The sequence below is a fragment of the Ischnura elegans genome, chromosome 3 (assembly GCF_921293095.1).
Source record: "Ischnura elegans chromosome 3, ioIscEleg1.1, whole genome shotgun sequence".
Classification (NCBI taxonomy): domain Eukaryota; kingdom Metazoa; phylum Arthropoda; class Insecta; order Odonata; family Coenagrionidae; genus Ischnura; species Ischnura elegans.
In genome coordinates this window covers 66046136-66168031 of record NC_060248.1, presented here as the reverse complement: position 1 = coordinate 66168031, position 121896 = coordinate 66046136, and the positions used below count along the sequence as shown (strand labels likewise).

Below are 121896 nucleotides of genomic sequence, written 5' to 3'. Positions count from 1 at the left end.
TCTTAGTATTTTTTCTTCCCATCAACTGAATTCTTTTTGTGAATCGAGTGTGACCAGGGGGGTGTTCGAAATCCGGGACTCAAAAATCATTCAAACATTGCAGACTAGCAGTTCATCAGCAGTTCTTTTGCGAGTGAACGACCCCATTACGTATTTAGTCACTCAAATACTCGAGTACAAACATTTGACACTCTCCGAAACTTCCCTCAAGGGTCGGCGGAGGCCCTTTAACCTGGCGGCTGTCTTCCTCGCTCTGGCTCCACGTGCCTCGAAAATAATAGGCGACCAAACTTCCCTCACCACGCCTCCGATCACCTCACTCCCCGCACAAGAGAGCGTACACACACACGCCGCGTCCCCACCCCACACCCCCGCGCTCCCTCCCTCTCCCCTCACCAATGGGTTTCGCGCAATCGTAAGGCCGTGTATAAAGGGAGGAGAGATGGTCGCGGCCTCCCATTCAGTCAACTCCAGTCCCACGGCGGAGCCTCCTCCATCCAACTCTCTCCCTCTCTCTCCAGCGCCACAAGCCCTCTGCCAACTGGGCACCGGCAACCCTCCGTCTGCCAAAACAGACGACGGAACTCCCCACCTGTTGTCTCTCCGGTGTTGGTGGTCGAAAGGGAACGGACCGTTCGGACGTCCCTTTGGGAGACACGTTTCTGGTTCGCAGCAGTCTTCGAAGTCGAAACGCCAACAAGTGTCCCCCCTTAAGGGTAATCAAAGCGATCGGGGAAGGTTGACTCCGTCTTTCCCTATTCTTCTGCACGGTCTGCCGCCAGGAGACTTGAGCGGGAGGTGTGACGTAGTAAGCCTGCCAGGCCGCCTTTCCCGCCCGCCGCGGCCCATCTCAGGTGATCCGCAGCAGCCGAAGTGAACGGCCGAGGAATTTTTTTGTCCGCAGCCCGACGGATCTCCTCACTTCCTGAAGCTATGGCGTTCGCAAGGATAGCGATGGTGCACTGGAAGAGTCTGGTTGTGGTGTTGGTGCCCCTGTTGCTGCTACCCATCCCGCTGGCTAGCTACACCAAGGTGAGGGGCGGTCCCTTTTTCACCTAGTCGTGTTGTTTTGGTTCTTAATGTATTTCATGTCGTTTGACTCCCTCGTGATCCTTCCGGATGGTCTTGTTTGGCGTGCGCTAATTGTGTTTGTGCGTTGTGGAATAATCTGGTCTCTATGAGGTTCATGGTGTGGTATTTGGATTGGGGCGGACTGTTTCCCATGCTCGTAGTCCAGAAATAATATCCGAGTGTTTCGGCGCCCGCTTAACCCTCGTAGTGGCATGAACGGACTGTTGAAAATGCGGAGAGATATCACTATTTATCAGCCCGATCTTCGGAAGTGTTAGTGCTTAATCGGTTTCCGGAAGACTTTCTAATGATTTATGAGATATTGGGGGGGGGGGGGGGGGGGAGGGGGTCATACTATTAACAAGACTATTTCGGCGAGTTCAATATTTTTCATTGGTAATAATATAATTTCATCACATTCATAGACATTAAAACTTATGTGCTGTAACGGATTTTTTTCCTTCCCTTGTGCTTTTAATTTCTATGGAATTTTTGCAAATTTTTCTCCGCTTGCGCTTCAGTTGTTACTTAATTTTTATGTTATAAAATTAGCATGTAAAAATCATGTATTTAGCTGCTGTTATAGCGTGTTCAAGCGTAGTCATGAGGTGCGTTATTGAGTGAAACTTTATTTCCCTAAGGCAGGTGATGAAGTATGTTCACCTGAACTTTCTTTGATAGTGTTTCCAACGGGACGTGTAATGGAGAAAATATGTGTGGAGTTCAGTTTCCACAAATGAGGCGTCGTCGCCCTCACAGTTAAATACTCTTTTTTATCCAAATTCCCAAACATGCGCAATATTCCGGTAATCTGTACTTCTAAATGGTTATTTTTTATGCCATTGCATGTAAAATAAATAAAAAAATTCGCTCCCATCAAATTCATTTTTTTAGAATCTTTCATCGCTCTCAGTTACTTCTCTTTTTTCGCTGCCTGTTCCACCTGTCATTTTATTGCGTCCATTATGTATTTGCATGAATACACTGTTCACTTCCCATTATTACGAATTAACGTTGAAAAATAATGTATTTTTGCGTTTTCTGCTGTATCTCTAGTGATTTGGTGCGACTTTAAATTGCGATTCTTTGAAAAGAAGCATTTTTTCCTGAACACATTGAGTGTCCTCTCAGATGTTTCGTATTGCCACACAGGAGCGTCGATTTCTCACCAAAGAATTTGAATATAATTTTCTATAATTTTACCTTTTTTAGAGAACACATATTCCGATGAATTACTTCCTCCAACCGATTACTTGGAAGTCAACGCATGACGTTCTCAACATTCCATAATCCTCTGTGATTCTTCTTTTATGGTTTTATTAGCTTCAAGGTATGGAATGAAATCATTTCAGTTGCTTTGGACTTCGGTTCAATTCTTATCGCTAGCTTTTATTGTTCTGTAGATACAGATTGCGGTTCAAGGTGTATATCACGAAAACCATAAATTAAGATTCGTTTTTTCTTGTCATAGAGGGTAATAGTTTTCCTAGATTGATGCTTCTCTGATTTTTTTGTATTACCACATTGTAGCATCCATTTCGTACCAGTGAGGCTTTATAGTCATCTTGAACCTAGCCATTTTCCACATCACTCTTACACTTCACTGTGTATCAGAGGGATTATAAATTAATACAAATGCATAAGAGCATTCTTGAATCATTTTTTCGATTCAACGAATTACTCAAACGCCCCACCAAAAATTTATAACGGATTACCTCATATATTTTCATTCATATGGTGAAATTAGGTGAAAATATGAATGAAATAATATTTTAAAGCCACGATTTGTAATATCATCACAAATTCTTTTTTGATAGCACAAATATTTTTAGTCAATACAACGTAAGATAATTTACTATTTAGCTATGACTTGGTTAATTTCTGATTCGGCAAACGCTGAATTTTGCATTATAGCATTTTAGAGTTGAAGAGCTTGACCGCATTAGATATTTGAAATATGGCTATTCTGTGGAATTATGATTCCATACTTGCAAAAAAGGAAACAAATCGGTTCCTCTTGTCGTTACATATTGATGTAAAAACTACCACATTCAGTTTCAGGTCAATATATATCAAATGTATATTTTCTCATTCTCTTCTGTTGTATTTGTTTAAAATTGTTTGCTATGGTTGAATGGCCGTCGAATAAAGTTTATAAATTGCAGGAGCATTTAGTCACGATGCATTTATTAGCCCACTCAAATCTGTATTTTTTGGGCTTTTGAGATATGTAATGCATACAAATTTTGTTTTTCCCCGCCATATAGTGCCAATTCTAGATAATAGTATGGATTAAAATCACCCGATTTAGTCATCGAATGTGTAAATTTTCCACTTGCTTCATCTCTCTGCCACTTACTCTATCATAGGTGATCCCTTAATTCCAGTTTTTAAGTTTCGTTAATTACTTCCGTGAGTGCTGCACATTAGTTAATTAACAATCAAATAGCGATACAACCGTGTGCATTGCATTGGGAAGCCATGAAAGTCAGTGCTGAAACAAATATGGCAGTTGTATTTTTTGGTGTGCATCGACTACCTGCTTGCTTAAATATAACTGTGCTTCCAAATAGTAATGTTAGGATTTTTTTATAAAAAGGGTAATCCATTATTTATTTCGCCAAATGCCATTCTATCGATTTTTTTCCATCATCTGTCATCTGTTTCGTGACACGAATTGATTTGAGTTTTTTTTCGTATTTTGTTACATTTTTGTCCTCACTGATGTAGAGGTGTACTATTATTCGCTTGCCATAGATTAACCGGGAAATAATCAATTTAGCAAAATTATCGTCTGAGGCGAGACGAAAGTGACAAAATGAGAGGCTGCCCATCACGCAGGTGTGGAATTTTATTCCACCCACGCTCCATTCGCGACTTCCGCGAAAGGCGTGCAGGACGCTAATCCACCTGTACACATCTATTTATTCGCCACCTCACTCTTCTGTCCGATTTTGCCTGCTCCCCACCTCAGCGGGTGGTGGACCAACATTCCGAATATTGCCCCTTCCCTATAACTCCGCAGTGTGTTTCCTAGAGCTTCTTTAGATATTTAATATTTAAAAAATTTGGTTCGTCCCCAATATATTGTATCAAGTCTAGATAATAGTGTGGATTAAAATCACCTGATTTATTCATTGAATATGTCAATTTTCAACTTAATTTATCTCTCTGATATTTAGTTTATCATTGGTGATACCTTAGTTCCACTGCAAGTTTCGTAAACTAACCTCTCCCCCAACCCTAACTTCTTCTGTCACTCCCGGGGTAGAAAATTGATGGATGTACCCAAAAAGAAGAGGTGAAATGCAATTTTCAGACGTCCGAGTTCACTATAAATATTGAGCGTGTTTCCTAACTGTGATCTACGACGTGACATGATTATGATATATGCATAATCACGTGTCAAGCATTAGCTAACTGTGTTATATAAAATCATAACATAGTTGAGCGTTTTTATGCATGGATTTCAGTGTTGAAGAAAGCGAAAATGAAAGCTTATGAAGGCGTTGTTGAGATTACGAACGTCGCTGGGAGATGATACTTAATTGGATTGCTACGCATTTTTCTTCACTCGCGTATTGTTTCTCTGTGATGACGCTCCAGACGTTGATATAGATTGGCCAATGAAATGACCGTGGAATCGTACAGACTGTATACTTCTCTTCATATTTAAACAGGTTCACATGACATCCGTCGACTAATGAAACTGAAAACTGTGAGTTGAGGGTGTGGATGGTAGGGGCTGGTTTATTGAAAAAATAGCGAAAAATAAAATTAAGCCTTTAACGAAACATGAGCTTCATAGCTTCGGGACGTTTACAAAATAAATTACTCGTGATGGTCGATATCCCGTGAAAAACTCTTTCCAATGTTACGTAATGGTAGCTATTGTTCTTTATTTATTTGATTTATTCCAATGCCACCGAATACAGCACATATTGGCCATTTTACATCGGGGTGTACAAAAATGTTAACAATTACACGTGTACGAACAACAATGCCCTGGATAGGGGCAACCTACCCTAGCGGAACTCGAACCCGCGACCTTTCGTTAGTCAGGCGAGGACTTTACTGCTACCGAGGCCGGGGAAGAAGAACTCTGAAGAACTTGTGGTGTAATGTAGTATTAAAACACTACTATTACCACTAAAACATACTATTAAAATTGATTTGAAGTGTTCCTTGGTTGCCTCGATGTCTTTTTTGGACTTAAATACTCTAGTATTATATCAATTCTATTTTTTTATCCCGAGATTTCCTCCCTGATTAGAGGTTTCCTCAATGAATACGCGGAGGAAAAGCACACGAAACATATGACTGCGGCACTGCGTGTTAAAAATATTAACGCTCATTTAAAATCGATGAAACGTTACAATAATTTTCGTGGTAATTCGGCCAAGTTCTTTTGCTAATTTTTCTATGAACGCCGCCATATACCCTTGAGCACTGTAATGTCACGTTAAGTGATCTCTATACAGTCAATGTAATGCTAATTGTTCCTATAAGCCAGTGTTAAATGGTGACGCGTTAATTGAATAAGTCGCTCTCAACGGAACTTCTGGGTAACGCACACATTTACATGCCCGGTTAATGTGAAGGATCGCGAATCTCCACTGCGTACCTCATGTATTTTGCGCAAAACTGGCTCTCTTTACAGCTCTCTCAGTGTCCTCCCGGAGCACTTCTTAAAGCCGCTCGCATACGCTGAAGTGCGCATTATTAACGTCATGGGTGTCCTAGGCTTTGCTGTGCCACCTTCACTCGCATCAGCAAATAACCTGCAATTATTATTGCTGGAGGCAGTTTGCCGATCGAGATATCTAAGATTGCGGCAGCCCTATATCCACGAATGTGGTGCCAGCAGGTTATTTCAAAGAAGCCCATCATTCCTTCTGTCTCACGCCTGTCCCCCTTTTCTTATTCGTTTTTCCCCTTTTTTCCATAGCCATTTTAGTGCCACTACAAACAGGATTTTTATATTAGTCTTTGCTGTTTCCGCTACTTCTTTCAATTTAACGTTTAATTAAATTCACTAACTTCCCGTATAGATATCTAGTATTAATTATAGTGTATCTATAACCACTCATTTATATTATAAACAATAAGAACCTAGTTTTTGCTCCATTAGGTATTCGAAGTGTCCGTCTAACTAAACAACAGAAGTACTCATTAAGTCCGCTCCGATGGTTGATAGATGGTTAGGCAACAGGATAGATGATTAGATATTCGGATAGGTCTCGCTGAGAACTCCGATTCTGGTTGGAATATACTCTACTACTTCATTTCGACTACATCTATTTTATACTACAATTATAGTTTCTTATTTCTGTTTATGATCGGATAGTCTTCGAGCGCTTTCGGAAATAAGGGAACGGTATCATGTGCAAAGCTCAAGCATGCCAGCTACGCGTAGTTCAGGCACGCAATTCAGACGCAGCTATCGTTTTCTTTTAGTAGTTTTCGTATTTCGCGCGCGCATTGTCGTCACTCGCCGGCCGCACAGCTGTCTTTCTCCGCGTCTCTGGGGTCACGTCTTCCTCGGCGGACGCGCTCGGAATCCCACGAGGAAGAAGGCGCTGCCACGACCTTCGCCTTCCTCCTCGACTGCGCCGGAAAATATAGGTCGAACGATCGAGAGCGTTCTCGTCTTCTCGGCTGCGCAAGGCGATTTTCCCCTGGACGCGTCCGTTGTTGGTCAGAAAGCGAGGTAAAACGATTCCCGGTTTTCGTCTGCACTGTCTCGCGGTGAACGGGTCAGCTCGGACGAATTTGGATAGCGATTCCGGAAGTCGAGATTGGCAGACGGGTGTGTCTTCTCGCTACTTGGGGGTCTTAATGACTGCTCAGGACCGTCTGCCTCTGTTGCCTTTTTTCATTTCAATTATAGTTAAATAATTTTCTTTCCCGTCCTACAGTATTAATACTTTATTAATTATTTATCCTTAATAATGAAATATGTATTGTAGATTATATGAACCTTGTTTTTTTCTTTCCTTTCGTGTTCGTAGGGTCCGCCAAATTCAAGCACTGCTCCGATAGTTGTTACAAGCTTAGCCTAAAGGCTAGATGCTTCGATATTCGGACAGGCTTAACAGAGAACTCAAACGGAGGACCCGTTAGGAACCTCACTGTTTCTCCCTTACGATGCACAAACCGTCAGTGATTCTGATAGAACTGGAATTGAGATCAGAATTCTGAATCCGGTTTAGCTTTTGTGTGCGTTTTAGCATAGAATATGACACCATTATTCATGCCACTCTCTCAGGCTGCGTTAACAGTCGGTAGTATTCCAGTTATTGTACCCTGCTCAGGGTTCGGGGAAATTATTCTGGATCAAGCTTTAATGTTTCAGGTATAACGCCTTACGCGTGATATTAACTTTATTGCTTTTCTGTAGCCAATTTCTTGTAGCCAAGTCCTTGAGCAAGTGTCGCACTTTCAGTACTTAGGATGCGATATAACATATGACGAGGACAAACATATTATTAATAAAGTTAACACTTTCCAGAGAAAACGTGGCACAATTAGAAGAACTTTAAAAAAAACGAGGAAAGAAACACAAATAAAATTTTATAAAGTGATGGCAGTCCCTACTGTACCCTACGTATCAGAATGTTGGGTACAAAAAAGAATGAATTAAATAGAATCATCGGAAATGAAATTTTTAAGGTCAGTGAAAGGCTGCACAAGATTGGATAAATTTAGAAACACTCAAATAAGAGATGAACTTGGTGTGCAGGCAGTCACTGACAAAATACAAGACTACATACACAGGTGGAAGGAACATATACTTACTTGGAATGCCAAATGGAAGAATTCCAAAACAAGCAATGGAACATCAACCATTTGGTAAGAGAAGTATAGGAAGACCAAGGAAAAGATGGAAATGTGGAGCCGGAACAGGCTCAGTAGTCTAATACTTGAAGAAGAAGAAGCTTTTCAGTTTATCCATCTTTATACCCATTTAGTGCTCACGAAAACCATCGCTTACTGTTAGTGTTTAGTCTACGGGACAATCTTGTGGCTCCTTACTCCATCACTGTTGACTTCTAATCGGCCTATGTAACATTTCTTTCATAACATTCGCGCGGAGCATACATCCTTGCTCCTGCTCTTGAATTACCATTTTTTTCTGTTGCGTCCAACTCTCAAACATATCCGCGCTTGAGCTTTGCACATCTTTATGTAAACTAGATATCGCGAAACCTCATAGGATCTTTTAGTTTTTTATTAAATTTGCGTACTGGAAATTTTCCTCTTGGTCCACTGACGTCTCAGAGGTCAAGGATTTTTTCGAAGCGATGCCTTGACTAGCAATTTTTTTCGGAGAGCCTTTGAATATGCCATGTGATGTCACTCATTTCTCATTGATTTCCACATCAGCTCGTGTTTCATAAGGCTCACTTTAGGCATCAACGGAATCGGCAAGGCCCTGTATGTCAATTATTCAAATGACCTAGTTGGATGTTATTCAAAAGCACTTCAAAATCTTAATTTTTCAACGGGAAAGTACAGATTTAAACATTCACTGAGGCAATGAGATCAAGAGGGATTGATTACTATTGGCAATTTTACCATGTGTGACACGCGTGATGAATGGCAGCGGGGTATTCGTGAGATATGATAAGGGTGGAAAACTGAGAGTTAATTGTCATGGAGGGAGGCGAAAGGAAGTTGGTGAAGATTAAAAAGAGAGGGAGCAGGCGCTTCGAGCAATCGGCGATGTGCGCGGGAATTATTTAGAGAACTATGGCGTGAAAAATGCAGGGACATTGAGGGGAAAGATGGGAAACGATCGGAATGCCGATGGATAGATGTGGAAAGAGGAGAATGAAGTCCAGAAGAAGCATTTGAAGAGTTAAAAGTACTCTCTCGGAGGTGGCGGGTTGAAATCCTCGCCTTTCGAATCAAAGTTCGCGGGTTCCATTTCCGCCTGAGTTGGTTAACTATTCCCACGGAATGTGTATTTGTGACCGTATATTGTTTATTGATAGGCTCCTTGGATGTGAAATGCCGTAATTTACTCCAATGAAGGTTGTCGGTTCAAAATAAAATAAAGGGGAATATAATTTTAGGGGAGGCAGTCGATGCGAAATTTACCCTGGCCTGTAAAATATATTTTTTTAATCGTTCAATCATTTAAGGGAAACATTTGTGAACAATATTTTATTCAAATCAGTAAAATAAAAGCACTTGGATTATAGAGGGATGCTTATGATTAGTTTTTTTCCGATAAGCGATCATAACCGGAGCTGTTGGCACTGGGAATTTTCTATGCCATTCACTCAGTGAAACCACAGCTACTGGTAGAGCACGTCTGATTGTAACGATAGTTAGGAAGCATTTTCATAAAAGTTTGACGCGTTTCTCTTCTCAAGTGCGTCTCTTCACTTTCAAGCGAACCCTCCGCCAAAATGAGTCTGTCCATGTCGTAAAAGTCGTCTCCCGTAAATTTGACATGAAAGCAATTAGAAAGGATTGAAGCGCTTACCCACCGAGACTCCATGTATTCGTCATTTTCAGAATACAACCGCACGAAAACATCTCCGCGAGCAATTAAGAGCAGCCGAGGCGATATTATTTTGGTATCTATGCCTCCACTCTGCGTTTTTCGCTCAGCTTTTCCTTCAGAAGCGCTTCAGACAGTCCTCCGGGAAGATACAACCGATTCAAGGTCAGGCAAGTGACCTCACGCGCGGAAATTCCATCGCAAGCAAAGCGACATGCTCGATTACAGTACCCGTGTAAATGAGATTCATGTTCATTACATTTTATTTCTTCTTTAGTCCGGTCAGATATTCTTCCGATCCCAGAAATGCGTGTGATATTGTTTTCTTCACACGAAGCATCACTTCTGCACTTTTAGTCTTTTACGGTGAGAATTTTTTTTCAACTTTCATTATCGTATTTTCATTTTCAGGGTATACAGATTTCGTCATTTTCAACATTTTCCTGTATTAAAAATTTGACCTAGGTATTTCTCTCAGATTTCAAATTTCCATATGCGACATGCTTAAGTATATTGCAATGTATACTTTTCATAAATAGACCATGTTGTAATGCCTTGAAATTTTTAAGATAAAAGGGTAGGTTTTGAACTAACGATACGTCACGAAAAATGACAGAATACGACCGGTTGTGCGGAATTAATGCACCCTCTTAGCATTTTATCGATTTTGTACATTCTGTAACTTTTGCATTTCTTAACTGCATCGACCTGGGTGAATTTCATGGAAATTTTAGACAGTGCCGTTAGTGCAGCCGATTTTTCGTTAGATGCGGAATAGCATTAATAATACTAAGATAAAAATTAATAGCATTATTCATTCTCTCATCAACAAATAGTTGGATTGCACTCTTCTGGAATAGATATTATCCAACCAAGGTCTCGGTAGAAAACCTCTGACTCCTGAGTGGAAACCAATTTTCCCCCTAAGAATTTTTGTGAATGAATGTGGCTACAAAATATATTATATTATTATATTGATATGTAATTCCAGCAAACCGACTCGAGTAGTGGTAGTCCCTGAAAAGGTTTACCCTGATTTTTTTGCCCCACTGGAATCCTTTCGTAGGCTTCCATGGCAGTATTGATCCAAATTCATATTCCTCTCCGAAAGTTATCATCGTCACAATCAATTAAGACTTTAATGAAACAATATGTCTTCAGTTTTCAAGCAAGATCAGGTATTTTTAAGGATAGAAGAAATTGTTAAAGTGAGAGAACGGGTTAAATTATGCTTTTCATTCATGATTGGTGCAAATCAATCGTAATATTTCAATTCTAAAGACTTGGAATCAAATTAAATTTAAAAAGTTCTAGTAATAAAAGGAAAAAAAATTCCTCATGTTATTTTGTGCGGTTGATGGCTATTCGTCGTGGAGTGAAAGGTTCAACGCAAACATGTGCAGTGTAACAACGACATTGATTTAATTGTATCTGCCGTTAATCGAAGTTGGTTTTAAGGCCATCTCCTCCGTAATCGGTATTTGATGTAGAAAACGCAAGTTCCCACATGAACAGTCACCCGTAGCTAGAAAAATAGTGCGTATCCCGCGAGTCTGTCAAGTAAATAAACCCTAGGTCTGTGGATGCCTCATCACTATTTTCCACAGTATTTTTTCAGCGCTTCTGTTCCGAAGTTCTCATTGCGTCCGATTTTAGCTGGTGCTAACTCCACTCTTATCAATTGCTCTTCGTCTGACTTCCGGGCATCAAGTGCATGGACATTCGAGACTGTTACGAGACGGGCGATTATAAGCCTAATGGCTTCGTTGGGCCTCCAAAACAATGCCTCCGTCATCTTTGTGTGGATCCTTCCCTAATATCGCGAATGTGACCGTTATCGGTACGAAATCGTTGGAGTCATTCGATGAATACAGACAGTGTCGTTATTCGACTACATACATTGATGACCCAGTCAATCAATTACAAAAAATGTAGGACCGGATTGTAGAAGAAACTACAATATTCTGATATTGTGTTTGTAGGGAACTGGATTGGTGAGACCGCTAGGTTGTTGGCTTCAGATCAATCGGGCCCGGGTTCGAATTTCAGGCATGTTAGACACTTTTCAGAGGTTGAGCCCAATTGAATGTTCTGTGGAGGGTAACACGGCAATCCATCCGTCGGATTGGGCACTAAGCCGTGGATCCTGGTAGCTTAATTCGTTTTTAGCAGACGACGCCAGGTTCCTCTCCAGTCCCTTTCTAAGCCTTCACTCCGGCGCAAATGACTTAAACTTTTGATTGCTCTCTCTAAATGTAAATGCCAATTCCTCGTGTTAGTGGATTGTGGGTTTGTTCACTAGTTCCAGCTGGAGCTTCAACGGAGGAAAACGAAAGCGTTTTTGCACCAGCGTGTCCTCCAAACGTATCGCGCGTCTCACGCACGGGTGGCGTACTGGTGCGACCACGTGGTTGAAGCACAAGGTCTCACTGACCTCTCCAGACATGACTCCGGTCATGCACTCAGGCCTCCTCATCCCTATAGGTCTTCGTTTATCACTCTGTGACGAAAGCTTAGGTGAGATTGTGTTTGTCTTGAGGCTCACGAATTGGATGCATTGTCCAAGAGTGGCCTGAGGTGAAGTGAAGTTAAACTTTGTTTACAACAACTTAACTTGATTTACCTGGGCGTAAATAATTAAATTTTTAGAACTAGGAAGAGTATTGGTGCAGATAACGATGATCGGTGTTGAGTTAAATGCCTTTTTTAGGCTGAGTATTAGCCTAACATTGATTTTAATTTCCTTCCACTTTCCTTGCCTTTGTCTTTCCGTATGATAAGAGATAAGTATCCAGGATTTACGCTGAAAATTTTCTGTCTCGGTCAATAGTAGAGCCTACACCCTCATCCTTGAGCTCCACGTATGCTCATGATTGCTTTTCCATATTCATAAGAGCATCTATAGGTAAGTTAGCAATCCCACTGTTGATTTAAACATCGCCTTTATTTTGAATACGTGGACCCGGTCAACGTCGGCGGATAGCAGTCTCATTGAACTTGAGGGTCGCACATTTTCTTCAAAGCTGACGTTACCAGCTCCTACTTGGTCAAGGATGTCATTAGTGGTCAGTGGGAGGTGATCCCATATTGAGTAACATGAGATTTAACGGCACGACGGGGAGTAGTTGAATTGAGGAGGAGAGATAGTACAAAAGTTACAATGCGCGGCATCCCTTCTCATTGTGGATGAAATTGGAGTCACGGTAGCGTATCCAGTTCTTAAACAGGATAATGAGGTGGAGCTTATAGGCTTAATAGCACGCGTAATGCGTGTACGCTCTAGGGAGCGGCCAGCTGCTCGTTAATCCATACCGATGAGATCGGTATCTCATATTTGGTGTGAGCGAGGTGTGGTTTTCGGTAGGTTCATTGGTTACTACATGAGTTACTACATGAACATTATTTGACCGTTTGGTATTTTTTATAGTTTGAATCATGGTGATCTCAACGTTAATTTTTTGATCACGCTGATATTAGTTAGAGTAACGACGCCTCTTAAAGTTATCTGCTATTCAGATGTTCTGATGTGCAATGCAAAAAGATTTTCCAGCATTCTGATAAAATTTTATGAATCGATTAAAATTTAATTTACTTTGCTCCCTGAAAATTTCCATTAATCTTCTTGAAATAAGAATGGGCTCCACTGTTTAGTTTCAGTTTTTTTATTTTAACGTACTTATTTATTACGGCTTCTATTTTGAATTATAAGCATTTTAATTCCTAATAAAGCTCTCAAATCTCTTTGAATAAAAGGATACACGTACAGTAGGATCGAATCCTTATGATGGCGTATGGCCTAACGTTGATGGACCTTAATGATTTCTCAGATACAATGTTATTATAATAAGGGTTTATGTTCATATCTATTAATATAAAAGGTGAAAACGAATGTAACATCTACCGCGACTATCTGTGCCCAACCACCTCATTCACCGATAACTTAGTTAATAACTGTAATTGATACTCACCACAACTACTCCGGATTTTAGACGGTGTAATTCCTGACTAGAATTCAGGAACTTAGACGCCGTTGACCAACCAAAATGATAATCCTTCTTCTGATAACCTTCTCACTGTTTTGAACCGAAGCATATCGAGCACCGTTTCAACTTGTTACGGGAATTCAGCAGATTAATTACAGACAGTGAGTGCAGTGGTATAGGCTGAAATATGGGCGAGGGAAACGAGGGACGGTTTCCTCCTTTGAGAGTTCGTCTAGAACATTGGGCTTTCACGTTGCTGTAAGGTCTCCTTGAAAAATTTCTCTTATTGCTATGTTGTAAATAGTGTTTTCTGACTCCTTTTTGAACAGCGACAACAGAAGTTCAAATGTCGAAAGGGACAATAAGAATAGTAGTTGATAGAGTGTAGGTCAGGGAAATGAAATGAAAAAATGCTTGCAGACGTTGCGATATTTTCTTTTATCTTCATCAGGGCTATAAACAATGGTTACAATAAAGTAATACATGAAGGTATGAACAATTTTTTATAATTTTTTTAGAATAAAAAACTAATGCTGACTGGCATCATCGAGCAAATAGAAATGGAGACGTGTTTCCTAATGGGTATTTTATTAGTACGTGTGGTAAAATTGATAATTCTGGAAGAAAAATAGAGAATTGGAATATCATCCTAACGAAAACAGATCCACTAAAGGAGAGCTCCTGAGGTTACGAAGTAATTGCCCTCGGATAAGAATAGTGATTAACTTTGCAAGTTGATAGAAATAGTCTACATATCAAATATTCAGGCTTCACGTGGTGGAACTACATGCCAATAGTGCGAAATAAATTACCTAGTAATGTTCCACAAAAATGTTATTGTTCCGACCCTTATGAAGACTATATTGTAGTTGAAACCTAGGGTTGGAACAAAGTTTTTGTGGAACATTACTAAGTGATTTATTTCTCAGTGAATAGAAATAGCCGCCGTATTTTTATAATCCTAAGGTTGGGAAACTTTGTCGTGGAACATTGTTTAATTATTTCCCTGAAAATAGGTACATATTTGACGTAACTTCCAGGATGCAGAGGGACGGTATGATTAATTCCAAAATGGCGATATACCTTTGCGTTACAGCAGAACTCCTCTTCTTTATTTTCCATTCCATTTCTTCCCTACTCCATGATTCTTTTTTTCCATACGTAGTGTTCTTTGTTCAAACTAGTACTCCTTTATGAAATTGCTTTAATTTATAACTCAAAAAAGTAAAAAGAAGGTAATAGTTTGTCTTTTCCTTATTTTTAGTTCCTCTTCTCCCACCGGTATCTTCATATTATTGATGGACATATGTGGGCAGACTTGGTGTCATTTGTTGACCAACTGTGATGAGGGTAACCACCGATGTTCCAGGGAGTGTAATAAAATCGGTGGCGGGAAGGGTATGACCGTCGATGACGCGTTATTCGATGTCAGGGAAACATAAATCAAACAGCTACCGGTGCGTTATCATATGTGGTCCGTGCATCTCGGACAATGACTGACCCAGTTGGCTTGCCTGTTTCATATAGCTGGGTAAATACGGGCACTGCTTACAATTGCTCTATGCAAAATTTTTATTCGTTCTCATGTGGAACCCTTGGTCTGTCCTCTTTTGAGGTTCTGTTTGTATCGACCGTCGGATCGAGAGGCTCAGCTTTTATTGAGGACACTTTCTCTCGACGGAGGCGGATCCAATTGATCAGAAACTGTAACGGCCCTCGCTGGAACCGAGGAGAATTTGCGAATAATAGGAATTACTGTAATTGCTGAAGGTGTTTTTCTTTCTCTTCCCTTTAATAAGCCAGTTTTTGAAGGCGTCTTTGAAGGATACATGAATTGACCAAAATCATTGTGCAAAGAATTATAATTTTCGTGCTTTATTTTTCACGCATATCGCCAATTCGTCGCGTATTTAATTGTATTGTCGACACACACATTTTATTGCAAAATCGTCGCAAATTACTAAGCGTGAAATTAAGTTTTTAATAATAATAAAACAAAAATGTCTTGCATCTTTATCCTGCGTAAAAGTTTTTGTAAATAGTCATTTGTGATATTGTCAGGAAAAGAGAATTTCTGCCCGTTGGGCTTCCTTATGATTTTCAATAGTTTAACTTCTAGTTTGCGTTTCATAAGAAGCTTTTACCTCGCGTTCTTACTTCTTGGTGATCTGTGCGCTTATCGTCGCCCACTTTTTTTAAATAAATTTTTGTCGCGGCGTTTTGCCTTTGGAATGTCAAAGATCTTCGTATGTAACTGAAAAAATTCACTGATTGTATCTCACATAAATGCTATCAACACTGTAAAGGATAGTCATTTCCGCCAGGAAAACTTCCTCACAATTCAAGAGATGTATGTATGTGATTAATGAAATGGAGAATAGCTCGCGACTAGCTGAACGTAGTTAATGAAGTCGCCAGTTTAAAAAAGACGCAAATAAATGAAGATCACGCGTGCGTAATTCGGGTTAGGTGATCGTGTAGCTCTTGTGAGATCTCTCCCTCTATGGAATGGGACATTCGTGAGTGATGTGACGCGGTGGGCGTGCGTGCGTGTCTCCCTCACGTGGGGCATCGGTAATAGCTTCATCTTCGTCGTTTTCCTTGTATTTACTTTGGTTCGAGACGCGTGGCCAGGCAGTGTTGAGAATGTACGCGTGCGGGAGATAAGGACACTCATGACTGGCATTCCCCAGCTTTTTCCTCTGGCCAGGGACGTGAGGCTGTGGTAGAAGTCGTTCACCTCACCTCTCCTCAACTTCCTCTCCCCCTCAAGATCCTACCCTCTCCTCTTGACGTTTCACCCCTAAGTGCTTAATCTCTCGGCACTAGAAATACAGAGAAATCTGCCTAAACAACCACCTCTGTTCTGGGACCACTTCAATGTTTTCCTGGGGGTTTTCCCCCTGTAACCTCTGCGGACTTGCTGCAGAGAGGGTACGATTTAAAAAAATCATCTTTATCCAAACAGTATATGATGAGAAATGATTTCATTACGCTTTAAATAGCCATCAGGCATTGTTGGGAATTAGTGGTTTTTTTATCCTTTGTCAACGTTACAGTTAACTTCTCGTTAGAGTTAAGTTAGTATCGGTTGGCGTACTCTTTATAAATTCGTGTGATTATGAAACTATGTATACATTTCTTTTTAAATGACCTATTCTAGAATATTTAGTTACGCATGCTTGATTTTGGATCTCATTGACAGGATTTGTGCCCGTAGATACTGAAGCATCTGGCTTTTTTTAATGAAATTAGTTTAAACTCGCATCCAATAAAAACAACCATAAATACCTTTTGTACCTTTTTTTTACAAGTCGAAATTACCTTCTTTTTATAATTTACCTTCCAGCTTCTCCGTCGTTTTCGGTCTCTCTTTACTCTTCCATTTATTTCCACTTTAATTATCCCATTCACTCAAATCCTGTTTTTCTTTCAATAGTTTGTACCTACTGAAATTGTGACCTATCTCGTAGAATAAATGACTGCATTTCAAGTGACCTATTTTAGGCTAAAAATCCTGTGACTGCCGTACTCCCGTCGATTACCACAATTTTGGTGATTTATATTTTGCTGTCTCTACGAAGTCAGCTTTGATGAACTTCTTTGGAGACTCAGCCAAGCAGTTGTTTTGTTCTTAATTTCAGTTAATTTCGCTGCAGTGTTGCGATAGAAATTAGGTGAGAACTCATAGCGACCTCATATGGTGGATGTATTTGAGTTTCGTCGGAATACAGAAATCGGAAATCGAAGTGCCAAATTAAGTTAGAAGGAAAATGCAAATCTTCGAAAGTGGTTTTTCAACTGTCTTTGACAATCATTAACCGATGGAGAATAGATGTTAACTAGCGGAAGGATAGGCTGAGGACCGTTTCCATAACGTTACTCAAATCTTGATCCCGACTCAAACTCGGTTGCCACGTTGGTATTACGAGATCTCACTCAAGTCTCAACTCAAACTTAGCCGCCAAAATCCGATATGTCCGCCGCCACCACCTCACCCATTTAAAATGAAATATCTCTCACAAAAATACTTCAACGTGTAATAATGTACGACAGCAATGCTAGTTTTTGATGAGCAGGAGACCATGAATGAAAATAGTTAAGATAAATGTATTATTTTGCAAATTTTGCAACTGTCAATCTATCTCAAGTGAGTTGAGTTGTTCGCTTCTTAAATACGAACCCTTACTCACACTCAACTTTAGTTTGAGGTCTGAACCATCGAGGTTGAGTCTGATTCTGCAATACGGCCCTAAAAGTGAGTTTTAGCTTAGCCCTCTTATCGAATGTTATTCCCTCCTTTGATGTTCGCCTAAGACAGTCGAACAACCGGTTTCAGAGATATCTTACTTCTAGCTTTAATGGCATTTAGATTTCCTCTCTTTGGACGTATTCACTTGTGCAAATTAGTAGTTTATTTGAACTATTTTTATTTGAGTCATACTTTTCGGTGTAGTATGTGGTGCATCGCGCGTTGTTGCCGAATATCCCGTCGTGTTGATTGCGAGGAATAATTAAGGTGTAAAAAAGTGGGAGAGAAATGCAAGGAAAACGAAAGCCGACGGACTTACGTGCGCGAGGATCATCTGAGTGAAAGCGGCGTGTGGGAGGGGATTGTGATGGTCGAGAGAGGGAGGTGAGCGATAGAAAAGAAAGAGTCCCTTCGGACGCTTCAATTAAATTACAATAAATAACCAAATGACCAACGTCTGTTCCAATCCACGGACGGCAATGAATCTTGATGAACCCCTACGAAATGTCCGTGAAATCCGTTCGCTTGGAACGCTTGCGTCACGCCAAGACGCCGGGCGGACTCTCCCGGGGGCACGCCAATGCATATATGGATGGATATATGCCGTTTTTACTGCCGAATCCGACCCTAAACATTATTGGGAAGATATCCGTTTTAGCGCATCGTTCGCATTCGCCGCTTTCATCGATCGTATTCTGTCCCTTCACTCTCTCGATCACCGCGACGACGACGATTTGATTCAATGGTACGGCACGGTATTTTGAGGAGGCGACAGTCAGCTGATGTCATTTGCGCCGTGAGGGAAGGGTGGAGGGAAACTCAGCGTCGGCACTAGTTTTCTCTTCATGCAAGCCAATACGAACCTTTATCGCATTATTTAAGGAGTTTTTGGTTTTTCTAACTATACTTTTTTAGTGTTTATTCGCTTCATGTAATGCTTTATCAATTAAAATATAATCAACAGTAGTTCATTTTATTTAGTAAATTCATTATGTTATGATATTGAGTTTAAAAAATGTGCTATTGTGGAACGTGCGCCCTACGTTTTTCGTTTTAAATGAAGCAAATAATTAAGAGGCTAAGTCAGGCTAGAAGAAAATTTATTTGATTATTTTTAGTTTCTTAGAAAAACGTTGCGTCTTTCATAAAAAATATTTTTACATTGTAATTTATGTACCATACGCTCGTTTTATTAGTGAAAGTGTAACTGTTGTTTATTTATAATCTATTCATTTGAACAGAACGATCCTCAATGAACAAACGGCATACATAATATTAAGATCTGGCAGAGTGACCATAAAAAGCCGCAGGCCTTTTCCGGGAGTCTGGGGGGGAAGAGCCCTCCAGCTAGCGAGAGCGAGTCCTTAATACAATCTCAACGACATTGCTCGTCCGAGCTCCTCTTATAATTATGACATCGACTCTCCATATTTTACGCGAATTCAGGTGGATCGGAAAAAAACAAATTTGAGTTAACTTCCCATGGTTACTCTAGGTTACAAGGTGCTATGTTAAGTTAAATAGGTTATCTTCCAATCCGAAAGACTGAGTGCTGTGCTTAAATCGATCTTCACGAAGCACTCCAGCACGAATCCGACATTTGAGGAATATCTCCTCCAGCGTATGCATAATTTTTTTCCCAATTCCCAAGTATTTCCTCGAAATTTTCCAATAACACTATTGAAAAATCCCACTTGAAGAGGAGATATGGTAATTAGTATGTCACCGCACAGCCCTAAAAGATTCGAAAATTACCTCTATTATGCATTAATGTCCGTGTTTGTTCGTTGAAGGTGGTCCAAGCGTGCTCCCTTATTATTTTGGAGTACTGAATTCAAATTCTTGGTATAATGATTCGGAAATACCTAGCATTTCAGGATACATTTTCTGTGTTCCAATGTTATGAGATCGTAAAAGTACGTCATTGATAGACACTTGTGTGTTAAATGAGGAACTATATACTATATAGGCTATAAACTACTTGTCGGTGCCGAAATTATTCATACTTATTATCCAAACTCGAAAAAAACATGCATTTAAGAGGTCTTGATATCTAGTTTCATCTGAGCTGTGAAAATTATTTCTACGCACTTGTTTGCCTGTGTAATGAACGCATGGGAGTTATGTGCGGCCTACAACTGTGGTGTTAAATCCTATGTTCTATATCAAATAGAAAGCGCTGACCACGTCATAGAGCGTACTGAATGAGGAATGATGGGAGTTGGCTGAATGGGTTGTTAGTGATTTACTCCTCACGTCCGGGGATCCCTGGGCCTTCATTCGACCCTCCACGCCTTTTGAGGCCGCGAACCGTGCGAATTAAATTCACAGAAGCCCTTTTCACCACCCAAGGGCCGTTCCTCCCCACCCATCCAATATTTTCCAACAATTTATGAGTGACCGCTCCACAGCCCCGGGGGCACTGTAGCAATTTAAATCTGGTTTCCACCAAAGCCAACTCTTAAAGCAGTGTTTTAAGGAGCTAGTCCAACGGAAACGGGTGTGTACCGGAATTAATTTAATTCTAATACCGGGTGAAGCCTTCGGACAACCTAATCTAAATCCTCGAAGTTCGAGGTGACCCAGGTCAAGAAATATACTCTCCTAACCTGAATGTTGAAATGGACATACCTTTGGTTAAGTTCGGAGTGAGCTCTCCTCTCACCTATCAAAATTGACCATCGGGTGGAATAATTGAGTGACTGCGAAGAATAAAGGATGGATAATTAATTCCGCGTATTTTCATGGGTTTCCTTCAGGCAGGTATGCCAGCGCAAACGTCTTGACGGTACACTCGTCTTCGGGGTGAAGTATTCTTTCTATACAGCCTTAGAGTTATTTCTTACCCGTGAGATCTTACGTTTTTCCGGCGAATGCTTAGGTCATTGTGTACTCTGATATTTCACCATGCATGGATTCGCAACTGAACCGATACAATAATAGCATGCCTCATTGTTTTGAGGGTGGATTTGAACCCTTTTTAGTTTCAATCAATGTGCATTTGACCCTTAGGACGAATACAGGTTGCGTCATTAATCAAGTTGCATCTTCACACGTGGTGGACAACCTGAAAACTCTATATTTCTATGCTCTCTCTTATTTTTCCGGGACAAGACCAATTACTTAGCTATAAATCTATTCGGGTGCCAGTAGGACGTTTTGTGAACGGGACAAGGACTTGTAACTATTATGTACTTTTTAAGTATTGAAGTCGTTGATCAGGAAATTCTCCTTCGTTTTAAACCCGAAATTTTCATTAAAATTACGTTTTCTTATTTTATATTTTAACACTTTAATGAGTATAAACTTCCTCCCTACGTGTTTTCTGAAGATTTGGTGGCAAAACGTTTCTTCCAACACCTAAGGTGTCACCATGTGGTCTCTTACGTTCGCGCCGCCGCGGCAGCGCGCCGTACCATTAACTTGTAAATTCAATTGTCATCAGAGGAGACGTCTCTTCCTTTATAGTCTTTTTTATGCTTAGGCATATGTTGATTTAAATACTGCACCTTTGATCGTCCATGTTGATTCTTAGGATTAAATTCATTTTTACTTTGAAGCCAAACAAAAGAACTTGTCGAATTGATGTGTCGCGGGGACTTCCCAGAAGGGTCCGGCAGGTAAAATGTATCTGAGCGAGATATCGCTGATTATAGGGCCGTCCGCGACTTGCTGATACCGCAATGGAATCGTGTCGAGTGATTTTTAAATTTTCGTTCTGAAAATGTGTTCTAATCTAAATGTCCCTTAAGAAAACGACTTTCGAATGGCCCACGCGTCCACAGATAAAAGCAAAATTTTACTTCTTAAATTGTTCTAGCGTACGTGTGATCGAAAATATTCTGATACCATGGGTTCTATCACATTTTTTTACATTTTAAGGTCTGAGTTTATTGGCAATACTATTAATGTCACAGGTTTTACTCGTTGAGCGGAGTAGAATGATGAATCATTTGTCATTACAAAGTGAGGTTTCATGCCCCTTGCTTTCATTTCTTGAGTGTGAGGACATCGAAACGCTATGCTTCTGAAACCGATGTCCCCATTCCGTTCCATGGGGTGGGAAGAAATCGACGTGAAACACAATCTGGAGATGGCCTATTTTTTAAAGGTCAAGCAAGCTGGCTCCACCATCCGCATCATTGTTAATTGCTCCTGACCTGGTGTTCGTGCATTTTTAAAATCTATTTGCATTTCATTGAAGGTACGCATGACGCGTTGGCGAACAGGGTTTCGGAAACTAAGTTGTCTTCATGGTAACTTCAGGACTGCGTGATATTGTTTCTACGATTTACTGTAGCATGCATAATGCATTCATCACTATTGCTTATCAAAAAATTATGTCAAAAATACCTTTAATGCTTAAATCTCAGTTGTTCTTCATAAAAGCCTTTTTATCAGAAATATATTCAAGGAAGTGAATTGTATTTCTGAACTATCTTATTATTAAATATACTTAAAACTGCTTTGAAATGAAAGTATGCGTGAAGAATTTCAATAAAATGTTTCCATTACCACTCAATAGCTCTGTCATAGAAATTTTATGCGGGTTACTGGTTTCATAATTTCAATAGTTATTCTTTAAGAATTTCTTTCAATAAGACATATTTGTTTATTTTTTCGTAGCGTAAAGTCATGTGCGAAGTCGCATGGTGTATTAAATCGTGCGGCGCGTCGTATATCACTTATTGACTCTGGTCTCCGTGGGTTGAGCAGTTAATAATCACGTCAAACATAAATAATTCCTATACTAAAGGGCCTGTACTAAAATGATTGTCATGTATAACGGATGATGTGTAAAAAAACAAGGCCGATAGTTTTCTTCCAACTGCAGAGTATCTCCCAAATATGAACCGACTTTAGATATAGGTACTTAGACAGATCAACTATAACTATAACTAGTTGATCACGAAATAGATCAACTTACAAGACATTCATAACCTTAAAATACTTTAAAGTGGTGAGTAACTGTCCTGACATAGTATTATACAGAAAAAGAGAGTGCTTAGCTTTAATTGAATGGCCAATGGGTGAAAATCCATTACTTATATCCACCGAACACGAGACGGGAAAGAAAAAATTCAGCCCGTCTCCAGGCTCTAATAAAGGCCAGAATTTTGCCATTATTAATTAATGTTATATTTCAGCTGAAGTTATGCTATTGAGAATATTATCAGTGCATGTGAATAAGAAAATCATGCCTTTTATAGTAAATTTAGCACTACAAAACATGTTAGATTGACTGAGTTAGTAATGAGGAAGTACTAAGAAGAGTAGGAGAGAAGAGAAGCCTCATGAAAACCTTAATAAGAAGACGGAACCACCTTATATACCACATATTAAGACATGATGGCCTGATGAAGACAATCGTCAAGGGACAAGTGGATGGTAAGATCGGAAGAGGAAGACCTCGAACGAAACATATGGAACAAGTAAAGTAGAATGTGAAAGAGAAGAAATACGTAGGTGTGAAAAGATTAGCTGATAACGAGAATTCAGTGGAAAGCTGCGTCAAACTAATCTTAGGATTGCTGACCAATTACGATTAAAGCATGATAATACAAAGGAATTAATCAGTGACGAAAATTGAAACACGAATAATAGTCTTCTACCCGAGAACATTTTATGCTCAATGGTGATGACGAAAGCCAGCGGGACATTGTTATACTTAGAGGTAATTCTTCTTTAGGGTACTCGGGGATACAATATTGGCCGTCGATTCAATGGAGATACGAGTGTATTTTTAGTAATGATAAGGCATATGTGACGAGGGTGCCAGGTGATCCGTTGCGTGGGAAATACCTCCCACATGATATTTATTGAGGACGATCGTACGCAAGTGCGGGAAAATTATCTTGTCGACGCGAGATCCCAAATTCCGAATGTGTTTTATTTGTGGTGTTGCTCATTTTTGAAACGAGTCTACTTTCACCTGTTGGCATAAATATTAAAGTTACTAGCGCACTATTTTACCTGTATTTTACTTGAAATAAATTTTTTTCTGAGGCAAAACTCCCTTGAAGTGTTGCTAACAAGGACATCGTCAAAATAAAGTCGTCAACGAGGTTATCACCGAACATTTTCTCCCCTATTTAGCTTCAGCTCTAAGTTGAAATTATTCGAGAAAGTTTTCTACAACTTTATTGAAACTGCAAGCTCTTATTTTCACAGGAGGGGGCATCATAATTTGAATTGATATTTCCCCACCCTTAGATCCCTTTTTCTTTCATTATCGTGTCACTTTCGTGCAGTTTGACAAGATTTAGAATTTTTATTCTGCATAAATTCTCCTCTATGCATTATCTTTCTGTCGGCCAATGTTAGCACTTGATTAATTCGGGTTTTAGGAACAGAGAATGATTAAATGCAAAGGAAGGGAATCCCTTATCAGGGAAGCCATTCATGAAAAAAATGCTAGTTTGAGCGTGCGTTTTTGATCGCGCCTTCTGCAAACAATTGGATTCACTTATCAACTTCTTGGGGAAAATATGAAAATATTCTTTTAGCTTTTGCGAATTACCATCCACTCAGTGCCCGCCGACCGAAGAGGTGACATAGTTGTATCATCGCCTACAAAATCGAAGATCGCGGGTTTGAAACCACCTTCTAAGGCTAAAGCTGCGAGTGCTTCAGATGAGGGTGATTTTTCAGAGTTGAACGTAAGAATGGAATAAATAGTCTGAATTCTGCTTAATAAGACGACTTTTATCATTATCGTGAACTTCTCAGCTGCCTTATTGAGAATGTTTGTTAGAATCCAGCGACAAATTCAATGCAACGTCATGCATGATAAGGTAACAGAAAAATTTAGACCACGGTAATGAATTCCAAATATTTAGGCGATATGGTGTGGTAATAAAACATCAAGAGATATTATTTGTTATTATTATTATTAGATTAGGTTAGTTGATGGATTAGATTAAAGAATAAGAAGTAAATTTCTACCAATGAAATGCTTTATTTTATATTGACGTCAGTCAATATTTTATTCATTATTTTCACATAATTTTACATGAACATGATGAGTAAAGCCAGTGGCTTAACTTGGAATATGCTTTGGGGAGGGATGGGACGGCCTGAGGTGGCGACACCCCCCCCCCTCACGCTACTGGGACTGGGAAATTTTTTTGAAAAATGACATGCCCGAAATACATTTTACGTCATTTTGTCACTTAAAATTTAACTTAAAGCAGATGCAGTTATTATAAGTCAAAGCTAGACAATGTCTTCAAATATTTTTTTTTGTTTATCTGAAGCTTTGGGGGGGGGGGGATCTATCCCCCTACTCCCCACCATAGTTACGCTCCTGAGTAAAGCTATTTACTTACGATCATCATGGCTTTAAAAATTAATTGTGGAAATTCTGATTATAATTCTAAACCGCAGGATATGAGATGAACATTGATTCCAAGTTTTAATCACATGATATCATGCGAGTGCAATGACGCTTGGGGTATTGTTTAACCTCACCCCGAGGCTCTATGCCTAAGTGAGGATCAGAGGAGAGTTGCTCAGCCGACCGGAAAAAGTAATCGAATTCTTTATCGCGCTCCATTCACCAGATCAATATAAACAGAGAGAGGAGTGTACACACGCGTTATGTCTTTCAGTTTAATTACTTTTCGCCACCTCTTCGTCTGTAACTCCCTTATATACTGAGTCTCGTACATGTATAAGTTGTGGTTACTTCGTGTTGCCAATATCTATATGGAGGAATGAATTTTTAAAAATTGAGTACCGACGTTTACTGTCATAATCGCCTTATTTTTTCCCCTCATGCAATACCTTCCGCTTTTTACGTGGGATTTTTCCTTCCCACTTTCTACCGACTTGGGAATACCCACATACAACAAGGAAAATCCGGAGCAGTAACCTTGATCCCTGTCTGGAGAGAAACTTGTTTCTTTATTACTGGTCCGCCACCATCCCGAGCAAGTGGTACTTCTCTCCTTAAGATTGAAGTTATTTATATGAAGTCGTTAATATTCCAGTTTGGATTACTTTAATCAAAGAAGATGTCAGCCTTATTAAGAAAGAGTCAGTTCGTAATATCGGCTAAGATGGGCGAAAAAAGTTTTTGGTCGCGATATTAACTAACGCGAACTTCTTTGGAAAGAAGAATGTTTTGCTCCCACCTTTCACATGATCTAATTATCATCAATTAAATTAAATATTACATAATCACTGGTGTAATTGGTGTTTATTTAATTTATAAAATAATATGCTGAATTAAAAATATGTCCTCATGATTAAATTTCACACCAATTATTCTTCGCTTTTATGCAGAATTTTTTGTGTGATCCAAATTCTTTTGTAACCCTGAGTGGCAAAAACATGAGACATTTGTAGTTTGGTCTCATTCGCCCTCGTTATTGTTCTGTCAATGTTAAAAATTGAAGAAAAACCTAAGAGTTGACACATGCCGTTCGATTTTCGATTATTGTGCATGCACACAGATTTTCGTTTATTGTGCATGGGACCAAGATTATAGCCGCAAAATCAGAGATCATGAGTCTCATTAACTGGCAACGGCAGCGTTTATTTACGTCGAATACTTTCATTTCATTACACGTACTGCCCACAAAAAAGAAGAAGTATCAGAATTTTAAGAAAATACATTTATAAATATTTTATTTTCTAACTTTTCCCCTTTCCCATAATAATACTGAAGTTCTCAGAGTTGACCTATTCTTTTGGTATTACGCAGCCACCTGATCGCTCTTGTATACATTTACCCTGAAGGAGAAAATATGTATTCGCATCGAGACTCCCGGGAGTCAGAGTGTGATCCAACTTCGGCTCTCGTATTTCATTCGTGGCCGGAAATTTTTTGCCGATCTCAATCAAACTTGAACTTGGGCTTCGTCTTTTCCTCCAACCGCACGGATGATTTCTGTGAGCCATTTGCGAAAATCCCCCGGGGCTGAGGAAATTCGCGAGGAAAAGTAATCGACGCGTCTGAAGGCCTGCGGTGCCGGAGGTCATCGCGCCTCTATCTCTCCTTGAGCTTGGTCCTTTCGGCGGAAGCAAGAAGTACATGGCTTAAGCTTACATCTGTTCATTCCCAATGCAGATGTTTGTTGATAATCTCTAGAGGACGTCATTCTTAGATAATCATCGCTCTGGATGTTCAAATTCTAGCATTTCCTTGTCGTCGGGAGATTTATGAAAGGGAATTTGAATGCCGCTCGCTATTGGAGGTTTGCACTATCCAAATTTTCATTTAAATTTACTATGATCTCTGTAAATTCGGTGCTTCAATTTCACCGGACTGATGTTAAATTGGGTTCTCCAGTATTTTTATCCATCGCTGAATGTGAAATTTATAAGCTCAACAAAATATTATAGCCGTGTTGATTTAATTTTATGCGCTCTGTAAGAATATTAAAAATCTCTCCTCAATTGGCAAAATTTCGTGCCTCCCTGAAACATCCTATCGTCTTATTGACTGATGAGTGAAATCGCTGTCGCTGCCTTTGTCGCCTTCCTCTCCATCCTGGGTGTGCTAAGATATACTCGTGGATCTTCCTATGCTCTTGCACGAGTGATAGTGGTAGAAATCTAAATTGTTCCCTTTTCCCGCCAGTAGCGATTGAATATACCCTTTTGGAGTGTCACGCACCCCGTGAGCGTGCTCCCTCTTCAATCTCAAGGATCTGCCAATGAGGATGAGAGTAATTTTCGAGGCGATATTCGTTGTTGCGGATGAGTGGGTAAAGGGGATCTCCCCAGTGCGGTGTACCACAAATGCGCGTGGCTCTTCGCGAGATGATTGTCATGCCGACCGAAATAGCCTAAGCACTCATTGCACGGCACATGATTGGCACGCCTCTCGGCGAATACATGGCACCTAGCTCTCTGGAAAACCAGGAAGGTAGGAAAATCTTGGAAAATTTTATTTTTCATTGGAAGTATCGTAGAAAGTGTTTCACAACCGTTACACGAATGAGTTGAGAGTCGCTTGAGACTCGGATGCTACGTGCTAGGCTTATATTGCTTGAGATACTATGAACACATATTTTACAGAGGGACATGAAGAACATCAACTTAGAAACTCACCACATTTCTAGGTCCGACGTAAACGATTAATTAAGAGCGTTTTTTGGACGAGCGGATATGAATAGGAATTACTCTTTCCTCCAAAAAATGAAGGACTTCCATAAATTCTTGTTGAGACTCAGTACGCGCGTATCCTTTTCTATTTTTCTCTCTCTTCTCCTTTTTTTGTTGTATCGCCTGATGTCTTAACACTCTCCCCCACACACCCACTGGGGCGGATAGCCATGAAAGTATCTCAGGGAAACATCGAAATGATCATAGAATTTCATAAGTCAATGCGTAAAACAACAACTGAAGCAATGTACTCTTTATAGCCAAGTTGCGAAGTCAAAGTTCCTTTGCATTGTCGCATTATTTAGTAATTCTACTTCTCCTATTCCTCTCGTAAAAAAGTTGCCAAGGCTATCGATTCGTTCATGATGCTCTGTTATCTTTGTTTCTGGTATCCTCTCATTATGTTTAGAAACTTATGTCATTTTTTTCGTAGTGCGCTGAGGTATCCCCAAAAATTTTTACCTGAGCATTATCCTCATCATCCAATAGGTCTCTTTAAATTCTTTCATCTGACCTCCTTTGAAATCAGGCATACATTTGCCAGGAGTATTTTGCAATCTATCCCGCAAATAAGTTACATGATAGCCAAAGCATATAATATTTGGGAAATCAGTTTATTGCCCCGCAAATTTTATTGCCTGCGAAAGGAATGTCGAAGAATCTCTAGCTGAACGCCAATGCTATTTTACCTCATTCATTTGGTTTTTAAGATACCTCATTTTTACTTAGTGCCGCACTAAAGTGGGATTTTTCCATTCAAATAGATGCGGATCGTATTGCATTGACACTACTTGAATCGCAAAAAAAAAACGTAAAATTTTCTTAGTGAACTAAACCGAAACGAATACTCATCTTCAGATTAATTTGAATATAAATATAAATACTTACAAGTATATGAAAACTTGGGAAATAAAAAATAACGGTAAATCACGGAATAAATCGGTTGATTTCGCCGAATTTCTGGGGCTACGAAATTTTACATTTCTTCCTAAAATCTTTTCCTACTTTACTTCCTCCCCTTTTCACTCACAGAATTTGAATTCTTTCGGAGTTCCGACCCCCTCAATCGTCCTTAGTATTTCGCTAATGTCACATGCCAGATCAGTATACCGAGTTCTAAAGCGTCTTTAAGGTGTTGAAAGTGTACTTAATTATACTTGAGTTATTCGCAGATGAGGAGTTTTTGTATTTTTAAAAGCGCTTTATTGAGGGTGATCCGCTAACTCATCCTTCCTCTGGAAAAAAGGTGATAGTTCTGTAGCATCTTTTGGAACTGAGCTAGGCCAACCGTACATAACGTAGCCTACAATTTTATTTAAAATGGAATCCTTTTTTGGTCTCAGTTTTTACTTGCTCACACATAATTGAACAAGAACTTTCCTTGATACATTGCAAATATGTCCTTACCCACAGTAACTCTTTGCTGTCATCAGTGTGTTTGACATTTAAGGGTAATCTAGTCAATGCATCTGCACTATTGAGATTATATCTGACATACTCAATCCGACCATCCAATCTTCCGGAAAGTAATTTAAGACGATAAGTTGAGATCGTGGAATGTTGTTCGATGTTTTAATTCTGCAGAAATCTTGGGTCTTGAGGAAAAGTCGACGAGGATAGATAACGGATCTTCGATACGTATATTCAGAGAAGGATAACGGAAGTTAATTGAATAGGCAGCATAAAAAACGAAGAGTGTTAAGAATGGGATAGTCACAAAGTTCTTAAGAAATCCGAGGGAAATGTGAAATGACTGAGGGAGGTGCTCAATTTAAGCTCCTACCTTCAGTTGATTGCTTGGATATTTGCGAGGGATCCGTTATGTGAGGGCTCAGGCACCAGTGAATGAAAAGTTTCCATTGGACTTCAAGCGGAATGTTTGAGAGATTTAGTAAGAGTAGAGAGAAAAATTTTGTTTGAAAAATCCTACTGGTTTCCAAGACCGACATTTGCAGAGTTCTCTATACTTAACCGGGGATCCATCCAACAGATATCCCGGCATTCATAATTGAATACGGTGCTCCTGGTGACTAAATCACCTTGCCCTAAGGTGTTGCCGAAAAAGTCATTCGAATAATACATATGCCATTGTAATTTTTCGCTGAAGGCCGATTTTTTCTTGGAGAAAATAACATCTACCTGTGGGACTCAAACCCTATTTTTTGTGTTAAGGAGCGTCTTCTTTTTTACCCTTACCTTTTGATATCATTGTCACAATTGGGTATTTATGGATGAAGATTTTTTCCGGAATAAAAAAATCCGAAGATCCCTCTAAACAATTAATATTTGAACATCCACTTATTTACCTCTTATTGACAACATGAACCATGTTTTAACAGCAATAAATTGCGTATCAAAACCTGAATAATTTAGGTTGAAAGAGCATTAGAATTACTTTTTACTGCGATTTTTTATATTTTATCGTGCGGATATAAAAATTGACTTTCATTCCATTACGTCGCTAAATTTTCGCGGCCCATTTATGACTTGGTAGCACTTTTGGGATTACCAATCACCTTCCCCTCACCCCTCTCACCCGCAATGAAGATATTTTATGCTCAACGTTCCGGAATGCATCAGATGTAATAAACATCCGGAAAGGGAATAAACACTTCTTTTAAAAAAAAACTTTTAAAAAAACACGCTTTTATTTCGCTTGGAACAAGTAATAAAAAAGTATTTGAAAAAATGCACTAAAAAGTAAAAAATAAATTTTTATATGAATAGTTCAAAGAACCTGGGTAATCCATAATATTTTCACTAATAAATTTTTGAAATGATAATTCAAAGAACCCGGGTAATCTATAATGTTTTCACTAAAAATAAAAGCGTGAGGGTGGAGTAATATGTTATGGTGAGGCCCCCACGCTTTTATTTTTAGTGAAAACATTATAGATTACCCGGGTTCTTTGAATTATCATTTCAAAAATTTATTAGTTATAATATTATGGATTACCCAGGTTCTTTGAACTATTCATATAAAAATTTCTTTTTTACTTTTTAGTCCATTTTTTGAAATATTTTTTTAATTACTTGTTCCAAGCGAAATAAAAGCGTGTTTTTTTTAGTTTTTTTTAAAGAAGTATTTATTTTCTACTTTTTAGTCAGCACATCTTGCAATCGTATACTTGACCACTTTCATAAGTTTTGTTTAACTGTAAAATCCCACCTCGTTAGTAACTGATTTATCAGTTAACAGGTCCACCAGCGAGAAGGTGAGGTTTGGCACGTGATGTGAGAGGCTTTAAGCAGCAATGCTGCTTATATGACGCATCAACATCTTTTTAGACCCAAATGTAGCATTATTGCTATAATTTCTACAAATTATAGCAATAATGCTACATTTTTTTTCGAAAAAATCCGCCATGTTGAAAATTCCATATTTAAAATTAATATGTTTATAATGATCAAAATACACACTTTAGATGTTCGAAAGTGGTAAAATATTGTATTGTCACCGGGAATACGACTTCCTGTAAAGTTTCAGATCGATTGGAAGTCGGAAAGTGGTCGAATTTTCGATTGCAAGATTTGAACTAAACATACAAACAAACAGACAGAGTGGGTTAAATAAAAGCGTGTAAAAAATGGTAGGATATTTTAACACTAAGACGCGAGTAACTCAAAAATCTCTACCAAGTCATTCATTCGTTTTTTTCATGGCATGTGAGAAGTGGATTTTTTCTGTCTAAGGAAAAAGTAATCGCGGATTCTGAGAGAGATTGCTCGACGAAGTTGTCATACTTCAGATTTTTTATGAGATATATTTAGATTTTTTAAGATGGATTACTAGGTGATGTAAATTCCGAAAAAAGACTAAATGAAAATGACTGTAAGTGGCCGCGCCCTTCCTAGCCAAGGACATTCCTTGAGCGAGACCTTCCCTCGCTCCAACCCGAGTGACCCGCCCAACCCCGCCATCTTCAAACGGCGTTCGAAAACCGTTCACTCACGTTTGAATTTAACGGTTGAAGTGATGATCACGATAATGTTTACTCCATCAAACACTGAAATGCTGAAAACAATGCTTCGAGAGGATAGCGCTCCTCCGTTGGTACTGTAACTATGATAGTTAAAATTTGGCTGGAGAAAAGCAATTCACATACATATTGTGTGATAAATCGTCTTTTCCCCTCGGTTTACAATTGATACGCATCTTTAAGTTACTATGCGATGGAAATGGTTGCATCTTTTTGCTCGGCAACTTTACGTGGAAGGACGTATTTCCTGATACCGATGTGCTTTTCTTCACACGATGTCACAATACCCATACCCTCATCCCCGCATAGTTTTATTGTGATATCACGTCCGCAAATATTCATCATATTTATGATCCGCTATATGCCGTTTATATCTCTTCCAGTAAAGGATACAGAAAAAAACTCAAGGGGAGGGCGAAAAAGATATTTTGAGCTAACTTTACTTTTATCGTAATAAAAAATAATCAAGTTACATGTAAAATTTAAGATTGCTTTGTTAAAGCTGATTATACGCATATACGAGTCAATGATTTTTTATGATATAAAAAAGTTACAATTGTGGTTATTCAACGTTGGGCAATGTGGGCAGCCCCGTAAGGGGGGGGGGTCTGGGCCCCCCATATGTATCCGCCGCTGATCTCTTCTATGTCTTGTTCCCATTGCATGCAATGGAAACAAGACATAGAAGGCATCCTAAACACAGGCTTCCTTATTTCCTTGAATGGATGTAATAATCTGTAAAAAAATATGTATGCATAGAAAATAAATTATATTATATTATTAATTATGTGTACGGAATAAGCTAGCACGAATAATGGATGAGGTTGAACTAAAATTAGTTCCGTGTTATTGTTATCACTATAGTAGCTACCGAAAATAATCCGTCTAAATTGCTTCCCTAACGCATCGATATAACATCGTTTAACCTTATTTTGGTGTGAAGAATGACTTGAGTACCATGTGCATGCCATTGTGTTATAGCATCCAGCCTGACGCATTGTGAGTCGTGAGTAACGGAGTTACGAGTGCATTTATTCTATCACGGCTGTTTCTTCCTTTTAAAGAGAAATTAGGGATGGGAAAATTCAAGTAACAAAATTTTCATATTATTTTTAGAGGTGTTCATGACTATTTTTGAATGAGATACTTTCTCCTATTCTATTTCCAGTCGCAAATTGCTGATAATTTACTCTTCCCGTTGAAACTGGCATATTGGTTGATTTCTTCATTGATCTGAAAGTTATGAATCTCAGAACAATCGCATTTGGTATTATTTTTTTCCAGCAGCTTTTTGTGAAATATAAATAAAGTTTAAATTTGAAAAACAAAATTTCAGAATGGACTGGGATTGACTTCGTTTCCTCCGATGACTAAGTGTCAAAAGTTCTAGAAGAAACTATCGCAAACCATATATTAAAGAATATTTAAAACCATTTTCCATACGAAAATTTAGTAAATTACTTAAAGCTTAATAAAACAAAATTTCAAATATGTTAGTATTGAATATTATATTTTTAATAGAAGCAAGCAAGTATGCAAAGTTTCAAGCCGATTCGACAATGGGAAGTGGGTTAAAAATCAATAATAAAATTCCATAGATGAAACAGGCGAAGCAAGTAAAGAAAAAGTATGTAATACGTGAAATACCGTGTATACGTGGATAAATGTTATGGCTATTTCCTGTTAATTATAATAATACCCACTGCCTAGACGGTGATATTTTCCCAAACATGAAAGTGGTGGGGAGCAATGGCGAAGTTGTCTTGTCAAAGAAATATCGCTATCTTTAGCTTCACCAAAAAAAATTGGACTCTTGTATTTCTGGGATTCTATTTTCACCTTACATTTCCTTCTCCGTGTCAATTTTCACACCGGGTGGTATTTACTTCACCTATATTCCTGTTCTTTGATAGTAAGTAACTCTCTTAAACAATTACTTCATCCGAGTTATTCTTTAAAATGAAAATTAAATCTGCTCTTATACCTAATAATTTTTTGCATGGCATTCCGATAAGTTATGGCGACATTTTTCAGCAAATATTGAAATCATAAGTCATTTTCCCTTTTGCTGTGCCATTGCATATTGTGTGATTTAATGTACTGTGTACATCATCAGACTTCATCGAATAATCAGGGGAAGGAAAAGTTTGCATTATAGTCTGAAATCAAGTTATGCCTTCCTGAGGTAAATATTGGCAATGACGTAGAAGTCCTATTTACCGATTTTCTAAAAATATATCTTAACATAATGCATTTCCCTTTCAATATTACACTGGACAGCGGATTCATACTAAATTACATGCTAAGGCTAATTATTGGCGTCAATTCGCCTGGACAGTGGCAAGGAGATGGGGGACCAACACGCCAATGTCGTCGGATTCCGAATAAGTAACAGCTTTGATATCAGCGGCAAAATCTTGAGAAACTTATTTCACGGAAATCCCTCGTATTAAGTCTATAATCGTATCAGACCTGATTTTTAAGAGGAAACTTCTTTTAAAGATAGCGTGGTATCATAGATTAAGTATATTATACTCATAGGCGGATCTAGGGGGGGAGGGGCACGGGGGCACGTCCCCCCCCCCCCCCAGACCCCTGAAAATTATGCAAGATTTTTAATACCCTCCCATTGTCATTGCGTTCGTTTTGTATTACCAGGTATCCTTGTTCCCCCCCCCCCCCCCCCCCCAGAACAAAATCCTGGATACGGCCTTGCTTGTGCCCCCCCCAGAAATCCTGGATCCGCCCCTGCTTATACTTACTCTATGAAATTAAAAGCATGTAAGCATATATAGTTACTCTATGGTAGTATTCACTTGGCATCGATATATTTCCTAAATTTTCACTTATGCTCGGTAATAGTTCCTCTTCATCGAAGTGTCACTCTGTCGAGCCGCATGCGTTTTTCTATCGTTTTGCAATATGCTAGATCCAATGAGACGAAGCCCCCCTTATCTTGTTCCGTCGCACGAACCATTCGTCCGCCATTGCGCGCGACGGCGCCTTGACCTCGGCTCTCTTCAATTGTGTGCTGCTCCACGCCCCTCTCGCTCTTCCCGCCTTTCCAGCTCTGTTGTTTCTTCACATCCTTGATTTTCCTTTAAGAGAGCAGCCCCCCACTCCCCTCTTGCGTCCACGAATGGTGATACTGTGGGAAGGTTTTGCACTCCCGCGTACGTCGGGGGCCGAGTGTGTTTCGATTAATGGCGGGTCGGCAGAAAGGGGTCAGCCGGGGGTTCAATGTGGGGAATGCGGGGGCGTTAGGCGTCACTTCCCCGGGTCAACCAACCCCTCCTCATCTTCCGTAGTTTCCGAAGTTGGCTGATGCAACTTATACTAGAAACCATCATCGGTACCGGTTAATGTAGGTGAAGAGGTTTTGAAGAACGTGTGATTTTGGGTGAAACTTCGGGGACGCGATTTAACTTTCGACAACCCTGATTGGAGTGAATAATATTCAACCACCAGTTTCATTGATAAGATGACGTTCTTCAGATGGTCATACGATGAATGTTTAAAATAAATCTTCTGCCTATCTCCCAGGGGATCTCTCTCATGAGACTTGTTTAGGTGTTCTGCGGTGAATTAACGATATTTTCATGAAAGTTGAAATGATATTACCACAGTATATCTCATTAGTACCGACACGGATGTATGCAACTTTCTTGTTGAAATATGGTGGAATAGCGCCATCAGTCAATTTTCTAATACAGCTGTGACACCATCTCTTACCAAATAAGTACTGAATCACTCCAAACCTCAATTGTAATCTCACAATCCGTGTTCAAAATAGGATGCAATACATTAAGTATGATTACATGGATTTCCAAGAATAAACTACGAAACCTAATTATTTCAAGTATGAAAAAATATTTTAATCCGTTGCTGCTGACGTCTCACGACAGTGGTAAGTAAAACCGTATTCGTGAAATTTTCTTAGAATAGGTAATTGAAATGGAGCGGACGTTTTGGGTAGCAATTGGAGAGCCCAAGAAGACGTCACTAACTAAAGTCGCCCGTGAAGAGTGGAATCATAAAGTTTAAATAATCTTCAATCATTTAATCACGATACCTCAGGTCGAAGATGACGGAACTATGAAATGTATTTCTGTTGTTTCTTCTGTTGATGCGAGATATTCAATTCCCTGCTTGCAATTATCTGCCATAACATGTAACTTGGACTCAGTATCTAATGGATGCAGGTATTAATATGGGCTCTCAGTGAACTGCTATTATCGCATAAGTGATAGGCTCGAATTGAGCGAGAGAGGGACGCACAAGCAAAAATGAAAGCATCTCTGCGATTTTTGGAAAGTGCATTTCTGCTCCCCTTGCTGCTTAAAATATGTACTGCAGATTTTGTGGAAAACTTGTTGAGGTGACCGCCAAAAAATCAGTCTTTCTTCTGTCGGATTTTTTTTGGGGTTTTCCTTTACAAGTCCTGTCCGTGGTGTGTATGAGGTGAATGATTGATAATTTCCTAACACTTCAATCAGCTTTACTGAAAAGTACCTACATTGCATTGGTAGACACACGAATGTATGCAACTTGCATAGTTAAAACATGCTGGAATGGTGATTTGAGTTAATTTTCTCTTTTTGGATAAATCATTACGGTTAAAATTATTATTTTTCGTCTAATATGTGCAGTTACATTGCACATATAATTTAAAATTTTCTATATCCTCTTGGTAGTTAATTAATAATGCCTAGATTCATTCATATCGTGGTGTCAACTATCAGATTTTTCGTGGGATATTGCGTGTAATCCGGCTACAGATCAATATGATTCAAAATCTGACTTCGAATAAAAATCGCTGCACCTGTTCGATATGTGTGACAGAATCTAACCTAAAATCTCCATTTGCAAAAATTCATCTATTTTTAATTTATCTATGTAAAGCATAAACGCTCTCTTCACAAATTCTTTTCCGATTGTTAGGGGTAACCTTGTAACATATAGGGGTAACCTTGTAACAACTTGTAGCCAATGGCAGTCGGTTGGCGATGTGATTGTTCTTATAAACTCAGTCCTTCTAGTCATCTCTTTCTTCATAAACTTACTATTAAACAAATTCTGGAAAATTCTCGATCCCATTTCGTGCATTGAGAAGAAGAATCTTCGCAAACAGCTCAGAAAGCTTGTAAAATTAATTGAATCTTTGGCAATGAAATACTGATTAGGAGAAAATTATGTGATATAAGTGCCTGGATGAAACAACATAAAACATGGACTTTCGACGCCTTGATTCGCCCTAGATAGGGATGATATTGACAATGTAAGGATTTTAAAAGAATTCCGAGAGAGCTGAGCACCTCTGAAAATGGTTTTGTCATTTTCGCGGAGGTGCTCAGCTTTGGAAATGTGAAGTGATCGCTTGTGGATCGTCATCTTAGAGTGGAGTGATTTTTTCGATTAATAAAGTTTCCTCATTTCGGATGCAATATTAAAGTGAGGTTTATGCCTTAGTCGCAATATATGGGAATTAAAACGTAGAGACCCCTGTAAATATTTCCGCTAATCAATGATTTACATCGAAGTCGGGTTTAGTGTAGAAGAAGATTAGTCAGTTTTAGTTTAGAGTCAATCAGGGCGTGAAGATGACGTTGCACGTAGATACCTGGACCTGAAGATATTTAAGTAATTCATCAGCCCGTTCCAGTTCCAATAAAGGATTATTATCATTTTTGGTTTTAGCATATGTCTCGGATTGAATGTTTTTCAGCGCGCACTACACTGCAGCTGCGTTCGATGTGATTGTAATGAAATCGATGAGTGGAGCTGAAAATACTATATGGATCTTCCGAGTGAGATGGGCCGATGGCGACCTCCCTCAAGAACATCAATTCCTCGAATGAAACGAACGCGAGGTTAATCTGCGAGGAGTGAATGATAAAACGCATTAGTGATCGCGGTGACGCATGCCAACACGAGCATTCGGATACATCCCTCATTTCTACGCATCGACAAACAATGACGTGAACTTAGGAACACTGCGCAGTGCTCCCCATAGGAGAGGTCAAATACTATCATGCCGGTAACATTAGAACGATACTATGGAATAAAAAAGGTTGTGCAAAAACATTCCCAAAACTTAAGGGGACAGTTATATTTATCCAAATAAAGAAATAATTTCAAATGTCATAGTAATTTGGTGAAATTTTACCCAATATCAATTTTGTTGACTGACTTTTTCATTTATTTTTTTAAAAGTAAAAAATGGTAGAAATGTAAACATTTGAAAATCCCGAGGAATATCGACGAGAATCGAACGGGAGAAGGTAATACAAATGCAATGGTTACGTTAAAATTTTCATAGTTTACGGCTTACTTGATATTGAAATACATAACTATCATCGTCAATGCTGCAAAAATAGTTTCTGTCTCCTGGCAGAAATATATAGTGCACCATGTGGTGACATTTACAGTGCAATGTAATGAAATGGTCAACTTTAGTTTCATTTTTCTGTCTCTAATTTGGAACTCGACCGTATTTTTTTCCAAGTGGCCTTTCCTAAATATTCACTTACTCTCTCCTTAAGTGTTTGTGTGAAGTGAAAGTGCGGTAAATAGCACTCCACACTTCCCATTTTAAAATTGCTTAATGCTTTAATGGTTTCCCGATTTGCTTGTACTCGCTTGAGCTTTCAAATTATTTCCTTGATATGAATAAATATAACTTCATTTTTGAGAATGCTTTGGCACATTCTTTTTTATTCCATCGTATTGGGATACTGCCACCGATTTTTTGTATTTTACTATGGCATAGAGTTTCGACATGTGAAACCCGGCAAATATCATATCCTCCGCGGCTATCTTTTCGTATCGTTCATTGACTTCTCGATGGCTGTATTGAAGATCAAGGACAATAAAGAGGCTCTTTGGCTGCCCAGCCAGTCAGGCAGTAGAGCTTTCTTCATCCACCATTGAGGCTACATATAATGTGCTTTAATCTCCCAAAGTGTGACAGTTTCAAGGGAAAAATCATTTGCCTTGACCTGGACTACAATAAACATCCCCCGAATGCTTTAGTCAATCCGAAGGCGAGAAGGACGCCGTCGTGGATCGAAGTGCACCCCGTGAATTTAGGATAGCCTGGATAGAGTCGAGGAAATAAGCCACGATTTTTTAATCTGAGGAATTTTCTCAATTCATAATATTTTGATGTTGTACCTACATATTACACCAGTGGTTAACTTGCATTTATTTATGAAATAAAGCCCATTAAGCCTCATTATCAACTTATGTATTTTTTGGTTTCATCATTGTCTGTAAGACAGCTCAAAGACGCTCTATGCTCTGTATCATCCCCTTTATGCTACATATGTACATTATTCTAAGCGATACCATACGTCAGACTAAATTACCAATATAGGAACAGTTGCGATAATCTCTTCGATGCTCAAGGGAGAAGGATGACTGGGAGGACAATTCATAGATTTCTTTAGTTCACTCGTCATCATGGCAAAATAACTTCGCACTTTTCACCAAAGGGATATTTAAATATTTAAATCAGAGGAAATGATATTTTTTCCCTTCAGTTAAAAAAAACTGTATTTAAAGGGTTTTCGCTACGTTGTTCTTAACTTTGCTCGAGATTTGTCTGTTATGTACCGTTTAAGTTTTGAAATCGAGTTTTCGACCACTTTCAGATTAAGTAACTAGAGCGCTAATCGTTTCAGTAATCGTTTCAGAGCTCAGAACTGGATGGCAATGCAATTTTCTTGCACTTTCAGCGTGATCGGAACAGTATCTCGAGTAGTATTTAAAAAAATAGAATTAAGAGTGGAGATTAGTTCCAATATTGGCCACCAAAATCCAATGGAAGCACTGCAATCATTGCAGGTGTAATAAATTCTCATCATCAACCACTAACATGCTCGTTGCAGATCAGTTGCTACGGTTGACGACTACTGAGCGGGGAAGCTGGCACAGTGACCCTCGTGCGGCCGTTTTTTCCATCAGATATTTTTATATTTCACGGAAACCTGAAAATTAGCATTCATTTTAAGATCTGCTCTGAAAATTCTACTTTGCTGTTTGGAATTTTTTTTCTTCGCACATATCTTCCACCCCCGCTATGTCCCATTAATTCTCCAAGTGGACGATTCGTTCACTCCCCAATATTTCCTTATACGCTACTTCAACGCTCCGATCGCCCTCCTTCGCCGTTTGAGCAACTCCTTTAGAGCTCTAAATAAAGTTTTGAGAATACAGCGATACTCTTTGAGCGGTTCGAACTGATAAACTTGTACAGGAATTTTGAGAATATTTTATTGAAACATATGAAGCCTAATGAAACTACGTGCGTCCAACGTTTTTCGTAGGATGTGAAGAAATTTATTCAGAGAGAAATAAATATACTCTTGTTAGGCACACATTTAAATTATTTTATTCTTTTCGTATAATGAGAAAAACGTTTGATTTAAGTTTCTTGTATGTTGTTATTATTTTTCTAATAAACACGGGGTTGCCGTAGCATGATAGTGTCATATGACTCATCGTAGTGACTTTATCTCGTTATTTATGTGAGGTTATGCAAACGTTAATATTATACATGATACTTATAGCAGTGGTAATTTTTTAGCGGGAAAGTGAGCTGCTTTGTGCCGTAATTCCCTTTACTAAATTTGTTTCCATTCAAGGGTAATCCCGTTGGCTGATCTTTCCAATTATCCCTTGTCCTGAGCCTCCTTAAAGATGCTAAGCAAGAATTTTCACTCTTCAGTCTATCAAAACATACTTTGAATTTTCTTAAAATACTATTACTTTTTCCCCTCGGATTCATAGTGCCAAATTTCCAGTGCTAAGTCCTCCAGTGCTAAGTTACCTTAATGTACAGTATCAGTTTGTGCTTTCAAATTTTATCAGAGATCAGTTATGTTTACAATTCTCTCTCCATATGATGTTCCGTGAACATTATTTATCTCAAATACTTTCAGACTTTTGCCTTCCAATAGCCACTCCTGTAACATTTGCATTTAGACAATTTTTATCGTTATCCTGGTATCTCGGACTTACAACTGGTATCTAAAGTGGTATATGGTCCACTTTTCCTTTCACCATGATGTATACTCATTCCATTCCGGAGTAAAACTCGCAACCGAGTAGGAGACTGATTGCGCTGCAAATGGAATTCTCCCGGATGCTGTGCTGCAAATGGAATGGAATATTCCCGGCATAATTCATGCCATTCAACCGCATCATAAGCCATCCTTATACCGTTTCTTTTTGCTAATCGGTTTTTTTAATTTCTTTTTGGGTATTAAAGCCAGCAATTCATTGATAAATAGGTCGGATTTGATATCACGGGTTAAAAGAAGAGGTTGCTCTGATTTCCATGTATAATATTTAGAAACGTTATTTCCATGCGATGTCATTCCTTAACTTGACGGAGACGTCTAAGCCTTATTTTCCGATGATTTGCGAGAAAATAAATTAATTATTTCATCAAATTTGACAAATATGTGTACTTGAAGGATCCATTTTTCGTAAACTTCATTGAGAATTCGCTTTCTGCTCACAGTTTCGATTTTTCATTTTTTCGAAGCTAGCTAAGCATTGAAATTCTGTATCAAATTGCGTTAAAATGCACTAATCGGAAAGATATTGATGCAGATTGCATATGTTACGGAATGTTGTTCTTTTGTGCAGGCTGTTAATATTTCATATCGCAATTTTCCTTATGAGAAGTCAGCCTAATGAAGAATTCCTAATTAAGCAGGCACAAGAAGTTGAGATTAACCGTTTAAGTATCATATATTCGTCCCGCATCCTCCCGTGAACAGATCCCTTCCTCAGGGTGCAAATTTTCAGAGTAGACGTCGTAGACGTCCTAAAAGTATGGATACGTCCTATCTTCGTCTCATCCGGTGAGAAAACTACTCTCGTAGGGCATGTGACCAGATTAATTGATAGGGAAATAACTGAGCGACGCGGAAGCAAATATTGTACTAGGTAGAACGCTTAGGTCGACATGACATGGAAGAAGATGCTCACCATGCCGGAAGGTCTAATGCCTTGGCCAAAGCGATACGCGGCTGTCATTTTTTGTGCCAAACCTCGCCATTTTATTGGTCTTCATTCCGACTCTCTTTCAACGCTAAATGAATTTCAACTCCTTCGTCCTTAGAAATAGCGCACGCTTTCCTTCTTTTATCTCCGAGGACCTCATCAGATCTTTCCGCGTAACAAGGCTCAGCTGATGATGAGAGAATCTAATTTGTTCTCTTGTCAAGGGTCATGGCGCCACGGCTGCAAGTGAGATAATATCAAGGATTGACTGCGAGGACGACGACGATTACGTTATGAAACTCGTTACGTTTTCAAGTACAGGGGAACTATATAAGGTCTGAATTGACAGAATATTTCATAGCTAAATTGTGGAAATGCGCCAAAAAGTGATGTTCAATTGAAATTATCGTCAATAAATTATCGTCTACCCAATTACGAAGTTTTAGTATTCTGTATCCACTATTCGTTCCCAAAATATTTATTAATTGAAAAATACGTTAGAAATACTCTATAGATCGTACGTCACTGCAGTGAAAATTATTTTCAGAGTGATGCACATTATTAAGCTAATTTATTATTTCATTAAAATAAGGATAATTAGGAAACTTTATTTTCTGTTCAAATGAATTATATAATAAAATGTAGTTGAATACATTTATAACCGTTGAGTCATTTACCGTGCATACATTTTTGTTATATCGGATATTTTCTTGATAAATTCGTTCGAAACTCATACCAAAATTGTCGGGGTGGAATGAAACCATAAGAAACTTGGTGTCCAACCAGCAATAACTTAATGGGAATTTGGTATCTCAAGAACTCTTTACTCACCTCCTGCTGAATGGTAGTGTTACAGGCGTTGTTTTAATGATTGTCCTCGGCACAAGGGCGGTATCAGCGACACATTCAGCCTCAAAAGAGGAGTCCTTCACCATTTCTTCCGCAAACATCTCTTTATGATTTCTCTGGTAGCGGACTTCTCTTGGCCTTCCCTTTGGTGTCCAGTTCCGTACACTGAGCGGAGGGTTAGCCTGGTTCAAGGAAAATAAGATGGTGATACATGTGTTTCCATTTGACGGTAATCAGACATAAATGTATATAACACAACGGCCTTTGCATTAGCTCTCCACGAATGATGTCTATGACTTCTAAGGATACGATTGGTTCCGTGGTTCAATTTTAATTTTTCACTCCAAGTTTCCAGGCATTGTATTCACAACCGCAGCAACTGACATAGCAAAATTCTTAATACAACATTGGAAATACAGCGCGGGCATCTGACTGTAATACCAGGAAAATATCAAACATCTTTCACCTGGAAAGTATTGTATCCCTTGAGATTTCTCCTAATTTTTTTCTTGCACATGTTGAATAGAGCGATGGTTTTCTCAGGTCACAATGCTAAAAATTCTTTTTGCAGGTTACAAGGTATTGCGTGACCTCTTCTGTGTCTTTAAGAAATTTTCAATTTAGGTCTCCATGAGAAGAAACTTCTGTCGCACAGAAGAAATTTCGCATTAATTTTACCGAGGAAAACTTCATTTTTTGCCATTTTCTTTTTCATGAGGATTAGCAAGTTTGACTTGCATCCCCACTTATAGCTCCTCCTGTACCCCTTTTTAGAACAATAATAATCTGATTATTGTATCACCAGTTCTAATTCTTTCGATTGACATTGGAAATAGCGTTTGTCAACTACTTCGGTAATCTTATTTCATCGTGAATATTATTAATTATAATTGGTATTAAGATATACTGCTTCAAACATTCGCGTGATCTCAAAAGCTTCTGAAAATTACCTAAGTATATGTTGATCATACATGGGATAGTGAATTTCTGGATTAATATTTAAACGCTTACTACGACAACCATACCCATATTTTCTTTATTCAGCCATTAGTTCCTTTCGTATTGATTTCAAGCGTCAGATTAAATTAAGAAAAAGCATTGATTGGTTTATAACCCTGTTTTTTATATTTTTAAATCAAATACCTAATGAATTTTAAGTAACGTATACATATTTTGATGATATTTAGGAATCAGATATGATCATAATATTTCAAGGCGAACTATATTTGGAATATGCTCAAATATATTATGGAATATTTTAAGTTACTCAAGTGATCCTGACACCTTTTCTTATAGGTGGTAATCACAGAATTTCAAGTGACTACTCAGTTTCCCAATATTAACTTTTTGCTCACTCCTGTTTTCTTTTACTGTTTGATATATATTGGAAATAACGTGTTTAAACGATGTTGTAGAGAATGACTTCTTATTCCGAGTTGTTTGAATCAATATAAAGAATATACTTAAACTCAATTTGGCTGTGTTTCCAAAAATTGCGGAAAGGATCCGAAGGGCAAAGACATTTCGTGAATTTATAGAGCGTCATCTCTGGCAGCAGGCCAATCTGACCAAGGATGAATGTGATGTGTCTACAGTGCGATACATAGGTCATTTCCGAAGACCTCCGCAACCTTCGGTATATTTCCATATATATTGACGTAGTTTGAGTATTAACACATCGAATTTGTATGGTTTATCAATGGTGGGAACCCCAAAATGCTGCGGAGCGAGTTTCTTATTATTTTGATGTACTGTTGGCTTACGAAATTCCTCCTAGCTTCTTTTACAGCTTTGAATTATAAGATTGTGAACTCCTTTACAGATTGGACTCATTCCTGAAGTTTTATAGTTTAAGGTTCTACCATAACCGTTGAGTATATTTGAAAAAACGCACAACTTCAGATTTTTATAAAAAAATAGGCGGAGCTACAATCGCTCGAGCATTATGTGGAATTATCTTAACCTTACTAAAGCTGAAGAGATTCTTTAAAAATATACATGTGGAATAAATGAAATTTTGCGTCATCTTTGTTAATATTGAATTATATCTTAAATAAAATATCCAATGAAACAAACAACGCGAAAACAAAAGCTTTGATCGTAGTCTGGCAATCAGACCCATCACGTGATCTTGGGATTTGCCATAGAGCAGTATGCAAATTTATTAATGAAATGGATAGCAACTGCTAGAGTAATTGGTAATCAATATTAGACAATGTTGAGTTTCGAATCATAGCAAGTACGAAGATTAAAAAAAAATACGAAAAAACATTTACAGTAGAAATACTGACATTTTAATCCATTCATTTAAAGGGAAAGAATGGTGATACACGAGGGTTTGCATTCTCATTTCTACATTCCCAGATCTTTGAATTCCTTCATTTAGTTTGTTCACATTGAACAGAGGCTAGTAATCGCACTTGGATATGCTTCATTTGAGATCCAAATCGATCTTCGAGTTGAAGCACCGACCGAGTACCTAAACTTGCTTTACGCCCGCACTCATGAATGCTATTGCAGGCGAACATGAGCAGAGACGAAAGTCGCCGCTGCCGTAATTGATTGTACGTTCGCGAGTCGTTTCCCATGAGTTGGAGTGCCAATCTTGACATTGAGAAGCGGTGTCTTCGCTTGCGCTGTACCGGCAGAAGCGTGAAAGTGGCAATGCATTCCACGCGAGAATGGCCTCATTCGGCGTCGCCTTCAGTTGTCTCACGTCCAGCCGTCATAATAGCTTCCCCGCGCACTCGAGTCCGTCGGCACCTGTGGCATTCGCCCCGTTGAAATCGAGAATGTTGGAGTTAGGCGACCTTTGGTTGCGGCAGGTAGTGTAAACAGTGAAATGGCCATCAAACGGTAATTGGAATTCTCGGAGTGCACAGAGGGGTGCCCTTCCCATCCGTTACGCGCTGTCGTCTGCATCGTGAAGTCATCGTGGAACAGGAATTAGTTTTCACTTCGAGGTTCTTCCTAAACTGGAAATTATTTAAACTCATTTACATGATCATAATTCATTGTTTTGGTTGGACGTGGGAAGATTTTATGAGTCAATTGTGTGGTCGTTGTGGAATGGGAAATGATTATCTCTCCGAGATTAGAATACTTCACATGTGAAAATTGTTTTGACACATTGATATGATCACGATTAATTCATTTCATCTATCCCAAGATAAAAATGATGTAATTTCAACTACTGTCTGATTACCGGAAATCTACAATTATCCAAAGTCCTCCAGTATAAGGAGAACATTCCACAACAGAGATATTAAAACTTATTTAGTGAATGATCGCTTCACAGCCACAATGCACATTTAAAAATGCAAGCATTATTACAGTTAAAATTCTAACAAATCAATTATTTCATTTAGAAGGATATAGTATTAATTATATGAGAGCTTGCATTTTCTCCTCTTGTAATTAAACTGGATGGATTAATGGATTTTTAATAATTTCGACTACTCATATACTGAAACGTGAGAGGATTTCATGCACCCACGCAGTGAGTAGCCTCAATAATTACAGGAGATACGTCACTCTATCACCATGGTGAATTAGGAATAGATAGTATCATAATTGGACCAAAAATTGACAAGGAAAACGTATAAGCTTGAGTTGCATGGATGGACTTCCCTAGAGTGAGTCGCAAGTTCACTGAACCGTCAACTTTCGATTCAGCAGAAAAACATGCGGTGAGGCAAAAGCTCAGAGAAATGGGTAAATGCATCGGACGCAAAGGGTTATCTGTTAACTAGACCGTAGCGAAATGCTTGGAATGAGGTGATCGAGACCTATTCGCTGGTATAGAGAGTTTTTTTTCCTACGCACTTCCGCCATTTTGGCGGGCTAGGGAGACACCTTCTGATATAAGTTTTGAAATTGGTTCATATAGTTATACTCCTTGAGTAAACTAGGCATTTCCGGAACGAGAGAAAGATATGACTCTGATTTTTAGTGATATTTTGATGATTGTACCAGTCTAGTCATTTATGAATTAAAATTAATCATTCTACCAATTTCAAACTTCTTACGCATGCGCTTCAGGAATAAGAAGTGGTGTGCCCACTTCTGACTGGGCGTTGTATGCACAAAGGAATATGGTCATCAATTATTCAGTTACTTTTTTTTTAAATTGGTTCCTGTTTCCGTAAATTTTGCATCACCACAGAAGCATTGAATCAGTCGCAGCGGAGGTCTCGAGTTGTGCCTTCCTTAATGCCGGTGGTAAATGCTGTATTGACGTGAAATTGACATTTTTACTATTCTTGTGGGGTCGGTCTCTTCGAGTTGATACGTCTCACTAGTATTTTTAGTAGCATCACCGTTAACCTCGGGAATATTCACGATTTGAACTTATCGAAGTCATTTGAAATGAAAACTAAGAATGGGTCAAATGTGTTGCATTTTTAGGAATTATTCAAAATGGGTCAATTTTTGGCCAGCCATTGTGTTTGAAATTCTTTACCTTATTTTTTCATCGTTCCTAGTAAAATTCTTGGACAACGGAATTGATTTTGACCAGATATTTATTTGGACGGAAATTCTTTTGACTAAATAGTTTGTTCATTCGAAGTCAATTTTTGATATGTAATCTTGAAATTTAGTTGCTAATATCAGAGGCTTTTCGTCGGCGAAAGAAGAAAGAAGGCACTAAACAGATAATATCTAGTGTTTGCTGGACTTATATTTTTGGCGGAATATACCCGTAATAACTGATCTTATCCTCATCTGTTCCAAATATTTGTTAAAACTGGTTTAAATTATAGTTTATGACTGCCGACCACTGGTGTAAACGGCTCTGAATCCCTGAAAGTGGCCGCATTGTGCATCCTTCAAAAGCTATCTTTCTCCTATTCTCCAAGGACAAATGGCTCAGCGGCCTTAACCGTCCGAGCAGATAGATGGATCTCCAAACGCGGAGACCCCGTTATCGCATACGTCACCTAGACGTCATCGCAGACTTCGCTGATCTCACCAAGACGAATTCGCACTCTTAATTTTGAGTATCATTTTGCCGGAGGTCCAAAGTGGATATTATTTTTTTGGGGGGACCTGGAGGCGGGCGGGGGCCCTTTTTTGCATGGAGAGTTGACCGGATCTTCGATTCATATTCACTTGTGCGCTGCTGTCCTTATCTTCCCCTTAGTCCGCGGTTCAAAGAACACCTCCTTTACGTTTCTTTCTCCCGGCGCAAGCTGGTTCCAACCCGACCTCACCTATTCATTCCTTTCCACCTCCTCAATCGTCCGTCCTTGCTCTGAAGCCTTTATTTACAAAGTCATGAACGAGTAGAATGATGACGAACCTGATGACCATTGCCCTGATGACGAAGGGCGACTCGTTCATCGAAACGTCTGCCGTGATGGAGAATCTGACCCGGTGGAAATTCCGAATAACCTTCAACGACTTTGTTAGGTTCACTTATAAATTTAAATAGGTCTCCGACCTGGGTTACCTGAAGAAGTAACTATGTTATGAAACCCGGATAGAGCCAATTGAAATACACAAATCTGCCGAAAATACACAACACTGCCGAAAGTCGTCTGAAATCGATTAACCCTCGTTATGAGCTCTGATTGCTGGATTTTTTCACATTTTGGTACAGGTTGGTTTGTTTCACATTTTGGTACATGACTAGAGTTACGTCAGATTAAGTTGCTGCGAACGAGCCTTTACTGTCTGCGCCAGTACTAGATGTCTGTATATTAACCCGTATGAGTCAATGCCTGTTTGCGGGAATGATTTTTGTGGACCGGAACGGAACATGTACAAATGCATGAACCAAATTAGTACAGGTTATTTTCTGTTCATGCACTCGCAGAAGTTGGATGGTTACACGGCCCATTTTTGTGTTCATTTGACGCGTTCATACATGTAGGTACGTTAATTCGTTCCGGTTAATGCATCGTGTAACCAGGCCTTATATCCAGTCAAGTAATCCAATCACTGGTATTTCCCACCCTAACAGCCGATATTGTAATGATATTTCGGGCGATGCATATCGGTAGACCCCAGCCCTGCGCGGGTGTGCTTCCTTGGCCGTGTCCTATCGCCGTCCCTTCCTCATCGTCCGTCGACTGTCGTCCTCGGAGGCCGCATCGCTCCAAAGGGAGCGAATCCCGGTCAATGCCAAGAGGAGGTCATGTTAGCAAACAGGCGGGGAGGGGGCTCTCTTCTTCGGAGGAGCGTAGGAAGAAACGGAAGGTGAGAGTAAAATAAGAGGCTGGAATTCACGATGAATTTCCTCCTCCCTTAGGGAGTGGGCTGTGATAGATAAGAGGAAATAAGGCGGCCTTGCATGAAAGGCCGAGACATGGGAAAATGCATTCGCCCACCGCTGGAGGTACCTGGTTTCTGGGCTGTTTTATGTGTTCGAATCGACATCTCGTCTGAAATTCCCTACATGGATCTGTTTTGTGTTAATTTACGCATCTGCGTGACATAACTAATCATAAGACATATCCTAATGTGCGTTTACATCCTTAAAAATTATTTTACGAATACTATTTATTAAAACCCGTAGTGAGCACAGCAAATAAATGTAATCTTTTCATTGTAGTAGACATTATTTTGAATGCAAACATTGGAATAATAACCAGAAGGATCTTTAAAAAATCCCTCAATTATGAACATAGTGGATACGTTGTTATGGCTAAGGATTGGTCCCAACATGAAAACTTTTCATGAATAGCTTGCGTTGGAGTCATACGCTTCATGAGTCGCGCTGTCCATGCGCATCACGAAGAATTCTGTATATTCAATGTCATGAATGAGCTCCTCAAGTGAAAATATAAAGTATGACGTCATTGGTCCGTGTCTGATGTTGGAACCAACTACCTCAATGGTGAAGTGTTAAAAGAGGCGGATATATTTGCGATGACGTGGGGAACGAATTGACCATCTGAGGCGTTCCTTTACGTTATTTTTTCATCATGTACATGACAAGATTAACTTTGTGGATCCATATATTAATGTGGAACTCATGCCCTTGAAATTTTAATCTTTTCATGTGGTACAATTAAAATAATCTAGTCATTTACAAAATGTGGGGAAGCTACGAATATTTGAATGCCTTTCCGCCTCGAAGATGCAGCTGAAGAATACTTGTATCTCAATTTGGAAAAGTCGGTTACTGGGCTGCTGCTCTAATAAATAAGGTTAATCGCTTTCAATGTGAAGTTCAGGAGTCAACTACGGGACTTGCTTTTAGTTTCCTCGCGTGCCTTAGAGCAAGCTAGTAGAAATATAGACGAGCGAATCTCTGAGTTGAAGACTTTAGGTAATAGCTTTAGTATGGGTTACCATAATTATTTCAATGATACAAGGGAGAACTGAGGTAAAATTGCCGGCCTCGGTGGCGGTGGGGTAAAGTCCTCGCCCGCCAATCCGTAGGTCGTGGGTTCGAATCTCGCCTGGGTAGATGACCCTAGCCAGGGAATGGATGTTTGTGTTGTGCTTTGTTAATATTGAAAACTAATATAGAGGCCGCAATGTGCTGTTTACGGGGAAGTGGGAAATAAATACATAAAATAATATTCACGATGGAACAAGTGAAAACTGCCGATTTCCTTCTTTTCTGCATGCAGAAGATTTTGGGAGAGGTCTAAAAACCCGCTGTGGTTATCAAGAATTGTTTTAGTAATCCATTGTTTTAATGAATTGGTATTTTTAAAATTCTCTAATACATTTCATAGCGGAATTGTGATCCAGTCGTGAAGAGAGAAATGGCTTTTCGGCCTTTTCTATTTTGAACGTAGAAATATGAGAAGCTCCCTCCAACTAAATAAGAAAGTTCCTTTCTGCTGAGCATGAGATATCCTTTGCAGCTCTCCAATTTGGTTCTCATATGACCAAAAATGTATTATATTCACACTTACAACTAAACATACTTTGTGGAAGTCAGTTTCGTTCGTATATACCGAGAGAGATTCTTTCATTTTCACATTGCAATCTATTATCACTGTCACTTCTTCGTTTGAGAGATCTCCTTTTGATTTCATTTGGATTTGTTGTTTATTTTCCATTTACACCAATAAAGCGTAAATAAAGTAAAGGTCACGGAAGGCTCAGCATGCGAGGGACTCGGGTTCGAATTCCTGTAAGTGACGAATTATTCCGAGATTATCGGGCCCTTTACTTGGGCGCTTCAAAATAAGAATCAGCAGTAAACCTCACTTCTTTCCTATTTCTTAGCGTAAGGCAGACTCCTCCTTCTTCCTCTTCCTTACCGTACCGTATAATTCTTCCTTACCGTACCTGGTAAAATAGCGGGCTTCTCCTTTCCTACCGTACTTACATTTATCGCGCGTATTTAATCAGACTGCTACAAACATTTATGTAGATAAAAGTTGAAATGTATTGACTTTTGGGGTCATTTACTTTGGATTCTTGTCGCAGTGAGCGATCGAGGTTGAGAATATTCTTTTGATGTTTGACACACGAAACATCCATAGTGAAAGTTTCCTCCTGGATCTGCTTTCGGGTCGCACTTCATGGCTTGGGTTTAGACTTCAAAGGCCGTGGGGCATGTATCGGCAACGGTCCGGGACCACCAGACTGGCGATTTTCTTTCCCATTTCAATTTTGAGATTTATTCCACTGAAAAGAAAGTTTCGTGAGTCCAGCGCGCTCCTTTCGAAGATCTGTCACCGGTGGCAGACCCTCTCTTGGAGGAAATATCTTTTCAAGGTCTGCGTAATAATCATGGAAAATTCAATTGATCCCGTTGTTCGATATCGTGAATGGCATATCGGCGGTTGGTATGAATGCCTTTCTGGATTGTGGCTATGACCGTTGAGTATTGTGAAACGGTACAATGGCTTGTAATGCGATGGCTACCATTGGGTCATCATTTTGTAATAACGTATTTGAATTCTGTAGTTGATGCGATTCTAAAACACTCAATTGTGAGTGGAACATGAAAAAAGGAGAAACTCATGTTTCAGAGGAATGTAAAAAATTGTCTATCAGTCTATTGCTGGCAAAAAATAATCACTAACCGATCATGAAAAACTTATGTTTGGCTTCTGATAATTTTATTGTCGTTTTAACTTCTGTTAAGGAGGAGAATTCAGTTGGAAGTTTGTAACTTTACAGAGTCCTTAAAATAGTCTTCCTTACCTTGTGCTTCTGATCGAATTGCACACTTTTTCTTGCCCCTCGAAAAATCATTAGCCGCTTGACAAAGCATTCTTACGGTAGGTACTCAATCGCTAGGCACATTAGAATTCGGTTTCATGAAATTTTATTTTAACATCTTGTGTAATAAAGATGGGGATAAAGCCATAAATCCATCGATAAAGTTTCCTAATAACTGGGGAAAAGTAAAAAATATCAAGAGAGCTGTCGGGTAGACTTTCAGAAGACTTTTTTATTCCTATCTTCGCTGATGCGGGACCATTACGTCTGAACGCTGACCTTGACGGGGAAGTATGATGCGTCTATCGTGGGATTGACAACACAAAAATTTATCATCCATATGGCTATTCTCTCTATCGCCGATTTGACGTCTCTCTTCTCCGCCTCTCGTTTCGTCGTCATTGTTTCTGATTACACAACATTTTCCCCAGATTGCAGGCAAATTGCATATGACGTGCCTGAGGTGATGTCGTCTCCGTTCTACGCTAGCCAAAAGAGTCCTCGTATTGTGCTGTTAAATCGTATAAATTATCGTGTCAACATCGGATGATATATTTTTTGTAGCAATTGCATTTTTTACAGTTTAATATGCTTCCTATATCCATATGTCCCATCCAAAAAGCCAAATCAATTCCGGAATCGCTTGAATGCCTTACAATATTCCGCCATGCATTTCACATGTGAGTTGGAAAGACATACCCTTAAGGATAAAAAATATATATATACAAATGTGGCTTTTGCGGCAAGGATGCCCTGTGAAAAAATTTTACGACATACCCTATAACACTTGGTAAAACTTTAAAGTACGATCGATCGTTTGTTAGCGTAATTACATGCATCCGTTGAGCAGCTGAAGTGGAAGAAACATGCAATTTATAGCAAAAATTGTTGTTTCAAATACACTTGTTTTAAATATTCCGCGGGGCCCATAAATTCACTGAATGATGCGATGCTACCTAGGGGTGATGGTGCGCTCAGGAAAATAATCTTGGAAGGAAAAGCAGACCTCAACATCCGGTGGATTCCTTAAGAAATTGCTCCCCACTTCCTTGCGGCAGTCGACTTGTTCAGCTTCAGTTGGTTTCTGTGCCTTCTCTGTGAGATTTCTACTTACTTAACTTCCTCAATGAATCTAGTTCTTTCTTGTCTTTTTCACATGCTCAACGTAGCTACAACTTTATTTTTTCCATTATTTCTTAGGATTTATTCCTGTAATTCTTCGGTTCTCTTCCTGAAATATGTAATTTCTTGGTCGGTAACCTATCTTTTGGACTTATTCAATCTTCATTTCGCCGGCATCAACTGGCCCAGGTCTCTTTCGTTGTGGCTTGATTTCAAATGCGGTTAAGTAATTCAAGTCATGTTTGCCGGTTCATGACCTCGTCCTTTGTGCGAGGCGAGGTTAGGGCTTGGAATTTATGCTTGGGAAGAAACTATCATTAACAAAAACTGTCGTATCACTATGAAGAATCTATTTATGATTTTATTTAAAATTTTCGGGGGGAATTTTCCTTAATATCCTCCCGTCTAGTTTCGACACTGGTAACACGATCGTTTTATTCATGCAGAGTTTCGAGAAATAGTTTGGATAGTTTTTTCCAGTTATAAACTTACTCATTCTTCTTTGAAGTTTATTATTTACTCAAAACTATGCCTCATAAACCTCACCAATACTATTTGAATACAAAGTCAGAACCTCGATTTGCTGCTTCTGCCGTTCTGACAGTTCAGGGAGCGGTTATACTTTTGACGTAAATGGTGAACATTGATTTCGTACTCACCATTTTTTCGTTGTCTCTTACAGATAATTCAGCTACCTAAAAGTCTGCTACGATGCCCTGATGAGTTGTATCTATATTCAGGTATCGAGAAATAAAGTCAGTTAATATGCAAAGTTGTCTATCAGGGGGAAAAGCTCATTTCTACGTTTATTTCTCTGGAGCTAAGCTCTATACGACTGATCAATCAACATCGCAATGCGAGTATTTCGAAAGACATGGAATGTAGTATCCTTCAATTCGTGACCTTTGTTTGTAAGCAGCAATGCAAAGTGAGTCGCTTTATCTTTCCTTAAAGGATCCGGGTTAAGCCATGAGACTTGCGTGGGCGAAATTTTACGACCTTATAATTGCCTCCAGCGATAATTTGATTGATAAAAACGATGTCTAAGGTGATACGGGCGTGCCTTGGTAATTGACACTTCGAATACATTGTATTTTTACTTACTCGTAAGGTGAAGTCGAAGTCAATTCTGTAGTCATTTTATGAATCCGCAAATTTTTGTTGACTATGTGATACATGAGTAAATACTTTTCACCGGAACGTCGGGGAATGATATTATGATGCCTCTTCGATAATTTTATTCGGGTGCGTGTAAGTTACATGAGACATTGTGAAAATAATCGTTTTTTGACGTACTTCGAGATTTTAATCGTACCTCCTGGGCTGAAAAAAAGGAATAGCTCATAGCAGTCGTGTAGCTATGGGGGGATGAGGGGATAGATGGCCCCCCCACCAAAGCGTCAGAGAAAAAAATATTTAAAACTAGTGTCTTGTTCCGGCATATGATAACTTAATTTGCTTAAAGTTAAATTTTAAATGCCAAAATTATGTAAAACGTATTTCCAGTCCCCTAGACTCCTCCATCCCCCCAAAGCATATTTACGCCACTGGCTCATAGGATACACAATAAATTACCCTTTCTAAAAGAATAGTTTATTTTGGTAATTAAAACCCATAATAAATGTTGACCTATAGATTAATGTCAGTGTCGGCGGGGTAAGTCCTTGCCTGTCAAATCAAAGGTCGCGGGTTCGAGTCCTGCCTGGGTAAGTTACCCTTGTCCAGGGCATGGATGTTTGTGAACGTTTGATTGTTACATGCTATCAATAAACCCCGATGTAAAGGCCGCATAGTGCTGTTTTCGGAAGTGTAGAAATAAATAAATCAAATAAATAAAAATGTGTATGATATATTTGATACTAGGATGTCAATCAGGAAAGGAACGCACGGTAGCCCCTCTCAAGTCATGGCCAAATATCTGTCCTGCGATCGGACCTTCCTGGTACGTGGTCTTCTCCAGTGCCAAGGCACTACGTGGAATGAGCTAATTCATTCAGGGTTTTCCCCTTGCTCAACCCCAGTGCCACTGATAAAAGTTACTCAACGTTGGAGTAGAGAGGATTAATTGATAGGACAGAGCGAGAGAGGAAGAGCTTTGCCCGCTGAATGGAAATATAAATGCGTACTTGGGTGAAGCGGCTTTCCATTATCTTATCTCGATTTCCCGCCCAAACAACTGCTCGCGTTCCTGCTTTTACTACGTTCACGGAACTCAGAAGTCATTTGAACCTGACCTGCGGCTTTTATTGATTCTCAATAGTAGTCGAAGTCTTTAAATAATTCTCATTCATTCTTAGCAAATTTCTGTGACGATTGAGGTAAAAAATCTATAAGAAAAAGGTAACTATTCCAGTATTTTTTCCCATTTATTTTCCCAGTATTTATTACCCATATTGGAAAGGACGTTGGTGCTTCATTGATGAGGTTAGTTGGAGATTTATTAAAAACTCTCGAAGTAGTAGCAGACTTATACATCTTCTGGACTGGACTCTTGATGATATGCAGATAATACGATGCACGAAAGGATAATCATTATCAAAAATATTTAAAAGGGAATACAAAATTCCATGGACAGAAAAATTGGCTGACTGAAATCAAAATTATCGGTGAGCCCATGAATTTTGACGTTAGTTTATATCCATCTTGAACTTTATGTTGTTTTGCCAGGGGTTCGACAACTACGGTCTTCGGGCCTATGCGGCTCCCGTTAACATTCCGAGGGACCCGCTGAATCTACAGTTTTTTTAAACCTTCAGGAATATAATGAGAGTGCAATCTGGTTTATTTAAAGCTGAAATGAAATCTATGAATTAAAATTTATCGATGAAAATATCGAATACTCGGTGATACTGTGGGTAAGGCTTTTGACGACTCACCAAGGGAACTGTTTTTTTCTCTGGTTCTCCCTCATTGTCATATCTCCATTTCCATTTTGCTGCCCTCGAATTCTTTCGTTTACCACTCGTTCCATTTCTGGATGGATACTCTTCTTCGTATTACTATATCCTAAAATTGGAGTCATAATTCATTTCTTTGGATTGACACTGCCTGATTAATGGGAAAGAATCCTGCCTACAACGATACCCTAACTTGCATCTGAAAAAGGGTTCACCAGTATCACTATACAGTGTGTAAAGAGCATCATAATACAAGAATCATTTTTATTTGCGTAATTTTTCTTTTCATAAATATGTTATGACCTGTGCACCGCATTATAAATTTGTCGATGCTTCGAAAGCGCATATTTCTACATATTTAACATTTAGTACGATTCATTTCATATTCACCTTCGCAATCCAGCTACTGTTATCACAGATTTTATCTTCCAACTGCTCTCTTTAAAGTCCATGAAAGTAACCGGAAACAACCAATACGAAATAATTATCATTGTTTACATTTCATGCTGTTTGCACTCCAAGTCAGATCGAATGCGTTGGTCAATTAATTTTACTTCAAAGTCAGAAGGATGAGCCTCGAATGTTTTTTCCGAGTTCATGGGATAGAATCGGTTTTCGATTCCTCTGATTGGTGCTCTTCCTAATGAAAGTTACAAGATGGCTGAAAATGGGAATAGCAACACTGTCCGCCTGCGATGTTTTTGTCATGCCATAGAAATGCTTGAGAGACCCTTGCCACCTCAGGATGGTGAAAAATACCTCCGCCCAATGAGATTGATCCTCGTGCAAGCGCGCTTAGCACACGATGGAGGGAAAAAAAGTGTCCCTCAACACTGCATTACCGGATGCCTTCAATTGCAAGCTCGCGTTGCATCAATCGAATGATGACAAGATCTCTCGGTGATAGATGAGTGCAGCCATTGGGGGTTAACTGTGGGTCGCTGCTCCACTGGCTTCGGAGACGTCTCGAAATTTCTCTTATTTTTTTCATTCCATCTCTCCCCTGTTGGTTATTGATAATGAGTGAGAAGTGGCTGAACCTGGACTTGTCGGACGTATTCCGCAAGGTGGCGCAAGGGTTATGTGACGGAGAAAAATTTGGGCCCATCGTCCCTCGCTCTTCTCTGGAGAGACGTAAATCTGAGTAAATGTGATGCATGACAAGGTCGCTCATGAATCTCTTTGACATGTTTTTGAAAAAAATATGGTTCTAGTGTGTTTCTCTAGGTTGTTAGATTACGCCGTTGAGTCAGTAAAACAGAGATGCTCCGATCTATTTTGCTTAGGTATTTGACGTGCTATTGTCGCACACTTATATGATGCAATTGCTTCAAACTCGTGCGTCCGTTCCATCTCTTAACAGTCGGAGCGAGAACAAGGTGACCGAGTGGTTGGGAGAAAAGGATTGATTTCAAACCAAATTATCGGTTACTTAATCTCTTCTTTCTCAGGAATACGGTTTTGAGATAGCCATTTGTTTGTTATCTAAAGAAGTCTTTTGAAACGCTGTCTAAATTTATTCGTCAATAGACCTAAGCTACTCAAAAATCAGAGAGAGGTATGGAAACGAGTCTTAAAGATTGACAAGCCGTTTACATTGGAAAAGGTTTGAGACATCAATTTTTTCACATTAACCTCTGCACATGGAACATAATAGGCATTTTCCACTTGAACGAGGCCTAAATCTGATTTTCATGAGGTGTAAAAAGCGAAAACAGTCGTAGTAACATCTTTTTCAAGTGGAAGTTGGCTATTATTGTACAAGGGAAGCGAAGCATTGCTTCCATATCATCTCGCCTGAGATCTTGGATTATGTGTATGATTCGTTCACTAGGAATTAGCTTGTGCACCCGAAGTTTAACATGGTCAGAAAAATTCAACAGACCTTGAAAAATGTGAAATAAGGGTACCTTAAACGTTGATTACTACCCATTGTGATTTCCATTCAGTTATTAAGCCTCAATAAAATCTCAATTGCTCGACTTGGCAATTTAAGGGTCACCAATTAAAATCCAACAGTACGATAAAAATGACCAGAGTGTGGAGATTTTATTTTTTACCCTCAGATTAGGAAGCTGTATTTTTCCGGTGGTCAAGCAAGCGTTTTATAATGTTTTTGATTCGTCGAGAAGCGATGATCCCCTCTCATCTCATATCATGGCCATGTCCCCATTTCGTCAAGTGCCCTCATTTCTTCGTGCTCCCTATCTATTCCAGCGAAATAAACAAAAGTGTCACCGTGTGTCGTGATCGACCTTGATAATGGCCGAAATTCAGCTTTAAGGTCCAGTAACTTAAAGAGAGGAATGTATCTTCAACCAAAAGGGGGGGGGGGTATTTTATCGTCTGCTGTGTCGATATAGATCAAGTGCGATATTACATTTTAACTATTTCAGAATACCTTTTATCGTATCTCAAGGATTTCAAAACTCTGATCAGCACTGATTTTCACAGCTCTGATTTAATTTAGGCAGATTCATAAAAAAATTGGTCTCTGGAAGAGAACTCTATCACTCTGTGCCAAAATTTATTAATACATTAGGCCGATTAATGAAACTGTCATCATAATAGAACCGTGCGCAATGTGTGCTTTGAAATTAGTGCGCATTTATGATAACGTTGATTTTAATTCATCATACCGATCTGATTGGTGGCTAGGATTAGGTAGCTTTTTTATCCTACGAGTCCTATTTGCAACTTGAATTTTTTCGCTTGCATCCCTGTCCTTAGCTTATCTACTTTCGTGGAGGACCCCTTCGTGTCATATTGAGACAATATAGATTAAGGACGTATGCGGTGTGTACCAGTGGCGGATACAGAAAAATCTCAAGATGGGGGCGCAAAAGATATCTTGCGCTACGTTTGAATTTTGTGGTAATTAAAACATAATCAAGTCAGATAAAAAGTTCAAGAAAACTTTATAAACTGGTTATACACATATAAAAGACAATTTCATATAATAATATAGAAAGCTACCATAATGTATCTGCAATGTTTCGCCAATGCAGATTTAGGTAATGCCATGAGGAATATAATAGGACGAAATTGGAAGACTCAATGGCTTGAGATTCAAAATAACAAACTTCGGGAGGCCTTCGGGGGGGGGGGGGCTTACAAGAGGGGCTCGAAGTGCTCGAGATAGTGCTTGCAGGGGTCATGCCCTTTATCAGGTTCATTCCGACTTTAATGGATCTCAATGTAAATGAATGGTCAGACTGTTCAACTGCAAATGAAGTGGTTTCCGTCTTCTACCGATGGTCTTCAAGCAAGGCGATTTCACAGGAACAGCGAATGGCGTCCCAAACTTCCCAAGCCTCTTACTGTAAAGTGTGAAAAAAAATTCCAAAACGTTTTCCCTCAGATGACTCTTAATGCCACGAGCAAAAAAATATTCGGAAAAATATGTTCAATTTTAAGAATCAGTCATAATCGTTATTGTAAAATAACAAAGTGAAGGAAACCATTGCCGTATGCAAATGATGATCCGTGAAGAGCCTTGAACGCAATGCTAACGCGCCCTAAAGAGTAAAAAATATCCCGGATCCACGTATCAGTTTAAATGCTGATGTTGTAAATTATTATAGGTATAGAACTCTTTGTATTTTTTTATTTTCGACTATCTATTATGCTCTTAATGGATTAGAAAAAAAGCCTCCTCTCGTCTTCCATTGATTGGTTCACCAACATTTAGGCTCTAATTTATACCTCACTGGAGGTTAAATAAACCGGTTTTCATTTATCTATCCACCCAAAGCCTCATCCTCACGATGGACTTGGCAAATTTTGCGAAACATCGCGCCCCTTCTCTTCCTCGTCAAAAAATGTGAACGTGATCAAAGGCACGAACGTGGCCGAAACAGCGAGGCGAGAGTGAAGATAGATGTGATATTTAATTGAAATGCTACCAAAATTTTAGCGACTATTGACTTACGTTGTAACTTCATCCAACTAAATACCAAGGAAAGTTTTGTTCGAAACTATATCCTTCCGATAACCGCCAGCATCCACCTTTGTTCCATTATGGAAAGGGAATGCAAACTCTCTAACGACTTAAGCAAAAATGTGATGAAAATATTCTCGTTATTTCTTATTCCGGTTGAATTTTCAATCCCACTCGAGCGTTTATTTCCTTCCTGGCACAAGATTAAAGTTCAGAAGAAATAGTCGGATCTAAATCCGGGATAGAAAAATATAAATAGTGCTATAGTTAGATGTTCTGCTGGGTTAGCGGGAGAGCGCCAAAGATTATGTTTGTATTAGCTACCTCGGCGGAAAGCGTATCGCTCTAAAAGTAATAGCGGGGATTTGTTCTCCATCTCTGCATGAAAAGATCGTGCAATTTTTCATATTAGTTTAAATGATAAGAATAGAATAAACCAACGAATATGTCGAGTTTGTTCACTTAAGGGTGATAAATATAATAAAAACACTAGAAACATGCTTACGTATATTCCATACAATATCATTATATTAGTAAAATGAGTAATGCTTACGGTGTTTTTGATGACTTATAATCAGTCTTTGATTCTTTGCGCAAGATATCTCTCTTTACCAAGCCAAAAAGTGTTTTAAACCTTGTTGGCAAACGGAAATAAAAGTAAGTAAATCGTGGTCAACATTTTCCCGAGTCTCAAATGTGAAAATTTCACCTAATTACTTTCTCAGGTGCATTATTTTATATTCAAGAAACATACAAATATTGGCAAAGTTGTTCTCCATGTTTTCTGAAAATTTCAAATTTAAATCTTCAATTTTAAAGGTGTAATATGTAATGAAAAAAGACGAAGTGCGACCGATCGAGAGGGAGATATGCCTCCTCTTAACTTTGATCTCTCAGCCCCCATCACTTGGCTGGCGGATGGTAGCCTAAGGGGGAGACGGGGACAAAATTGAGAGCATCACACCTTAACTCTTGTTTGTTTGTTTCTCGAGTATGATCTTGATATCCATCGCACTTGCGAGATCATTTTCATCCGAGGTGGGGTAGGGCAGGGGGCGGGCTGAGTTCATAATATTGGCGGATGGTGCCCGTGGCTCATCCGACGTAGAGCGCCGATTCGTTGTGAGTGAGACACGCGCCAAGTTTCCGCGGGAAGAAAATGGAGTGCAATTGGCTAGGAGTAGAAGGGCGACGGTTATACCCGTTCGACGCAAAAAGCCCGCCGTCGAATCGTCGCGGGGAAAAACACCTGTTGCGACGCAAACACATTTTCATTCCTCGTGTTGAATTCGGCCTTCGATAGGAGTAACTTCATTTATTTCGTTGAGAATCCTATTACAGCTACTTTTATGACTGCGGCAATACTGATGGCCTTATACGCCGTTACTTCTAGCATGGTGCCTGCTTCAATTAGGTATTGGATATTCGTGATGGTTTACGCATTGGTTTTACTTCTCGAAAATAACGCCTTGTTCATAACAACGTAAAATGACCGTTCGCTGAAAAATTAACAATATATTAACCGTAGGGAGGACTTTGCTTGAGATTCAATGGTGGCGATGATGGAAAAACGTTACTTATAACCCGAAGAAATTAACGTTAAAATGGCATGGGGTTAACTCCATTTAGATTTAATGGAAATATTTGCGTGAAATTTTTGGAACGCGAAGAGACCAAATCATTTGTTTCTTGCGCTTATCATCCGTGTTTGCTTAGTTCATACCATGAATAATGCAAGAAAATTTTCGGAATAAAAAATTAAATATATATTATATGGCATGGAGAAGTTAACTCCGGTACAAATATTAAGGGCAGCGAAGAAGCATCTCAACTCAATTTTAATACAGAGCGTACGGAAGTTTGCTGTTTGCTGAATAATGATTTTTATAAACGAACCAGAGAAATCAATTTCAATTTTTGTGAAGCACTAAATTTAATTTTTCGTTTTTTTTTCGATAAACCACCTGAACTATGGAGTTGAAAACTTGAGAAGAGCGTCTATTGGTTGACAAAAATTTAACGCAGCCTTACTGAACTTTGCTCATTCGTTAGTGAAGGAAAGCTCAAATTTCTCTCGAAAGTGGCCATTTCTCTACCATGGTAAAGATGATATCGAAGTCAACAGAGTCAAATAAACTTTGCGATTTCCTCTAAAATCAAATTCATGGATGATGCGTGATCTACGCTGTAATAGTGGAACATTTCAATTGTCGGTGTATCTAAGTCAGACTGCGCCAAGTTACCGTTACGGATCTCAATGGTGAGAGCGCTGCTTTTCTTAGCGATGCTTATTTGGTTTCCTTTGCTTATCACAGCCAGTAACTCGTCCGCCAGAAGGAGAGTTTAACTTTGGAAAGTTAGCTGTTTTCTTTAGGAGCCTCCACTCTGGTTTTGTCCTCACCCTTCCTTTGCTGCCAATAAATTTTTCCCTCCCAACCTTCACACCTATCTTAATTGGAATGACCTTGGTTTCCGGTCAGCTTCAAAAATAGCAAGATAGCCGGTGATATTGTAACATCTCTGAATTGATTATGGCATATATGATATGGATGGTTCTTGGTGAATGCAACTGACGTCTTGGATCACTTGCACCATTGCGAGAAAAGGAGGAGACAGAAAAACCTGGCAACCCGGCGTGGGCCTGCTATTAACTACCGGCGCCAAAGGGGCAATGTGTCAACGTCTCATTCGACGGATTGTGTTCTTCGACTCAACTACAAAGAATGGGTCGGGATTCCGCAGAAATGAAAACTCTGCCAACGGCGGGATTTTAAACCAGGCACTCAGGGTGCGAATCTGCCTTCCTATCTGCTACTACTACAATAACCCAAACCCTCAATATCTTGTCCTTGTTGAACCCTAAACCAATGAGTTTCTGTCATTCATTGAAAATTAAATTCCTACGAATAAATTATGGAAATTTATTAAGAGAAGTAAGTTCATTGTGATGATGGATGGCAAAATGAAACGAAAAAAAAAAATACTACAAAATGATTGACGCAGCTCTCCACTCAATTCTTCCATCAGCTAATCTTTTCGCACCTATATAATTCTTCTATTTCACATCCTTCTTTATCTGTTCCATATTTTTCATTGGAGGCCTTCCTTTTTCTGCTTCTGCCATCTACTTGTCCCTCGAAGATTATCTTCATCAGGCCGTCATGTCTCAAGATATGGCGTATGAGGTTGTTCCGTCTTCCCGTCAAGGTTTTCGTTGAGGCTTCTCTCGTCTCCTACCCTTCTAAAGACTTCCTCATTACTTACTCGGTGAGAGTGCTAACCATATTAATTACTTGACTGATTGTTTTCAGTAGATTTTTTACAGAAGTTTACAGTATAATAATCTAACCTCGTCGAAAAATACTTTAACAAAATAGATGTACGGGTTAAAAGTGCTCATGTTCTGTCATTTTTTTCAATTTTCATTTCTCTCAATTTCATTTACTGAGAGAAGCTGGTAAATGTTTTAAGTTATTGTGATTCCATCATAAACGGTTGATGGGTGGCAGCCGTGAGGACAAATCTGGGGATTATCAAATTCAGCCTAATATTAAGAAAAGGTGTAGGGAGCAGAGAATCTTAATTTCCAACAGCAAACCTCCACGAAATCGCCAAATGTCTATTTTCCTTACCCTATTCACATGATCAGCAGTAATAAATTTACATTCATCAATGTGAGTATGCCTATTGAATATCTCCACACATGTGTAAAATGATTACCATCTTTATTTTAGGAAATGGACAATGTGTGTCTTCCCATGCCATGGTGTAATTAGCACCTGACATTTTCCTCAATAAATGCTTGTTTGAAGTTGACCGTGAAATTTATTGCTTACTATTTGAAAGGAATATTCTGAATAGTAGTCTCCAGATATCGAACCTTAAATTCCTGACAGTTTTTTTTATTTATCTATAACTTAGGATTCCTCCGACTGAGATCTTCGGCCGTATGCGATTAAAACTGGAAACGATCTAATCTAGCTCCAATTTTTGACAAATCGCGAAGCTTTTTCTTCGTTAATTAAGTTCGCGGTTTTGGTCTGTCTACGCAGAATCCTATATTCTCGCTGCATATTCAAGTTTTGGCCGGGCGAGTGCAAAATAGAATCTCTAGTTCTTTCGAGTGCGAAATAGAATCTTTTATTTTTACATCCGAAAGTATTACCACAACACGCTTAACTAATCCTAGCTTCTTCAGGGCTCTGCCACAAATATTTCTTCTATGACTTTACGTCCCACTACAGAACTGAACGCCGTTGAACCCGGAAAATTCCAGACTCAATGGCGAAACTTGCTTCGCTCATCAAGCTTTCATCCGAGGTATATTGTGCTCAGCTCAATTTTTATGCCACCTGCCTCTTGCCTCAGGTTGACCTTAACTTTTCCTCGAGATGAACTACCGTGCGATTGGATGGAAAAGAGAGCCAATGAGAAAGAGGCAGACGTAAACGGGTTCCTATCGTGCAGGTTGTAACGGGTTTACACCGGCGCGGCGTCGCGGAATCACGTCGTTGTTCATTAGATAGGTACAGGTTTTCGACGTGGAAATCATTGATGCGCTGCCGTCTCTTCGCAGGCATGTTTGCTATGTAAATCGCGCGTAAATACATGTCTTAGGTCGCAAGTGTACGATGAGAGCGCAGTCAATCAACTTGTTTCAGGCAGCTCAAACGTGACAGTAAATAGTATTTCATTTGGATAAAGTCTAATATTTAATCGTATTTTAAGGAACATAAACAGCTAGTGCTGCAGGGAAGACGAATGAAAAATACTCCGTGTCCCAGAACTCCAAAAAACGAAACGTCATAAAGTGTGTGTACGCTCAGTATTTTGATTTTGTTACTTATTTTTTTAAGCGAAAAATAACTAAAAATTAATGTTAAATACCACTGTCACAACATTTTAGGAAAAAATACTACAGTTGCGATTCATTCGGTCACTTACAAAATTTTAGCCTTTGGAGAAATAAGTGTATGGCTTGAGATATTTTTTCATTCAAATTCATCATTACTTTTGATCCATTGGGCCAAGTCATGAGCTTGTTTTAAATTTGTAAAAAAAATTCAATCCAGGTATCCAATCACATGCTAAAGGGATTCCTCAGCAGATGCTTTAAAAATTCAAATCCACTCATAAAAATTCATCATAAGGCTATACGTTAAGGTAGCAAATTCACTATTTCAAATATATGGTCTTTGTCCTTGTGTGCTCTCCCCTTTTGATAAATATTTTACGTAACTGTAAAACTCATTGGTGAATTTCATAGAACTATTAGATTGATCTTAACCACTTCCTTCAACACTAATAAATTACGAAAGAGTTAAATATATTCATAAAGTAATCGGTATTTTTTTTAATTGCCACAAATTCAAGCACTTAAATAAAAAGGTATAATAATTAAATTAAATAAATCCGGTTAAAGTAGGTACCATCAATTCTATTGCTTAAATCGCAAACTTGGATACAGAGAAGCTATAAACACGGTGGAATGGCTATTTAACAGCGTGTAGAAATTAGCCAAGGCAATGAAATCATTATGGAGGGAAAAAAGAACATGTCCCCCGGGGAAGGCCAAGAAATACATGTATCTAATTATAAGTGCAATAGAGACTAAATTATTGATAAAACATTCGGAAGGATCAAGAAGGACTTGAAGGAGAACCTCGAGAAAATTAAATATGGCATGGGCTATGAAGGAATGTGCTGCAGGATCCAGTCGTAGAGAGAACAATTGAGTGGAGAGAATCACTTCTTCATGAATTTGGCATTTTTCAAATTTAAAATTTTTTGCGCATCAAAGCTGTAATATTATTATGTATGGATAGATGAGAATAAAAGGTATTTGCACGCTGATTCGAAAATTAACTTTGAGCTGGTGAAGGAAAAACTTACATTGGAGAGCCGCCTAAATGACTACGTAAACCAGGAAAAAATTGCCAAGAGGGGCAAATTTGCCAGATTTTGCAAAACATTTGGTGCCCTAGCAAGTTCCCGAACAAACCAAGAAAGGCGCCTATGTTTTCATCACACTGGCGATATGATTGACCCTCCTTACAATGAAACCCGTCGAATCTTTACCTTTTCTGACGAAGATGTCAAGGTTTTCTTTTAATATGAAAGTTAGTGAATTTTAAACATTCTATTTTCAATGTTTTGAGTGTCTCTATGTACTTTTCTTCATGTTAAAGAGTTTTCAAAGTTCAAAATGATTTTTTCCATTGTTTTATTAGGATTTGTTCTGGTCATAACTCAGTAGGTAAAGTTGGCCCAATTCAAGGGAATCTTTGCTGACTATGTTTTTAATAATTGTAATTAATAAGTCATTTTTCCACACATTTTGAAAGTAGAGACCAAGACCAACGGTTATCGCTGGTTTTAAATCATTATCATACCCTAACTTGCAAGAAAGCAGTTTAAAAAGAAAAAAAGTGAAAATATTGTCCCGGTTTACGGTACCTACAATCTTTTCCATTTTACCAGTAATTACGGTCACCCGCTATTTACCACTTGCTATGCGCAAGGAACTAATTATTGTTTTTGTCTTCTTCTTAGGCTGCACGATGTGGCTACGTGGTACTCCTGATGGCAATTTACTGGATGACGGACGCCGTCCCCCTTCCGGTGACTTCCCTGCTGCCCGTGGCCTTGTTCCCGCTCCTGGGCGTCTTATCGACGGAAGACGTGTGTGTTTCGTACCTGAAGGAGACGAACATGATGTTCATCGGAGGGCTGGCCGTCGCGCTCGCTATAGAACACTGTCATCTGCACGAGAGGATCGCCTTAAAGGTTCTCCTGCTCGTGGGCACGAGTCCTAGGCTGTGAGTATTTGATGAAAATGTTATTCGATACGATTGAACTTAAGAATTTTAATAAATTAAAAATATATTTGATAAATTATGCGATTTATGATATAATTATACAGGGTTATCATAAAAGTATGGTGCGGTTTCAGTATTTCATAGGAAGATAGTTTGTATAGGGTGGCAGAGGGTTAGATGGGACGTTACACCGTGTATCCCTTATCGCCTTTCGTTGGGGGTAGGCTAATGTCGACGCTGGGTTTCTCCCTTGTCGAGCGACTAAAGGCGCACGTATTAAAATTTATTAATTATGTAAAAAACTGTTTGATACGACAAGTTTGAAATATTAAAGAACATAAACTGTGAGTAATTCGGTTTTCATTTAAACCAGCATTTTCATTGAATATTTTCTTTCTATTGTCTGCAATAAAAGGCGCCTAATAACCGACTCCACAGCGACTTTACGGTTGCCATAAATATCCTAACGCTGAGCTACAGGATTCATTCCTTCATGAAAGAGTTAGTTTTTACCTCTGTGGGTATTTAGACAGCTGAGGAAAGAGCTACGAAGTGCATAAAATTTTCATTCTCCCTTCGTGAGATATGTGGGAGAAACAAAAACTTACTCACTGGGTTTTACCTGTTGGCAAAGCCTATCACAGCAGCTTTTTTCTCAATCTTACCGCAAATTTAATTTTAAATCTACAATATACCTAAACCCACAGCTCTCTTTAGATTTTAATCATCTTGCGTGTACTTCATCCTTCCTTTTCCTACTTTTCCCTCTCTTCTTTCATTCTTACGTTCTCCCCTTAATAGCTCTAAATAAAATTCTTTTTCCTCTTTCCAATTCAATTTCCCTCATACCCAATCCATTCTCCTCTCCCCATCTTGAGTTCAATAGAGTAGAGTTCCATTTACCTGACCTTTTTAGTACCTCCATACGTTATTCACCCTTTTTAATTATATCTTGTCACCTTTATGCCTACAATTCATTAGACTTTATCCTATCCATTTCTTTTCTCCCGGAAGTCCTAGTTACACGAAACATTAACACGTATAAGTTAATGCGTAAATGCATGAACGCCAGGTGAACGTTAAAATGCACCGCGTTGCCACCCAACTTGTGCGAATACATATACTGATAATTTAACCGGTTTTACTTAGGTTCATACATTTGTACACGCTATGTTCTGATCCACCAAAATCATTCATCCAGTCACACGTATACACGTACGTGTTAATACATAGAGTATCCAGACCTTTAGAGACTTGCACAAATTTGTGCACGGAATTAGAACAGGTTCTATTTTCTGTTCATGTATTCATAAAAGTTGTGTGTTTATGCGGTGCATTTTCGCGTTCATTCTCATGTTCATACGTATGCGAATTAACTTGTACGTGCTTATGTATGGTGCAACGAGGCGTTAAGACCATATTCCACTACCGAACAACACAGCAACCACTCACATCATTTCAGTCGAGTCCCGTAGTAGTCATCTAAGATACGTATTACCGCTCAAACAGCGTATTACCGCTCTTTTCACTGAAAGCTTCTTATCCAACCAATATTCACGACCAATCTCTCAATAGTCCTCCTTATCTTTCATCGCTTCACTACCTAGATGTTTTATTTTATTGATTTAGACCTTAGCGGTGCACAGCACAAATTAAAATAGGCTCTATTATATTTATTATTGTACCTCAGTCAACTGTAAAAATCATTTTCTCCGATGTTCACACTCGTGAATTTTTCTCTACCTATATTCATTTGCTTTTCGTATTTCTTCATTTCTCCTTCCAAACTCTTGATAATTCTTTTAAAAGTCAGATTCTCATCACGTAAAATCATATTATTACTTTAATGCAAGTAAACTATACAATTTTCTGGATGTCCTAGTATGGAATATCAAGCCAAATCACAATTATTTAATTGCGTATATTCGCGGGTCAACAATTACGTGACACATTCGAGTATTTACTCATGACTCGTTTGCGCTCTGATGCATTGCTTAGTCCTACATTCATTTTTATCTCACAGCCTCATGCTGGGATTCATGCTGACCACTATGTTCCTGTCTATGTGGATTTCCAACACAGCCACAACTGCCATGATGGCTCCGATCGTTGCGGCCGTATTGAAGGAGCTGAAAATGGTGAGAATTAACTTTAATTTGGTCAAAAATGACAATATTTTGGATAATAATTGTCAAATATTAGAAATTTGAAATTGAGGGTACTGGAATGATGTGCTTGCCGGATTACCTGTCTCATGTTATTAGGAATCGCTTTCCAGTGTTTGCATTTGCGGAAAATTTTCAGTTATTCACGTAAAGATAAATTTGCTGAATTTTAGGTCCCGTTCTAATTCCACTACAAGGTTGAAAATGATCACTTATGATTTTAATAGAAACACAAAATAGCATTGTTAGAATTTCTTTTGTGATATTTTTCTTATCCGACGAGGTTAATTTCACTGTTATATATTTAATGATTGTAATTTTTATTATTATTTTGATCCCACAACTTCATATTCGCATATTTTTTCAATTCAATGGTGATTAAATGATCCATTTTTCAGATGATCAAGGAAAATTCTAAGGTATCTTCTATCGTAACAAAACATACCCTGAGAACCTTGCCGCTAAGCAGATTTTGGGTAGGAGCCAGGGTTTTTGGATAAATAATTTGAATTCGGTCGTTTTCGGTGCCACCTTATTAATTATCATGAATACGAAGCTGCTAATTTTTATATAAACAAGTTCAGTTGACATTTGAAGTTTTAGTGAGCCCGTAAAAATATTTGAAAAGAATGTCTCAATATTCCTAGAAAGTGTAACGTTTATCTTTCCTCGTAACTTCACAAATTTAATATGCACATAAATATGAAACGCAAATCAAATAAACACATAAATATTAAACTTAAATCAAATTGACACAAATACTATGAAGAAAATCGAGCGACAGCCGACAACACATTCGGCAATTTTAAAAATTCAGTTAAGTATCACGAATTTCAAACACACTTGTCTATGACAAGAACTCACGACGAAGACCGGGAGCAACGACACGTTCTTTTACTTCACAAATTTAATTTTCACACAGATTGCCATCACATTTCATAATTTTCTCCAGCGAAAAACCTCGAGATCAACGACACGCACGCTCACACGCCACAATTTTCATTACAATACTAATCTATTCTCTCTTTCGCGCCGTCAACAACAATTGTCGTCCATTATCGCTTGACTCATTGTTTTTCTCCGATCGTCAATATTAATTGTTTCAAAAGTAGCTTTTCGTAAAAAAAATTCGCGAATAATTATGCTTCAAAGGATAGGTTGGGGGTGGGTTTCACTGTTTAGAATGCGGTCGCGCACGTCTTTATTTCCGTTATATTGGGTCGCGTCTCCTAAAAAAGTTGGATACATGTGTGAAGAGAGTAGAATCAATGCGAAATTTTACCTAAATAACTGTTTGGGCGATTTCAATAGTTAATAAATATTATTCCGTGTCTTGGTTGGCGGAGTTATGTGAAACCGTGGAGATTATCGCTAAGTCTCCCATTTTTGAGGTAGTATCGTTGCTTGTAAAGCGTTCGTTTGGTATTTTTACTTAGCCGAACTGACTTTTTGAAAATTTTATTACTATAGAGTCTATAAAATTTAGAAAACGCGTACAACAATTAATGATAGATGGGTGCTATTCGGTGAAAATATTTATTGCTGATTTAACTAAAAAATCATATCTTTTTGTTTTTTCTATCACAATATTAAATAATTAGATAGTAACGAACTAGAAATATATATATTTATAAATTTTCTTATTAACTATTTTCTTATTAATTTATTATTTTCTTATTTCTAATTAACTTCAGCTTTTGGTAATAGAGTCAATTAAATATGATAAATTGGCATGACAAGTTATTTTTCTAATTTTAAGCATAATTTTCTAAACAATACATTTCTCTTACATAACTTAAAAAGAAAAACCACTCTTGGAGTGCTGTAAAGAAGAGAAGTATAACATCTATTGGGGATAAAGTGTCATCTGCTGAGGAGGGAAACGCAAATTCAAATATGGAAGTTGAAAAAGAGCCAGCACCCCGAAAAGCCAGTGTTGATGCTGATGAAGAAAAGTAAGCCATTATATAATTTTTTGAATCCTCGTTTCTTTATGCCTTTCACAAAAACGATAGCATTTTATCAGATTTCATTTTTCTTTTTTTGCGAGTTTCTTGCGAAATTTATGATTTACTGAGTCTTGGGTTATCCATTAAAATAAATGTTCTTCTGCTCTTTAGTAGGGAAGGGCCATCACAGGAAACAATATGCTATTACCTTGGCATTGCTTATGCTGCCAATATCGGAGGAACTGGAACAGTTACCGGAACTGGGACAAATTTGACTTTTATGGGCATTTTTGAAGGGTAATTACTCTTTACAATTCATATATGCTGCCAAAATAATGTGCACTATATTTATATAACACTCAACTTTTTCTTTTAAAACAATTTAAATATCATTGATAAATAAGCATACCTATATATTAAGTTTACAATAATTGGTTCCAACAATTTTCCTACTCCAAATTTGGATTTTTATCAGAAAAATTCACAATTATATCTGAATATCATTGAAATTCAAAAATGACACTCCAAACTTTAAATGAGAAAAATAATTAGAAAATTAAATTGAAATCAATGTTCAATTATATGCCATTATCTTTTGAGCATTATTTTTTAAATGTTAATTTTTTAACCGTTTTCAAATTACATCTAGAGCCTTCTGTATACGTATTATGTGTGTCAAAACTGCAAAAAAATATGATCTTTAAATTGGAGTTTGTAAAAGTTTCACACGATTTTATCTTTCATGTCACCTCTGAAATATGAAGTCTCTTCCCCCATGCTACAGGACTTAATTTTGCCACTTGGATGATTTTCAACGTTCCAGGAATGTTAATCAATATTTTCATTGCCTGGGTTTGGCTGCAGATTTTGTTCATGAGGCTCTTCAGGTATTTTTTTCTTTTTATTTCCCAAGAGTAACGCATGCCACCAAAATAATTTCATTCTGCCTTTTGTATATTTCACCTAAAGCGGGAAACAAAACCAAGTGTCTTGGTAAACTGCTTAAATGTTCTTGCATTACAGTGACTTTAAACTACTTTTGTTCATTAGTTATACATATTCACTTAATAAATTATTTACATCATTTTATCTGTCTTCATTGTAATTACGTACCAGTTTAAAATCAAAGGTGTTGTCAACGGGAAAATACTCGAAAGTGAACTGTTGAAATATGCTTTTATAAATTGAATTGTTCCAATAAGTTTGCGTAATGGCATCGGGTTGAGGGTTGAAGGCCTGAGGGTTGCGGCCGCTAATTTGTTGGATTTTTTGCTACATTTTAGTTCAAGTAATGGACAAAAATTAATGTTCTTCGGGTCAAGTCTCTTTAATTTTTAGTGCAATTATACGTAAATGCATTTTTGTACGTGCAAGATCGAGAGACTTTATCGTCCATAAGGGCACCCGCTATAACTTACCATTACGGCATCCAAAGCCCCCCCTAACCTACCTTAGCTGCAACCCTCCTTACCTATCTTACCTTCGTATTTGTGGTGGAAGTGTGCCGAAGAGCAGACTTGGCGACGCGGCGTGAACTGAAGGTCTTATTACACCATTACATTAACCCATACGAATTAATTTCTAAATGCGTGAACGATTTCGGTGAATCGGAACGGAACATGTACGAATGCATGTACTAAATTAGAATAGGTTCAATTTTACGTCTATACATTCATAAAGGTTGAGTGTTCAGGCGGTGAATTTTGGCGTTCATTCTCGCATTCATGCATTTAGACGTTAACTGGTACGTACTGATGCATCGCGTAACCACTAACCAAGCAATTAGTAGTTTTCGGCAGCGCGACGGCGCACATGTTTACAATAAGTAGGTTAAACTATGCTCCGTCTCAGCTTTAAAATTCCCGATATTTAACTTCCGCCCCGTTTCCCCGCAAAAGAAGACCTGCTTGCATGGACTCTCCTTCCTAATTCAGTATTCTGTTCCTTTGGTAGGGGAGGGATACAAGCCGGTGGGCCCGAGGCATCGAAGAAAATAAAGGAAATGATCCACAACAAGTATGAGCAGCTCGGACCGATGACTTTCCATGAAGGCAGTGTACTCACCCTCTTCATCATTCTCGTATTTTTGTGGTTTTTCCGGTCTCCTCAGTTTATCACTGGATGGGCTGATGTCATCACCGACATGTAAGTGTATGGACTTTTAAAAATCTCCGCGTTTTATATTTCAATGTGGTACATGGTTATATTTTTCTTTGATAACGAATAATTACCGATAATTAAAATATAGTCCTATTTAATTCCATTCCTGCCTTTGTCTCGCTAATTAGAAAGTGTCCAAGTCTTTTTAGTTTCATTTACATTCATATTCATGTGTATTTTTTATCCTTTTTCATCATCTCGAAATGTTTCGTTATGTCTATCTTTAATTTGAATAACCCTCTAGAATGTATATCTACGGGAATAAAGGCCCTAGAGACCCTTATAATAATCCTTAGATTAAGCTTTGCCAAAATATAATATAGCTTAATATAGCTTCAACTTATCTTTGAGAAGTTTTTTGGTGTTGGATATTACAGAGGAGTTGGTAATGTTAAGGAAAAATTTTAATGCCTCCACAAGTGAAGAGATGTTACCCCGTTTTCTCCCCTAAGATTGGTTTTAATCATTGCTGTAATTAACATTTCTTTTGAATGAATCGATTTTCTAATTTTTATGACATTTAGAGTTTTGTTATGATTTCAAAAACTAAATCCATTGTGAAAGCCGCGTTTAAAGCTAAACAGTCTAAATTTCTACCACATGTAGCATCAGACCATCTTCATTACTAAACAAGGATCCTTTTCAATCTTTTGCAGAAAAATTAAGGATGCAACGCCCGCTATATTCATAGTTTTCCTCATGTATGTTCTACCAGCTAACTTAGACTTCTTACCTTGGACTTCTAAAAATGGTGAGTTGGTGCTGTTACAGGGAAGTATTATATTGTTATTTAAACTCTCTTTTTATACCGGAGACGTCGTCTTACATAAGAGTTCGCGTCATGGGTAACTTTTATGAAAGAGAAAGTAAATAAAGGAAAGAAAGGCAATCAGTTTTCCTGTTAAAATTACTTTTATAGGTAGTTAAGACGAATCACCTTTACCCATTCTCGCTTTGTTACGTTTTTCATGGTTTTATTAAGCTAAATACGCTTTGAAACAGAATGTGGACTTCATGGAATGAAAATAGACTTCGGGTTTTCAACTTTAACTTTCAGGCATTTACAATTCAAAGGAAGGATACCACGAATTTTGGTTGACTTGGTTGATGAAAAAAAGTAAGGCTGATGATCAGATACAAAGTCAGAAATTTGGTTAGGGGGGTAGCTTGGGTGCCGTGTGGGTTGCCTATACTGATAATTTTTTGTTGCCTATACTGATAAAAGGCGGCGTCGACACGACGCGACGCCTCATCTGCCGAATATTCGATCCTGAACCTCCCAGAATATAATCAATTCGAGGATGAATACGCATGGAACTTGGATGGAACTCAATTCTGAATCATTAGTGACCAATTCGAAAAATACGCCCTCTGACAGTAAAAGTACATGCGTCTACTCACAATTAGAAGAAAAATCAGTAAGCAAAGGTGATCCTTCAGTTTCGCTCAATGCTAATGTGCTAAAACAAGAACCTTACAGGGTTCTTGCGCTAATTGTAGATGCATAAAGTTGGTGATGGAGAAAGAAATGTCAGTATTACCGTGTGAGTGAGTTCGTTTAACTTTTATTTTCTCGCTAATTGAAATTCTGGGCGTGAAAACCTGCGAAAAAAATCGTGCTGTTCTGGAAGGATACGTTGCGTATTTCACTGCGGTTCAAAGGGCAGGTTAAGGTCGCAGTTTTAGAGGAAGGCAGTTAATTACTTTCCGTGGCGCCATTACCTCTCAGCGAAGTCTGATATGTGTAGACACGATGCTTTCATATATTCATCGATCATTTTTAAACGTTATTTGTCAAGGTGGTGAAATTGAAATTTTCATTTGAGGGAGACCTTTAAGTTAAGCATATTATTTTATTTTTTCGGCGCCCCCCCCCCCCTTTCATCCGCCACTGCTAAGGTTAGACCACGAATGGGAGAAATAAGCCCGAAAAATAGCGTATATTTGGAATCGTGAAGTATCCTAAACGACGAGACGTTCTTCAGACGCGACAAAAACCCTTTTAAAAAAAATTAATGCGACCGGAAGTGTAAAGACAAAAACCGTGGACTTAATTAATTTTTTAAAATGTGTCTGCAAAGAAACAGTACAATAACTTTAGTAACAAAAGATAACAGGCCCCTAAGGGCCAGTGGTAATTGGTGAATAGCTACATTTTAATTTATCTCACATTTTGTCCTTAATCCTTGGTTTTTCGAGTCTTCTATTTCATTTTCCTTTGATGCAGTGGGGATCAAGGGAGGAAAATGATCAATTTCTGTCCTGAAATCCTAGTGAAAAGTTTTAGCGTGGGGTAAAATGTTCACGCTTTGAAATATAAGGATATAGTATTGAATTTATTTCTAGGCAGAGGCCTACTATTTGGAAAAAATTAAAACAAAAAAATCTTAGGACCGAAAAATATCGTATGTTGCAGATTGATAATGAACTCTGAAATTTCCTCTCTCACCTCCCAAGTTGTCTGAATCCACCTGCAATATAGGATTTGGGAGATTTCCCTCTTCCCACCAAAATTATGTCTTGATTTGCCACTGATGAGCATGATAATAGTAGCCAATCCCTATGCATGTTTTAATGAAAGTATTTATGTACCATTTATATATTTTCAATAGGCTCTTAGATTTTGAAATCTACTTCTTTCACTTACAAACAGGGAGGAGGCCCAGGAGAGCATGCCCGTCTCTACTTACATGGAAAGTACTGCATGATAGGCTACCATGGGGATTGATCTTATTACTTGGTAAGTCGTACGTTCAAATGTTATAGGCATTTTCAATATTTGACTCCGTTGGCAAGCTATTAAATTAAGATGGGCAGTAAATATATTTTTTATTTCGCTAACATATTAGTGTGTGTCATACATCTGGGTAATATGTACCTCCCATTGATTTTTTTTAATTTGCAATCTCTGTTATCAAATTGGTATGTTTTAAGTATGTTGAAGGAAATAAGAAATTAAAACGTAATCCAAACCCTTAGTGGAGAGAAATTTTTCAAGATGATGGAATTTGTTTATCAATCGCCTTATTAACCATCAATTTTTTGTCCCAGAATATACTGATTTGAAAAATATATTTAAATGACATGTAATGAGGCTGAAAATTTTTAAAAGTTTTATATGCATGTCAACACTTACATTAGAACCTTATTTATCCATTGTTCAATCAATCATTTGTTGGATTATCCACCTTTCACTTCCCTCTTAAATACCCAAACATTGTCCTACTCTCCTCCCATTCTACCATACATTTTCTGCTCTTCCCCACCATAGTGTAACTAGTTTTTCAATGAATTGAGTGCAAAGGATACTCAGGTACTCAGGAAGTAAAAAATATGTATATGTACACAAAACTAAGAGAGAATCTTGGAGAAGATGACTCCATCCATATGTATTATGTGATCTGTCTCATTCAATTATGTATTTGTGCTTTCCCCTTTATTCAGAATAATGATCGAAATTCTATGGTGCAGCATTGTGTCGTAGCGTATTTATAATATTAAGCAAAATTAAAAGTAAACATTTTCCACTTTGGTTTTAAATATTTTCCAAGCCTTTGTTTGTATAGATTTATTTTTTAAAGGTTTATTTCTTGAATTTGGATATTTTAGGTGGAGGTTTTGCCATGGCAAAGGCATGCAATGATTCTGGCCTCTCCAAATGGATGGGAGAGCAACTAGTAGTACTTGAAGTATTGCCTCCCTGGGTGCTAGTCTCAGTAATATGTCTCATCACCACATTTGCAACAGAAGTCACATCGAATACTGCAATTGCAAATATATTCCTTCCGGTTCTTGGTGAAGTGGTAATAACAATTAATTTCATTAAATTTTACATGTTGTATATACAGATGCCATTGATTTCATAGCATGAGGCTTGTTTGAGATAATAAGTACTGGATATTTTCAAAATTTAAAATTCATTAATCACTAAGTAGTAAAATTTTTGGTTAATACATATTATTTGTGTCAATTATAAGCTGTCAAACTTCAATATTTCTGATGTGTAACACCTTTTATGGGATTGAGAGATGTTGAGTAATAAGTAAAGAATTCTACAAATTAATTTCATTCTCTGAAGTAATTCCTATCTGTTTACAATTTATATCATTCCATTAAGTTCAGAGAAGAATTAGCTCACTTAGAAGATGTGTTCATTTCCATCAATCCTAAAATGTTCATGATTACATATTTGGTTGGTGGAGATTCCAACTATAAAGTCTTAAAAATACATTTATTTCATTTCTTTGGAGTTGATTCTTATTTTGTTTTCTCAGTTGGATTACTGAGATGATTTATTAATATCAATATTATGCTGGTAACAATGCTCAATTTATCTTTCAGTCTAAAGTTATTCACCAGCATCCTTTATATTTGATGATGCCCACTACTTTGTGCTGTTCATATGCTTTCATGCTGCCTGTTGCAACACCTCCGAATGCTATTGTTGTTGCTGTTTCAAAAATGAAAACTGTTGATATGGTAAGTTGAATTTCTGAAACTTGCTGCTTTTGTGCTTATTTGAGATTAAGTCCATACGCCTATATATTGCCCTAGAATTTACTTAAATATGCTGAAATGATTCCATTACAAAGAAATTGTAATTGCATATTGTATTTTGAATACTTAAATCCCAGAAAAACCGAAAGAGTAATTGCATATTGTATTTTGAATACTTAAATCCCAGAAAAAAATTTTCTTGAGATTTCAATAATGAACTGCATGGTCCTATTTTTGCCATGATCAGCCATGGAAGTCAGGGGTTCAAAACCCCTTTCATATTCTATATAGGGGATGCAATCATAAGAGTTTCCCCCATTGGCGTAGCCAGGGGGGAGGTCCGGGGGTTCCGGACCCCCCCCACAAAACACAATAATCTATATACATATATAAAATTAAAATATAAAAACACAATTATTTTTTCCATATGAGATAGCAAAATATTGAAAAATCATGAACTTACAAAATATTTTTTTAACGAATGAAATTTTTTCGATTATGAAAACCATAACAATTATTTTAAAACCTTCTACTTAGTACCCTGTTTTTCAAAAATATCCCCCCCTGATTTAGGACCCCCCCGAACGAAATTCCTGGCTATGCCACTGGTATCCCCCGCAATGAACCATATCCTTCTTCCCCTAAAACTATTCCCTGTGCTACCTCAGAACTCTTTTCCCCAGATTTTTCTTTTCAATGGCCCTGGTTCTGATTGCAACTTAAAAATTGCATGTACTGTCAGTTAGCATAGTCATTTGGAGCTAGTTATTCATTCTAAGCTTATAACATATTCTCTGTTTTCTATTCTACAGATGAGAGCAGGCATCATGATGAACTTCCTCTGTGTATTTGTGATTTTGATCCTTTTCAATACACTTGGCCGAGTTATGTTTGATATTGACACATTCCCGGAATGGGCAGAGGTGGCAAATGCAACAGAAAGCACTTTTTCCACCACTCCAACAGATGTGCCACCATTCCTTGCTCATTGAATTATGAAGGATTGACATTTTAATTCTGTTCAAGGTGATCTGTCAAATATGGAGCTCAAATACCAAAGTGAACGATATTTATGGATGTGGTAGAGGTTTTTTAAGCTCTGCAGTGATCAATCTGATGATCTTTAAAAATATGATGCCGTCACTCACAGAAATGCATCTTTTGCTGCGTTTAATGTGGCCTTTGTACAAAGACTGGATAGCACCAGTTGTGGTATTCCCCCATATTCATTTATAACTATATTTTTTATGGTTATATGAAGAATAAACTTTATCTTCTGTCGTGTGACTTGCAAGTGAACCCAAGATTTTAGTGGTTGCCTGGAGTTGATGGACGAGTTGGAAAGGTGCTCTCTGATTTTTGAAGTGGTGTGTTTCAAAGGGATGAATTTTAATTGGATGAAGGGTGTACATTTTGCATTCCATGTGTATTTGGTTGTAAAGCACAAAGGCTACTAGAAAAAGTGGATTGATATCTTGTATGTGATAGAGAATAGCCTCGCAAGTAAAATATGTAGCCAATAATACTCAAAACCCTACATCTGGAAAGTTTATGGGAGAAATAGGGAGAGCTGTACTTTTATTACCATAGAAGTTTTAATTACGCAATTTATTTTTAAATGACATCACACTAATTATTTTGAAGAACTCATGTTTTTCCTCGATGGGGAAATGAAGGTTGTATCATTGTTTGTACCCTTGTACATCTGTGATTACAGTTTTACATGAGAAATATGCCTGAAATCCATGAATTTAGGGATTCTGAAGCCTTTTAATTGGACCTGAGCTATATTTTTAAAGAGTAAAATATGGCAACTTCTAATTCTGTTACAAGGTTACCCACCACTTTGTGAAAGGAAAAGTATTGATCGTGCAATATGTTTTCATATATTTTTGTGAATAACATTGATCAGTAATCTCTAAATCATACTTGAAATTCCATTGGGATCATTAATGAAGACTTGCACAGAAAATAATTTTCTGTTTCATCATATCAAAAGTACGTAGTTCCAATTGTATTTTGCTTTAAAAATATTTTTATAGTATTATAGTGAATAAATAGTCAAGCCATTTTCATAAATATATTTGTGCAACTTTGGCCCATCGATTTAATTTTAATAAGAGTAAGTAAAGTAAGTCTTTGGATAAAAATGCTATGGCATGCCAAGTCTCTTATTTGAGAATGCCAATTCTCTTATTAATAACCAGAGCGAAGCTTCATCGAGGTTGGCTGGAATTTGAGGAGAAGTTAAATAAATCATTCTGACTGCTGTTATTCATGTCTACTCAAGACAATACAGTTAACATGATGTTATCTTGGCTATCTAAGCTTATCGCAGTCCTGACCTCTCTCCTTGTAATTTGCTTCATATTCAGTGGGCAATATTTTGCACATTCACTTGAGCAACTGAAATATTGCAGTTGTATTCAGGTAGATAGCTATTTGCAGAGAACATGTAAGGAATTGATATTTCTTCCATTTTTCTTGATAACTGCAGCTGTTTGGATACAAATCGTCTGCTATCATAATAGTTTCTCATTATATGATGAAGCAAGCCAAGGGCGTACCCAGAATCAAAAGTAGAGGGGGGCAAGCTGTGGTCTTTCAAGTTATAATACAAGAAAGGTTAAGAAACAAAATCTCAAGAAAATTATGACAGCGCTTTAAATTACACAATTTATACTAATGTCACTTTCCTTGAATTCAAAGAACATTTTTTTCAAAAATTTCGTTTTTAACTAAATTTACTTTTGCTTCTGCCCCCCCCCCCCCCCCCATCCCCCGCTGGGTTAGCCCATGAGCGAAGCTTAAAAATAATCATGGATTTCATTCATTTGGTGAGTTGATGATGTTATGGAATGGATATTTTGTAGTGATTTTTGGATCAGCAATGTATATAATTATTTTTGGAAATCTGTTGTGAAAGACCAAAGAAAAGTGCTGATTTTCTTTTAGAAAGAAAGTGGTGAGTGTTAATCGCTGTACATGGAAGATATGACAATCATGTTCATAGAATTTATACCAAGCATTTTATAAATTGTAAATACATTGTTAATAAAAGATATTTACACTTGCAAAAGTGTTTTTTAAGGCTCTATAAGACTGTGTTTGGTTTGAATGTAACCTTCTAAGGGCCTAGGTCCTCATCCGCGGTCAAAATTTACTTTTACCCCAGGTATCAAAATTTTTTCTTCAGAATTTTCTCTCGGGTGAAATATTTATGTTTAAAGTATTGGTCAATGCCCCCAATGCCCAATGTCGAATGTCAATACTATTATCCCTGAAAATTTCAACTTGACAGCATACTTTTTTACAAGAAACATTTCAGGACAAAAAAAAATATGAGCGGTGCAGCGGCAGTGATCGTCCTCTTGTAGGAAGATGCCAACCCCTGGCATGCATGCAACCCTTCGGTCTCCTTGCTCTCCCCAAAACGTCCCGGCAATTTCAATGCATTTTGGGTGAGAGACGAATGTGTCTAATTGTCTTCCAGATTTTCGTGTCTATATTGCAGGCCGCATCTTCAGATATTCTCGATAATATCACATATAATGGTTCCGAAAGCGAGTAAGTCATGCACAGCGTCTCACGAAATCAACAAAATGGGAGTCCCTTCACCCACGGATTGTAGCGTAGAGACTTGTTAACGGAGGGTTTGTATGGCAATAGTTTTCCTTTCAACAGGTCTAAATTGAAACGAAACTGATGCTGTCACACACCTGAGAGACCGGTGACTTAAGCTATCTTTCGTTTGTAAATTACGAATGACTGAGAAGTCTAATTTTCTGCTGTAAATCTCCTCGTCCATCTACCGAAATACCGAATTAAATTGGGATTTAGAGAAGGAAAAATAACTCTTTGAATAGGGTGGTTTCTTACTATTTTTTATTGCCTAAATAGAAAGATTATTACTCCTGGAGTACGCATTTCACGCTCTTAGATTTTCGAATGACGATAGTTATTTTTGGCGATTAAACGAAAAGTGAAAAATTTCAAGCGCGCGAAAACGCGACGGCTAAGTAGGAATGATGGGAAAAAGTCCGTGTGACGTATTTCTGGTTCCCGCTGCCGCCCTGTGAGGTGGCCTTGAGGCGAGGCTTGAGAGCTGATACGACGCAGGCTGCTATCAGGTAGCTGAGTACCCTGCTAGCTGGTAGCGCTTGGCTTAAATATGGATTATTACTACCTTATCAAACGAAGGAAACTTTCCGACCTTAGACAATTTTAATAAGTGATTATTAAGACATGTTTCCCTGAGCTCTGTGACTCATGCATGAATTGGTAATCTCAGACGATGTAAAACTCCTATCCTCTCCTGTAGAAACTAGGTCCCTGTGACGTCACGTGGAGTGGAATCGCATGGGCGCCAATCTGGCCTTTTTCAAATGAGGTTAAAATTGACCATTGCCATTCGTTTAAACTGGTATTTCTAAAACCAAATAATTTGTATATTATGAAAACCCTAATGGTAGGTAACGAATAGCAGGCAATTCATTTCGTTTTCTTTGATGAAGGAAACTACCCTATTCCAAATAAATTTTTGCTGATTATTTTTCGCTGGAAACTCACCTCTTCTGGGATACGTTGCTGTGTAGTCGTACTATAAGGACATCCCCATTCAGGTGACGCGGCACGACGCCGGACACCGCCAGCGACATGCGCGCGCTGACGAATTTGACGAGGTGCTCAGGGGGAAAGTTTCGATAAAAGTGAGGCAAAAGTTAATGAGTTAAAAATTGAGTCAAAGGAGAGACGAATATCAGCCCCCCCCCCTTTGGTAAATTTTCTTACGATTCACGCGGTAGCCCTTAGATGAGTGATAACGAATGTAAAATACATTAAATATCTGTCGCAATATCACTGCAAGTAATGTCACTGCGTGTTAAAATTAAGTTTGATTTCGTGACATTATAAGACTGGTTCGCTCCCATGCATGGCTAAAGAAAACTCGTAATTAGACACAAATGGAATCAATGAGTGAGTTGGCCTAGTTGTAATACAGTGAAATTTCCATTGCAGTTATCTGATTATGAATATGATGGTTCGAACTCGAAATATTTTTAGGAAAAATATTTTCTACGACAGTAAATAACAGTAAAATATTTTTCTTATCCACTTAAACGTATATGAACCGCTGCTGTCTGCATAAAAGTTGTATGGCGAAAATTTATTTTGTTTTCCGCGGATATCTTTATTTATTTGTCTCGTAATCTCATTTCACGAGGAATATGGAAAATAATTCAGGCAGATATTCTTCTGCATTAAGTACCTACTCTTCCGAAATACCAAATTTACGCATTATGCAAAGATTGCGACTCTCTTTCGCGCTGCCTGTCGCTGTAAACGATAGAAAAAATAGAAATGGCTCTTTTTTCTGACGCTTCCTTAACTTATTATTGGCCAGCTAAACATCAGTGCATTTATTTTTCGTTGGTGAATCGACTTTTTTTCTATTGTCCTATTTAAGCTTAACTAATAAGTGAATTTAGATTTTTTACACAAAACGCTCAACGCTAAAAACCGAGGTTATGGAACAATTATAATAGGACGGACGTTCGGTCACACCCCTGATGATTTGGGGAAGGATGATTGATAAAAGGGGAAGGGGACAGAGAAGCATAGGTTCATCGCCGGTGGGAAATGGTAGGTCATCTTAATAACTATGGAAACAAACGCTGTGGAATAAGGGACTTTTTTGGATGAGAGTGAAATGGATATTATATTCAATACAAATCTACTGTAACTAGCAGAAAACCTGAGATAGTTACAATATTTAAATCAATTCTTTTCTTTTTTCATTTCTCTATCCCTTAATGTGTTCTTATAGCGAAATTATACATTTTTCTTCTGATAAGATACCTACGTGAATCTTTCCTTTATTTTGACCTGGCATTGAAATACTCTTTGCAACTCTTTGTGGTAAGGTAAGGTATTTGGGGGAGGCGACCGACAGCTGAGGTCATTTGCACCATGAGGGAAGGAGTAGGTAAGGAGGGTGGAGAGAAACCCGGCGTCGGCATTAGCCTACTCTTAACGAAAAGCGCCAAGGGGACCACGGCTTAACGTCCCATCCGATGGACGGAGTGTTGCGCTTGAAATGTTCTCCACATAACATTCAAGCAGGGATCGGGTATTCTATGGAAAATTGTCTTCCACCTCCGGGATTTGAACCCGAGCCCGCCGGGTGGGAAGCAAACACTCTAGCCACGACACCAACCCGATCCCCGAAACTCTTTGTTTTAAGGACTTTATCTAATAAGAAATTACTGACCTGTATCTCTATATCTTATCTCTTACAAAAGTTTTGAGCAATGAAATTATCTAAACAATCATTATTCTGTCGTATCTAACTTATTTTTTGTTGATATTCCGAAAACAAATTATGTTTGACACTGTAATACTCCTTTATAGCCATTTTAGTCATAGCTCATGGTGTTTGAAACTCATTAAGTCCTACCATTTCGCATAACTTTCTTGTGTTTTCATAAGGTGTTCTTCTCCTTTAATATCCGAAACAATTTAAATGAAGTTAACTAGTTTCATTTTTATTTCTTTTTTTTATACAGGAGTTCATGAAGAACTTCATTCAAGAAATATTTTACACTGCACTGTCTTGTTTGCTAATCTATGTTATTCTAATAAAAGACTGTGCTACTTCCCAATAAATATCATTCTTGCCTTTTTACATTTGCTTTAATTTATATGCATCTACCTAAGGTAACCCAACTGTTAGTGGCGCCGACTCCATGGGGCCTGAGGGGGCCCGAGCCCCCTCAAAATTCGTTATGGGTGTGAGGAAAAAATGTGTCGGACTTGTCGATTTTCCTCCGAGTGTCCAGATATCGAGATTCGAGTTATCAGGGTTCTAATGTGGATCATATGAATCTTCTAAAATTCTTAAAAAACTTAAAACTCACTACTTATAAAATTTCCCGGGACAAGATCCCCGGTTTGGGCCCCCCCAATATTTTTTGTAAGTCGGCATCCCTGACAACTGTCCACTGTCCCGAGACCTTGGTGGGTCTTCCCTCCAAATATATATAGGCAAAATACCTTATTATCAATGAAATTTTTCATGGAGTGAGTTTTCCATGATCTAGGCACTCGAAACGTCGTTGAATTTCAATGAAAGATTGGCATTTTAACATGCGCCATTTAGTAATTTGAGAGCCAGCTCACAAGTACCCCGAGACTCAATAACACTTCATCACAATGCGCCGAGAAGGTTTTTTTGAAGGCTAGAAACACAGTGTTCTTTTCCCCGCTAAATTAGACCATAAGGATCAAGCTGTTTTGCTTTAAACTGAAGGATCTTGTCTTCTTTATGAGACTCCTATTTCTGCATTTTTTATGGAAAATAAAAGAATAAATACTGTAAGATTCACTAATACATTTATAAAACATCACCCTATGCTTGGTGGTTAATTGAGCAAAGGGTTTTTGTAAAGCTTGAAGATATCAGCTATGTCTTTTATTATCTCCATCCAAAAGGTAAGCAGGTTACATATCAACGCAGAAAGCAGAGGATAAAAAACAATGGGCAGCTGAGCAACATAAAATCAGCTAGTAGGATAGTGAATTGCGTCGAAATGGGAGCAATGCAAACATATTTCACCCTTCATCAGCACATTAAAAAATTTACTTCATTGATTTACTGCTGTGAAAAAATAGCTTCAAATTTAACCTTCAGTTTTACATTAAATGCAATAAATATGCGGCAACATATTTTTTTGCCGAAATTAACACCAATTTACTCAATTTTGATATAAGAGGATCAAGTACTGCAGTAATAAATCTATGCATCAGTGGCTATGTAACCATTTACGTGAATACCAACAAATATATAATATGACAATCAGAGCTGGCTTCGAAGATGCCTTTAGTCTTATTGTCTTTAGAGCTTATTTGAAGTCCTAAAGTCAAAAATCGGTGAGATTTGACGCCTGTACCTCCACAGCGAGAAAAACATGTAAGAAGGTGACCCTGTATGTTGCCCCACATGACTTCAGCTGTTGCTGACGGACGACTACTCACCCTACTACACTATGCTGTCTTCACCATCGTCTGGAGTGGTATCCAGCAGAGGGAAGCACAGCGTGAGGGGTGCATTGCAAGAAGCCAGTCGTTTAAGTCGACCGTCAACAACCCCAATAGCTCCAGAAAGCGAAGCAAAAACGTAAACAAATTCTAATTATACCATTTACGAGGAAACCTCCTTACATAGCATGCGACACCAATTGCCGGCTTCGAAAATTTCCATTTTACAGAAAATATGACGTCCCAGAGGTAAAAATCTGCTAGATTTGAGGCTTGTATCTCCACGGCGAGAATAACATTTAAGGAGGTATCCGTGTAAGTTTCCCAACTTGACTTGAGCTGCTGCTGTTGGTGGACGATCCTTATACTCCTTCCAAATGCTCCATTTGCCATTGGCTGGCGTGGTGCTCAACGATAAGAGGATACGCGGAGGGGGTGCATGACGACTAGCCACCCGTTCAGGGGAGGGACGATAAGCCAACCGTTCAATGGGTAGTCAACAACCGCGAAAGCTGCAGAAGACGAGGAAAATGGTAAACAAATTCTACTGATACTATTTACAAGGAAACCTCCTGACGACACTAATAGACGGCTTCGAAAACGCCCTTTTTAGAGCAAATCTGACGTCCCAGGGGCAAAACATGCGAGATTTGAGGCTTGTTTCTCCACGGCGAGAATAAAGTACAAGCAGCATCACAGTTCAGGGGATCTTTATTCCTTCGTAAGAAGCACTCTCCTCGTACTTAAGGAGATCTAAAGTCAGGCACGAACAACGCGAGACGACCAAACCGCATAGGCTGCCAGATAAAAATGCTCGTATGGTGATTTCTTAGGTTTCTCACCGTGATTTTCGAGAGAAATCTGATCCTCCAGTCGTTGACTAATCAGGAATCTGTAACTTAGATAAATTCGCAATTAGAAAACAGCTATTGCTCACCATCAGTACGTACCTGGTTTGCAAATTGCAAACCCCAAAAAAGCGTCCAATATGTCAGCAAAAATCAAAAAGTGGCAGTTTCATAACAAAATGTGCAGTACACAGAGATAGATTTGTGTTTTTCTATCAAAACTCTTTTTTGATCATATTTTAAACATAAAATTTGGGATTACAGATAAAAATTGAACTTATAGATAATTGTTATTATAAAATCCAACCAAATACGATATCAAGGTTGGCATAAATTCTCTGCAGCAAGAAGTCACAAAAATATTTTGGTTCACCGAATCTGTAATTATGCTTTTCTCTCCAACCCGGTCCGTGAGGAAATCCGTGGCGTTTATTCTTTGTGTCCTCAATAGTTTCAGAAAATGGCATTTTATTTAATACCATGCAGTTTTAAGGACACAAAATTATTATAGTTGGGCGAAAATTTGCGATTGCAATAGTCGGAAACAATCTCATAATGGGTGAGACTGCGCAATCGTATTGTTGATACTCGCGCAAAACCCTCCGATAACTCCACTGCAAAAACGCTCAACAATCGCCCACCCAATCAAATCCTCTCATCTGGTATTGGCTCAAGGGTTGTTTCAGATATTTGCAATCGCACATTTTCATCCGCCCTCATTCATTTATCGTCCTTAAAAATCCATTGTATAAAATAAAATGTCGAAAAGTCTGGACACTAGTGCTGTGCGAGTCTCGTCTCGGCGGTCGAGACGAGAATTTAATTTCTCGGCATTGTCAAGACGAGACTCTCGGCGCGGCGAGAGTCTCGCCTGTGTCGAGTCTTGACGAGACTCTAGAAGTCTCGACATATTCTAAGACCGTGGTCTCGACCCATAAAAACTTCTCGACATCCGTCGAGACTCTCGGGAAAGGCGAGAATTTCAAATGCGGATCACCTTCATTCGATAATAAAGTTTATTTTTTACGGTTCTGTAAACAAAATAAAAAGATTTAGTTCAATGACTCTTCTTATGCATCCATTATTTTAGTGCGCCGCCAATTTATAAGGATATCCTCATAGGTGACCTTCCGATCAAATTTAAATAGACTATCAACGAGCTATAATTATCGGAATCGATAGCGGAGGGACTAAGGAAGTTGCCTCAACAGAATTACGGCTCCCGCTTCATAAAATAATAGCTTGCGGCAGAAAAGTTACCACGCCGATCTGTGATTTAAAAAGTTAAATAACGAAGTTGATGGGTTGAGGCGTTACTTTATGGAATTTATTCATTTTGAATGAAAATTAAACTATGTTTTTCATTCAAGTTATATAACCACGCAGTGGCGCAGCGAGGGAGGGGTTTTGGGGGATAAACCTCCCCACCCCCCCAGAGCTCAGAGAAATTTTTCAGTTTAATCCATTTTACTTGATCGGGTTGATTTTATTAATAGAATAGTGTAAGGATTAATAAAATATCCCTCAGAGAGCCGTTAAACTCACCATTTTGAACCGTTTATCTTAATATTCCGCAATTTATTAATCTCGCACCTACCGCTTATCCTGGTAGGTATTCCATACCCCCACACACCCCGGTATTAGTTGCACCGGTTGCACCTAAACCCCCCCCAGCCTTAATTCCTAGCTGCACCCCTGAAACCACGAACATTTTTTAAGAAAAATCGGAAAAGTTAGAAAGTCACAGCCATGGAAAGTTATCAAATGCATTATAAAAATGAAATTTAAATCAACGTATTAAAGTTATAAACCGTCATTTCTCCCGGGCAAGAGGAGACTCACGTATTCAACGGAAAAAAATTGTAACCCATTAAAACTGGATTGAAACAGCAAAAGGGTACCAGTTTTTCCCAAATAATTTCGCATAAGCCAGCAGAAAAATTATATCTTCTTGGTAACTCAATGCGGACCTTGGAACAAAATATTTTTCAAATCTCTGGTTGAATGCTCTATTATAGTTATAACTATTGCAAAACAATCCAATTGCAAAAAAAATGAAATAGATTGTATTAGAAATAATATGATCATTAATTATAATTATACCTATGCAGTTTTTCCTCCCCGTATATTAATTATACCATTTCAGCTCGTCATGGCTGGAAATTAGGCAGAAGATATACGGGCACTCAATACGGGAGAATACCGCTTGGTTGCGCCGCTAGCAAGGCAGCTTAAAAAATTAAATTTATAACAACACGTTAAAATTGTGAACACTACTTCAATTTTACTTTTTAATAATATCCATCATTATTTCATAATTATCATGCAGAAAACGAAGTTCTTCAACTAAATCTGCACTGAGGCAAGATCTTCTTTCCTTTACGATGGCACCAGTGTGAGAAAAAAGGGCATCCTCTTGAAGGTCACCTGTACGATATCCTTATAACTTGTCGGCGCACTAAAATAATGGGTGCATAAGAAAACTCAATGAACGATCGTTAAAAACGATAAAAATATGTCGACATATTTTTATTTTTTTAACAAATCCGTAAAAGATACCAGTGTAAAAATATGATATAAAAACATTAATAAAATAAAGGTGTCAGGTAATAAGAGAGAACTTTTTGCCTTTTTGAAAGTGTTATTCGAAAATATTATTTTTGAGGTCTTTTAGATTTCAGTGCAGTTTCAAGGAATAAATTTGCTAAGTGTATAATAAAATCATTATACATTTTTTTAATTTTACGAGCTGGTAAATTCTCACTTTTTATAGCATTTTTCTTTCGAAATTGCTATTTTTAATAAAGTTGATATAGTTTTTATAAATACGAAAATAGCGTCAAAATACATTTCCGAGCCCCGAAAAATTTTCCGGGGGAGGTCCCCTAAATCCCTCAGTAAGGAGGGCCCCATAATGAGCCCCAGCAGAGGATCCCCAATCACCCCAGACCGCACCTGGTGAAAATATAATTTTCCTTGCTCTGGGCCCAGGGAATATACTAGAGGCACTAGCCAGAGTGATAGATATATTTTTATGGCACAAAATTGTTAAGTTTTCTTTTTTCGTAAATAGATTCAATGAAAAAATATCCGCACATCATCAATAATACGTCCCTTAAAGAGGTCTGATCAATATGAAATTTCCGAATTAATATATTCTTTTAATTAGTTCGTCCGACTTGGGAAACCCCTCAGACTCGAGAGCAGTGAGGGAAAGTATACAACATTCGATACGTCGAAACTTCGATATTTTTATTTTTGATCGACGCATTAGGGTTGAGTATTTTTATGAACATTGAAAACTCTATCACTCAATGTTTTAAGCCGATGTGGCATCTCTGGCGAGTGCGGCGGCATGATCTTGAGAAAGCTTCCTGCCACTGCCCAATGCCTTGTCGCATCCTATTTAACGACGATTCCGCGTCTTTTCCCACTTTAACCAAAGACATGTGACCGCAGTTTTACGAATAAAGACAGCGATGCCCATCTACTTTTGCACAAGTTAAAGGATTAAATGTTCAAGAGCAAAACAAACCTAACCAAACCGGACGTTAACCAACAACGATCATACCGCCATTTACCATGATTAACCGTGGCAACCATACTGCCGCACGCTACTTATGAAATGTAAACAAATAAGAAAGGATCTTGGCGAAAGGCGATAAAAACAAAATATTTTAGTCCTTCACTGAGGGGGATTGCCATGATTAATGTGGTCACAGCATCTATAACCGTGACATTACTAAGTGTCTTTGAATTCGTTGTCGCTTGAAAATCGGTTAAAACTTCACGAAGTCCCCGAAATGGCAGAATCTAATCCGGAGGGTACCCCACAAGCACCGCAGGACGAGACGACAGACGAAAATACAGGAGAAACTCCACTAGAAGGACTCTCGGTGAGTTTAAGCGATATTAGCGATTTCTCCTCTTATTAATGTATTGTTTTTATCTCACATCACCGTCCGAAAACCTGAGCTACTCGTGCACGTCAGCAAGTTTGCTCTTTATCAAGTTTTCACTAATGCGATGGATGATAGAATATTATCATAAAATTACGGGTAAATCGGTGAGCTTTCCGGTGGATTTTACACAGACTTCAACGGTTTCTCATTTGATTTCATCAGGGACGGATCCAGGATTTTTTTCCAGGTGGGGGGGCACAAGCAAGAACCATGGTTTTGTTCTGGGGGGGGGGGGGGGGGGACACAAGGATACCTCGTAATACAAAACAAACGCAATGATAATGGGACCGTATTAAAAATCTTGCATATTTTTCAAGGGTTTAGGGGAGGGACGTGCCCCTCCCCCTAGATCTGCCTATAGATTAATCTATCATTAATTAATTTTATCATCATTTTATGAAAAAGTAACACAGAAATCGCAGCCAGTTTAATTTATTGATTTTACAATTGAAATAAACTAGAAAGGTGAAATAAAATTCACCAGTATGTAGCTTCACACACTTTCCTCTTTAGTATCACTCGCAATCAGTGGCGGATACGTATAGGGGGCTGAGGAGGGGCGCCACCCTCTTGCGCAGCCACCCGTATTGCCAAACATAGCAGACCACAATTTTACCTTTTTTATATCATAAGATGGTATTTTCTTTTATATGTGTATAAACACTGCATGCAATGTGATTTTTTTTTATTGCGATAAAAGTAAAGGTAACTCAAGATATCTTTTGTGCCTCCCCTTAAGTTTTTTCTGTATCCGCTACTGGTATCACTGGGATTATGTTACGTTGGTATATCCCTATTATCATGGGCGTTATCAGTTATTGTTTATCATATGCCGGGGGTATGTTATATTGAGGGAGATGTAAAAATTGACTCCAAATATTGGGCGGGACGTGTTCACCAGGTTGAGGTGATGAGTAATAAGGGAAAGGGTTGGGAAAGGTTATGTCGTTCACAAGGTTTCAGTTTATTGTAATCTCCCGAAATTCTATGGCATCCATTCTCCTTCCTTTCCCGGTAAAATGCTGTATCTGGTTCGAAGTCACTTTAGTACCCCATCTCCAATAGGTGTTGGGCGAAGGCTGATGAATCATCCTGGTTCCTTCACCATTGTATTGAAATTTCTTCCCGTTTGGCCGTAGCAAGAATCACAACAATAACACTTTATTTTAAAAATACCAAATTTTAATTTGGGTTCAATTACATATTTTGCATTATGTATTTAGCCATCTTCCCAATATGTTCTTATTATAAAGGCATACTGTAAGATCCCCGATGCTCGAAGGGGCGTCGCCGATCAATTGGCAGGGAATTTTGGAAGGAAACTCATACTCAAGAGAGTAAAGCGACCCGACTCTTCACAGAGACAGAAACTCATGACTCGGGAAGGGATATAAAGGAGAGTGTAGGTGATGGGTTGGGAGCTTGGAAAGGATGGGAACGGAAGTTGAGTCTGCTGTTTCTGTCTTTTACAATACCTCATATGTATTTACTTTTAGGGATGGATCGGAATGCAACATTACGTAAAGGTCTGATAAAAGGTATTTTGCAGCATTTGGTTGACATTTTAGGTTTGATGGATAGCAATTAACTTGAATAAGAGTAAACAATATGTTTTAATTTCCCTACTTAAAATCTGTGTGATTTAAGAGTGCTCAGATATGTTGTTATGAGCAATTTGCCGCATAATATTAAATTCCTGTTTAAAATCAGTTTCCCTAAGGGGAATGTTAACCAGACGGTGAATCATAGCGTGAAAGGATGCGTCTTTATGGGAATAGGAATGGCATGAGCTGTTAGGTATTATGGCATCTGTATGGGTAGGCTTCCTGTAAATGGAAAACCTTTGTTTGTTATTTTCAATGGAAATGGTCAAGCCTAAAAATTTTTAAATTGGTCTTCCAACTTTGGTGGTTAATGTAATTTCCCGGTGGAGGCCATTTAAAAGGGATAAAAACCGGTCAAGTTGTCACTTGCTGTCTGTCCACAAACAAATTATATTATCAACATATCTATAGGTACCAATAAAAAACATTCTTAAGAAATACGCTCTTAGAGTTAAAAATTTTCCTTTCCAAGCTGTCAATAATATATCAGCTAGAAGAGATGAAAGTGGATAGCCCATAGCCAATCTTTCAATCACACGGTATAATTTGTGGTCAAATGAAAAATAATTTTGACTGGTGCAGATTAGTTTTAAGAGCGGTGGCGGCTTCTGAATTAGATGTTTTCTACCTGTTTGACAGCCTCATTAGCCTTTGCCTGACACCTGTTGGAGATGGGGCACCTAAGTGACTTTGAATCATATATACTGCATTTTACCAGGAAACGAAAAAGGATGGATGCCATAGTAATTCGAGAGATTACAATAAACGGAAACCTTGTGAATGATGTAACCTTTCCCAACCCATCCCCCTTATTACTCATCACTCTCCGACAACCCCCACCTCCACTACCCAAATAATAAAATCCCCCCCCCCCCCCACATTTTCCCCTCCCGGCTTAACCAATCCCAGCTCTGAACACCCCTCACTCTAATAACCATCATATTAACCTGCTCACACCATATTTTTTGGTATTCATGTACTTGATAATGGCATTACAGCCGAAACCAAAACTGTAGTAATTTTTAAATAAGTAGTAGTATTTTGTTTTTAAGGTGCCTCGACAATTAAGGTCATATGCACCACATATTGTTTAAAATAAATTGTGGAAGTAACGAAGAGTCTTTCATTGCTAATATGGTGCCCTTCCACTACATACAAGCTTCAGGTTTCCATTTAAAATGAAAATACTGGGTACTGAATGTATACATAGTTACACACAAATGGGATTCAAATTTGAAAGTGATCAAGGGTTGAAATAACCAAATTTTCATAATTAAAAGAGAAGAAAATATTGTAATTACACCTAGAAATTAAAATATATTAATTTTTAAAGAGAAATTCACCAAGTATGATTCTTTATTTTCCATAGGATCCGAAAGCAGATAAGTGGTGTGGAATTTTCTCATGTGCACGATACGTAGATTTTGAGGAAAATGGTCAAGGGAAAAATCCAACAACCTTTGGTTATATATATAATATTTTCTTACACTGGAAAATTATCACTTTAATATTGACTCCCCTTATATTAACAACCCTACTAAGGACAGACTCATCGCCAGTAAGAAAGAATTTTAATAAATTAAAAAGAGTAGAATGAAGCAAGTACATCCTCCTAAATAACATTTCAATGCTACTACTTTAATATTTTACAGAAGATGTTATATGCAATTACTGTAATCACTATGGCCATCTACTGGCTAACTCAAGCAATACCACTGCCTATGACTGCAATGCTGCCATTGGTAGCCTTCCCAGTTTTTGGGATTGAAGACACATCAAAGGTTGCGGTAACGTACACCCAAGGAGCAGTTATTTTATACATGGGAGCCTTCATATTATATCAAGCCATTGAAGGCTGTCATCTTCACGAGAGAATTTGTTTGAAATTGATTCTAATGATTGGAACTAGTCCAAAATTGTAAGTCCATTTACAGTTATGCTGACTTTACCCCTTTTATTGTGCCTAATATCATTGCATAATTTTTTTTAAAGAAATGAACGAAGAAAAAGGAAATATTGCAACTGAGATATGTACCTATTAAAATATTCAATGAATTCAACCTTTGATTACTAATAATAATAACACTATTTCTGAATATAAAGATTAATATTTTATTGGCCCCATTGGAATCATTTTATGCTAACGTAAAAGATTAAAGACATAATTAAATAAATGCATCCAACACCTGAGTATTAAATTTCAATTTCTTATTATGTTGGTAGAGGACTGTCTGTTACATATGGTACTTGTGCATGATGTATTGTGCAAATTTAATCATAAACTAACCTTAGGGGTTACATTTCCGGTAAATATGGAAAATACACAGGGAAATTTTAAATAGTGTTTTAGGGGAATGCATCAACACATCGGAGGGGTGGACACATGTGCCTGGACAAAGTACTTGCATGAGGGTGATACTTGGCAAAAGTATTATTATCCTAATCTATTCCTCTGCTTATCGTATGGGACATTCTGAAGCCAGCATTTGACAGACTAAGGGTGGAAACTGGGGTGGTCTGGCCAGGTCAGCTGGTCGGCAATTGCCAAGGACCCCAAGCTTAGGGGGCCCCCACAACACTCGTGTCTATTGTAAAGCGGTGAGTAATGTCTCGGCCCGCAATGTGGGCCGGACGTGGGTTCTTGCCCTTGGTGTCAGGAAGCGAATAATCACTCAGAATATTTAAATTTTTAACCCAAATTTATTTACATGTAAAATCCCAATTGCCAAATTTGTTCAATGAGAAGACATAAAGTAATAATGAACTTGTGCATCTAGAATATCCAAAAGTTAAGATATCACCAAAGTCTCTGGAAGGAGAGGAGCTGCTGGTGATGGCACAGATGCAGGCGAGGCGCTTGGTAGCACAGGCTTTACTGCCCGCACTTAGACTCCTATGGACGGCTACATAGTGACTTACCACTGGTGAGTCATCTACTGGTGACTGAGTAAGTGAGTCAAGCAAGTGCGTGCAACAAGGATGTTTTCGACAAAGAGGAATATGAAGAAGAAGGTTTAGGCATTCTCGAAAGTGAAAGGTGCAAATCCCGTGGCATAGTTTGACAAAGCAGGCTATTCTGAGACAACACAAAACAACCCATTTATGCATATTTTTTGAAAATGGAAATCTTTCATTTCCGGATCACCACAGGTGTAATACAAAAAAGACTCAGATAACTTGAACCAAAGTGTTTTTGCTATTATAAATTTCTGTTTTCATTAGTTGTTTTATTTACAACATAGTCAGTGTAAAAATATTATATACAAAGATAAATAAAATACAGTAGTGAGAAGATACCCTGATGATATTTTGAAAGTGTTATTCGAATAGGCTTTTTTCGAGGTAATTTGTTAGATTTCACTGCATTTTCAGGGAAAAAAATTCACTAAATAGATAATAGAACCATAATATATACAATTAAATTTTACAAGCTTAAAAATTCTCACTTTTCATAGTACATATTTTTTCTTACAAAATTGCTATTTTTACAAACTTATTTAATTTTTAAGAGCCAAAATAGAGTCAAAATCCTTTTCTGGGCATGCAATTCCCTAAACTTTTCCGGGGGAGGACCTCCACAACCCTCGTTAAGGAGGGACCCATGAGCCCCAGCCAAGGGCCCCCTATCACCTCAGACCGCCCCTGGATAGAGGAAATACCCTATAGCAGGTTTATGTACCTTACGTTTTTAATAAATTAGCGTGATATCAACACTTTTACGATATTTTCCGTTGTGAGCCTAAATCAGGTATGTACCTGGATACATAAGTTTCCCAAAATATTAAAACTCATACTTATTAGCATTTTAATTTTTTTCTCCTACAGATTGATGTTTGGAGTCATGTTCACAACTATGCTCATCTCAATATGGATTCCAAATGTTGCTGCTACTGCAGTAATGATACCTCTGCTTAACTCCATATCAAGGGAGTTGAATACAGTAAGGAAATAGATAAAAATAAAGTTGAATGAAATCAATGGCTTTCTTATGGCATGGTGACACAAGGAGGAAAAATCTTCTTCAAAAATTTTAATAATATGTTAAATCTTACAGTAATTGCTTCCTTTCCTTCCCTAACTGCATATTCAATTACATATTTATAGTTGGTGAACTAAAAAAAAATTTCTATGCATACATGTAAATCAAGTTTTCAAAAATTTTTTGCAAACATTACTAAACAAACACAAGTATATTTTCACTGATAGGAGGTATTGTAGAAATAATTTTTTTTTTGTTGGCAGACTGATGACAACACTGAAAATTCTCGAAGAGCTTCAGAAAAGATACCATTTAGCAAAAAACAAGAGGTAGATAAAGAGGGTGTTTCTGAAAATATTCTTCTTGAAGATAATGAAGAGCAATTGAATGAATACATGTCAACCTTAAATGTTAGCGCGCCAAAAGAAGAGTAAATATTTACATTTTTCATTGAAATTTAAGATAGAATACCCTTGTATGACTATATTTTTACTCTAGAACTAATTTTTCGAAGGTAGCTATCTAAAGTCTAGAAAAAATATGCCTTATATGTACCTGTTATGCACTCTGTAGAATTTTTCATCAAAGTTTGCAATTTAAATTCAATTATATATTTCTCTTATGGGTATTCCGTCTGTAATGCAAGTCAACGAACAATTGTACTCATGGAATAGGGTGGTTTCCTATTATTTTTTTATTGCCTTAATCGAAAGATTATTACTCCTGGGGGCTTATTACGTAAGTCATAACTCCGGAGCTATGGAGCTATAAGAGTTATGATGGCTGCCATAGCTCAATTTGCGATTACAGTAGTCAAAATAACTCCGATAGGAGTTGCGAACTGGAGCTATCTCGGGGCTGGAATAACGCAGGCTTCTGACCCGTCCTTATGATAACTCCAGCCCGATTTCCTTCGGTTCTCAACTGTCATTTGTTTATTTCTGCCGTCGGAAGGTCGGAATGTTAAGGATTTGGCAATGGATGGACCATGAACATATATTTGGCGAAGGATGACGAGGGTGTTTGCGGAGTATACATATATGTAAGAAGAAGGAGGTATCTGACATTAGAAATGAGACGAATAAGGGGTTCCCTCAATCCGATCGAATTAGATGAAGACCATTTTCGAATGTTTTTCAGAGTGTCGAAAAACACTTTTCAATATCTCTGCCGGTCTCTGGGACCCACACTAAGGAAACGCAGAATATCACTAAGCGTGGAAAAACAGATAAATATTATTGAAGAGTTTTCATTATATCACTATGGGCGTGTGTAATGTTGAATCTTCTTATTCTGCGTCTGAGATATTCTGCGTTTCCTTAGTGTGGGTCCCAGAGACCGGCAGAGATATTGAAAAATGTGTTTCGACACTCTGAAAAACATTGGAAAATGGTCTTCATCTAATTCGATCGGATTGTGGGAAACCCTTATTCGTCTCATTTCATATGTCAGATGCCTCCTTCTTACATACTCCGCAAACACCCTCATCATCCTTCCCCAATATATGTTTATTGGTCGATCCATTGCCTTATCTTTCAGATTCAGACAGCAGACATCAACAAATGACAGATGAGAAGCGAAGGAAATCGGGCTGGAGTTTTCATAAGGCATTTTTATTTTTATTATTGGTATTAAAAAAACATGTCGGTGTGTGTGCAAATATCTTCGTTCTTTGTAGGCATCTGTCAATCTCAGTAGCACATTTTTGTTAATTGTCGATGAAATATTAAGGTTTGTCACCCCACATTTTATTTATTGTTGCCTCCCCGTTTATTCCTTGGAATACGCCAAGGGCAAAGCTTCTGTGGTCACTCATAAAATTAGTGAGCACCACATACTGCTTCCTGCTCATTTTCTCCGACCTTTGCCGGTATCTAAAATTGTATTCATTGCCATAATAGCAACATGGGCAGAGAATAGGTTTGGATTCGACGATAAATGAATGACTGTATACAATGGATGACATATAACTGTATATGAATAAGCTTTAAAGTATAAACATTTCAACAATGTAGTTTATATTAATTATTTCACGTTAACTTACGAAATACAAGTTTGGGACTCCATTCCGAAATTCACGTTAAACCCGTCTGCTCAGAAACATTTACTATCGGATACCTAAGCTCCTATTGGTTGACTCATTTCTGGAGATTTGCTTTCCGAATTTTCCATAGCCACTGTAGCTCCGCATTCTTTCGGAGACTCCTCGTAACTCCTGCCGGTACGTAATAGGGTTGGAGCTACAAATCAAAACAAATCCGGGCGGAGTTACAGATAGCTCAAGCTCCGAGTAAAAGTTACGTAATAGGCCCCCTGGAGTACGTATTTCACGCTTTTAGATTTTTAAATGACAACATCTATTTTTCGCGATTAAATGAAAAGTGAAAATTTTCAAGCACGCGAAAACGCGACGCTCAAGTATGAATGCCGGGAAATATCTCCGTACGTCGTATTTCTGGTTCCCCCTCCCGCCCGGTGAGGTGACCTTGAGGCGAGGCTTAGCGCTGATACGTCGCAGGCTGCCAGCGGGTAGCTGAGTACCTTGCTGAATGGTAGCGCTTGGCTTAAAAAAGGTTAATTAATACCTTATCAAACGAAGAAAACTTTCCGACCTTAGCCAGTTTTAATGTGTGATTATTATGAGATGTTTCCCTGAGCTCTGTGCCTCATGCATGCATTGGTAACCTCAGACGATGTATAACTCCAATCCTCTCGTGTAGAAACTAGGTCCCTGTGACGTCACGTGGAGTGGCATCGCATGGGCGCCAATCTGGCCCTTTTCAAATGAGGATAAAAATGGACCATTGCCATTTGTCTAAACCGGTATTTCTAAAACGAAATAATTTGTATATTATGAATACAGTAATGGTGGGTAACAAATCGCAATCAATGCCTTTCGGTTTCTTAGATGAAGGAAACTACCCTATTGTACTCATGGAATTCCCCCATTCTCAATGCGTTTTCTCAACCCAACCCTCCTCCTCCCCTAAATTTCCCTCATAACCCTGACCATTCCACCCTTCCTCCCCCGCCTTCAACTCCAACTTCCTTCCCATTCCTACTAGCCCCTCACTTGACGCTGCTACCCAATCCCCCTTAACCTCCTCATCCCTACCACCAAATCCTTGACGCTGTTAACCATGCCCCAAGCCTCTCCTCCACCCCTTCATCCCTCTGGACTACTATACAGGTGAAAATAATTCTATTACAAGTGCCTGATGTTGATACTATGTACTGAAAAAGGTCGCAGTATTTCATAAATTGTGGAATCTGCCATTGTCTTTCTTTTCTGATACATCATGAAGGAGTTCCATCATGTTTCGCCAAACACAATTGCAATTATCTCACAGTTATGTGTTCGTTTTAAAATAAAATTGATCTAAGTATGAAACAAATATTTCTATCATATTTAATAAAGACCTTCCATTTATACCACAGCTCCATATTCTGTCAAGAAACTCATGGTTTATTCCTTTCTGTGGCATATGCATCAACCATTGGAGGAACAGGCTCATTAGTTGGCACAGCGGTCAATGTATCCTTACTTGGAATACTAGACATGTAAGAAAACCTTGAGGAAAAAGTTGATGCATGCATAGATGATTACAAGTGACCTTAAAAATTCATTCAAAAATTATTTACAAGCATAAACTTGAAATTATTGTTTAACAGTAACTAATTTATTTACCTAGGATATTTGGCATTATTCCTTTCATTTCAAGGGTATTTCCAGGGAATAAAAGACTATCCTTTGATACCTGGATGCTGTTCTCTATTCCAAATATGCTGGTGTGTACTATTTTTGGATGGGCTACGCTGCACCTGCTTTACATGAAGTCATTTCGGTAACAACTCTTTCAAACTAGTGGATGATAAATATACATATTTAGATTATATACCTTCAGTGCTGATTACAATAATTTATATACATATATATATAAATGCTGCTGATATCGAGTGTAAAATCAAATGCACTACTAAGTATCTAATTGATCTCGTTTGTTTTCTATACCTAATTTCTGTACCTAACTCTGTATAGAAAAAGAAATCACTTATACCCCTTGGCTTCTCACCCACTCAAATATTTATAGTATATACAGGTATACCTACATACTAGTACAATTTTCAGAGTAGTAAGCTTTAGCAGCTTGGAGTGTCAATTCCTCTCTTCGAATTGAAGAAGTAAACAAAGATCTTCAAGGAAAATGAGGATGCACACTTAGTTCAATACGAGAGGGCTTCAAATCATTTTTTTTCAAGGGTTCTCAACTTGTTTGTGAGTGAAAATAAAATTTTGCATTACATTTAAAAATTTGTTTCTTTAATAAATCGTAATCATTCCACCACACATTGGCCATGAAATAATCCTTCACTGAATAAAAGGTAGTAATTTTGTATCCAAATAAAAATGTTATTTTGAACTGAATTTTATAACATTGATTTATTTAAAAAATGACACAACTCAAAGTCAAAACCAAGGATGTCCTGGTTTTATTTCAAAATTCTGTGACATTAAAATATGAAAGCTATAGATTAAAGCTTCACCATTAATGGATAATGCTATTCAGCCCCACCTCCATTGTGAACATGTATTTGAATACACAAAATTCAGTTTTTATTGATACCGAATCACATGTAAATCAGTACAGTATAAAGAAAGGATATAGCATAAAAATGTGAACTTGATTAGTATCCACAAATTTTAACTTCACATAATTGCATAAACAATCATCTAATTTATTTTTCAAAGCTAATGATTCTTCTGCAAAGGAAAATTATCACATATTGTAAACAAACCACCATATTGTTTGTTTAGATGAATTAAAATTAACAATCGAGGTGGACGGAGATTGTTGAGTACGGCTGGGGATGGAGTGTAAAGAGAGAGGGGATTGTAATTGTCACGGCATGCGGATGTGTTTTTGCTGCCGAGTTTCAAATTATAAAATGTGTAATACAGAGTAATAAAATTATTTGAACCATTAAAGAGAAGATAAAAGAAAAACGTTACATATTGGCGCCCAACGTGGGGCATGACTTCTCGAGAGGATCGAGACCACAGGATGCCTGAAAACGAGTCGTAGAAAGCGGGAATTCTAAAATGGCGGGAGTGATAAAAACATTTATCAAGCAGTGGATAGAGGAACAGGAGAGTCAAGATGTGTTCTGTGGCAGATTTTAGCGAGCAAAATTTTACTACTAATTTTGAATTTCCAATTTAATATTCTTGTACTAGTCTGTAGTAGTCATTCATTGATTCAAGATAAATATTATATGAGATTATCGAGGTGGACGGAGATGGTTGTGTACGGCTGGGGATGGAGTGTAAAGAGAGAGGGGATTGTAATTGTCACGGCATGCGGATGTGTTTTTGTTGCCGATTTCAAATTATAAAACGTGTAATACAGTGTAATAAAATTAATTGAACCTTTCAAGAGAAGATAAAAGAAAAACGTTACAATATATTATTATAGAAAGGTCTTTCTGTCACTCCATATATGCTACCTTAATACTGCACTTACAGTGATATGTGAGGTATCATTTTAAACGTTGAATCATCAGCTTCTGACAAAAGATACAATCACAAATTTCACTATTTACCCATTAATTTGACAATAAAGTTTCGATTTTTCCATGTCGATTACTCGCTTGAGATAAATTTACTCCTCTCATTCTTTTTATTCTAAACCTGAAAAAAAAAAAATTTTAAAAACCTGTTAAATCCATAACTAAACCAAGGAAACGTAATTTATGCAGGCAAAATGTTACAGATGAAATCTAAGAATTGTGAAGAATGTTAAATGCTCTATAAAAGAGACATCATATGCAAGGAACTTATCGTGTACAAGGAAAAGAAAATAGTATCACGAATAAATAAAAACATTGTACTGAAATTTTTTCATTGATTTACAACATAAGCCTACACAGTATGCCCATTTCCTTCCGATTGCTTAATAATTTCTTTATCAAATTTTCTTCAGATATATTTTTCTATCAATCAAACAGTACAATTTATCTCACCAATACCTAGAACATTTTAGTCTATTAGAACTTTAAAAGAACTTCTTTTTTCTCCATTTTTCAGTATTTGCTGCTATATCTACCATTAGCATGATATTGAGTTAAAAATACACTTCTTTCTCACTGTCCTACTTACGAATAGAATGATCAATAAAATAAAAAAATATACATTAATACTAACTGATAAGAATGAAATTCATACTCATGCTTTTGCTTGATCAGTCATTATTTCATTGCAGACTTCACTTTGATTTTATCCAGGGACAAGGTACGGAAGGCAAAAAAGTCACCAGGAATCCATCAAGTAGTTCTACGAAAATACGAAAGACTTGGGGCAGTGACTTACCATGAATGCACAGTAATAATTATTTTTTTAATCTGCCAAATCTTGTGGCTTCTGCGATCTCCTATGTTTTTCCAAGGTTGGGCTGATGCCTTACAAGAAATGTAAGAGTGTTAATGACTATTTGATTTTCTAAATGACAGTGATCCTAGTATTATAGCCTGATCTTAATTTATTTCAATAGTCTTGTGTTATTAATCAATAAATTTCCATTCCAGCTCCATCAAAGATGGAACACCAGTCATGATGCTAGTGATTATTCTCCACATCCTTCCAGCAACAACAGATTACCTGAAATGTGGTATAAATGAAGGTACCTAACAGAAATGAGAGTTATGTGTAAACAAAATTAGGTATATCTTATAATTTTCACGCCATTTTTTGTCACGTTATATTTTAATATTATCAGTACTGGTGAATACCAACCATAGAAATAATAATACAAAATTCAGTCAGCCTTTGAGGAAGAACTCAGTGATACCAACTTGTAAATATACATGTATGTAAAGTTATCGGCAGGACCAGTTTCAACACTGATAACGCAATTTATATTAACACATTTTTGTATAGGACATTGGGCACGTTGACCAACAGTAGGAAAGACAGTGAAGGGCCAAAGAAACATAGGTAACCTTGAAAAGCCTAAAAATTGTCAATTCTATCAAAAAGCATTGCTCAGGGGCAAAACCAGAAACATAGATTCACGAATAAATTTAATTTACAGTCATATGCATTCTGCCCATGCTAATTGCCTCCTTAGTTACAGGCCTATATCACAGGCAATGGAATTGGAAGCTATGCATAACAATATGTATCAAATTCTAACAGTATATTTTTACTTATGCAATGTGCATGGAATGCAGAGAGGAATAACATCTCAAGTGTGAATTTGGGTGACCACCATACGAATCCAAGTGGCACAGGACTCTCAGGAGAAATAAGACTTTTTAATAACTGCAGCAGGAATAGCTCATCTCATTTAAAATACGGGATATTAATTCAATGATGATTATCCACATTCAATATTTCTACATTGACAGCCTTTGATGTTGCCTAAATAATGAATTAAAATATTGATAAAGTATTCATTAACTACGGGGGAAAAATCCAAAAAGAAATTCACAAAATACAAGAACAACCTTTCTGCACTTTCTATTAGAATTAGCAAAGGAAGCCATGGTATTAAAGCAAGAGTGATGAACACTGGTGCCATGGTACCCGTAGGCCCCGGAATGCTGTTCCGGCACTGGTTAACAATACACATAATAGTCAAGTAACACTTTTATCAATTTTGATGCCTCCAAATTTCAAATAAATACATCAGTAACCAAAAAAAAAATTTTGTAATACACATGAAAATGATAATTACATAAATGAGGGTTTCTACATCTCCATCACAAGTGGCATTCACATCTGCAACCAAAGCTTGCAGAAATCAAACTGAAAATTTTTTTCATTTTTTTCTGTGATGCATTGCATGCTAAAACCAATGACTCAACCAACTGAATATAATTCACAAGCTTTATGCTGATGTTGATTGGACAAAAAATGTGCATTTTAAAACTGACAGCAATTTTCATTAATGATTCCAAACATTACATTTCAGGTACTCACAAAGTTAGTCCTAATGTGATCGGGTGGAAAATTATTCAAGAAAAGATGCCATGGGGTCTCATAATACTCATAGGTAAGTAAAGATTGCTTAGCAAACAATGACTCCCAGCACTATCAACGTGTCAGGCACTAAGCTTAAGTTGACAATCATTTTAATATTGACCAGTTTTTTTGCTGTGCGACATCATCTGGTGCAAACATACCGGGAAAGCATGACCTTATGAGCTGAGTCAGAAGGGGTGGAAGGCTGGCCAAGGCAGGAAAGCTACAAATGAGGGTATGGTAGTCCTTAAGTCATACAATGTTGAAAAATGGAAGACATACAGAGGATTTTGCTTAATGATGTTCCTTTCCTATCTCATTCCCCTTTACTTAACCTTCCACCACCTGCGGTCACTATCAATCCTTTAGGCCGTTTTACACGGGGCACAGAATTGCACAGGTTAGAGCTGCATTAATTTCTAAAATGGCGTGGAATTGCGCAAATGCATGAACAAAATTAGAACAGGGGCTATTTTGCCATCTCGCATCCACGCATTCTCGCATGTGTTCTAGCAATTCACCGCTCTACACGATGCAATTTTGATTGCGCCTTTGCACGTACGTCAGATTGCACAATTCCGTGTACCGTGTAAAACGGCCTTTTGAGTCTAATTCCCCTCCCACTTTCTCACATTGTATGACTCAAGGACAACCATACCCCCTTCCTAGCTTCCTAACCCCCCATGGTCTTCCAGGTCAACCTTTATCCCCCACCTTCCATTTCGTAACGTTTCAGTCTTAATGGCATTCAATAATAAGCCAGTAAGTACTAGTGTACAGCATGGTGCTTCCCTATAGGCCCGGAATAACAAAATTATCTCTGGAAGACAGCTGGGATTAGAATATTTTACTCCAAGGACATTGAAAAGTTCGAATCTATAAATATACCCACGTGTTATTTTAAGAAGAAAGTCCGACCATTTTAGAATACCCAAATGAAAGAGATGAGTTTAAGGAAAGTAAGGATTGATTCTCCTCATCTCTCATCCCATAAAAACCCAAACAAGAGTTAAAATACTTTTAAATTCCAAAAAGGGAACACCTTGTGGTGAACATAATTTCATCAAGATATGGCAAATAAAGCGGCATTGCCATATTTGTTCATTTAAATTGTTAAAACAGACAGTCCAAGCCACATATTATCAGCTTAAAGGGTTGCACCAGCTTAATGTGTACATAGTATGTATTAATTAATTCTGCAGAGTGGAAAAGCTTCCACTTTATTTATTAAATACCATTTTTTCACCAATGCTGAAAACTATAAGTGATTAAATTAAAAAAACCAACATGGCCTTCATGTGATAATGGAAATTTCAAAACATGCCACAAATAATCACTCACATATGAAAATACTAAATAAAATTCCTACCCAAATAAAAACTGGTTCACAGTAATACTACAATTAGGTAGTTTTAGTAGTATTTTCTTTAAATAGTATTTTCAAATATTAGCAAAAATCTTGATGGCAAGTATAATTTTTATTCACAGGTAGTGGATACAGCCTAACCCATGGCATACAAATATTAGAACTTTCACAGACACTTGAGGAATACTTTGCTTCTCTGTCAAATGTACCTCCTATAGTACTGCTATTTTTTACTTGTGTTATTGCCACATGTCTTACACAAGTAGCATCCAGCGTGTCCATTGCAAATATTTTACTACCTTTGATAGCATACCTGGTGAGTAATTTAATTACTATCATCAAAAAGGTAAGGCAAATGATGAGAGTAAGAGAGTTTTAGGATAACTTCTCTGATTAAGTTTTCACGTTAAAAAAAAGGAATTCTTTGTCCTTCATGATTAGTAGGAAATGTTGCGAGTTCTTTATGTACTTCCTCTACTTTTGGTTGCAGTATTTTTGATAAGTAAGCTTTCAGGGGATACAGTTGTATCCCCTATGGAAATTGCTTATGAAATACATGGAAGAAATGGGACGAACAGTCAAAACTCGACTAGAAGAACATAAGCGGGCCATTCGACTGGGTTACCCTATGAGGTCAGCCATAATGGAGCACAAAGCCGAGAGGCACGCGATTGATTTAGAAAAATCTCGAATCGTTGCGAGGGTGAAACATTTCAAAACCAGACTCATCCACAAAGCCATAGAGATAAATAAAAACAAAAATAATTATAACAGAGATACCGGATTGAGAATTAGTAATACGTGGAACCCAGTCATCACAACATTCCCTTGAAGAAGTGACCAGCAGTTGGTCACGAAACATCGGGGCAATTCCTGATACATCACGCGGCATACACCCATACGTCTCTCTTTAATATCCCTACTCATCAAGTTTATATTCCTTGTGTCCCTGCTTAAATTTAGAAGTTCTTGATAGAGTAAGTAGGAAATTTGGTGAAGTTGCAAAAACTAATGACTTATAGGTCGCCTGAGGTCCATGAAAACTATTTTTCGTTAAATCACAAGTGAAAAAATAATCTGATCAGGATCTGATGATAGCAAAGGGGAAAAAGGGAAGGAAATAGCTTGCATTACCCATGCATTTATTCAAAAATATCAAAAACACCAGTTCTTTAACTCTCTTTTACTTTTAATTCCATATAGCTTATGCGTTAAGACTAGAGATGGGTTGAATAGCAGGTAACTCGAATATCGAATTCGAATATTAAATCATTGCTCGAATATTCAAATACCTCGAATACTAGAATTGCGCCAAGCGTATTAAATGTACGTTTCTTCTTCTATTTCACTTGATGAAGGTATAAATAAAAAGGTATATAGTGGAACCTCGATCTCTCGTTTTTCAAGGGGATGGACAAAGAAAACGATGAATGCGGGAATGTTTGACTAGGTTGCCTATGCAGCAGGAAATCGAAGATTTAGGCGAGTAATTGTGATTTCCTTTGTTGGATTCAAATAGGAATTTAGCTGATTAATGGAATATTTTGATTTTATGGAAACAATTTGGGCATAGAGTTGATTCAACTAACATCTCTTTAAAATATTCTAAGGGGACACACTACCTCGTGAAAAAATGATTGCATGCTCTCTCGGCATTTACACTGCTATGATGGATTTCTGTCTGATGTATACATTCTTATCTACCAAACGCCATTTCAGCGGCACGCCCATCTGATACTCGGCTTCATCCCATTTCTTATTTTCAACAGGTAGCTTGCTTTACGCCTACTCCTGCTGTCAAGTGCTAGTGGACGATCCGTGGCGTTTTGCAAAATACACGCGCTTCACCACCGGATTTTCTTCAATTATTTTCAGTCCATCTTTGGAAGTTCTCACGAGATAGCAGATGAATTCGAATTGCAGGTGGGGAGAACCCTATTGAAAATCTCTATGGGATTTCGTTTTCCTATAGTAATTTGACAATGGGAAACGTTTGTTCCTATAGGAAATTGTTATGTTCCTATAGGAAAATTTGAATTTCCTATAAAAAATTCAAAATTTCCTATAGGAACATATAATTTTCCTAAAGGAACATAGAAGTTTCCTATAAGAACATAAAAGTTTCCTGTAGGAACATCGTTTCCCATTGTCAAATTACTATAGGAAAACGAAATCCCATAGATATTTTCAATAGGGAAGCCAAATTTCCTGAGAAAATATCCCTTCGTCAGTGACTGTGATCACCCCACCTGATTGAGATTTATAGCATAATTACCCAATAAATTGTAACTTGATATATGTTTTCAGAAAAAAATACCACATCAACTTCAGAGTAGCTCAGCTGTGAGGATATCGAGTTTCGCCACAATGCTAATTGCAAGTCTCCGTCGCATTTTGACATTTATTTCCTTGCGTAAAATGCTTAAATGATGTCAGAAATACGTCGTGTTTGGTCTTATTTTTTATTTAATTACGCACACATTACTAATATTTCAATCCAATAAAGGTGTAATATCAATTGCCGAAAGTCATTTTTAGACAACTTTTGGGCTAATAGATGACTCGTGCAGCAGTTGACCTCCAGAAATGGGGAACTTCGAAGCAGGTAGGCGGAAAAAGGTCAGTGGAAGAGAAAGAAGGAAGGGTGAAACACGATTCCATTGGTCTCCTGTAGCTTGATATTTTATTTTGAAGCTTTTCATTCGTGGTCTTCCTAAAACAAACCCTGTGCGAGCTGGGGCTTTTTGATTGATTTCTGAGAGGAGGAAAGCGTCCGAGGTGGGGCCGAGGGCTGATGGATGGAGAGGGTATCGGATTTTGGGAAGAATGCTACATAGTTACTGTCCCACGGCACTGAGGTTCTTCTGGTGGGGGAAACCTGGGATTTTCGGATTTTTTCACTCGATCATTTTCGGTTCCCCTTTGTCGAACTCTTTTCACTGCTCTATTCCACGAATTTGATGTAGTTTGTCAACTTGCCTATAATGGCGCTGCATGCACTAAACTAAATGACTAGATATCTCTACATTTTTCCGAGTCAACTACCAACGACGTGCGTGCGACAGTTTATGGCACGAAATTCAAAGTATTCGTGATATTTGAGAGCGTACCTTTAGCATAATTATTCGAGATCTTGAATATCAAATACTTTGTAGTATTCCGAATACTTTCTAGTATTCGAGGTATTCGAGTATTTGCAGATAGTATGCGCACATCTCTAGTTAAGACCTAACCATCATGCAAATGATAAATGACCATGATCTAACACCTAGATATCAAAAGAAACCTGAATGGGATAATTTGTGGAATAAAACATCAATCTGAAAGAATCAGTAAGACTAGTGCTCCATTATTATTAAAGATCATATATATCATTTAAAGTCAATAAAATCTTTTCTTTCCTATGAATTTTATATTAAATTTATATGTATCCAATAAGCTCTGCATACATTTTCTTACAGTCTATTGCCATTAAAAAAAATCCTTTATACCTGATGCTTCCCACAACAATATGCTGCTCATTTTCATTCATGCTGCCCTTGGGTGCACCTCCAAATGCAATAGTTTATTTAGCAAGCAACATGAAGAAAATGGATATGGTAAGGCATTTTCAATAAGAATTTTTCCTTAATTGTAGTAAACATATGTTAGAATAAAACAGTCAACCATGAATGAGCAAATGAGAGATATTTCATATGCGCACAAAAATTAGGATAAAAGTTTAATATTGTGCACTGACTTAAAGATCCAACTCTGCAGAAGCATTATGTGAGATAGAAATGTGAAAACATGCATGCATCACAAACACCATTCTCAAAATAAAACTTGAGGTTTGATTTCTTTCTTGCAATATTTTTCATTTCTCAACAATTTAAGGAATGGATAGTACGTAAAAGTCAGAAATCTGAATCAAAATTTCATTAAAAACAGACAAAAAAAGTCTAAGTGAACCACTTATACTCTTCATCTCAGCAGATTCTCCGCACTTCGCAGCTTCCTTATGTGAGCTGCCATATCTTCAATTTATCAGAAATACAGCCCTAACCATGACAGTATTTTTCCTACCGACCCGACCTCACCCCATTAATTACCCATACACCCCTGCATTGTGCTGGGGCAGTGCACATGATTATGCCAGTGTGTGGTGAAACAAGCTGTGCAAGTCTGAAATAAATCAGTGGAAATTATAAAGTATACTTATTCAATCATGAATGTTATCATTTCCTATATTTTTTTTTAATTTCTACCATTTTGAACCCACTTCTGGACACTCACGGAAAACTGAAGTTGTCTAATACCATATACATCACACCGAAAAAGAGCATGTCACCAACAAGCCTCCATAGGATACACACTTAATGGAAGAAGGGAGCGACTGAAGATCTAAGCTATACACAGGACTTAGCTGAACTAGCTCCTTGAATATATGGAACTAATAAAGGTTCAAAGTCATGGGAGGGGAGGATCATATCATTTGACAGTGAGGTGACACACGAGGGAGTAACCTGGGCCACATGAATTGATGTAGTCAGCAATCAATAAATAATTAATCCTTCTGAAACCATACCTGGTAAAATAGTTCTAGTACTACTGCCACAATGAAAGAAGAAAGCTGACTCACAAAGCTGATGATTATAAAGATGTTTTGGAGGTTTACCTTAAAATTATTTAATGCCATCCTAAAAATACCTAAATTGTTAAGCAATATCAATTAATATTACATGCACAATATTTTTTCAGGCAAAATCTGGTGTAATTATGAGTATCATATGTGTCTTGGTGACAATAGCCATGATTAATTGCCTGGGATGGATATTATTTGACCTGGACAGCAGCACTGAATGGATTAATGAAGCTCACAATTCCACTGGCCCAAAATGAAAAGATAGGAAGAAAAAAAGGAGCTTTCATAAAAATTTATACCCTTCGTTATAAATAATGGTGCCAGGAAAAGAAATTTTGTAGCACAAATTTGTAGAATAGTACTAAGAATTGAACTAGTTTATTTAATTTTTAACTGTGGATGATACTTTTTTCCTGACAGAGGTTAATTTAGTTGATAATGTTCACTCTTTCAGCTTTTTTTACAAAGAGAAGTTTTTTCTCATATTTATGCAAGTCTATTTTTACTATTTTTTTTAGATTTTTAAAGCTTCCAATGAATATCAGAGGGTTTGGGTTCGTATGGCCACAGTTTTGGCTACCCACCCTATGGACATAGAATAAGATCCTAGCCGAGATTTCTTGAAGACAGCTTGACCCCAACTTGACCACTATTTGCACTTCATGTCAAGATAGTAGCTAAAAATAATAATTTCAGAAGTGGATGAGGGTTGATTATGCGAGTGGGTTCATTGCATGGGGGAAGTTCATTCTTAGGGTTTACATGAAGGTATCACACTTAAATACTAGGTATATCTGCTTAAAATTTCTAGAAGTTTGAATGCCTTGGCCTTTCCTACGTGCTATGGCCTAGTGTCATGAGGAGCAGTGGTGCAGCGAGGGGGGGAGTTTGGGGGATAAACACCCCCCACCCCCCAGAGCTCATAGAAATTTTTATTTTAATCCATTTTACTTAATTGGATTGATATTACTAATAGAATAGTGTAGGTATTAATCAAATATCCCTCAAAAAGCCGTTAAACTCACCATTTTGAACCAATTATCTTAAAATTCCGCAATTTATTATATCACCCATACCGATTATCCTGGTGGGTATTCCATGCCCCCACACACACCGACATTAATTGCACCTAAACCCCCCCCAGCCTTAATTCCTAGCTGCGCCCCTGATGAGGAGTACGAACAATGTGTGTAACTTCAAGACACACTGAGGAGAGAGGGACAACTTAACTCTCATATTTTTGAAGATACATATTGAAATGATGGCAATTTTTCAGGTGACTCTCGGATGAAAGTTATTTCACCAGCATAGTTAGCACTTTGCATAACAAAAAGCAACGTAAAAAAATGATTGATAATATCTATGAAAGCCAATTTCATTCAATTTCTCACTTGTTCAACATGCAACGTATTGATCAAACAAACTAGTCGATAGAAATATACCCTGGAAAAAAGCCACTTGTCCAAGTAGGAGACACTCAATTGTAGGGATGGACAAATCCAGGATTTTTTTTTCGGATCCAGATCCGAATCAGATCCTTGATTTCAGGTGTCGGATCTTCGGATCAAAATGCTTTTATAATTAACTGCTATCAAATTAAGTGATTATTCAAGTTTTTCAGGGTTGATACAATAAAAAGAATGCTATTTTGATTGTCTTGCGAATTTTAAGGTTTTAAAATTTTCCTCCGATACTGTATTTCTCCAAATATAGGCCCCCACCTAATTCCGAGGTTTCAGTTTTGGGAAAAAAAAATTTTAAAATGCATGGGAATATAGTCTCTTCTTTACTTTTACCACGGGCATTTTTGGAAAAAAGAGGGGACTATATTCGGATAAATACAGCACTTTTCTACCGAATCATGGTGACTTGAGTTTCAGCGGTGGATGCTTCAGAAGTGGTGAGGTGGATTTTGCACTTCCTCGTGATAGTTTCATGCCACAGTGCGTATACATGGCATGTATTGAGTTTTCCTCATCCAAATAACAATGTTTCCACACTACGGAAGACATTTTCATACCTAAATATAGTTCATCATTACATTAAATAGCAACTGCGCAACATGCAACAGAATTAAAAGTAATATAGACGTCAACTGTGGCGAACTTAACACTGGAAGGATGGCAGGGATCATTTGACCCATTTTCAGTACCACTGGAAAGATGGCAGGGATCGTTTGACCCATTTTCAGAGTTCAAATTAATTTTTCTCTCATTAAAACAATTTTTTTAAATATTGAAACTTGGTCACTTTCTTCATTTTGATCTAAAATTTTATATTAGCGAAAATTCAACTATAATATTTTCCTTTTAATTTTTTTGACAGGTCATATATACCTAGAAGCATGGCTGGGGGTCATTTGACCCACAACTTTTTTTTGCGCTGTTCTCTACTTTTTTTCTCGCCCATGGGCCCTTCTGTGTCTATGTATATCATATAATCAGCAATAGGGTAGAGTGGTAGATGATATGCTTGATTTTGAACCAGATAGTACCCAGTTCAATGCTGGTTTTGTCCCATGGGCTCCTACCTGTATTTTAAAACCTAGTCACAGTTACTTTTTGTACTTAATCTTTCCATATTTTACGGACAGCAAAGGGAAATAAAATGTTCTCAATCGTTACTTTGCGTGAAATTCATGCAATTATGATATTTTTATTTTGTATTTAATATATTTTTCAATGATTACCGTATTACCCACACCAGAAAATCACACATATCCCATGAGTGTTGTCCATCAGCCAAGATTCAGAGCTCTTGGAGACATTATTTTTCATCAACGCCGCATCATGTTTATGAATACATACATAACTGTTTCATTCTTCTGGCCAGATAGCATTGTCACTCGGCCTTACCCCTTTGCCGGGTGTCCCACCATAGTGCTGCCTGACCCCATCGTGTTTTGGGGCGGGCCGACTGCACGCTGCGCTCTGGGGCAAAATTCTGTCTCCATTTGAGGGAGCGGAGGAATTGGGTGGACTGTTAAATTCTATTCATTGTATATCCTACCCTTGGAATCCGCATGTAGCACAGAGAAGAAGTATTACTGCAAGTTTTTAGGAAATACGAAGCAGTACCTGTTTGGCGATAGCAGCACCTGTCTGATAGAGTCCCTGCCTTTTGAAGGGCAATTAGTGTTACTTCCAACATTTTCATCCTTTTGTATGCACTTGAAATGCTTTCTGGCACTCTATCCCTTCAATGCAACTGGAGAAGACAGTCACAAGTTGAGGAAGAAAGTAAGAAGTCGAGAAAGATATCAAGAGAAGAGAGCCTTAGCCAGCTAAATGGCTGCTAAGGAATATCGTACACCAGAGAGTGTTCTTGCTGTTTTACGGGAGTTCAAAGAAGATTAGTCTGGAAGTGAATAGGAAACATCAGTCCGACCATCTGTCCAAACCATCATCATCTGCGTGTGATGGACGCGAAGATTCCAGTTCCTTAGACCAAGACAGTGAATCCGATTGCAACTCTGGCGTAACAGCCAATGAACAGCTACATCCAACGAAATTCAGCTGCCCTTTTATGAGTTATATGTAGAGGCAAAGATTATCGGTGATTGAAAACTGTGAATTTCATCATAAAAATCTGTCAATTTCGATTTAAAATGTTGTCATAAAATTGCAATTTCGTCATATAAAATACAGTTTTGTCATAAAAATTTACTCATCACAAATATTCATTTTTATCCAAAGAACAATAATTTCACCAATAAAAATGCTTATTAGCATTTCAAACGTATTTTTAATGGTAAAAACCTTGATAAAGAAGGGTCAAAGCAGATTCTAATGGAGTAAGTTAAGCATTTGTTAGATACACATACCATAAACACTCTTTGCTATGTATGTATTTCAACCTCATAATGCGAGAATAGAGATACGCGGGAGTTGTACAAATGGGGAATATTTTTGGTCTAAATTTCACGGTCTCATTGGCCTGCATGATGTAAATAACTTAAAGTTTTCACTTAACACATTGATTACAAAAGTCTTTAAGGTCTTACACAAAAAATATAATATCAACACATGCAAACATATGTATTATTTCTACTAATAGGTTGCTTCTATCTATAAATTTTTTTTGGAATATGCCATCTGAAATTATTCACGCTATGGAATTTAAAATTGGCTGAATCCTTCTTTTACTGGAATTGAGATTCATTGGTCAAACTTGACTTTAATTCTTCATTTTTTGTAAGTTCAGTGGTTCTTTTATTTATATTTATATTCATGGAAAAACCTCTTTCTGCATCTACATTTGCCACAGGTATCCACAGGGTTTTCACACAATTTTCTACAAAATGGGGAAAATCATTTTAAAGGTCAAGAATAAGTGGAAGTATGTACTGAAAATTCTTTTCCTTCTTCCCGAACTGATCTAACAGAATCCTTCAAAGCAGAATAGCCAAGAAATTCTTGATTTTCTGTTAATGATTATACGGGGACATTAGCAACAATTGTGCTTAAGTCCTTCACATCAGTTATCAATACACACCTTGAGTTAAATAATCTTCCCATTGCTGCAATAATGTTCCTCCCTGCGGCAGGGTTATTCCACTAATCGTATGGCCGGGCCATAAGTCGAAATCGACCATAACTACGGCCTCGAGACATACGTATGGCTTCCAGCGATTCTACTCTGACTGAGCGAAAGGCCATAAGTCGGGCGGTAGCTATGGCCTAAAGGCCGTAATAATATGGCCTGCCTAAGAGGTGGTCATAACTCGGGCCATACGAAATAACATTGCTCGCCTAAGGTGTTATAAAAGAAACTTACGAAGTGTCATCGATTACATAGCGATTGTTTCAAGAAATATATGAATATTGTGGGTGAGCACATACGGATTCGACGGGCATTGGCTAGATATGTTTAAAAAAGACGTCGATTTCATAAGGAGGATACGGGATACGTGTAGGTAATCCGTTCGCATACGATGACGATATTTTCATTAACTATTTCCGTGCGTCAAAAGTTCCCAGCTAGCACATTATAAGTCATTGAGATAAGGTGAAAGGAAGAAATAAGGAAGTCGCTTCTCAAGTAAGCTTGTTATGGGTTTCTTACGGCCAGGGCGACAAACATCCAGAGTAATGGCAAAATGGATGCCAAACTTTCAGCACTTCCGTAGATGCTGTTATTATCCCATCGTTACAGAGTGTTAATTAAGGCCTTTATGCATTAAAACAGTGTTTTTATTATTGGCGCTTCTATATTATGAGGAGAAATAACATCATACCACCATAATTTGAAAATCATTCACATTTATGAACTGATAGCTTAACGAAGGTCGTAAGAAAAACACAATTTCACAAGAATACCAACGTAGAATAATATAAAAATGCCGGAAGGAACATCTAATATACGTATTGTAGTCATCAGGTTATCAAACCATAATTTAAAATTCATAAATGTTAAAATGTATGGACCTTGAATAAATTCAGTTTTTCATGCACATGCCAAACAAGTTTTTTTACATAATTGGATATTTAATTAGTAACTACGCCTCTCCTTCTCAACAATTGTCGTGGTGTAGTGGTAAGCGTGAAGTGCTGCGGTTCCGAGGGTCTCACGTTCGAGTCCACTCTGATGTAATTTTTTTTTCTTTCCGCCACATGGATAGAGTAATTGTACTATGCTTTATATCTTCACTAGCCGGTTGCTTGCAGTTATTAATTTTTTTCTATTTACAGGAAAATCTGTTATCAGTTGTTCAGCCCTTATAAAAACTCACTAAATTTCCCCAATAGCCTTTAAATTCATGTCAAGATGAGCCGCGTAGCATGTGTAGTACGCTGTTCAGCCGCCTTTGGCGCTCCAACAGAAGTGACTTACATTGCCTGAGGATATTTGACGGCATTCCTTACCTAAACGTCCCTAACGTCTTACCCCTGCCTTATATAAGTCCCTTAGCTTACGATAAGCTGCTTATCAATTTTTTCCGTAAGAAAACCATAAGAAACGGTTAACTCACTTACTTTGTGCTATCTGGGTTGTTACTTAATTTTAAGTAGATATAGCGGATGAGCTAAAAGTTCGCTTGTAGGTAAAAAGTTAGGAATACTTTTAACGGATGCTCTGCTAAAGTGAACGGAGTAACGGGCCCGTTCCTCTTCCCGGAGCCGGCTTTTATTTGCTTTCTGTGCTACATTTGCTAGCAGATTCCTTACTTGTTTCGAAAAGCTGTAGGTAGTTTGAAATATCCGCTATTAAATGTTTTATATTTTAAGATTCTCGTAGCATAACGGTTCGTGAGGGAGGATATCGAAGAAACCTAGGGCAAGAAATTGTTTTTGACAGTAAGGCAATCTTCAGTAAGTCGATGCGTAAAGGACAAATGTCGTCCACAAATCAAGGAAAGAATGATAGTCTCATATTGATGTTTTAACTTTATACAGCTACCGAAACATAAGCCTCTGATAATAAAATTAATGAAACTTAAAGTTTCAATTTCATCTTTAGATTTCGTGCATTGGCTGGGTTAAACCACTAATAATTCAAGATGGCGGGAGTGAAAAAATTTTACGAACTGAAAAAGGTGGATTTACAAAGTTTGTTGAGGGATCGGGGATCGACGACCCAAGGGGCGAAATTTGAGTTGCAGGAACGTTTAAAACCGCTTTTGATAAAAGAAGGGGTAGATATAGAGATACATGAGTTTGAGATGGAGACGAAGGACCAAGGATACAGTGACCTACGGGTGCTACTAAGACAGATGCTAGAAGACCAGGAGAGGCAAGATAGTCAGTTAAAGGCAGAACTGGAGAGGCAGGATAGCAAACAAGAAGAAAGGGACAAAAAGTTGGAGGAGACAATGAAGAGCATCAACGAAGGATTAGCGGCGTTTCGGCGAGAATGTAAGGGGAGAAAGGAAAAACAAGCGGAGGACGTGCCCGGGAAGATGGCGGACGAGATATGGCAAGAATCCACCACAAAGGCAGCTGGGCTAGATGAGGAAGCAGTCCAACGCATCGTGCGTGAGAAAGACACGAGACCCAGCGTCACAATGACATCCGCGGTACAGTTGAAGGTTCCGACGTTCGATGGGAGGCATACATCAGGACCCCGTGAGGAGAGTGCGTGGAGGACGTCGGGAGGCGCGTTCCAGCACAACCAGCAGCACGGATGGGACTCGAGGAAGTCGCAGCAGCAGGAGTGGCAGGCGTCGAGCCAGCAGAGAGAGGGACGACGAGACAATGACTTTCTCGGCGATGGATACTTTCACCGGCCGGGCGAGAGATCAGCTGATCAGCGGCCTGCACTAAACAATGTAGCGGAGGCGCGCCAACCGGAGCGACAGCACCTTGTCAATTCCATGATGGCGGAAGGAAGCAGTCACATAACCGAGCTTGGATCGGCGGGAGAAGGTGACTCTGACAATGAGAGGATCGCGAGAATATTTAGGATACGTGAAGGTAACGTAAGAAGGGACGAAGGTCGGGTGGAGAGAAGAAGGAGGAAGGAGAAAAGGAGGAGAGTAAAATTTAAAATGGGGCAATTAGATAGGTGGCGAGAGTGGTTACACCCTGGAGACAAGGTCGGTAAAAGGCAGGTCGTGTCACGCTCCCATAGTGCATTTCGGTTTGATCATCTTGGTTCCCACCTGTCTGTTGTTTACATGGTGTTTGCGTAGGGCATATGAATTAATTTCAAAAAATTGTGTGCTGCAGTGCTCCGATTTGCTCCAATTCCACGAAAAACGGAGTATGCCCAGACGGCACAGGAAGTTTTCGTACCTAAATACGAGGGTGGACAATCAAGATACAAAAATCGCGCTTAGGAAGTTACTTAGAAGGTTTTGTTTCTTTATTTCCTTTAATGACGAAAAAAGATGCAAGAGGACTGGCAAATTCATATGCATCGATAAAATTGTATCTCATCGATAAAACTGTATTCGGTCTGGGACTATTTTCTTTCGCGGGTGGTGCCATCTGGTGCCATCGTGCCCTATCCTCCTAGAAAGATCACATGCCTTCACAAGCCGTTGGAGATCGCGTCGTTTACGTCACGTCTCACTACATTTCAGGGATTTTTGTGGTTAAGTTAGTGAAGAATAGAGTGTCTGGTAATGTGGAAGTTTCCCTTATTCTTTAATTTCATTCACTGGGCTTCAGAAACGTGTTTGTGAGATATTTTTGTTATAAATGCCTTTCGTGTGTGTATTGTCGGGATGTAATGGAAACTCCGGGACATATGGTTCAAGTTTTTAGCTCTCCAAAAGATCCTGAGTTGAAGAAGAAGTGCATTTGGGCGATAAGAAGAAAACATTTCACCCCTACGAAAAACTGTTAGGTATGTACTCTACCTCGCTGTAATTATTTGGATGTAATTTTAAGTCAGAAGTGGCTATTCAGTACTAAAAATGGTGATTCAAAATATTGTAGCAGCAATTCTTTTGAAAATTCTTGCATTTTAGTTGTCTTTTTTGTATTAATTCATTCGGTAAACGTGTGGTTAAAGGAGAAACTAGGAATAAGCTGCCAAGTTTATAGGATCGAATATTGCTTCTTAGCTTGCCCTATGGTGTATTACACGTCGGCTTTCATCATTTCAAATTATCTTATGCTATAGTTTAAAACAATAAAAATATCAGGCATACAAATATTTACTATATTTACGAGCCTAGTAATTTGATTTCTCATGCAGAAATACGAAAAATTGGAAATGATTTGACCTAATAAGTTACATGGTATTTTATTATTTATTAATTTTAGGTGTGTGAGCTTCACATTGCACCATTGTGATATCAGAAAGTAATCTGTGGCCTTGGACGAGAAGACGAGGAGAAAATTCTTGCTGAATGGAAGGTGCCCAGATTGGAGGAAGGTACCATTGCTTCACTGTTACCTGTCGCCAAGAAGACAGACATTGTGGCAGAAGTGACATATTTGTGGATGTGGATTTGATTTGTGCAAGTTGGTGCAGTGATAGTGGACGTTCATCGGAGAAAGTATTGACGATAGTTTGTATGTATCGACCAGTCCTCTTTTAAATAATTTTCTATTCGAAAGAGAATAAGAGTAATTGTTTCGCTAAATTAGATGTGGGATAGAAGAGAAAATTGGAAATATTATTGTGGTTGACAATAGAAAATACATAATATATGTATTGTATTTCTGTGGGTTTTTTCTTTCCTGCCTCTTTAAAATTTCTTGCGGTGGTGACTTCATGCAAAGTAAGTATAAAATCGGAGGTGTGATCTAAGAGTGTGTGATTTGGCAGGACTTTCATATTTTTAATAGGTTGATACATTTACTGCAGTGACCTAGAGACTTTTACTCATCCCAAATAATTTTTCAAATACTTTAGCGCCTGATATGGGTAAGTTTTAGTAGCTGAGACTGAACTATACGTTAATATTTGCTTGCATTTTGATGAATTCGATCATACTAATAGCAGATGTGTCAGCAATCCTGTTTCATCGGCAATTTTTATTTAAAAATTTTATTTCGTCAGGCTTTAGGGTAAGCTTTTTAATGCTCGTGGGCTATGTGATGTCTTATTTAGTGTCAAAATTAATAAGAATTTACTCTCATTAACATCTCAAGGTTTCCAAGTAAGTACGAGCCACTTAACAATGCTGGATGCTGGTGGTGCGTGAATTAGCCGTGAGAATCTCATTTTTCGCAGAGTTATTTAAGTGGCCGAGTAAGTTTTGTAAGTTCTCAATGGGTAAATAATACTATGTCATGAATTCTAATTACCATGAAAAACTCACAACCGACAAAAACTTTGTCGGTCGTGAGTCTTTCATGGTAATTAGTGTTCTATTGCAGGAAAACACAAGAGTCCATTAGGAAATAAACTTTTAATTCTGGGCTATGCACGATACAACGCATGGCGTAGTCCCGCCAACAACTGCCGGGCGTGCCCCGTCCTCACATGTCTTATCCTTGGGACAGGGCTACCACCACTGGATACAACAACTCCCCTCCACTAAAATAACCCTTTACAAACATGAAAATTAAATACATGAAAACATAAGATACATTACATAAGAAAATCATTCAAATATTTTGGTGGCTGCCTTTTTCGTGATGGGCGACTCAAGGGAGTAGAACAAGGCTTAGCCAATACAGGGCTTCTAGGCAAGGGTTCATGAGTATTCTCATGGGTAGCAGATCCTGGACTGTCTGACTCGGAAATATCATTTTGGGGAAGTGGGATTTTAGCAACCTCCTCGGTATTGACATTAGCAGGTGGGGTAAACTCATTTCTCTTATCTTCACAGGACACAATTCTTGGACGAAGGAATTGAAGGGAGACATTTTTTTTTAGTTTCCCATCACACAAGACATCAAAGGACTTGGCACTCACTTGCTTTACTATTGTCGCAGGTTTCCATTGTTTTACATTGTGTTTAACACCCTGTGTCCACACCGTATCACCCTCTTTCAATTCCGGTAATTTAGTGCTATGTTTGGAGGCCACCTTCTCATTACAGGAAGTCACCCGGTCTTCCACAATGCTCATTGGATTTAATAGGGACAACTTTGTTCTAAGCTTCCTCCCCAGGAATAACTCTGCAGGTTCTATCTTAGTTACAGTGTGTGGCGTCGTACGATAAGCCATTAGGAATTTGTTAATCCTACGCTGCAAGGACAATACTTCACATGATTTATCAAGCACCGATTTCTTTAGAGCCTGTTTTACATGCTGCACAGTTTTCTCTGCCTGACCATTTGCTCTTGGTAAGTATGGGGGAGAAAACAGATGTTTGGCACCCATACTAGTAAGAAACTCACTAATTTCTTGGGACTGAAAAGGTGGGCCATTATCGGAGACAAACACTTTAAACAACCCATATGCAGCTGTCATGGACTCAAGTTTTTCAATTACTGCAGAAGAACTTGTTTCCTTCATAATTGCAACAATCGGCCACTTAGAATAAGCATCTACCACAATAAGCAATGTCTTATTTTCTACATAACAAAAGTCGGCATGAACTCTCTCCCACTTAGATTTTGGCCATGCCCAAGGAGAAAATGGTATTTGAGGAAGTGAGTTTTGGACCTGTTGACATGGCTCACAAGAAGCTACCATAATTTCAATGTCCTGGTCAAGAGTGGGCCAATAGACATAACCACGAGCAAGTGCTTTCATTTTACTCATTCCTGGGTGTTGATCATGCAACAAATTTAAGACATCACGTTGTAGAGCTTTTGGGATACAAACTTTCGAACCATAGGTGACACACTGGTTATTAATAGAGAGTTCTAACTGTCTCTTAAAGTAAGGTTGTAACCGCAGATCATCACATTTAGAGGGCCAGCCATGCTGGATGTACATCCGTACTTTTAATAAATCAGGATCTTTTTCTGTGGCTAGCACAATCGACTGGGCATTCAAAGGTACACCTAATGTCTTAACTAAACATATTACATTTTCAGGAGACTCCACTGGTGTATCATCTGCCAATGGAAGTCTGCTTAAAACATCAGCATGAGGGATATTTATCCCTTTTTTATACACAATCTTAAATCTGTAGCCATGCAGTAATACTGCCCAACGCTGAAGACGTGCAGCAGCGAGGGGCTTGACACCAGTCTTTGACCCAAAAATTATTGTGAGAGAACTGTGGTCAGTAACCAGTTCAAATTCTCTCCCCCAAAGAAATTTGTTAAAATGGGTGACACCAAAAATTACTGCTGCAGCCTCTCTCTCCACTTGAGCATAATTGCGTTCGGTGGAGGTAAAAGTTTTTGAGGCAAAGCCCACTGGGCGCTCTTCCCCTGAAGGGAGAATGTGAGATAGAACTGCCCCAGCCCCAACTTGAGAGGCATCACAAGTTAGTCTAATAGGTAACTTAAGGGAATAAGGAATAAGTACCTGGCTACTACTAAGGGCTGTCTTACATTTTGCAAAGGCTTCCTTTTGTTCTTTACCCCAAGACCAAGGGAAATCTTTCTTCAATAGTTTATTTAAGGGTTCCATAAAAGTAGATGCATCTGGGAGGAATTTATAATAGAATTTGACAGCTCCTAGGAAACTACTCAACTCAG

At 38.1% G+C, this 121896-nt stretch overlaps 2 protein-coding genes across 3 annotated transcripts; both read left to right on the top strand.

Moving 5' to 3' along the window:
• Window positions 1-467: 467 nt before the first annotated feature.
• Window positions 468-80557, top strand: LOC124155965 (solute carrier family 13 member 5). Of its 2 annotated transcripts, none has more exons than XM_046530205.1 (12): window positions 468-1032; window positions 66421-66686; window positions 68710-68824; window positions 70655-70806; window positions 70975-71097; window positions 71565-71687; window positions 72754-72945; window positions 73617-73711; window positions 75614-75700; window positions 76570-76763; window positions 77302-77439; window positions 78270-80557. In XM_046530205.1, exons 1-12 carry the CDS (start codon window positions 934-936, stop codon window positions 78447-78449), a joined length of 1764 nt encoding a protein of 587 aa, XP_046386161.1. In that variant the 5' UTR covers window positions 468-933; the 3' UTR covers window positions 78450-80557. The 2 variants fall into 2 exon arrangements, with proteins under 2 accessions (XP_046386161.1, XP_046386160.1); XM_046530204.1 differs by having other exon boundaries at window positions 469-1032; window positions 70972-71097.
• A 9370-nt stretch (window positions 80558-89927) lies between these two features.
• LOC124155964 (solute carrier family 13 member 5-like) lies at window positions 89928-110290 on the top strand. The gene is made up of 13 exons (XM_046530203.1): window positions 89928-90238; window positions 93278-93466; window positions 93561-93826; window positions 95734-95848; window positions 96151-96317; window positions 99326-99448; window positions 99610-99732; window positions 102170-102355; window positions 102470-102564; window positions 103858-103938; window positions 105396-105589; window positions 108735-108872; window positions 110014-110290. The coding sequence occupies exons 1-13, from the start codon at window positions 90146-90148 to the stop codon at window positions 110152-110154; spliced, it is 1911 nt and encodes a 636-aa protein (XP_046386159.1). The 5' UTR covers window positions 89928-90145; the 3' UTR covers window positions 110155-110290.
• Window positions 110291-121896: the final 11606 nt, after the last annotated feature.

Excerpts from the sequence above, each read along its gene's own strand:
- LOC124155964 (XM_046530203.1), top strand. The coding sequence starts at position 90,146 with ATGGCAGAATCTAATCCGGAGGGTACCCCACAAGCACCGCAGGACGAG. Across the intron at positions 90,239-93,277 it reads CTCCACTAGAAGGACTCTCG|GATCCGAAAGCAGATAAGTG; the intron begins GTGAGTTTAAGC and ends TATTTTCCATAG. Across the intron at positions 99,449-99,609 it reads TTACTTGGAATACTAGACAT|GGTATTTCCAGGGAATAAAA; the intron begins GTAAGAAAACCT and ends TTTCATTTCAAG.
- LOC124155965 (XM_046530204.1), top strand. The coding sequence starts at position 934 with ATGGCGTTCGCAAGGATAGCGATGGTGCACTGGAAGAGTCTGGTTGTG. Across the intron at positions 70,807-70,971 it reads GTTGATGCTGATGAAGAAAA|TAGGGAAGGGCCATCACAGG; the intron begins GTAAGCCATTAT and ends TCTGCTCTTTAG. Across the intron at positions 73,712-75,613 it reads ACCTTGGACTTCTAAAAATG|GGAGGAGGCCCAGGAGAGCA; the intron begins GTGAGTTGGTGC and ends ACTTACAAACAG.